Raw genomic sequence first — 121,896 nt, 5'->3', positions numbered from 1 at the left:
ATCTTTTTTTTTTTTTTAAATATATTTTCAAAAATATACAAAAAAAATAGAAAAAAAATAAATGTATTAAAAATATATTCATTTTTATTTTTGTGTGCATTTTTGTATATTTCAAAATATATTTGAAAATAAATACTGAATTTTTAAGTTGGAGTAAGTTTTTTTTTTTAAATTGAATAAAGCTTTTCCTCAAATGTGACGTGAATATATTTTCTTGGATTAAAATATATGGATGGAAAAATATATTTTATTAATGCTTTAAAAATATATTTATATTTTTAAATATATTTTCCAAAATATACAATAAAAGGAAAAAAACACTTATTAACAAACAATTATTACTTTTTTATTTTTGTGTGCTTTTTGTATATTTTAAAATATATTTAAAAACATAACTGAAAATAAATAAATGAGTTTTTAAGTTTAAGTAAGTGGTATAAGCTTTTCTTCAAATGTGATGTGAATATATTTTCTTGGATTAAATTATATGGATGGCAAAATATATTTTAAATGTTTTAAAAATATATTTTTGTATTTTAAACATTTTCAAAAATATACACACACAAAGGGAAAAATTAATTTATTATCAAAAAAAATATGTTTTTTGTTTTTGTGTGCTTTTTTGTAAATTTCAAAATATATCTGAAAAAGTATTTAAAAATAATTTGCTTTGCTACATGGGCTAAATTTATTTTAAAATAAGTTTGAGTTTTTAAGTTGAAGTAAGTGGAATTTTTTTAAAAATTTGATAAAATGTGATGTGAATGTATTATCTTGGATTAAAATATACAGACAGCAAAACATATTTTAAATGCTTTAAAAATATATTTCGATTTTTTTAAACATTTTCAAAAATATACACAAAAAAGGGAAAAAATAAATGTATTAACAAAAAATATTAACTTTTATTTTTGTGTGCTTTTTTGTATATTTTTTAAAATATATTTAAAAATAATTTGCTTTGCTATATGGGCCAAAGAACCTTTCAGTGATCAGTTCTTAAAAGAATCACTTTCACTTAGTGTAAAGAACATTTTTCCACTATACAGAACGTTTATTCCTTTTAAGGATGTTAAAGGTTCTTCATGGAATCATCAGTGCTAATGAAGAAACTTTATTTGTAAAGATTTTTAAATGTTCTTTAACAAAAATGGTTGTTTTAATAGTGAACACTTAAAGGTTCTTTGAGGAACTAAAAATGGTCGTTCTATGGCAAAAACACCCTATTGGAACGTAAATAAAAACAAATGCAAAGCTCAAATCAAGCAGGTTTAGTTTTGAGTTTCTCTCATAATAAGTGATAAATAATTAAACACCTAAAAGCAGCGTGTTGTATCTTACAATAGAAAACAGACTAATGTACAACTAATAAATATACACGATAAAATGCTGTTTTAGATTCTGGATGTTCAGCACGTGTGCAACGACTTCATTTTCCTCTTATTTAGTTTGACGAGCTGCAAGATGATTCACGTGGTTTCAGTCTTTTCTTCTGCTGTTTTGGACTATCTGCATCCGCATTCCTTGACCACCATGCCCTCGTATTTATTATTCAAAACCACGACGCCGTTCTCGTTCTCGTACAGGAGGGAAATGGGCTTGAGCTCGGTGGGAACGCAGCAGGCCTGCGCGGCTTTTTGCGGACTCTTCAGATTGAGCAGCGTCTGGACGATGGCGTGTTTGGTGGGCGTCACTTCCCGAGCCAGCGGATAATTGCAGGCGCCGCGGCAGGTGAACGCCTGATAACCGGCCGGAGCCAGGATGAACGAGTCCCAGCCGATATCCTTAAAATCCACGTACATCTCGGCTTTCCTGCAGTCCTCTGTTTTAGCGCTGCGCCGGACTCTCGGCCCGTCGTCGTAGATGAGATTGGAGCGCGTTTGGGTTGACAGCGCCTCGTCTTGATTCTTATCCGTCCAGCGTTGGTTCAACCACTGGAGTTCGTTCCGTCCGCCCCGATGGTTTTCACTCGTGTCGTCTGAGAAGACGATCAGCGCAGGTTCGAGCTTTCCATCCGGATCTCTGTCAACATCCAGGTCTACGACGGGCCGCTCGTCCGTGTTCTTAAACGCGTGCAGGTTTTCGATACGAACCTCCAGTCTGGGCGTCACATTATTGACCTTCTTCCAATGCTGGACGGCGTTCGTCATATCGAACACCTCCCAGCCGCTGTTTTTGCGACGCACGTGCTTTGACGCCAGCGGATCTCTCTCGCCCTCGGCGTTCCTGCAGCGTCCGTCATGTTGTGCGCCGAATACGCTCACTTTCCAGCCCGCTCCGATACGCTGACGTGAGTCTGTCTTGAGAAGCATGTGGAGACGCAGCTCGGCGCTGACGACACGCTCCTGCTGCGGGACAGAGATGTTGAACAGGAGACGGTGCGTTCGAAGGCTTTTGATCGTCACGCCGTGTGAGGCGTGGTCTGCAAAGATAGAAGAAAATTGTGAATTTTAATAAAGCTGTTCCTGTGATGTGCATAAGGAAAATAACAGAAGAAAAACAATAAATATTTGAATTTTTATTTTAAACATTTGATAAATAATATCATATTTGTTAAAATATGAATGATTTTAAATAACTGTTATTAACAAATGGTTAAAATAATTATCACTTAAAATGTTTAATTTAAAGAATGGATAAATAAGCTATTTAAAGCATGGTTATGCATAATAATACTACTAATTATAATGATTTAAAATAACATTTAAGTTTTTAAAATGTTTATATATATTATATTTATTTATATACAATAAATTGTGAAAAAAACACATATATAATTATAATTATAATTAATAATTACAATAATATACAATAATAATTTAAAATAATTATCATTTATTTTTTTTATAATTATTATTATTATTATTACTAAAATGTCAATAATGACTTAATAATTGTGACTTAAAACATTTAAAGAATGGCTAAATAATTGTAATAATAAATATATTAAAAATTATAATATATACATAATTATTTATAATTTCTAAATAATTATTTAAACATCTTAATTTAAAGAACGGTTACATAATTGTAATTATTATTATTTTAAAAAATTAAGAAATTGTTCAAATAATGATTTAAAATTTTTAAATGAAAGGATGATTGAATGATTTAAAATAATGGTTGAATGATTTAAAATAATAACATTTAATATATGTATATATATATATATATATATAATTTATAAATAATTATTTAAACATTTTAATTTACAGATTGGTTAAACAATTGTAATAATTATTATTTAAAACAATTAAGAAATTGTTAAAATAATGAAGTATAATAATACTACTAATTATTATGATTTAAAAAAAATATTATTTAAGTTTTTAAAATAATACTTAAATAACTCTAATAATAAATTAGAATAATAACATCATATTTATTAAAATACTAATTTAAAATAATTATCATTTAATTTTTTTAAAAGACTGATTGAAAAAAATCTAATAATATTCATTATTATTATTAATAATAATAATAAAAACGTTTAAAGAGTGGTTAAATAATTTTAATAATAATAAATATGATATATATTAAAAATGAGAATATAAACACATTTATTTAAAATTCAAAAATAATTATTTAAGCATTTTAATTTAAAGAATGGTTAAATACTTTTAATAATAATTATTATTTTAAAGAATTAAAGAATATTTTAAAATTAAAGAAACTGTTAAAATAATTATGATTCTAAATTAATTTATTTAAAGGATGGTTAAATAATAATAATAATAATAATAATAATAATAACATATTTATTTAAGTATAATACTACTAATTATAATGATTTAAAATAATAATTATTATTTAACCTTTTAAAGTAATAAATAGTTTAAATAAATCTAATATTAATAAATATTAACAATAAGATCATATTTGCTAAGATAATAGTTAAAAATAATGATAATTTATTTTTTATTTAAAGAATGGTTAAAAACTCCAATTCTTATAATAATAATAATGATTATTGTTATTAAAATGACAATGACAAATATGACAAAATGTTTAAAGAATGGTTAAATAACTGTAATAATCAATTAACAAAAAATCATAATATACATAATTGTTTGAAACATATGTTAACAATTTAATTTAAAGAAAGGTTAAATAATTCTAATAATTAATTTTATAAAAAAAAATTAAAGAATGTTACATTTCATATTTATTAAAGTAACAATTGTAACCATTTTATTTAATTTATGTAAAATCATTACATAATATCCCATTTATTAAAATAATAATAATTCAAATTATCATTAATAATTATCATTTAAAATAATTATTTGTCATAGTAAATTCATAAGTTAATCTAATAATTATGAAACACTTTAAAGTACAAAACCATGAAAAAAGGACAGAACTCTGATCTCTAATGGTCAAATTCAAGACACAATGAAAACGCAACAATAGTCAACAATAAATGATAAAGAATAATTTAAAAAAAGAAAAATTCAAAGAACAAATAAGTCACAATTGAACTTTGCAACACTGAAACTGAATTAAATTAAACTGAACTGAACTGAATAATGACACTTGTCCTTCTGTAGAGCTGCTTTACAGCTGGATTTAAATGTTACATAACTGATTACTTTAAATACACAAAAAGCTGTTTTCCCGTTTATTAATGCTTTGAGATCATCTGTGTTGAATAAAGACTGACACAAATTCTGATACAAATGCTTTTTGTTATTGATGTTCACCAAAAACAAAGACTGAAGCCGCTCACCTTCATTCCTGAAGCTCCTGATGATGTTGGGCGACGGCGCGGCGCTGCGGTCGTTGGCGAATCGGTTGTACAGTTCCAGCATGTACTCGGGCGCTTCGGTGCGTCCGGAGCGGGGCCTCGGTCGGGGCCCCTGATCCGTCCAGTTCAACACCTCCAGAAACTGACCCAGAACCTCCTGCACGGCCACGTCATCCTCAACACCTGGAGCGGAGCGGCGCTCCTCGGGCGGAGGAACCGGACCGCAGTGACCCGGAGACGGCAGCAGGATGCAGAGGCTCAGGACGCAAACGCAGCCGACCGGAGAAAGCCCAGAAAGAGGCATGACTGCGCTCGGAGACGTGATGATATGAAATATAGGGATGATGTGAGGGTTCGGGACACCTGCGCAGGTCCGCGGCGTTCGCTCGTCTCTCTCCGGCCTGACAGGTCGATGTGGTGCGAGAGGAAAAACAGCCTCGTCCTTGTAAATCTTGTGATCGAGGGTGGAGGGCAGGACTACGGTGTCGACCCGCTTGTGCTGACAAGTTTGGAGATGTTGCCACTTGGTCTGTGGGCCTTTCATAGTGTGTCCGGGTTCCTCACACTTCCTGTATCTTCTTTCCATGCATGCCTTTCTCAGACGTCCAGCTCGAACGTATGTGCTCTGAACGCGCGCTACATTCACATTTACATCGAGCAGACGCTCCACAACCACCTACAGAAAGCACCTTAGCTTCACACAGGACAGCGTTACGATGGAGGACGGAAAACACCTCGTTACCAGCAAGAAAAAGTGATTCCTATAGAAAATACTAATAGAAGAAATATTTATAAATGTAGGCCCGAAGCATTATTATTTAACTGATCCGTTAACTAAAACTAAAACATAAACAAGCATTTTTGTTGTTTGAAATAAATTAAACTTTAAAGTAACAAACACAAAACCTTACATTTATTTTAATTCAGCTAATTTCCCAAGTAACATTTATCATTTTTATTTAGTTTAAGTTGATCTTGACTAAATAAATTAACTAAATAACTAAAACTGAGATAGAAATGGCAAAATAACAAAAATGACAAAAACACAGCAAAATTACTATAATGTTGACTTAAATTAAAATGAAAACAGAAAATATATATATTTTTTAAATCAAAATAATAACCAAACTATGACAGTATCTCAATGATACTAAAATAATACTGGAATAATCTGAAATAAAATATTTAAATAATCAGCCAGTTCTTTTTCATGAATAAGTGAAAAATTCAAAGAATTGTTAAATACTGTAATATTTGTTAAAATATGAATGATTTTAAATAATAATAATTATTAAAAATTCTAAAAATAAATAATAATAAATAAATAATAAAATATAATAATAATAATAATAATAATAATAATATCACATTTATTTAAGTATAATGATATTACTAATTATAATGATTTAAAATAATTATTAATTGGGGTTTTTAAAATAATGGTTAAATAAATCTAAAAATAATAATATATAGTAATTATAACATCATATTTATTAAAGTAATAATTTAAAACAATTATCTTTTTTTTTTTAATATACTGGAAAATAATATTGAAATAATCTGAAATAAAATATTTAAATAATCAGCCAGTTCTTTTTCATGAATAAGTGAAAAATTCAAAGAATTGTTAAATAATGTAATATTTGTTAAAATATGAATGATTTTAAATAATAATAATTATTAAAAATTCTAAAAAAAAATAATAATAATAAATAAATAATAAAATATAATAATAATAATAATAATAATAATAATAATAATAATAATAATAATAATAATAATATCACATTTATTTAAGTATAATGATATTACTAATTATAATGATTTAAAATAATTATTAATTGGGGTTTTTAAAATAATGGTTAAATAAATCTAAAAATAATAATATATAGTAATTATAACATCATATTTATTAAAGTAATAATTTAAAACAATTATCTTTTTTTTTTAATATACTGGAAAATAATATTGAAATAATCTGAAATAAAATATTAAAATAATCAGCCAATTCTTTTTGAATAAGTGAAAATTCAAAAAACATTGACAAACATTTGTATTTGAGGCTTGTGAAAAACAAGATTTATTAGAATTTTTATTTTAAAGAATTGTTAAATAATATAGTATTTGTTCAAATATGAATATGAATAAATTATTTTTTTTTAAATAGAATGGTTAAATAAATCAATAATAATGTCATTTTTAAGTTTAATAATACTACTAATACTACTAATATACTATGATTTAAAAAAACAATTTAGATTTTTAAAATAATGGTTAAATAAATCTAATAATAATAATACTAAATAGTAATTATAACATCATATTTATTAAAATAATAATTATCATTTATATATAGTTTTATTACACTGGAAAATAATACTGAAATAAAATATTTTAAAAATCTGCCAGTTCTTTTTATTGAATAAGTGAAAATTTAGAAAACATTTGTAAACGTATGTATTTGAGGTTTGAGAAAAACAAGAAATATTAGATATTGTTAAATAACATAATAGTTGTTAAAATGTTTATTATTTTTTTTTAAAATTGCAATTTAAAAATTCAAAAAAAAAAGTTAAATTATCATTTAAATTTAAATTTTATTTACTTGCATTTTTTATTTTAAAAAATGGATAAATTACTATAATTTTTTTTTTTTTATAATACTGGAAAATAATACTGGAATAGTCTGAAATAAAATATTAAAATAATCAGCCAGTTCTTTTTAATGAATACGTGAAAATGAGACATGACTTAGTATAATTATTAAATATTCTGTAGCTTTTTGTTTTGTTTTGTTTTGTTTTTTTGGCACATTTGGATTGGTTTTAACATAAAATAATATAATGTAATAACTTAATATAATGCATTTGTCACTTGTACATAAACAAGGTTATGTAAGTTCTGTAACTAGACCATTTGCATTTAGGCCTGGACATTATTTAGAGCAGGACTTTTTTAGCTGTATTCCTAAACATCCACTAGGTGTCAGTGTGAAGTCATGCAGCTGAAATGTAACACAATGCAGGTCGACTGTAAGATTCTTCTGGTAATAACATTATCAGTTTGATGAGATGATGTGTATTCAAGCATCACTCTGAAAGAGAGTCTGAAAGGGCTAATTAAGGGCTGGATTGCTGTGATTGGGAAATCATAACCAGCTCGCACATTAGTACAGTTTTCCTGATGCTTGATTTGAATGTGTGATTAAGCTTCCCTGCAGGTGGCTGATGGCAGCATTTATTGTGTTTCTTTTGCTTCTTTCTGTAGGTACAGCAGCAGTGACACACATGCTCAGGCTCATTCATCCACAACATGAAGTTATAATAGAATAATAAAGTGGGTTTGAAATAAGTTGCAAGATTTAAGCCACAATGGAAGACAGTGATGGGGGGTGAAGTTGATTTTGAACCGCAGGATTGACAGCGATTCACGGCTGACATTAGAGACGCCTTTATTCAGACTCCAGCTGTGCTGTTCATGAGAGATTCACCAACATCAGGCTATACATAGACAGCACTGCTGGAGAGAGCGGAGCAGGGGAAAACATACCGTTATATAGGAATATTTTACCAAAAAAAAAATCAAGATTTTTTAATATACTTGCGCTCCAAACATTTTTTGCTGTTATTTTTCTAATTTAATTTAATTTAATTTTTTAATTTTATTTATTTATTTATTTATTTATTTATTATATATTTTTTGGAACACGAAAGACATTATGAAACTTTTCAATGCAACAATAAGGCACTACATTTCATTTTATTTCCACTAAAAAATATGTAGGTCTAAATTTTTATTCATTTTAAATTAATTTATAATTTAGATATTTCCATGTATTTGGATTTCACAGCTTTAACAAACAAATAAAAATGCAATTTATATTTTGTGAAATCAGTTAGAAAAAATCATTATATATATATATATATATATATATATATATATATATATATATATATATATATATTTTTTTTTTTTTTTTTTTTTTTTTTTTTATAAAAATCTAACTATTAAATCAAACTATAATAGTATCTTAATGACACTAAAATAATACCGGAATAGTCTGAAATAAAATATTAAAATAATCAGCCAGTTCTTTTAAATGAATAAGTGAAAATTCAGAAAACATTTGCAAATGTTTGTATTTGAGGTTTGAGAAATTGAGATGAATTTTTATTTTAAAGAATTGTAAATGTATATATAAAATGTTCATAAATAATATAAACATTTTTTAAAATAATTATAATTGAATTTTTTAAATTTAAAGAATGGTTAAATAATGCTATTAATAATAATAATAATAATAATAATAATAATAATATAATAATAATAATATAAGTACTATAAGTACAAGTATAATCCATATAAGTATAATAATCCTACTTATAATGATTTAAAAAATTTTTACGGTTGTAAAATAATGGTTAAATAAATCTAATAATAATACACAGTAATAACATATTTATTAAAATAATCATTTAAAATGATCATTATTTTTATACTGGAAAATATAGAAAATAATACTGAAATAGTCTGAAATAAAATATTGCGATAATGAACCTTTTTTCTGCTATTACTAGTTTGTTAAAACTGCACTCTAATTACTTTAACTCAAGTTGACTAAGTTTAAGTCGAGGAATTTCAGCTTCTTTTTACAAGTTATATAAGATTCAACTCTATTTTTTAATTCAGTTTCACAGAACTCAAATTGAACTTGACTTGTACAACCAAGTTGATTATACTTAAAAATTGAAGGTAGCAACAGAATTTAAGTTAAGTTGAAATATGTGGATTTTTTCTTTTACTGTGTAATTGAAAGGAATTTTTATATGCAGTTCAAATACCTGAATCATTTTATAAAATTTCAAAATTTTAAAATTTATTTAAAATAAAAAAACTAACACTATTTTTGTATTAATTATCCCATTACTGTGCAAGGAGGCAATTAAGAGGGAATAATATATTTCTGTACACATCATATGATTTCAGAAGACTTAAAGCATGTCTAGTGTATAATTGCATAAACTATTTTTACATGCAGACAGGTTTGACAAACACAAGCGTGAGTAAATGTCAAATTGGTTGGAGAATTCCTTAAAGGAACACTCCACTTTATTTTGAAAATAGGCTCATTGTCCATTGTCCATTATACATCTTTATGTATAATAAAATGAAACATGACAAGCACAACTCTGCTTTTTTTTGTTAAATGTACAATATAAGCCATTATAAAAGTATAAAACGTAAGAGACATAATTGGAAATAAAGACAAAAGCAAACAATTCAGTCAAATGCATGCTACAAAGTCAGCACTGAATTACGGTTGATAAATAAATAATTTATGAAGCATAACTTTGTCCTCAGTAAACACGATATGACTTGGAATAAATAATAGATTCACGAGACCAAAAATTAGCTGTTAGATTTACCCAAAACGAATTATACCTCTTGTTTAACCACTACAGAGACAACAGGACCACGGCAAATGTCAGAAGGACTAGCCGTGGTGAGGCTCTCTATGCGGGACGCATGAGCACTGAACACCCGGTGTTTGTCTGGAGCTCACATCTCCGAAATCGGTGAAACTAATTTTCAAATAGGCGCTGTCTTTATAAACAAACCGCAGATTTGAGTTTTAAACAACCACATTCTCACCTGAAATACACTTCAAACTACATTAAAAATACTAAAAGTGCTACTGCCAGACCCGGAGATCGGCTGAATGGATTAGAAAACGGTAAAACTCAACTGTATAACTCTAGGGGAGTTGGAAAATGAGCCTATTTTCAAAAAAAGTGGAGTGTTCCTTTAAGTACACTTCCTGATGATTGTGTGTTACGTACTTTTTCACTCTTGACCACTTCGGTGACCTCTCTGATTGTGTCAAAAATAAAAGCCATAAACCACGGGACACGTCAATTGCGACCAGAGTCAAACTGACTGTCCTTCAGCGGCTGTAAGGTGTAATCATTAGACTTTGATTTGGGCAATCATATGATTACAGCTGCATGAGTCCATCAGACTGCAGCGGTGACCGTCTGCTGACCGCTGACATTCTGTCCTGCACAAGCCTTCAGCAGTGACTTACGAAATAACCGTCAGAAAACTCTAGAATAGTTTACTGAACCTTTAGAAAAAGTAGAGTACCATATTTGATGCATCAGACTTTTATGGCTCATATGGTCTGATACAGTGAGAATATAAAGGAAAAAACCTGTATATATATTTTTGCAATTTGATGTAAATACTTCACATTTGCACTTCAAGTGTGCGTGCGGTTCAAACTCATATTTGTCATGGAAATAATCGCCACCGTTGCAGTGAAATAAAAGAAAGGAACACAGAACTCATAATTACACCAATCAGCGTTTTAAATCTTAAAGTCTCGGCTGTTTTGCGTGGTTTTGAGCCCCGGGGTTTATTCTAATACTCCACATGTCGTGGGCCGCAGAGACACAGAGCGAAAAGGTTGGAAGTAAACGGTGGCAAGTATTATTCACCTCACCTACAGGGAAATGAGTCACTCATGTGAGGGACTATAAGCCCTATATATAATTGTGTGCTGATGGCAGAAGATGTTTATCCTGTGACTCTATGTGACATTGACTCATACACACGTCGAATGAACGCGACATAAACGTTGACAACACTCACAGACCGTTACGATACAAAATCATACACAAACTATACTATCTCAAAGCTAATTTAGTTTACATTTTACAACAGATTAAATCTTTAATAACCAAACATACATAATTTCAATCATTTATTTAATCTTACAATGCATCACACAATTTTACACTTCAATATACAGCTTGCAATTTAGAAATGTACATGGAAATCACAACAAATCACACTGAAAGTGAAGAATCTACCTCTTTCTCTACTATCATGAATTAATTCAGTGTTCAAGAGTGCGTCTATAAACACAAAGTACGTTTATACATTTGCAACATATTTACAGTCTAATTCTTGTGCTTTAAATGAACATCTACGAGCCCACCAGTTGAAAAAAGATCTATTTAGAGACACAGCACTACAGATACTGACATGTTGCTTAAAGACAGTAGAGAAAACAATAAGACGACACACCAAAATATCAACAATGATTCAAATTCAAGGAACAGTCACTCAAAAATAAAAAAAAATGGGCTGAAAATGTCCTCACCATCAGGCCATCCAAGATTAGGATGAGTTTGTTTGTTCATCAGATTTGGAGAAATGTGTCATTCCATCACTTGCTTATCAATGGACGTGAATGGGTGCCGTCGGAATGTCCAAACAGCTGATAAAACATCACAATTAGGGACGTTAATTTTGGTTAATTTTGGTTTCCTTCTAAGCGACACTCATTAACCAACAGGATTATTTTAAATTAGAATTGAATTAAATTCGAAAGTATGAATGTGTGTGACCCGTTAAAAATACCAACATTAGTTTTCCAGGGATTAATTTTACAGCAGCAAACAACTGAACATGAGGATTGAAGCGGAGAAAAACATTATAAAGTTAGGCTAAATATAACAAATAAATAGGCATATATGAGAAATATATTTTACTTATTTTATTTATATTTTAATTAAAGATCATGTGCCTTAAAGATATTTTGTAAATTTCCTACCATAAATATATCAAAACTTAATTTTTGATTAGTAATATGCATTGCTAAGAACTTCATTTGGACAACTTTAAAGGCGATTTCCTCAATATTTATTTATTTTATTTTTTATTTTTTTTGCACCCTCAGATTCCAGAATTTCAAATAGTTTTATTTCGGCCAAATATTGTCATAGCATAACAAACCATCCATCAATGGAAGGCTTTTTTATTCAGCTTTCAGATTATGTTTAAATCTCAAAAAACGGATGACTTATGACTGATTTTGTGGTCCAAGGTCACATTAATATTGTATGAATCCTATTTTTCATTATTTTACAAAAGCACAGAGATATGTTTTTTTATTGTTAATATACACAAATACATGCAAACCTTTTACAGTTTCAATAATCTGAATAGGAGGAGTAGGCTAGCTGTTTCCACTGCTAGAAGGAAGAAATTCAAGTGATTGCGCTGGCGCAATGAGAGACCCAACGGTGGTTTCAGTTTCGTTTTAGCCTAAATTAATTTGTTTTGGCTTGTTCACCAGTATGAAGCTTCTTATGTTTTTTGTGAGGGGAACTAAAATAGCCTACACTCTTAAAAATAAAGGTGCTTCACAATGCCATAGAAGAACCTTTTTTTGTCTAAATGGTTCCATTCAGAACCCTTAACACCTGAAGAACCTTTCTGTTTCACAAAAGGTTCTTTGTGGCAAAAGAAGGTTCCTCAGATTATAAAAAGATAAGAAAGAGATGTTCTTTGAAGAACCTTTCACTAAATGGTGCTTTTTGGAACCAAAAACGGTTCTTCTATGCCATCGCTGTGAAGAACCTTTTAAAGCACCATTATTTTTAAGAATGTAGCCTATTAGGGATCAGTGTTGGGCAGTAACGTATTACTTTGTAACGCGTTACTGTAATTTGATTATTTTTTTAGTAACGGAGTAATTCAACACGTTATAAATTTCATATTAGTAATTAGAGTATAGTTACAAGCATGCGTTATCGCTGCGTTACATCATTGCTGACAGAATGTGATTTATCATGTAGATTATAAAAAAGGGTGTTGGCTAGCACACGCGACGTCCTTTACCTAAGAACTACTTTGACTGGTAAGCGCCTGTAAGGCGGATACTAACAATGAAAACATAGTCAGCATGGAGAGAGGAAAGCACGCGTTCTGTAGCTGGAAATAGAATCATTATTTTTAGTTTATTTCTATCAAAGGCAAGAACATTATTGTGCCTTGTCAATTAGAGTGGGAGACATCCTTTTTTACCATGAAAAACTTCATATCCAATTTAAAACCTCTGAAAGGGCAGCATGGCACATTAAAACTTGATGAGAACGTACCGGGTGTCATGAATCTGGTCGATGACCTGCGGTCCGCTCACCACCAGATGTCACTCTGGTCCTGTTATTATACACTGACTGTTGCTTTACATCCCGGACTACATATCCCACTATCCACCACGCTGATTGCGCCATACACCTGTGGCCAATCAGCGGCCCTATTTAAGCCCCGGACTTTCACTCGGTAGGCACCGAGTATTGTGGAGTGTATATGTGGAGAACTGTGTCAGTTGCGTTTAGCGCTCTCCTAGTGCTAGCACTGTTTCCTAGTGTCCGAAGTTTCCTAGTTCCCGTGTTCCTGAATTCCCTTAGTTTAGTATTCTCGCCTGGCCATCTCGTTTCGTCTGTCTAGCCGCCTGCCTTTCTGGACTCTCGCTCGTTGTAAGGATTACTCTTCTGTCTCTCGTCATGGATTATGTTCGCCACTGATCGACCCACGCCTGCCTCACGGACTCCTCTTGAGCCTCACCCCAACATACCTGTTTGTTGCTGTTATTCTGACCCTGCCTGTCTGACCATGCCTTTGTCTCGTCCTATTAATAAAAGCTCGCATATGGATCCCCTCACCTCTCGTCTCCCGCACACCATTACACCGGATACGGAGAGCAACGCATCAGAGTACAAGACTTGCGCGGTACAAGACTTGATGGGCGAGTGTGGGTGTGGGTGCGGGCGTGGGCGGGCGTGGGCGGGCAGAGACTCATGTGTGCGGGATGCGATAGAATAAAATGATTTGCAAAATAGAACTGTCTAAACATAAAATATCTAAAACAAATTAACTGCTATTCATGTATTGCACAAATGCAACAAGAACAACTATATAAAACAAAAAACGATTAACAGGCGTAAGCACAGGCAGAGTTTCTATTTATAACATGTGTTTGCAGCGTTGAACAATGTTGATTTCTGAAATGCAATGGACAATCAGAGAATCCACTCACCGCTTGAAATGCCGTGCATTTTGCAACCACGCACGCAGCAGCCTATTACTTTTAGTTAAAATAACAGCGGTTTGTGAATGTTGATGCTTTAATAACAGATATTTTATTGGAGCGTTTATGCTGGGATGTTAGGCAACACACAAGTTCACTATTTCACATAAATCGGATGTACAGAAAAAACGTAACGAGTAATGTAACTAATTACTTTTGAAATAAAGTAATCAGAACAGTAATTTGATTACTTTTAAAAGGAGTAATCAGTAATCAGTAATTTAATTACATTTTCAGAGTAACTTGCCCAACACTGTTAGGGATGCAACAATACAGTTAGTCCAAGGTTCAATACGTACCTCGGTTTTTAAAGGTTTCCGGTTTGGTTCTGATATCTTGCCACTTCAGTGTGGGTTTTTTTTTGCAACAAATTAACAAAATACTCCCGTAAACCTCTATACACTGGAAAAAGCGTGGTTTAGTATATGTCTGCTTAATTTTTCTTTTGGGAGAGGTATTATTTTTTCGATTTATAGAATAGAAACAGAACGGGTTTCATTCTATGAATGGGCGCCCTCGTGCAGAAAAACCACATATGCGTCAAAGAAGTATCACTGATGACATTCCAGCTTCTCTAACATGGATAAAGGCATCGCTATTGCTGTAACTGAATAAAAACGTTTTGAATGATAAAACGTAAGGACAATAAACACTCGTCTGCAATAATATATGGTTTATCTGTGTTCTTCAAGCCATCTCGTGTATTTTCATAAGCCATTGCTAATCGTGTGTCGAGAAGAATGTGAGTATAGAATTTATTGTCTGCCTCATTCTGATAAGAATCCACATTAGACCACACAAGGAAGTTATTACAAACAGTCGACTGATGTTGTGAATTAAAAACAAGTTATAATGGTTTTTAGAACTTTTGTTTTTACAACTCTTTTGTTGGACAACAGGTTTAGAAAGGCTTATCATTGCATGTCATTAGAAGGGAAGATGCTCTCCGTGTGTTGCTTTTTCAGATATAAGCGGGGAAGCGTTTCCTCATTTCAGCACGTGAAATCGCGGTCACACATACAGCAAATTCAGAGAGAAATAAAACAAGACAGTTATTTAAATGCAAAACCGAAAACCAGACAATTCACAAGCACGTACTAAACCGTGGATGTTGTACCGAACGGTTCGATATTACATTGAGAATTGTCACACCACTCCAGTCCATCAGTTAACATCTTGAGAAGACAAAAGCTGAAACAAATCCATCATTAAGACATTTTTAACTCAAATATGAGTCAATAATTAATAATAACACTTCCTTCAGTGAAAAAGTGGTCTGGTCTGAATCAGGAGAGAAATCTGCACAGATCAAGCACCGTTTACAAGTCAAAACAGCTGTGGAAGAGTTATTATGAATTATGGACTTATAGTATTTTAGTTGAAAACATCTTAATGATGGATTTGTTTCAGCTTTTGTCTCTTCTCAAGATGTGAACTGATGGACTGGAGTGGTGTGGATTACTTGTGGATTACTGTGATGTTTTTATCAGCTGTTTGGACTCTCATTCTGACGGCACCCATTCACATCCGTTGGTAAGCAAGTGATGGAATGACATTTCTACAAATCTGATGAACAAACAAACTCATCTACATCTTAGATGATCTGAGGGTGAGGAATTTGTCAGCAAATTTTAATTTTTGGGTGACTATTCCTTTAAGATCGAAGTACAACCTTGGATCAGGATTATTCCTCAGTTAAAGGTCTCTCATATAAATTGTCAGTCTAGTAGGCAGCGCAACAGCAAGACAAACAACATCCAAAAATAAAAGCGTGATGTGGTTCACGTCAGCGACCTGCAGAATATTACACCACTGCACACGCTGAAAGACCTGAAGACACACACTATATAAGGAAACGTCAAAACACTCCGATTAATGCCACATTGTGTTCCATGATAAATGACTGACTTCATGTGCCATTTGTCACAGTAATATCAATATTAAAAGACAGGCAAATAATCACTCTCATATTTGAAATTCTGCTGCATATAAATCAGTCTTACTCTGGATTACTTTTTTAGCTCATTCTGCAAAAGAAAATACCAGACAATAGTATGAAAAAGCCCATTTAGATTTATAATGTGACATATTTAGGGTAGATACAAAACAAAAATAAAACAAAAACTAGGGCAGGATTTGATTTTATTATATAAAAAGAAGGAAGTCAATCTTATGAATCTTAAATGATGTCAGTGAAAAGGAAACACTAAGACAAACATTTGTTCTTTAGAACAATGTCACTGATGAATAAAACAAAGAACATGAATTAAGAAAGTAAGCGTTGACTTTAATAACTTGTGGCGTCTGTAAACGTAGAGCAGCATACGGTGTTGTTTCAGCTAAATACTTAAAATACATCTGAGGTTTGAGCGGCTCTGAGGACATTCGATTTTCATCTTCAACACTCCAGGTACGTAAACACAGTAATCCCTCTTTTTCCAGCATATTCTTGCTGGTCAAGAACACAGCCTCATCTCTCATGGGAAATTATGACTTTCTGCCGTGAGAGCGGCTCACAGTGCTGCAATTTGCTGCAGGTGTATGTAGTTTTCCTGTCATTTTCTCGAAAATGCTTTCATTTGTCAATAGCTCTATTGTTTTTCTATAGAGAGAGAGAGCAATTCACTTCGGTCGTTAAATGTCAGCTCACACACATTTCCTCCACTACGCCTAAATGATAAAACGCTTCACTTGCTTCCAGGCAGATGATATTTCGAATCCGATGCAAAGACAATCATTTACAGTTATTAAGGAATGCCATTTTACAGACAACACTAAGAGTTAACTCTTTTCTAATTACCATTCATGATTAGTTCATAAATTGAATTCACTACCTAAATCTAAAAGCTTTATTCCTGATAGTTTTATGTCTACAGTATTGCACCAAAATACTGCTTCTCAAACGACCGCTGAACAATGACATTACTTAATCTAGCAAACACAGAACTGTATAAAACTTTACAAATCAAAATATGCAAGGAACAAGGTTTTGAAAGTCAAATGAAATGCTGCAGAGCAGGCTATGATGAATTTAGCTGAAGATTAGATCAGATATGACATTACAGAGTAATGAAAATGTTTTTTTTAAATAAACGAATACTTTTAAACATCAAGGATGCATTAAATTGATTAAAAGTGACAGCAAGGACATTTATAATGTCACTAAAGATTTCTATTTCAAATAAATACAGTTCTTTTAAACATTCTGTGAATTCTGAAAAATAAACTGTATGACAGTTTCCACAAAAATATTGCACAGCGCAACTGTTTTCAACATTGCTAATAATCATAAATGTTTGTTGAGCAGCAAATCAGCGTATTAGAATGATTTCTGAAGGATCATGTGGCACTGAAGACTGGAGTAATGATGCTGAAAATTCAGCTTTGATCACAGAAATAAATTATATTTTAACACATATTCACATCCAAAGCAGCTATTTTAAATTGTAATAATATTTCACTATTCTACTGTATTTCTGATCAAATAAATGCAGCCTTTGTGAGCAGAAGAGACTTCTTTCAAAAGCATTTTTAAGCATTTTCTACATAAACAAAATTATTCCAAACTTTTTAACACTAAATAATACATAATGTTTTTGATTCAAGATAAATGACTAGGGATGTAACAATATCAAAATCTCACGATACGATAATATTGCGACATAAAGTCCAAGATATGACATTTATTGCAATATTAAAAAAAAAAAAAAAAAAAAAAAGAATACTTGGGAGGAAATGAAAATTTTGTCCAATTTAAAGGTAACTTCTTCTATCTAATGCACTTTGAGAGTTCAAAAATAAGAGCTCCAAGTCAGAAAAAAAGCAAATTGACTTGTACCTGAACTTTAAAGGGGACTCAACCCTCTTTTGTGTAAGTTCTCACTTAGCACAACTTAACATTTCAAGTTGACTAAACTTATTTGAGTTGTCTGAACTTAAAATTTTAAGGCGGCAGGTTAACAAATTATTTTAAGTTGAATCAACAAATTGCGTTTTTTTGTTTTGTTTTGTTTTTTAACAGTACAGCTGTCAGCAATTCATACTGCAGTTTTAAGCTTTTATTCTGGTGGAAACAGCAGTAGTTTTTATTTTAAAGGAAAACTCCAGCTTTTTGTTCATTTGACAGATGCTGTGCCAAAGCATAATGGTGCAATACACAACTTTAATGACCTTTTATGTTAGAATATTTAAAAAAAAATCTTCACTTGATCTACACTGTGGCTCAAAAGTTTGGGATCAGTAAGATTTTTAATGGTTTTTAAAGATGCTCATCAAGGCTGTGTTCATTTGATGAAAAATAGAGAAAAAAATTTAATATTGTGAAATATTATTACGATGTAAAACAATGTTTTTCTATATTAACATACATTAAAATTCAATTTATATCTGTAATTAAAGTTGAATTTTCAGCATCATTACCCCAGTCCTCAGTGTCACATTATCCTTCAAAAAACATTCTAATATGCGGATTTATTATCAGTGCTGGAAACAGTTGTGCTGTTTGATATTTTTTTTGGAACCTGTGATACTTTTTTTTGTTCAGGATTCTTTAAATAAAAGGTAAAATCAATAAAAGGTTAAAAAGAACAGCATTTATTTAAAATAGAAAGGTTTTCTAACAATATACACTACTGTTCAAACGTACGTTTTTATTCTTTCTTTTTTGAAAGAAATTAATACTTTTATTCACCAAGGATGTTACATCAATTAATTAATTAATTAAATAAAAAGTGATAGCATAGATTTACATTGTTAGAAAAAAATAATAACATTAATAAATGCTGTTCTTTTTAACTTGTTATTCATCAAAGAATCCTGAAAAAAAAGAATCATCAACATTGATAATTCTAATAATAAATCAGCATATTAGAATGATTTCTGAAGGATCATGTGACACTTAAGACTGGAGTATCAGCTGATGAAAATTCAGCTTTGCATCACAGGAATAAATTATATTTTAGAGTATATTACAATAAAAAACATTATTTTAGATTGTAATAACATTATGGATTTTTTTCAGTATTTTTGATCAAATAAATGAGGACTTCATTAAAAAACATTACAAGTCTTACAGATCCCAAACTTTTAAGCGGTAGTGTATATTATTGTGCTATCACGATATCACGATAATGAGAATATCACAATCATAAAGACACTATTGTTTTTCAGGCCTGCTTTACAGCAAACTCTGATTTTCTTCCATAATTAATTGCCCTTTTCCTATTTATGACTGTGAAGCTGCTTTGAAACAATCTTTAGTGAATAAAGCACTATAGAAATAAAGTGACTAAGAAATGAAAGCATGTCAGTGCCAATAAATGTCAGCTGATTGAGTCTACTGTGGGTTCAACGCTCCCAGGCATTATATATTTTACCTCCTGCTGAAGACACTTTCTCAATCTCTTCGAAGTGTATTTCCCGTTTAATAGCCATGCTGCTGTTTCCCCCTTCGGCTGATGAGCCCTTGGTGTCCATCGACACCCTCCGGTGCTCCAGCTCCAGACGCACACACCCTGTCAGGTCACTTTCGGTGAAAATCCGGTTCGTTCTCGAGCCCAGGCTGAGCGGGTGGCCGCTAACAGCCGTATTCAACGGGCTTCCGGTTCTGGGCTTTTTGACGCTGAATCGCGTCTTCTTTCGGGCCCAGCAACAAGCCTGATGCTGACACGCGGCCTGGAAGCCTCTCTTGAAGTTCTCGTTGAAGTATCCGTAGATAATGGGATTGACGCTGGAATTGGAAAAAGCCAGCCAGTGAGAGAGAGGGAATACATAGCTGGTCAGGAGCTCCAGATTGTCCTCGTTGGGACGGGCGTAATCGGTCAGCAGCATGAGCGTCCACAGCGGCAGCCAGGACAGCATGAAGAGCAGAGCCACCACAATCAGCATCTTTATGACTCGGATCTTTCTCTGAGACGCGGGACATTTCCCCTGCACGGGAATGTCGGGCTGCTCAGCGCTGGCCAGGAAGGATGTGGCGTACAGCTTTGCGCCGATTCGTCCGTACATGAGTATGATGAGCGCCAGGGGAATCATGTATATGTGTACGAACAGGACGGTCGTGTACACTTTCCTCATCTCAGGGTCGGGCCAGGTCTCGTAGCAGGAGTACAGCGGGTACGTGAGGTTGTCACTGTGAACCATGAAATGCCCTTTTTCTTGCTCGACGGTCAACATTAACACAGAGGGAAACATTATGGTGAGAGCGAGCACCCATATGGTCACTATTGACACCTTTGCGACATAGAGTGTAAGTTTGGGCTTGAATGGGTAAACGATGCAGCGAAACCTGGGTTTACAATGAGGAGAAAACACATACCGGGACGTTAACCCAGATTTACTGCTTTCTACTCCATTTAATATTGCATACACACAATGTTTTTAATATCATGTATATTATATATATACACATGTATATATATATATATATATATATATATATTCATTTTAATTTATTAATATATATTTTTATGATATAAATCTTTAGACATATTTATTTTATATACTTCTTATTATATATTACGCAAATATTTATCATTTATTATAAATTATGTATATATATATATATATATATATATATATATAATAATAATACATATCAAATTATAATTTCAATTATATAATTTGTAAAATTTTTAAATACAATTTATGTATATATAATGTATGTATGTATATATATATATATATGTAATGTATTTATGTATATATAATGTAATATGTATGTATATATATAAATTGTATATATATATATATATATATATAAATTGTATATATATATATATATATATATATATATATATATAAAATTGTCCAAATGCACATAATGTAGGAAATATACAAAATATATATATAGAAAAATATATACCATAAATAATATAAAATATATAGAAAAATATATTAATAAATAAAAGTGATTTTATTTTATATAATTTATAAAATTGTATCATTTCTGCAATATTTTATTATACTGCTATATAATACTACTATATTAATATTTCAAATATATATAATTTATAATAAATGACAAGCTGATGTAAAAGTATAAATATTTAAATATATAAAATATATATATATATATATAAAATTATAACTACTCATAAATATAAAATTACATCTTATTTCTATTATATAATACAATTAAAAAAATTATATATTTAATAAAAAAATATATATATATTAATACATAAAAGTTTTTTAATGTAATATGAAATTTTGTAATTTAAACAATATTTTATTACTATAGAATAGAATAAATAAATATTTTAGATATATATAATTCATAATAAATGACATAAGCTGATGTAAAAGTATAAATATTTAACTAATGTATAATACAAATATATAATATAAATATATATTAAAATGTATACATATAAATTATAACTAAAAATGAATATCAAATTATAATTTCTGTTATATAATTTGAAAAATGTTTTAATATAATTTATGTAATGTTTATATATGTGTGCCAAATACAGTAGTCAACATTTGACGTGGATCAAAAAAGTTCATCAAAGTTGTCCTGAGACAAGAATGGGTATTGTTTTGGTTTTAAGACAACTTTGATAAAATGTTTTGATCCACTTCAGATGTTGACTACTGTATACATACATATAATAGACCTAAAATTATATTTTAATGAATTATTTCAATATATATAAAATTATAACTACTCATAAATATAAAATTACATCTTATTTCTATTATATAATACAATTAAAAAAATTATATATTTAATAAAAAAAAAATATATATATATTAATACATAAAAGTTTTTTAATGTAACATGAAATTTTGTAATTTAAACAATATTTTATTACTATAGAATAGAATAAATAAATATTTTAGATATATAATTCATAATAAATGACATAAGCTGATGTAAAAGTATAAATATTTACCTAATATATAATAAAAATATATAATATAAATATATATTAAAATGTATACATATAAATTATAACTAAAAATGAATATCAAATTATAATTTCTGTTATATAATTTGAAAAATGTTTTAATATAATTTATGTAATGTTTATATATGTGTGCCAAATACAGTAGTCAACATTTGACGTGGATCAAAAAAGTTCATCAAAGTTGTCCTGAGACAAGAATGGGTATTGCTTTGGTTTTAAGACAACTTTGATAAAATGTTTTGATCCACTTCAGATGTTGACTACTGTATACATACATATAATAGACCTAAAATTATATTTTAATGAATTATTTCAATTAAGTAAAACTTAACTGAACTTTAAGCATATACAATTAGGTTTCACTTATATTTCATTCATCTTGAGGAACCTTCGTGATAATTCATCCATGAAAATAGTGCAATAACTTTACATTTATGAATAAAAAAACGATCTTTTTCTGACATAGTTTACTGATGAATGACAGTACTAAACTCCATCACAAAAGTACCAGTTCACTTCCTTCTTTAAATCTGTACATAAAAAGGTTAAAGCTTTGCACAGCATCAAAATACTGAGTTGATGATTCAGTGTCTCTCCAAACACAGATGTGTTATTAACAAAGACCTGCTGATACTGCTGAGCTCACCCTTTACAGTTCTCATTTAGTGTTTCTAGCATGTAACAGAAACAGCATCATGTAAGAGCCGTCATAATGACCAGCAGTTCACCGCTGCGTTTCGCGAGTCTAAACCTCAATCAGCTCTAACAATGTGTAATTAGTGTTTCCAGCGGAGCTGCACACTTCAGATACGAGCAACGCCTGACACGATACCGCAGCTCTATTGTTTCCTTCACAGATGGTTGTTTGTTCAATGCTTATTTTGCTATATTTCATTTTTTTAATTATAAACACTTACCTGTCCACAGCAATGGCGACTAATGTGAAAACGGAGGCGCAGACGGACGTTCCTTGCACCAGACCACTCAGTTTGCATACTGTGTTGCTGAAAGGCCAACCTGACCAAGACAGAAGCAAGAAATTCAGTTTAGTGAACTAGATACAGTTTGATGACAAATGTTGATAATGGCTTGACATTCAAAGGTTTTACTCAGAGAAAGTCATGGCTTTGCTAGTGATTTCCACACCTGTGATGAGGTTGTCCACTAGCGTTGTGGGAATGCAAAAAATCCCAACCAGCAGGTCGCTGACAGCCAGATTCAGAATGAAGATGTTGGTGACGGTTCTCATGTGCCGGTTCCTCAGGACTATCACACAGACCAGACCGTTTCCCATCAGGCACAGCAGGAAGATGAAGAGATACGCCAGCGTGAAGAGCGCGGCCGTCGACAGCGGATGCTGGTAATAAGGAAACAGGACGATGCTGGAGTTGGTGCTGTTGGTCTTGTTGGTGCAGGAGACGGGATCTGAGATGATGTAGACGGAGGTGGAATCCCATAATCCCTCAGAGCCCTCCATGAATGCTAAGCAATGCTGGGAACAAACACACAAACACAAAAAAAAACAAACTAAACCATTTTCTTCGGTATTAGCTCTAATACTTTTGGAAGCCCGTTTCTACCATGGAACAACAGTTTTGTCTCAGACTTATGAGTTTGTGTCTCATAATAAGGGTACAGATATTGTAAAATGAAATTCTTTCTAAGACTTTTCAAGCACTACTTTTTTGATTTTCAAGGTCTTCAATCAGAGATCTCACTTATGTCTTCTATTTCAAATTCTAAAAAAAGAGAAATACATCAATAAAAACACGCTAAAAGAAATTGCAAAAATGAAGCACATGCTGCTAAGTATTACTACTATAGTAAAACCACTGTTAATTTTCTAAAGTATTTGTGTACACTTTCCTTTTTTTCTTTGTTTTGTTTTTATAACTGTACTGCCTTAAAGGTTTGTTTTTTCTAAAAATCAGAAAAAAAGATTTTCCAAACTCCTGATATGAAACAAATGATTCATGAACCCGCACTGAAGTCCTGATCTGAATCAAGAATCACGATCCACGCTATGAAGATCCAATCTAAAGCAAAAGATTCACGAACCCGCTCCGCAGTTCCGATCTAAATCAAACGATTCGCAATCTACGCTCTGAAGTCCCGATCTGAAAAAAGATTTGCGAACCATCATTTCAGATCAGGAATCATTTGACTTAGATTGAAACTTTATGAATCGTGAATCATTTGTTTTAGATTGGGACTTCAAATCGCTTATTGCAAATCATATGATTTAAATCATTAAATTTGTGAAATGATTCATTAACCCGACCTAAATCAAATGATTCATGACATGCAATTTGAAGTCCTGATCTGAAAGAAATGATTCGCAATACGCAATCCGATTGGAGTGCTTTGATAGAGTAAATCATATATGTGACGCAATGGTTTAACTGATTCAGAGTTCCGAAAAGCTCTGTTTCACCCATTACTATGTGCTTTTTAAAATCTTTATTAGTGATGTTGAAATTTGAAAATGAATGGCTCTTTTAATTTGATCTGGTTTTTGCTAGTGCATCACTTGAAATGAATAACTGAAGTCACGAAATTGAATCGAAGCGGTTCCAGCGTAAATGACTCGTAAATGACTGAATTGATTTGGTTCATATGTTCCTCTTTTTGCATTTTCAGACATGTTAATACAACATTGTTAGTACTACTTGCTTAGCACTTGTTTTCTGACATTAACTGAAATAAGTAAAAGAAGTTATGATGCTTTTTGCGTGAATTTTGCGTGAAAAGATGTGTGCTTATTGACCAAATTAAACACTGATTTCATAAATACATTGTTTTTCAATAAACCCTCTTCAGGAATTATTGCAATTTTCAAGGGTTTTCCAGGCCTTAAACTTCAAAAAGTTTTCATTTTTTTATTCCATGGTGGAAACAAGCTTCTATTAATACTAGTGACATTTAGCAACAAAACAAGTTGAAATAAAACATCTAAGACTGAAAAAAATCAGTCAAAAACATTTTAACCCTGTTGACAGAGCAGCTTTTAAAATCCTTCATGTATTGTGAGGTGTGTGAGGTGTAAGTGGTTCGCTGAATTTATTATTTATAGTTAGAAAACCATTACTGAGAGGACACATTTATAAGGGACACAGCCCATATCTCAGAAACTAAGAGGTTTTCAATCAAAAGTCCAATTACACAAATGCTTATTTAAAGCAGTAGTTTGATATGTTGCTTTCAAACATCTAATCTGAAATCAGTGTTCGAACTGTGTCAAAGCTCTTGGGGGGCCCACCCTCAAACAATCACTAAGCAAAGAACACTTAAATATCTAGCCGAGGGGTGTGCGATATTGACAAAAAATGATATCTCAATATTTTCTGAGATTTTATCTATAATGATAATCAGACTGAATTGTGCTGAGTATTGCGCTGCAAGACTAATGTGGACAGCTGACTCCTAAACATTTAACATTTTCTAACAAGTTTAAAGTGAGTTTACCTTTTATGGGCATCATTTACCTTTATAAAGCTTTCTCTATAAACCTTTCTTTCTTCTAAAAGTGTGCATTATCATTTGCATCAAATTCTTATATTTAATCAATAGTCACTTAGAATAATAAGACATTTTAGGCTGTAACTAAACAAATAAAATCATTATCAACAAAATTCATCTTTTCAATGCAGAGGAAACACAGACAGTGCATCTGAAGTGGCATTTAGATGTATTTACGCACTGTTTAACGCAGTACATGAATGCATCTAACCTGCAGTTACAAAGGCATGAATAATGTTTTTATATTTTAATTAGGGAGGTCACAATACTCAATATAATATCAAACTGTTCGGTACGACATCCACGGTTCAATACGCGCTTGTGAACTGCGTTTTTTCGGTTTTGCATTTAAAAAATTAACGCCTCCCCGTTTATATTTGAAAAAGCAACGCACGCAATGATAATAATATGCAATGCAAATGATAATGAAATGCAATGATAAGACTTTCTAAGCCTGTTGTCCAACAAAAGAGAACATTATAACTTATTTTTACTTCACAGCATCAGTCGAGTGTTTGAAATAACTTTCTTTTGTGATCTGATGTGGCTTCTTATTATAGAATGAGGCAGACAATATATTCTATACTGTATGTCGATTATGGCTTACAAAATACAAAAACTTACAAATACCCGAGATGGCTTGAATTCAATGCATGGTTGATTCATTCAGGAACGGAACACTACCATGTTGTTCAGAGATGGAAAGCAGTGCTGTGGCTTTGTTTGGAACCATATTTGTATGGTGTCTAATATGGTGTCTAACGTAAGTCTCTTAATATTAACTTATAGTTTATTGAACTGTTGTGTAAAATCAATGCATTTGTAATTTTTGCGAAAAACTGGCACTCTTCGTGTGATATTGATTAACTATGTGAAATTATACAAATATAAATTTTGTGCCCCCATATCTAGAAATTTGGGAATATTCTAAATGCATTGCATTTTATTACACTGAATCACGCAGTGAAAGAACGCGCTCTAAATGAGCACAATCAGTCTAGCGAATGTTTAAAGTGCTCCTATTATGCCATTTTCAAGGTTGCTAATATTGTTTTATGAGACTCCTAAAACAGGTTTACATGTATGCAAGGTCAAAAAAAACTTTAGTTTTCTCCAAAAATAGATTTCATTTTACCTAATTTCTAAATGATTCGCAAACGACTCGTGCGTAGCAGTTCGAAGAATCAGTCTCACTAAACCCCTCCTTTCCGTGAGCTCTCATGTCAGGAAAATGAAACACCCTTTGCCATAACTGACTGACAGCCCTGGAGACTTGTCAATACATAGAAAAGATGGCATCGACTTTACCTTACCAATTCGAGCCGGAGTCTGATGATGAAACGGCTGAAGTGGCTGATCGACAAGTTAGCACGGACTACCGTGGAAAGTGCTCGCAATTTGCTTATGTAAGCGAACCAGGCACACCTCTATGTTGTAAACTTCAACACTGTATAATGCATTAAGGAGGCTTTCCCCCCCGAACGCGGAAAGCGCGGGTTCAGTGCAGCTCTTCAGAACGCAGCGGCAAAAGTTCAACTCATTTGAACTTTGCGCGCCAGTGGTGTGCTCCGTTGTGTGTGCGCTTTGGTTGACGCAGAAACAAGCCGTCCTCGTGCGGCGCAAGCAATTGAATTGTATGGGTTTCATAGCGCAGCGTTTTCCGCATTCGATGTGAAAGCCGCTTCGTGCGCCATCCTTTATCATTACTCCAACTAATGAGACAGACAGACAAGCTGCATCAATCACAAATTTTTGACTACAGTGGGTCCACAGCTGAACTACAGAACTACAGAAGCGTGATTTAGCCGGTTAGCAAGACATGTGCAGGGTTGTTACACAACATAACATACACAACTACATATTTTGAACGATCGCTAGAAAATACAATCTTTGTAGATTCATCTTTTGAAAGTGAATATAAAACAAATTTACTCTCACAGCGTAGGATACAGCGTCTTCTCAACATGACGTAAACCACATGGAAATTTTACTGTGTTTGTGGGCGGGCAAGTTGTTTGTGATCTAGAATGTGGGCGGACATCATGCAAATGTGTTACTTCATGACGTATCTACAATTTTTCGGGGGGCACTACTGTAAAAAAGAACGTGGGTACAACTTCCGGTGAGGCGGCGGACGTAGTATACCAATGGTATTTTGTGTGCTAATTAGCAAAGAGGCTATGTGTTTTTTGGACCATTGTTTACTTTGTAAAGATGCACACCTTTATGAGAGATGTCATTACGTTCTTAAAGAAAACATATGCTCTGCGAATTTGTGTTCCCACATCATTAGCTAGTTTGTATCGATACATCTTGAAGACTGTCAACTAGTGTAATGACATTTGATCCGAGACATCAAAGCTTGTGTTAAAGGGCATGCTAGATGAAGCCTGATTCGAAGCTTGTTAAGGTAGAAATCACTTTCGTAGAAGCCTCACTTTCTGTCCAGCCATGTGCGCGATTCACTTTGCGTGTCCTAATGTTTGACCCAGATCTTATTTTGCGAGTACATTTTCATTGAGACCTATTTAATAATTACATTTTGAAATACCCAGTCATACAAGTAATATGAAGAATACAAATAAAAATAAAAAATAAATATTTGCCATATGCAATTAATATGTGTACATTATTCTTCTATTACATCATATTGATATTTTCTTTTTTCGACACTCTCGAAGCTTTGAATCTTTTCCCGAAACAGTCAGAGGAAAGTTTTGGTGCTTCACGAGGCTTCATTTGCCGGTCACTCCTGTCAACTATTGAATGAATGAGTGTCACGTCCCGCTTGTTTACTTTGAACCGGAAGACGCTCCCACTTTTGACGCAAGGTCTCATGGGGCGTAGGAAACTTGTGGATAGCCGTAACAGGAAAATATTCAAATTCCTGACGACTTGTTCAGGCGATTGTGAGCCGACTCTTTTTTTTGACAGACAATAACCTTTTTAATCGCGCACTGTCGGCTTTACAATTTTGCAGCTAGTTTATTTTCACATACAGCTATATGACACACTGCATGAAAGGTCATATTTGAAAAGGCATAATAGGAGCACTTTAAGTACTCATAACTCCTCTTATAATCAGTGAAGCTGGCCATACACTGTATGATAAATTAATCTCTTACGTGCATAGTTCGTACATCTGCAATTTGTTGCTTATGATGAGGGAATTCGCGAGTTTTAGTCAAAACTCCAGGTTTCAGTTGACTGTTCTGAAAGTCTCTGATTGGCCACTATATTCTAAACTCAACAGAGTCGTGTGTGATTGGTTATAATGAGCAACGCTGTAAAAACGCGTAGAAATAAACTATGATGTAACGTGAGCAGGTCTAAATTTAATACAGCAATCGAATCGTTTCATTTAAGTTTCATTTTTTTAAGTATTATAGTTTTATTTAAAAACCAAGGGACCCCCCATGCATATTTTTTTGGGTATTATGGGCATGGGCGTAAATCCCGGGGGGGACGGAGGGGACATGTCCCCCCCCATCCGAGGGTTGTCCCCCCCCAAAAAAATTATTAAAAAAAAAAAATCGCACTCTCTATTGTGAAAAATATATGTATGTATACCTAAAATAATTGTGTAAGTAGAAAAAAACGCTGCAAAAAATGCATTTAGAAACAGTTGAATTCCTTGTTTTTATTGTTGTGATTATTTTTTATGATAGTTTTACTTTCTTTATGTAAAGCAATTTGAATTACCATTGTGTATACCATGTATATTGGGGCCCAGTGATACCAGGAACAACATTTGGTACTTTTGTTTAGTGTCCATTCATTAATGTAAGTTTGCTTTAAATTGCAGATTTTTTTTTTTACATAGAGCAGTTACTGTAAATTGATTATTTAATAATTGATTTTGTTACAAAACATTACTTATTTTATATATCTTTTTCACAATAACAGTCATGTTTAAATTTTATTGTATGTTGATGGCTTGACTGTAAACAACATAACAAACAATGCAATAAATAGTTTTGAAGAAAAATCTGCTTTGTCATTGAACCTGAGAAAAACTTTGAAAATAACCATAATGGCGCAGTCTCCATGCTACAATAAAAATGATAGAAGCAAAGTTTTTCACTGTGGGGACATATCTTTATAAGTACAATTTAACTGTATTATTTGAGTCCCCTTCAAAAATTGCTCATGAGAAATTTTATATGTATTGTCCCCCCCTACTGTTAAATGAAATTTACCCCCATGATTATGGGGGGTCCCTTAATGCTTATGGGAGGTCTGGGACCCCCCCAGCCCCCAGCCCCCCGCCCCCCCTCAATTCGAACACTGTCTGAATGGTCTTGTTCTGTCATCCACATTAAAATGACAATATCATGAATTCAGATTTGAACTGACAGGTTTTGTTTTTTTCTCTCTCTCTTAAAATTGCATTATTATTATCATTGGGGCAAGATGTCACACGTTTATGTCATAATCTATCATTGTCCAATTTATTAGCTGCAAGATATGTTGGACAAAACAATGGTTTGGTATGTTTGATATTACTTGTCCACCATTTAGCCATTTCAGAACTGTTTACTGTTAAATTTGCTTAAAAAGCTTGTGACAACTTACCCCATACAGCGTGACAAGATGACACATCATTCACTGTCTGTACAATGAATGTCAATGTGTGTTTTTTTTTATTTCCAGTACAGGAAATGTGTAAATTTAATAGATAACGTTAACAACCAAGACTGAAACGGGAGTACATAATATGTAAATAAACGCACTCTGAGGTACACAAATAAATAAATAAATGTGACAAGTTGCCCCGATCTTACAAATCGCACATCCCTCCTCAATTTTGTTGGTATAGGAATCTTTAAGACATGTTTAATATCAAATCTATATCTATTTCCACATTATCCAGCAGTGATGTCTACAAACAGCGATAAACCTGCGGTGATTCTGACTGACAGAACTTCACCTCAGGTGAAGAAACTGATTAAAGTAGCTTAAATAGTTTATAACATTTGTGTTTTATCGGTTAATGTGTGCCACACAGGTCTTACCTTACTGTCCTTCAGCTCAAAGGATGAAATAAATGCAGCGGTGAAATAAAATAAGAATAAAAGAGCTCGATTATGATCGTGTCCGTCTCTAATCAACTCCGCACTGACTCCCGCGCGCGCGCAGCTGATGATCTCGCAGCTGATGTTCGATTCACGAACCGGTTGATTCATTTGAACCGACTCACAACCCGTATGTAATAACCTGACTATTAGGCTAAATTTGTTTGGGAGAGAAAGAGACATGTTACAGCTGCAAACTGAGTACTATTTCACACAAAATCTTGCTTTCAGTCAAATTCACCAGCCTAATAAAGTTTTAAAATAATTTAAAAATTTAATAAATTTTAAAAAATAATAAATTATTATTAAAAATAATAAATTATCTCATTTCTTATTTCAAACAATGTAAAAGAGGACATTTCTGATTGATGACCTGAACAAATCGAATCGTTTGAAATGAGCCGACTCCCTGACTGAATCGCGTTCACACGTCAGTCACAGCAGTTTGTTCTTTAAGACGCTGCAATTAATGTAACGATTAGACCTGCTGATTAATAATCACTGCCACAGAAATGACTCTCAACAATTACATTAAACAAGGCGTTTATTATAGATGCTAAAACCAATATAATTAGAGCGCGCTTTCAATTTGTCGAGCAATAATTGACTCACACATATTCATAATTAGGTACTGCGGTTACAATTACTGTGTGGGAGACTAATTTTTAAGTGTAATACATTAACTAAACACTTAAATCTAAAAACAGCCTATAATACAGGCTATCACCTGGCTGTATGTGACGTGAAACAGACAATTAGTGATTTTCTCACGGCTTATTGTGTTTATATTAAACTTGGAAATAGCAATTTTAGACTACACAATGCAACAGTTTTATTTTCTGAGAAAATGCATGTCGTGAGGCTATTTCATGCTGCATAATTGTCATTGCACCAGCTGTTTTTCCTTTTCTTAAAGATGATAGCTGTTGTGGAACACCTGTATGTGGGTGATTCTCCATCAACACCTGTGAAAAATCCCACAGCTTTTTCTCACCTGATTCAGAATCAGAGCATATTTAGCCTAGAGTTGATGTCTTATTTTGTGCTTTGCAAATAAAAAATGCCTGCTTTTGGATTGTTTTGAATAAAAACGTATATTAGAGGTCAAATATGAACATCAAAAAGAATTTTGCATAGAAACATGCTGTTTTCTTTCTTCAGTAGAGCTTTCAAGTAAGATTTTCCCATTGTTACAATGTTAATTCTTTTTCTCCTCATGCATCATGCTGTTATGTTTATTCAAATTCAGCAGTATACAATGTTTAACATATTCATAAAGGAAAAAACTACTGCTATTGCTGTGACAACTGCTGTTACACAATATAAACGGTTTGGGTCAGAAGGCATCTGCACGTATGAAATGTTAGTAAACACCTTTCTCCTTCCTACTATTAATCTTCCGGTTTGTTGCTTTTTTCTTCTTATCTCTCTAAAAATGTTCAGCTTTAATTCCCCAGCTGTGCTCTCTGACATTTTGATGCAGGTTCAGCTCGGATCCCAAAAGGGTTTAAAAACAGCAGGAGAGACGTTTGTACACAGAGCTCGATTTTTACAACATTATGTTAATCTCAGCAAGAAAGCAAGTGATATGAGCATTTTAAATCAACATTTAAACTCATATTCCCCACCTCCAAATGTTATTTTTTTAATATCAGCTCTTAATAATGTTATACACACTGCCTTACTCTAGCCAAAACACTGTTAAAATCAAATTACCGTTGTGTATATTGCTTTATTCCCTTTATTATTATTACGTTTCATCTTTGTTTCTTACTTTTAACAGCTGTTTTTATTTGTGCAGTGTCTGGTGGCAATATAATCTAGTGAAAATCATTCACAGCGTGACTGTTTTCTCCAGTCAGCACCGATAAAAAATTGTTCAGAGACAAAGTCGCTCTCAATCCAATTTCAAACACGACTGCTAAAACATTCCAGCGTTATCTAGGACGTCTGTCCGAATGGTGTTGTTTATGTCTACTGTCAATGTTCTCCAACATATAATTGTCAAAACACTGAAATTGTCTGTAGATTAACATTATTGTTCTTGGAACCAAAAGGTCATGATTTAAAGAAGTAATTATTGTTTTCTCTTGAAACGTTCAAGTACATTTAACACTCCTGCAATGACGTTATAAATACAGAAACATTTCATTTCTAATTTAACTGTTTACACCAGATGTGCTTACCATCAGGACATCCAAGATGTGGATTAATTTATTATTCATTAAATTTAAATGTACCATTTCATCACTTGCTCACCAATGGATGTGAATGGGTGCCGTCAGAATGAGAGTCCAAACACCTGATAAAAACATCACAAGTAGTCCACACCACTCCAGTCCATCAGTTAACATCTTGAGAAGAGACAAAAGCTGAAACAAATCCAGCATTAAGACATTTTGAGTCCATAATTCATAACAATGCTTCCTCTGGTGAAAAAGTGGTCTGGTCTGAATCAGGGGAGAAATCTGCACAGATCAACCACTGTTTACAAGCCAAAACAGCTCTAAACAAATATGTGGCTGGATTTTGATGTGAGAGACAACAGGAGATGGACTTTTTCCACTGGAGGAAGCGTTTTTATGAATTATGGACTTGAATTTTTATATAAAAACGTCTTAATGATGGATCTAAATGATGGACTGGAGTGGTGTGGATTACTTGTGGATTACTGTGGTGTTTTTATCAGCTGTTTGGACTCTAACTCTGACGGCACCCATTCACTCAGGACCCTCAGGACATCCAAGATGTGGATGAGTTTTTTCTTCATTAAATTTAAATGCGTCACTCCATCACTTGCTCACCAACTGATGTGAATGGGTGCCATCAGAATGGAGTCCAAAGAGACAAAAGCTAAAACAAATCCATCATTAAGATGTTTATAACGCTTCTTCCAGTGAAAAAGTCCATCTCCTGTTGTCTTTCACATCAAAATCCAGCCATGTATTTGTTTAGAGCTGTTTTGACTTGTAAACGGTGCTTGATCTGTGCAGATTTCTCTTCTGATTCAGACCAAACCACATTTTCACTGCAAGGAAGCGTTATTATGGATTATGGACTCGTTAAAACATCTTAATGATGGATCTAAATGATGGACTGGAGTGGTGTGGATTACCTGTGGATTATTGTGGTGTTTTTATCAGATGTTTGGACTCTCATTCTGATGGCACCCATTCACTCAGGACCCTCAGGACATCCAAGATGTGGATGAGTTTTTTCTTCATTAAATTTAAATGTGTCATTCCAACACTTGCTCACCCATTCACTCAGGACCCTCAGGACATCCAAGATGTGGATGAGTTTTTTCTTCATTAAATTTAAATGTGTCATTCCATCACTTGCTCACCAATGGATCCTCTGCAGTAGGGCTGCACGATTAATCGGACGATATTGTGAGGCGCGCTTAGTCAATGAAGCCGGTACTTTGATGAGTAGTAAAGCTCCATCACGTGCATTCAGCTGAAGCTGCAATAAATACACAGAGCCGTAAATCACTGACAAGCTACGCCAAATCGCGCTTATAATCGAATGCGATTTTGAGCGCAATTTGGCGTAGCTTGTCAGACCTTTTCTCAAGACTGGAGTGGTGTGGATTACTTGTGATGTTTTCATCAGATGTTTGGACTCTCATTCTGACGGCACCCATTCACATCCATTGGTGAGCAAGTGACACATTTCTCCAAATCTGATGAAGACTCATCCTAATCTTGTATGGCCTGAGGATGAGTAAATTTTCAGCACATTTTCATGCCTTTAATAAGCGATTAGGCTCACCCACACAAACTACCCAAACAAAAACCAAACCAATTAGTTTATTGGCGGTCTGTATCCCAGTCCCAGGTGCAAAAGTCTAAAAACGAGATTGTTAGTCCCGCTCACATTGTCTCCTCTTCTTTTCTTTTTTTTTTTCAGAATAACCTGTTGCTTCAAACCCCCTTTATAAATAATGATCAGGTCTAAATGCAGAGCTGAGGACGTGCATCTGCACAAAGAACATGAGAAACCCTTCTGAAGGTGTGGAGTCAAGTAGGTTTGAGAAGAAGCTCGGCACTATAATTGATCGTGAGGCGCTTTACTGAGGTTAAATTGGCAGCTTAATGAAGCTCAGGAAGTCTCACGCAAACGTCAGAAATGCCGCACACATTCCCAGGGGCTTTAACAGAATCCCTCGGAACAAACACAGGCCACTGGGGTTGTTATTTGTGAGCTGAAATAGCCTTTCCTCTTTCTATAAAAAAGATGCACTGGATGCATCATTACAAACGTTGGGTTTCACTGTTTATCCGCTCTGTTTAAAAACTTAATCTTCACGTAACCCTCAATTCTCTGCAAATAAATCAGAAATTGTTTAAAATGGTTCTTGCATCTGTTAAGTCAGTATTCCTTGTTGAGGAAATAATCACCACTTTTTGGCCATTCGAGTTACTTAGCAACCAAAACGGGCGTCCCTTGATAAACAACAAACAAATCAGCATCACAGTGGTTGTCCAAATGTGTTAACATGTATTTACATTTGTAAGCAGATGCAGAAACTCCTGTGTGATGACTAGGCTGGAAAACTAACTTTTGTCTGCACTGCTTCTGAATAATTTATGAAGAAAAAAAAAGTTCAGTGTTCTGAAACCCTGATAAACAACAAAATTAATTATGAATTAATTAATTATAGGTAAGATGCAGATGCATGAAAAACAAAGTAAAATACTGTAAAATATTTCACAATGAATAAAACAACCTTTGTTTTCCTGCAGTGAAGTAGAGAAAATATTATATTTTGATATAACATAATATATTTAGCTTTTTCATACAAATATTTATTTAGATGATTAATATGATATTTAAGTTAAACCCGTGCAACAAATGTGAATGATGCTCATATTTATTGACTGTTGTCAGGTCGCATCAGTGAAAATTTGTGACTGTGTAACACTGCCATCACGTGGTCATTCGTTACAATTACATAAAAATGTTTTAAAAATTCATACTCACAGATGTCAATGCTAAAAAATAATATCAGTTCACAATAGGACTAATATAAAATATCATATAAAGTGTATAAAATTTGGTCCTGATGTCCAGCATTCACTCCTTGTTATGCTTATTGTCTTCACTTTAATACTCTGGATCCACCAGCATCTGACAGCCTGAGGACCATAGGAGGAACAGATTAGAAAGTTACTAACATCTTTATTTTATAAACATAAAGGCAAAACATCTGCAAAAATGGGAATATATTCAAAGAACACATTCTTGGCCAGGCTAAAGCTGACGTACACAATATAGTCACATATTCACACGTCCTTAAAGGAATAGTTCACACAAACATGAAAATGTGCTTACCCCTCAGGTCATCCAAGATTAGGATGAGTTTGTTTCTTCATCAGATTTGGAGAAATGTAACATTCCGTCAATTGCTCACCAATGGAAGTGAATGGGTGCCGTCAGAATGAGAGTCCAAACATCTGATAAAAACATCACCATAATCCAGAGTTCATCAGTTCACATCTTGAGAAGACAAAAGCTGAAACAAATCCATCATGAAGACATTTTAAATTAAAATACGAGTCCATAATCCATAATAACGCTTCCTTCAGTGGAAAAGTCCATCTCCTGTTGTCTCTTGCATGAAAACTCAGCCATGTATTTGTGTACAGCTGTTTTGGCTTGTAAACAGTGGTTGATCTGTGTAGATTTCTCTCCTGATTCAGACCAGACCACTTTTTCACCAGAGGAAGTGTTATTATGCATTAACTTATTATGCATCAACTGATGGACTGGAGTGGTGTGGATTACTTGTGGATTATTGTGATGTTTTTATCAGCTGTTTGGACTCTCATTCTGACGGCACCCATTCACTGCAGAGGATCCACTGGTGACACACTTCTACAAATCTGATGAACAAACTAACTCATCCTAATCTGAGGGTGAAATTTTTATCTTATTTAGTTTTCTTTGCATTTGAGCAGCCACAGAGAGTTTAATCTGTTATATGATGATCTCTTTTGTAATTTTAGATACTGGATTATTATTGTAAAGCACTCTGATCAAATTGTGTAGCTTTTAATGATTCTATATGAATAAATTCATGTTGATGATGTTTTTATCAGCTGTTTGGACTCTCTTTCTGACGGCACCCATTCACTGCAGAGGATCCACTGTCGAGCAGCTGAAGGACTGACATATTTTTGCAAATCTGATGAAGAAAAAAACTAACCTAATCTAGGATGATCTGAAGGTTAGCACATTTGTAGCACATGTTTGGATGAACTATTCCTTTTATAACATAAATATAATCGAAAAGAAAAATCTTGATTTTAGTTATTGAAAGAATCAAAGTTAAACACCTGTGAGAAGTTGGCACCCCATAAAAAGAAATATTCGTTTGTGCTGATTTGTGCTGCAAAAATGAACATTTGTGCTGGTTTGGTGTTTGAGATGTTAAACAATTTTTTTGACCATGTGATGTCACTTTCCACCCCATGTTGCCCAAATCTCTCAAAAAACTGGTGTAGTTCGTATGTGCTCGATTTGTGCCCGTTTGTGCCATTAAAACAAACACTGTACCAATTTTCCTTCCTTAGATAAAACCAAAATATTTTCGGGAGCTGTGATGTCACTCTCCACCCCAGTTCATCTAAATCAGACAATACTGGTGTCATTGGTTTGTGCTCGATTTGTGCCGTTGAAAAGACCAGACCACTTTTTCACCGGAGGAAGTGTTATTATGCATTATGGAGTCAATGTATTTTGGTTAAAAATGTGTTGATGGATTTGTTTTAGCTTTTGTCTTCAAGATGTGAACTGATGGACTGGAATGGTGTGAATTACTTGTGGATTATTGTGATGTTTTTATCAGCTGTTTGGACTCTCATTCTGACGGCACCCATTCACTGCAGAGGATCCATTGGTGGCACACTTCTACAAATCAGATGAACAAACTCATCCTAATCTGAGGGTAAAATTTCAAATCAAATATATACTTTATTTTTTAGGTTAACTTCATATTTCAAGTTGACTATGTTTAAATGTCAAGGCAGCATGAACACTAATGTTCTAAGATTTCTGTCAAATAAGTTCTGTTCTTTTGAACTTTCTATTCATCTGTGAATCCTGAAAAATAAAATGTATCACAGTTTCCACAAAAATATTGTGCATCACAACTCTTTTCAACATTGCTAATAATCAGAATTGTTTATTGAGCAGCAAATCAGCATATTAGAATGATTTCTGAAGGATCGTGACACTCAAGACTGCTGAAAATTCAGCTTTGATCACAGAAATAAATTACACTTTAACAGATATTCACAGACAAAATGTTATTTTAAATTGTAAAAATATTTCACAATTTTTTGGTGAGCAGAAGAGGCTTCTTTCAAAAATGTAAAAACATTGTGCTGCCTTAAATTTTACATTTAGTCATCCCCAAGTTTTCACTAACTTCATATTTCAAGTTGACTAAGTTAAATTTCAAGGTAGAATGAACACTAACTTTAACACTAACTTCTAACAATAAAACTCTCTTGTTATTTCTGAGGACGGAAAATCGATCCGATGTAAACTTGAACGGCACAAACGGGCACAAATTGAGCTAAAAAGTTTTTTTACTTTTTGTAAAAAGTTTTTTTGTTATATTTAAGCAGCGGTCATAGTTACAGGATTTCTTGTGCACGAATCGACCACAAACGAACAGCACCGGTTTGGAGAGATTTGGACGGCATGGAGTGGAAAGTGAAAAAGTCAAAAATATATAGTGTTTAAAGGAGAAGTCCACTTCCAGATTTCCAAAGATTTACAGATAATGTACTCACCGCCTTGTCATCCAAGATGTTCATGTCTTTCTTTCTTCAGTCGTAAAGAAATGATGTGTTTTTTGAGGAAAACATTTCAGCATTTTTCTCCATATAATGGAGATTTTCTCCATATATGGTGCACCGATTTTGAACTTCCAAAAGTCAGTTTAAATGCGGCTTCAAACGATCCCAAATGCAGTTGTAAACGATCCCAGCCGAGGAAGAAGGGTCTTATCTAGCGAAACGATTGGTTATTTCATTAAAAAAATACAATTTAAATACTTTTTAATGTCAAACGCTCGTCTTGTCTTCTCTCCCTGAACTCTGTGTATTCTGACTCAAGACAGTTAGTGTTTGTCGAAAAACTCTGATCGTATTTTCTCCCTCAACTTCAAAAATCATTTCAGAATCATCCTACATCACTGCAGAAGAACAGACACAGTGTTTGCAAAGAAGATCAAACACCCTTAACAAAAAAGGTAAAACAATGATATAGGACGATTTTGAAGCTGAGGGAGAACATGAGCCGTGTTGAGGGTGCTACATTACAAGTAAGTAAGTAAAAAGTAAGTAACGTTATTTACTACGTAAGTACAGTTATTTTTCACCCCATTTATTAATAAAAAGCTCTCCTGTCCCCATGTTGAGAGAAATCGGGAGTAAGATGTTAGTTCTGGACTAAATGTGAACATGCATTAATTCATCTCACTCACAAAAAACAGATTTGGCATTCCTCAAAATGAATAAAAAGTTAAATTCAACTCAGAATATGACGCAAACCTGTAATAATTAAATGTTAAATAACAGAAATATCCTTTATGCATTTAATCCCATTTAATTAACGAATGTCTTTGCTGTCGACCTTCGATAATCCAATTCAACCATACTAATAAGCACAAATTACTCAAGATAATCTAACATTTGTTTTCCTTTTTTTTTATTGCTGAAGTATTGACATTTTTTTTCTTCTGTGGTCTACTGTACAGAAGTGAATTTATTTTTCTCAAAGCCTGAGGCTTTTGGTGTTAAAAGGCTTTTACATTTGCCAAAAATAGAACTTTTTATATTAAAAACAAACAAGCAAGCCCCGTCCAGATTTAAAAAGTAACACAAAAGTAATGTAACACATTACTTTCCATAAAAAGTAACTAAGTAACGTAATTAGTTACTTTTTTAGGGAGTAACTCAATATTGTAATCCATTACTTTTAAAAGTAACTTTCCCCAACACTGAACATGAGATGGGAGTTTTTCGACATACACTAACTGTCATGACCCAGAACAAAAACAGTCCAGGCAGAATAAGACAAGATGAGCGTTTGACATTAAAAAGTTTAATGAAAAAATTAATGAAATAACCAATCGTTATGTTAGATAAGACACTTCTTACTTGGCTGGGATTGTTTACAACCGCATTTGTGATCGTTTGAAGCTGCATTTAAACTACATTTTGGAAGTTCAAACTCGGGGCACCATATCAGTCCATTATATGGAGAAAAATCCTGAAATGTTTTCCTCAAAAAACATAATTTTTTTACAAATGAAGAAAGAAAGACATGAACATCTTGGATGACAAGGGGGTGAGTACATTATCTGTCAATTGTTGTTCTGGAAGTGGACTTCTCCTTTAATATCTCAAACACTAAACCAGCACAAACGTTTGTTTTTGTGGCACAAATCAGCACAAATGAATGAAATAGCTTTGGTGATTATTTCTTTTTATGGGGTGCCAACTTCACAGAATTGTAATACCATACCTCTGCTGTTTCTTTAGTTTGGTATGAAAGCGTCTCCCGCAGCTTCATTCTTGATGTGATCTTCATCTGGTTTCTCAGGACATTCAGGCGTCACGTCAGGTCGGTCTGTGTCGCTTCGGCCTGCAGGCGTCAGACCGTCTTCCAGTGTAAATCTGCACCAGGATTTATGTGTCAGATCCTGATTCTCATATGGAAAGGTGAAAGAACATAATGCTTTCTGCATCAAAACATTCTTCCATTTCACACATGACTTTGGTCTGGGAGTGTCTGGTTTCTGAAGAGCATCTGTATTGGACTGTGTGTTTCTGGAGGAGATGGATGAAGGATTCTTGATCTTAAATGGTTCCTGTGAAACCGTCTGTTGTTTAATGTCAGTGGCGTCTTCACACTGTTTGAGTTCTTCTTTAAAAATCTTCAGCTGTGAAACTAAAGACGCTTCTGAGTTCAGTTCATGCTGATGTTGTTCCATGTTGGTTCCAGTGATCTTCAGGGATTTTTCAGTCGATTTCTCATTGGTTTGATCGTCCGGTTTGAGATCAGATGAATCTTGGTTGTTAATGCTTTTCTGTGCAGGTGCAAAAGCTTTTTTGCTTAAATTAGAGTTATTATCAAGGCAATCAGCCTCAGCCAACTCACTTGAAACATCAGAAAATGAAATCCTTCTGTTTTGACTCTTTTTGTCTGGTTTTCCAGGTTTCTGTCTGTGATATTCAGGTGTGTCCAGTCTTATGTTGTTAACCGGGTTAGTGGTCATCGGGCTGTTGTCTGAACTGCTGCTGTCCAGCTGTCGGCGCCACAAACGGCGACTCGTTTTTCTCGGCGGCGCCCGGATTACTGGAGGACTCTGGGAAGACGGAGAATCTCTCTGATCGTCCTGATTCTCAGACGAGCCTGTGAGATCAAATCACATGTGTGAGAGAGGGGATTCAGTAGTCATCTTTCATCTTTACAGAAGTTTGGGGCCAGATTTTTATTGAAAGAAATTCATACTTTATTCATCAAGGATGCATTAAATGACAAAAGATTTCTATTTCAAATGTTGTTCTTTTGAACTTTCTATTCATCTGTGCATCCTGAAAAATAAAATGTATGACAGTTTCCACAAAAATATTGTGCAGCACAACTGTTTTCAACATTGCTAATAATCATGTGACACTGAAGACTGGAGTAATGATGCTAAAAATTCAGCTGCGCATCACAGAAATAAATTACATTTTAACAGATATTCACACAGAAAATGTTATTTTAAATTATTATAATATTTCACAATTTTTGATGTTTTTCATTGTGCATTCCAATTAATCTCAATCAAAGTTATTTTGATTAAGTTAAAATAACTAACCAAAATACAGCTAACACAATAAATAAACATAACATAACATAACATAACATAACATAATAAAACATGATTTTTAACATTTTAAAAAAAAGTTATCTGTTTTTGCAAATAAACTCTTCATTTGTAATACTGTGCAAGTCTGTACATAAGCCTAAAGTAACGAAGACGCAGAGGTGGAATCCAAAAGCGGATGTTTATTAAAACAACAGCAAACATACACAATGAACCGTAATCCAAGCAGGCAGTGAGTAAAAGCAGGCAGTGGGTCAGATAACGAGAGAAACAGTCCAGTATAACAAACGTAACAATGGGGGTAATCCAGAGAGCGATGGTCAGAGGCAGAAATAGGTCAAACCTTGTAATCAGTCCACACAAGCAAACAATCCAAACAGGGGTGATCCGTAAACTCGAAATCCATAAACAAAGCAAAACAGCAACAGGTAATCCAACAGAGTAAAGTTTACAACGCTCGGTAAGGCAGGTTTAACTGGCAATACTTCGCAACATGCAAGCACATGGTGAGTCCTTATATACTGCCAAACAGGAAGTGACAGTAGAAGCAGCAGAGGGAGCATGCAGGCAGTACTGGGGTGAGGGCTCCCTCTGCTGGCTTGGCGTTACAGAATCCCCCCCCCTAGGAGCGACTCCTGGCGCTCAAACAACAGTCCAGGTGGGTGGGGGAACAGAGGCAAAACAGGGGGTGGGACGGAGGGCCAGGTCCATGTAGAGCAGGTGGGTCTGGATCGTGGAGCAGGGACAGACAGTGAAGCACAGGAGGACCTGGACCATGGAGCAGTGGCAGACAGTGAAGCACTGGAGGACCTGGGCCGTGGGGCTGTGGCAGACAGTAGAACCCTGGAGGTCCTGGGCCGTGGTGCAGTGGCAGACAGTGAAGCACTGGAGGACCTGGGCCGTGGGGCTGTGGCAGACAGTAGAACCCTGGAGGTCCTGGGCCGTGGTGCTGTGGCAGACAGTGGAAACCTGGAGGACCTGGGCCGTGGAGCGACAGCAGACCGTGAAATACTGACGTGCCTGGGCCGCAGAGCAATGACAGACAGTGGAACACTGGAGGTCCTGGGCCGTGAAGCAGTAGCAGACCATGAAGTACTGGAAGGCCAGGGCCGTGGCACAATGGCAGAGTAGGGAACCATGGTGGGGCAGGCAGAGCAGGTAGGGCTGGGAGCCATGGCGACGCAGGCAGAGCAGACAGAACAGGGGGCCATAGCAAGGCAGGCAGAGCAGGCAGAGTAAGGAGCCGTGGCAGGCAGGCAGAGCAGGGCAGGCGAGGCAGGTAGAGCAGGCAGAGCAGGATTTCATGGCGCCAGGCAGAGCAGGCGACATGGCCATTGCAGGGCAGGCAAAGAGGTTCACATGAATGATTTCTTTGGCCTTCTTGATAGCGACATGGCGGGCAGAGAGTTCATGATTTGTGACTGTGACATGGTGGGCAGAGAGTTCATGATAGGACGCCGCTCCCATAGGAGGATCTACAGCTAGCGCTGACACCTCTGGGGGCATGGGCGCAGATGCTTGGGCAGAAGAGGCCTCTGACGTAGACTCGTGGACAGACGAGGCAGTGAGTTCATTAATGGACGCCACCTCCTTAGGAGGTTCTACAGCGCATGCTGACACCTCAGGAGGTATTGGCGCAAACTCTTGGACAAGAGAGGCTTCTGGTATAGACTCGTGGATAGACGAGGCCTTGGGAGCAGACTCGTGGATAGACAAGGCTTCTTGAGCAGACTCGTGGACAGATGAAGCTTCGGGAGTAGACTCGTGGGCAGACGAAGCTTCTGGAGCAGACTCGTGGACAGACGAAGCTTCTGAAGCGGTCTCGTAGACAGACGAAGCTTCTGGAGCGGTTTCGTAGACAGGCGAGGCCTCCGGGGCAGACTCGTGGACCGGTGAGGCCTCGGGAGCAGACTTTTGGACAGAAGAGGCCTCTGGAGCACAGTATGCTGCCCACATACTGAGGATGGCTACCTACAGGCAGCACAGTAGCTAGTGGGGTGTCTGTTGACCTTGTGGGTGCTGATGTTATGGGCTTGTGGCTTGTGAATGTGGGCTCTGCGTGGCTTGGGAGCGTGGGCTCTGCGTGGCTTGGGAGCGTGGGCTCTGCGTGGCTTGGGAGCGTGGGCTCTGCGTGGCTTGGGAGCGTGGGCTCTGCGTGGCTTGGGAGCGTGGGCTCTGCGTGGCTTGGGAGCGTGGGCTCTGCGTGGCTTGGGAGCGTGGGCTCTGCGTGGCTTGGGAGCGTGGGCTCTGCGTGGCTTGGGAGCGTGGGCTCTGCGTGGCTTGGGTCAGAAATGTTATAGGGGACCAGATGAGGATTTGGTAGGATAATAGCTTTTTGCCTTGAGTTAGGGAGGCCTGCCGTGGCCGGACTTGACTCAGGGAGGCCTGCCGTGGCCTCAGGACTTGACTTGACTTGGGAGAACAGCGGTGACTTGACCTGGCTCGTGCAGTCCAGCTGTGACTTGACTTGGCTTGTGAAGGTCAACTGTGACTTGACTTGGCTCAGGGACAATAGCAGCAACTTGACTTGGCTCATGAAGAACAACCGTGGCGTGGCTTAGCTCAGGGAAGACAGCAGCAATTTGACTTGGCTTGTGAAGATCTGCTGTAACCTGGCTTGACTCAGGAACAACATGGCTTGACTCAGGAACAACATGGCTGGCTTGACTCAGGAACAACATGGCTTGACTCAGGAACAACATGGCTTGACTCAGGAACAACATGGCTTGACTCAGGAACAACATGGCTTGACTCAGGAACAACATGGCTTGACTCAGGAACAACATGGCTTGACTCAGGAACAACATGGCTTGACTCAGGAACAACATGGCTTGACTCAGGAACAGCATGTGACTTGGCTTGGCTTGACTCGTGGGGAACAGCTGTGACTTGGCTTGACTTGGCGTGTGGGGAACAGCTGTGACTTGGCTTGACTGTGGGGAACAGCTGTGACTTGGCTGACTCGTGGGGAACAGCTGTGACTTGGCTTGACTCGTGGGGAACAGCTGTGACTTGGCTTGACTCGTGGGGAACAGCTGTGACTTGGCTTGACTCGTGGGGAACAGCTGTGACTTGGCTTGACTCGTGGGGAACAGCTGTGACTTGGCTTGACTCGTGGGAACAGCTGTGGCTTGACTCGTGAGAACTGTGGCTTGACTCGTGAGAACAGCTGTATCTTGGCTTGACTCATGGGGAACAACGGCTGTGACTTGGCTTGATTCATGGGGAACAACTGTGTCTTGACTTGACTCATGGAGAACAACAGCTTTGCTTGACTTGACTCTGTTGCTTGGACTCTGTTGCTTGACTTGACTCTGACTTGCTTGACTTGACTCTGTTGCTTGACTTGACTCTGTTGCTTGACTTGACTCTGTTGCTTGACTTGACTCTGTTGCTTGACTTGACTCTGTTGCTTGACTTGACTCTGTTGCTTGACTTGACTGTTGCTTGACTTGACTCTGTTGCTTGACTCTGTTGCTTGACTCTGTTGGCTTGACTCTGACTTGGCCGGACTCTGTTGCTTGGCCGGACTCTGACTTGGCCGACTCTGACTTGAAGCTTGGCCGGACTCTGAAGCTTGGCCGGACTCTGAAGCTTGGCCGGACTCTGACTTGGCCGGACTCTGTAGCTTGACTCTGACTTGTACTCTGTTGCTTGACTTGACCTTGACCCTGGAACTGGACTTGACTTGGGAGCCTGACTGGACTTGGAAACTTGACTTGACCCTGGAACTCGACTGGACTCGGCTTTTGACCCTTGAGCTTTTGACCCTTGAGCAGCAGCTGTAGCTTGACTTGACCTTGGAGCTTGACTTGACCTTGGAGCTTGACTTGACCTTGGAGCTGCAACTGTAGCTTGATTTGGTTCTGCAGCTTGACTTGGTTCTGCAGGAACAGTAGCTGTCATTTTAGCTGCCCATACAGCCATTAGGGGTGAGTCCAGTACGTGTGCCATCATGAGGCGTGGCTTGGAGACAGTGATTATCTTGTGGAGTGGCTCTGGGATGGCAGCCATCTTGTGAACTGGCTTGGGGAAGGCGGCCATCTTGTGGATTGGCTCTGGGAAGGCGGCCATCTTGTGGACTGGCTCTGGGACGGCGGCCATCTTGTGAACTGGCTTGGAGATAGCAGCCATCTTGTGAGCTGGTTGTAGGAGGGTAGCCATGACAGGTGCAGACTCCGGACGGGCAGGAATGGCGTGAGCAGGCCCTGGCGGCAGGCATGGCGTGAGCAGGCCCTGGAGCGGCAGGCATGGCGTGGAGGCCCTGGAGCGGCAGGCATGGCGTGAGCAGGCCCTGGAGCGGCAGGCATGGCGTGAGCAGGCCCTGGAGCGGCAGGCATGGCGTGAGCAGGCTTTGGCTTTGCAGGCATGACGTGAACAGGCTTTGGCTTGGTGGATGTGGCTTGAACAGGCTGTGGTGTGGTGGTTACTGCGGGATTGCGGGGTCCCTCGTCCGCAATCCCAACAGTGTATGATGATCCGCTTAGGAGTAGGGCATGATCAATATATTTCTCTAGTGACCAATGAATCTTTCCCCCAGGTAGCCATGAACGAATGGGATCGTTTAAACCCACCCGAAAAATGTCCTTCAGTGCCACGTCATTAAAATCAACAAGGTAACACAGTCCACAAAATTCCTCTACATACTCCTCTATAGCCTTGTCCCCTTGACGAAGGCAGAGGAGACGAGATACTGTTGGGTTCATGTTGGCTGAACGTTTCCGCTGGATTCTTGGTAGGCGAAGTATTCTGTAACGAAGACGCAGAGGTGGAATCCAAAAGCGGATGTTTATTAAAACAACAGCAAACATACACAATGAACCGTAATCCAAGCAGGCAGTGAGTAAAAGCAGGCAGTGGGTCAGATAACGAGAGAAACAGTCCAGTATAACAAACGTAACAATGGGGGTAATCCAGAGAGCGATGGTCAGAGGCAGAAATAGGTCAAACCTTGTAATCAGTCCACACAAGCAAACAATCCAAACAGGGGTGATCCGTAAACTCAGAAATCCATAAACAAAGCAAAACAGCAACAGGTAATCCAACAGAGTAAAGTTTACAACGCTCGGTAAGGCAGGTTTAACTGGCAATACTTCGCAACATGCAAGCACATGGTGAGTCCTTATATACTGCCAAACAGGAAGTGACAGTAGAAGCAGCAGAGGGAGCATGCAGGCAGTACTGGGGTGAGGCAGATGAAGAAAGCAACACTGGAAAACACTGATAAAGCAGGACATAATGTAGTGACCACTAAAAATATTTGGACGCTACAATGTCAAAATAAAGCGAAGAGCTTCAGAAAGTTATGGAGGCCCTAAGTCCAAAGTATACAGTCGAATAAGTAGCTCTTCAAAGTATTCTACATTTGATATCGTGCATGAATGCAGGCGCTCTAGGGACCTTCATGTGCTATTTTTCTCCAGAACTTACAAGTAATAAAAAATAAATTTGTACTCTTGTAAAAGAAAGTTGCAGCTCTCTCATAACACGCTCACACGAGCGCTTGTCAATATGGGCGTCTGTTGTTTCAGTCTCTGCTATTTTGTTGCTGTTGTTCCTTCTCTTTAGTTTACTTTTCTGTTGGGAAACAATGGCCCGGGCCAGTGCTGCCACCTTGTGGAACAACTGATTAGTGCAAAACAAACTCGAAGCGCATGTGCGACCATATAGTATGTTGTAAGTGGACCCTTATGGAAGCCCGTTTCTGCCACTGAATAAAAATAAAAAAGGTAGTTTGCGACTTTATCTGACAATTCTGATATTTCTTTCTCTCAGTTGTGAGTTTACATCTTGCACTTCTGCCTTTTTCCTCAGAATTGAATGACACAAACTCATGATTATGAGATATAAACTCACAATTGCAAGTAATATTCTTGTAATAAAGTAATAAAGTCAGAATTGCAAAATAAAAACTGACAATTCTGACTTTTTTCTCAGAATTGCGTGATATAAACTAGCACTTGCATGTTATAAAGTCAGAATTACGAGATATAAACTCGCAATTCTGAAAAATGATGTCAGAATTGCATGATATAAACTTGCAATTGTGAGTTATAGTCAGAAATTCAAGACATAAACTTGCAATTTTGAGAAATAAAGTCTTCTGACTTTTTCTCAGAATTGCGAGTTAACACGCAATTGCAAGTTATTACGTCAGAATTGTGAAATATAAACTTTTATAAAATATAAATATAAACTTTTTTCCCCCTCAAAATTGGACTTTATAACTCACAATTTAGATGAGTTTTTATCTCGCAATTCTGACTTTATTTCTTGTAACTGTGTTTCTCGCAATTCTGACTTCATAACTCACAATTGTGAGTTTATATCTCACTATTCCGAGACAAAAAATCAGAATTCTGAGTTTGTATCATGCAATTCTGAGAAAAAAAGTCAGATATGTGAGATAAAAAGTCGCAATTACCTTTTTTATTTTTTATTCAGTGGCGGAAACGGGCTTCCATAGACCCTGTCATACCTGTAAAAAAATAAAAGTTAAATAAAAAATAAACATTGCTTGCATAATTTTAGTGATGGGAATAATATGAGGTGGTAGAAAAACCTTTATTCCAGTGCTTTTGCAAGAGAGCGCAAAGTTTATTGGGGAAACGTTTGCAAGCGAACGCCACGTTTTTTTGTGGGAACACAAACGTTTTAGGAGTGAACGTGAATGTTTTGCAAGAGAACGCAATGTTTCTCGGGAGAATGCAAATGTATTAAGAGCAGACGCAAATGTTTTGTGAGAGAATGCAACGCAATCATTTTGTAAAAAAACGCAATTGCATTCTAAACTAAAGCAATGTTTTGCAAAGTTTCTGGGTGGTATGCAAGATTTAGGAGTGAAGACAAAAAGATAAATAAAATGTGTTAATGTGTTAACCGTAAGGCAAAAGTTTTATGATAGAACACAAATTGTAAACTAAATCAGAGTTTTCTGGGCCATGCAAAAGAATGCCAAAAATTTTGCAAACAAAATTTCTTGCACATGATTGTAAAGTTTTGAGAGTGAATGCAAAAGCATTCAAATATAATTTTTTCTCCCATCACCATCATGTCTCCTTAAGGGCTCCGTAGATACTAATGAAGGACATTCACTTATTTAGAAGTGAACATCACTTTCCAGCTCATATAATTGAGCCTGTCACTGACCTCCAGCCTGTTTGGTTTCTCATGGCTCTGTCTGCGTCTCTTGTTGTTGGACAGCATCCGGTAGAGCTGTAGCTGTTTCCTGTATCGGCGGCTGCGGTGCACGTGGACCGTCCGTGTGCGGAGGTTGCGGTGGGACTGTAAGGAGGTGCTGGAGGGTGATGGAGAGGAGTCTGTCCCGGAGCTGCACAGCTGCTGGTCTCTGACGGAGCGAGTCATCGGCTTCGGACTATTCGAGTCTTCAGGTCGATTCCGAAGCATTTCCACTCGCTTCAGACGCTCTTGGAAGTTCTTGGGCTTCGGCTTCAAAGATCCCGTGAAGTTCATTATGGGAATCGGCATCTTCCAAATGCGTACGGCTCTCCTGAGCAGTTTGTGAGAGCGGGTGTTTAAGTAGATTGCGGGGTGAGCTGCGCTGATGCTCTTGTTTCGGCGATGAGTTCGTGGAGCAGCAGATTCCTGCTCTGGTTCATCAGCAGCTGATGACTGAACATCAGAGGAGCTCATGGATGTGGATGGACCCTCTGAAGCACCGAACAACATAGCTGGAAATAATTAAAAAAAACACCTTTTAAAATCTAATTCAGTGCTCATAAAAGTTATTAGTGCCGTTACCAGTCTTATTTTACCACTTTCGTTTTGATCAAACAATTAAACATATCTGTAGGCTATGTAACCACTGTTGTTGTAATTTACATGTGTGGAGTAAAAATCAGATACAACAATAGTTTCTAATATATTTATTACAATACACACTGATAAATGTCAGATTGTGTTGAATGGTGTGAGGTGACTGGATGATTTCAACTGATTTCTACTGAACTGTCAGCAACTGAACTGCAGCTCAAACTATTTCAAATAGTTTTTTTTGTCACCAGGGGTTATCTTTGGAATGGAAATATGGATATTTTATTTGCAAAGATCGACCCTTTTTCGCTTATTAAGATGAATGTCTTAAAACTAGCGAGCTAATCCAGTAGTAGTACAGACAGTGTGGTGTAAACATGACTGAACACGCGAAAAGCGGAAGAACAGACAAACCGATTCAACTGAGTGAGTCAATTACGCTGGAACCGCTCCAATTGATTCAAACTCATGACTCCGATCATTCAGTTCAGTTCAATCGTTTGATTCAGATCGATCGGGATTTCGGAGCGCGAATCGCGAATCATTTGATTCAGATCGATCGGGATTTCGGAGCGCGAATCGCGAATCATTTGGATCGATCGGGATTTGGGAGTGCGAATCGCGAATCATTTGATTCAGATCGATCGGGATTTCGGAGCGCGAATCGCGAATCATTCAGATCGATCGGGATATCGGAGTGCGAATCGCGAATCATTTGATTCAGATCGATCGGGATTTCGGAGTGCGAATCGCGAATCATTTGATTCAGATCGATCGGGATTTCGGAGCGCGAATCGCGAATCATTTGATTCAGATCGATCTGAACTTCGGAGCGCTGATCGCGAATCATTTGATTCAGATCGATCGGGATTTCGGAGCGCTGATCGCGAATCATTTGATTCAGATCGATCGGGATTTCGGAGCGCGAATCGCGAATCATTTGGATCGATCGGGATATCGGAGCGCGAATCGCGAATCTTTTGATTCAGATCGATCGGGATTTCGGAGTGCGAATCGCGAATCATTTGATTCAGATCGATCTGAACTTCGGAGCGCTGATCGCGAATCATTTGATTCAGATCGATTGGGATTTCGGAGCGCTGATCGCGAATCTTTTGATTCAGATCGATCGGGATTTCGGAGCGCGAATCGCGAATCATTTGATTCAGATCGATCGGGATTTCGGAGTGCGAATCGCGAATCATTTGATTCAGATCGATCGGGATTTCGGAGCGCGAATCGCGAATCATTTGATTCAGATCGATCGGGATTTCGGAGCGCGAATCGCGAATCATTTGGATCGATCGGGATTTCGGAGCGCGAATCGCGAATCAGAAATGTTTTCTCCCATTATTTTTTTTCATTAAACGGTATAAAACATCAAACCATTGAAGCAGTACAGTTATAAAAAGAAATAAAGAAACTATATGGTTTTATTGTAGTAAGTGTAGTAACCTTTTTTGTATAACCACTACAAATACCATGGTTAAATAAGCTTTGTGTAGCAAAACCATGGTTAATTTGTGGTTACCATGGTTTAACTACAGTAACCAGTTTTTTTTTTACCTTTTAAAGGATAAATATAGAATTACAGTTCTCACTGCTTTAGGATGAACAGAGCTGTGGATAGTTTCCATACTTGTCTAGACCAACTTTGAATTAAAAAAAGGAAGGTTTAGAGTATGTGAAATTTAGCTAGCAGGAAACAAATTAATTTCCATGTTCCTATATTGTCTTTAAAACATCTTTAACACTTTAAAAAGAAAAGTGACTTACAAAAGCAGATGAACTATAGTTTCCAAACGTTAAAAGTGAATGTGAATGAATTATGAGTCTCACACACCTGTTGTGTTTCTCTTCGCGTTGGTTTTGTTGTTCTCCATCTGTGATCGATGATTTTCTCTCATTTCTGCTGATCAGCATCTGAAGCTGCAGTGATTCTGTAACCGATGCGATGCAGTTTCAAAAAACGCTTCTCACTCGGATCGTTTGAATCGACTCTTTTCTTTCGAATCGCTCAAAACATTCGAATGCAAACAGACGAGCGAATCATTTAGCTTGCGACATGAAATTTGCCACGAAGCAAGAACACGTTTTATTTAATTTTATTTATTTTCTGTTAGATGCATGACGAAATAGATTTATTAAGAAGAGATAAAACTCTGATGTTTATTTTTCAAGCCATTAAATCACTGATGTTATGAAACAAATTTAGTATGAATGCATTAAAATCTCTGATATATTCTCTGATATAGGCTATAAGTACAATTTCTGTTTTTCCAGTTCCAATAACCTATGAATATTCTTAATTATTTATTTTATGCATAAAAGTTTAGATATAGAACTGAAATGATCTGTGATTGAAACACTATTATACAATTTAGAGACAAAAAATAAGCAATAGAAACAACACAAGATCATAATATGATGTATAATCAGATGTTAAACAATCAATAAATGACTCGTCACATCATTATGAATCTTGAGTTTAACAGTGAAGATTGCCAAAGCAGCAAAGAGTCAAATTCCACTTTCAGACGGATCGGACACGATTCCTCCAGCTCTCTTTAGCACGGGTCATCGGTGTGGACATGAACAGCTATGATATGTTGGATTTCTCTTGTTTGATTCTGTGGTGAATTGTGCTGAAGGCTGATAATGTCAGTCTAAATGCAGGTCTTGAAAGTGGATCTCCAACCTATGAAAACAAATCAAGGGTTCAAGTCAATATTTCATTACATTTGTATAAGATGACACAAAGACACAAACCAGCAACTGCCGTTTATGGTTTCACTGACAAACGAAAAGAAGCTTAAGTGATGAGTGTGTGATCATGTGGTTTACCGTGAGCCGGATCAGACCCACGAGTCCAGCGGCTGCGGCGTTCGCTCCACTAAACCAACCGCCGGCCTGCTGGTCCTGATGAAATGCCTCTTATCATTCACACCCTGAAACACATTCGACATCATAAAGTCATTAAAAGTTGCTGTAAATGTCCTCATCCTCAGATCATCCAGGATGTATTTGAGTTTGTTTGTTCATCAGATTTGTAGAAATGTGTCATTCCATCACTTGCTCACCAATAAATCCACTGTAGTGAATGGGTGCCGTCAAAGTGAGAGTCCAAACAGCTGATAAAAACATCACAATAATCCACACCGCTCCAGTCCACCAGTTAACATCATAACTAGACAAGTCGCATGTTTCTAAGAAAACAAAAACTTGAAACTGTTGATTCCATAATGCATAACAACACCTTCTACAGTGAAAAAGCATATTTCCTGTTGTTTCTCACATCAAAATCCAGCCACATATTTGTTCAGAGCTGTTTTGGCAGATTTCTCTCCAGATTCAGACCAGACCACTTTTTCACTGGAGGAAGCGTTATTATGGATTATAGACTTGTAGTTTAGTTAAAAATGTCTTAATGATGGATTTGTTTTAGCTTTTGTCTTCTCAAGATGTGAACTGATGGACTGGAGTGGTGTGGATTACTTGTGGATTATTTTATGTTTTTATCAGCTGTTTGGACTCTCATTCTGACGGCACCCATTCGCTGCAGAGGATCAGTTGGTGAGCAAGTGATGGAATGACACATTTCCACAAATCTAATGAAGAAACTCATCTACCAAATTCTAATTTTCATCAAATCCTTATTTCATTTCCTTGGCATTTGAGCAGCCACAGAAAGTGTAATCTTTTATATGATGATTTCTTTTATTTTAGATACTGAATTATTATTGTAAAGCACTTTGATCAAATTGAGTTGTTTTTAATGATTCTGTATGAATACATTTTACATGAATAAATAGTTGAACAGAAATGACTCTAACATGATGATCAATGACCTGAAAAGTTTCTCGTTCAATCATGTGACATGGAGCGTCTGCTGCTCGCTCTGCCTGATCAACGGTGCAGTATCCATCTGCAGCAGAAACAGCAACACACATCACCACATTAGTGCATAAAACACAACATACACACATCACTGCATTAGAGCGTAACACGCACACACACAATTACTGCATTAGTACTTAAAACACACACACACACGACTGCATTAGTGCATAAAACATATGCACGCACACACCGCTGCATTCGTGCTTAAAACACACACACACACACGTCTGGTTTATTATCTTTGTGGGGACTCTCCATAGGCGCAATGGTTTTTATACTGTCCACACTGTATTTTCTATCCCCTTACCCTAACCCTACCCCTAAACCTAACCCTTACAGAAAACTTTCTGCATTTTTACTTTCTCAAAAAATCTCATTCTGTATGATTTATAAGCTTTTGTACCCATGGGGACCTCAAGCCGGTCCCCACAATGTCAAAAATTTCAGGTTTTACTATTCTTGCGGGGACATTTGGTCCCCACAACGTAGCAAAAACAAGTACACACACACATTACTGCATTAGTGCATAAAACACACACAAATACACACACACCACTGCATTAGTGCATTAAACACACAAACAATGCACGCACACACACACACACACACAGCTGCATTAGTGCTTAAAAAACAAATACACATACACACACAATGCATTAGTGCATTAAACACAACATACACACATCACTGCATTAGAGCATAAAACACACACAATTACTGCATTAGTGCTTAAAACACAAACACACATACGCACACACCGTTGCATTAGTGCATTAAACACATGCACATATACACGCACACACAGTGCTGCATTAGTGCATAAAACACACACACAAATACACACACCACTGCATTAGTGCATTAAACATACACACATGCACGCACACACACACAGCTGCATTAGTGCTTAAAAAACAAATACACATACACACACAATGCATTAGTGCATTAAACACACGCACACACACAGTTGCATTAGTGCATAAAACATAACATACACACATCACTGCATTAGAGCGTAACACACACACACACACACGACTGCATTAGTGCATAAAACATATGCATGCACACACACCGCTGCATTAGTGCTTAAAACACACACACACACACACACACACATCATTGCATTACTGTACAAAACACACACACACAACACTGCATTAGTGCATAAAACACACACACACCACAACATTACTGCATTAAACTTAAATACACACATATACACACACGACTGCATTATTGCATTAGTGTATAAAGCACACGCACATCACTGCATCAGTGCATTAAACACACACATACCCACCCCCCACTATATTAGTGCATTAAACATAAATACACACACACACACACACACACACAACTGCATTATTGCACAAAACACACATCATTGCATTAGTGCATAAAACAGACACACACACACATCACTGCATTAGTGCTTAACACACACAAGCACACACACACTTAATTCTAACACAGTAAAGCTTGCATAACGAGGTTGTTGAAGGCACAGCACTTCTGTCATTCTCATTAATGCAGCCGCATTCAAACGGCAGGAATCAGTGACCTTGGTTTTTCTCCATTAAGGGCAGTGTGATGTCATCGTTCCCCTGTTTGGCATTCTTCTGTTTTTTGGGCAGGCCGGAGACGGCTGGCTGAAACGCACGATCGATATTCATCATTAGCACAGCGCTTTCTGAAATTCATTTCATAAGTACGGCTGTGAAACACTCATCGATCCGTCCCTCTTTAACTGCTGTTACCTTGAAGTGCGTTTTGTTCCAGCCGGCCTTACACAGCGTGTTTCGCAGATCCTTATAGGCCCAAACGGTCTGCAAGATGTGTGACGCGGCTTTGGTCTCGCGGACAGATTGGCTGACACATTCACAGATCAACAAAACAGAAAGCATCCTGATCAGACCAATGAACAACTGCAGCTTTACATTTATTCAGGACAAATGAGTGTGTTGTCACTATGGGGTTGCTAATGTGCTCAGAGTGGATTTTACCATGTTGCTGTGGCACTGCTAAGGTTTTCTGAGTGGTCACTATGTGTTTCCAGGTCGTCACCTGGTTCTGTTGATTGAAACGAGCTTCTGGATTCCCTGTCCCTGAATGAGAAATCTGGCATTCTCCAGGTTCTCAGAGACGATCTCTAGAATGGTGTTCAGGACGGCCACCACCGTGTCTCCCTCCAGGTTTTTGGCAGGTCGCTGCTGGCCACAGGGCAGGTTACTGACCAGATCCCTCATGGCGTAACTCCCTGAGCGGGCAGCAGAGAGACCGTCAGCCTCAGCATCACATGGAGAAGGTCAGAGTGAAGCTGCTGCTCTGGATCTTACCAATGAGATCTTTGTTCTTGTGGTCGATGGCGAGGTTTCTGAGCGCGATGGCGATCGCTCGCACCACTTTATCAGCGTCCGAGTGCAGCAGCTCCACCAGAACTGGCAGACCCTTCTCCTTACGCACCGTCGCTCGGATATAATTGGACCACTGAGAAAAACGAAGAAGACGTTTAATTAAGAGGCTTAGATTCATGCTTTACTGATCTGTAATGTAATTTAAAGTTTGTGTTTTGAACAGACAGTTTCACTTGTTAGTCTGAAAAGTAAAACTTGCTCAGTCACACTACAAGTTATCTTAGTTCTGGTTTTAAATGTTGCAGATGGTCAGTTGAAGACTGTCAGTCGCAGACGTTCAGTTGGACACAGTCGTAGATGGGCAGTTGCAGACTGTCAGTTGCAGATGGTCAGTTACAGACAGACACAGATGACCAGTCACAGGTGGTCAGTTGCAGACAGTCATAGACGGTCAGATGCAGATGGCCAGCTACAGTCAGTTGTAGATGGTCAGCCACAGACAGTCAGTTACAGACAGTCACAGACGGTCAGTTACACACAGTCAGTCGCAGATGGTCAGTCGCTACAGACAATTACACACAGTCGCAGACGGTCAGTTACACACGGTCAGTTGGTCAGTTACAGACAGTTGCAGACAGTCAGTCGCAGACAGTCACAGACGGTCAGATACACACAGTCGCAGACAGTCACTACAGACAGTCACACATGGTCAGTTACAGACAGTCACAGACAGTCAGCTGCAGATGGTCAGATGCAGATGGCCAGCTAAAGACAGTTGCAGACTGTCAGCCACAGACAGACAGTCGCAGACAGTCACAGACGGCCAGCTACACACAGTCAGTCGCAGACAGCCAGTTGCTACAGACAGTTACACAGGGTCAGTTACAGACAGTCACAGACAGTCAGTTACACACAGTCGCTACAGACAGTCAGTTACACACGGTCAGTCGCAGACAGTCACAGACGGTCAGTTACACAGTCGCTACAGACAGTCAGTTACACACGGTCAGTTACAGACAGTCACAGACAGTTACACAGTCAGTCGCAGTCAGTCGCCACAGACAATCAGTTACACACGGTCAATCGCAGACAGTCACAGACGGTTAGTTACACACAGTCGCTACAGACAGTCAGTTACACATGGTCAGTTACAGACAGTCTGCAGATGGTCAGATGCAGATGGCCAGCTACAGACAGTTGCATACGGTCAGCCACAGACAGTCAGGCGCAGACAGTCACAGACGGTCAGTTACACACAGTCAGTCGCAGATGGTCAGTCGCTACAGGCAGTTGCAGAAGGTCAGCCACAGACAGTCAGTCGCAGACAGTCACAGAAGGTCAGTTACACACAGTCAGTCACAGATGGTCAGTCGCTACAGACAGTCAGTTACACACGGCCAGTCGCAGACAGTCACAGATGGTCAGTTACATACAGTCAGTCGCTACAGTCAGTCAGCTACACACGGCCAGTCGCAGACAGTCACAGGTGGTCAGCTGCAGATGGTCGGATGCAGATGGCTAGCTACAGACAGTTGCAGACAGTCAGCTGCAGACAGTCACAGATGGTCAGTTACACACAGTCAGTCGCAGATGGTCAGTCACTACAGACAGTCAGTTACAGACAGTCACAGACGGTTAGTTGCAGATGGTCAGTTACAGACAGTTGCAGACAGTCAGTCGCAGACAGTCACAGAAGGTCAGTTACACAGTCAGTTGTAGACAGTCAGTGGCTACAGACAGTCAGTTAAACACGGTTAGACGCAGACAGGCACAGATGGTCAGTTACACACAGTCAGTCACAGACAGTCAGTCGCTACAGACAGTCAGTTACACACGGTCAGTTACAGACAGTTGCAGACAGTCAGCCGGAGACAGTCAGTTGCAGACAGTCACATACAGTCAGTTACACACAGTTAGACACACAGACGGTCAGTTCCTACAGACAGTCAGCCGCAGATGATCAGTTACAGACTGTCAATTGCAGATGGTCAGCCACAGACGTTCAGTTACAGTGTCACAGACAGTCAGTTACAATCAGTCAGTAACAGATGGTCAGTCAGATACACAAAGTCGCAGATGGTCAGTTGCTACAGACAGTTAAAGACTGTTAGTAACAGACACTTAGTCACAGACGTTCAGTTGCAGACAGTCAGTGGTCAGTCGTAGATGATTAGTATAGACGGCCAGTCGCAGATGATCAGTTACAGATGGTCAAATGCAGATGGTCAGTTACAGACAGACAGCCGCAGACGGTCAGTCACAAAGGGTTTATTACAGATGGTCTATCACAGATAATCAGTTACAGCCGGTCAGCTGCAGTCAGTTGCAGACAATCGCAGACAGTCAGTTACAGATGGTAAGTCACAGATGGTCAGTTGCAGACAGTTGCAGACGGTCTGCCGCAGACAGTCAGTGGTCAGTCGTAGATGGTTAGTTACAGACGGTCAGTCTCAGATGATCAGTTACAGATGGTCAAATGCAGATGGTCAGTTACAGATAGACACCCGCAGACAGTCAGTCGCAAATGGTTTGTTACAGGCGCAGATAATCACCGCAGTCGGTGAGTCACAGATGGTCAATCACAGATGAACAGTCCTGGATGGTCAGTCACAAACAGTCAGTTGTGGATGGTCAGTTACAGACGGTCAGCTGCTCAGTGTCTGGTGTGACTTACGGCCCAGTGTCCGGCTGACAGGTTCTGCAGGGCTCCGGCTGCCGCCTCCAGCGTGTTGTGGTTCTGGCTCAGCTTGAGGAGCGACAGGTAGAGTCGAACCACCTCCGGCTGGTACAGAAGCTCCAGGCCTGCAGAAACAGACCCATTAGCATGAATCATGCATGAGACACTTCATGCAATCATCTAAAATACATGTGAAATGGGAAAGTGTGACGTAAAAGACCAAATCCTGTAAGAACTAGAGTTCTGCATTATTTTAAGGACACATGAGCGCTGGTTGACAGGCTTTCACTGTTGTTCTGAGAGGTTTTCTTGAGCGCTGCAGGCCGAGCTACACACTGAAGTTGAATATTTAATGTCAGAGGTTTGTTCAGATCACTCTGAGCACTAGTACTGGTGATGCTGGAGATAGTAAACAACACTGAATAATGAATCTACAGTCACACCTGAACCAAAAGATTCACGATTCTGTAACTGATCCTCTAGAGTCAAACGGGATTCAGAAAATCTGATCCAGACTAAAAAGCAGAGACGATCACGTGAGGCTTTAGGGATTTCATACAACAGAACGTGTCTGTCATACTAACAGCTCCTCTCTCCATTACTGCAGTGATTCCTCATTCACATCAGGGAGTCAAACACACATCTAACGATCCCCCTTCTAGCAGATCATCAGACCATCCTCCTCAAATAAACATGTGCAGCTCATACTGAGAAACATGCTGCATCTTAAACCCATGAAAACTCACATTTCACCCCAAAATCAAGAGGAAAAAAATACTTATGGAATAAAAATTTTTAGGACTATTTTTAGGACTGTTAAAAATTCAGTCATTACTGGACTTTGAACATGGCAGGACCCTTGCTGTCTATGGAGGGTCAGAAAGCTCTCGGATTTCATCAAAAATATCTTAATTTGTGTTCCAAAGATGGACGATGGTCTTACTGGTTTGGAACGACATGAGGGTGAGTAATTAATGACAGAATTGTCATTTTTGGTTGAACTATCCCATTGCACTGCATTATTTTTATAACAATTAATCACACTTTCCTCAAGTTCTTATTACCGTATTCATTATTTTTATTTTTTATTTATTTTTTTTATATCCTCAATGATGATTCTCATTAGACCGTATGATAACCATGAAAATTCAAATTTCACCTTACACCTCATATAAAACAAAATACAAATTATATATTGCAGGAAATTAAAAAATAAAAAATAAAAAAAAACACAAAACATTTTAGGATTATTTGTTTTTGCATTACATTGCATTATTTTTATAACAACTAAACACATTTAGCATTTTAAGTCCTTTTTACTATAATGCACTGCTTTTAATTTGTAATAATTTTTTAAACCCTAAAATCATTAGTATAACCATTATTTGTTTATAAAAATTAAATACATTCACTCCAAGTTATTGTTACTGTATTGCATTAGCTTTAATCTTTTACTTTTTTAAGAAAATTACAATTATCTTCTTATTAGACCTCATGATACCAATGTACATTTTACACCAAAAATGTATAGAAAAAAATTATATAAAACATATTAATCGCGATTAATCGCATAAAAAAAGTTTGAGTTTGCCTAATATAAGTGTGTGTAATTATTTTGTATATGAATGTAAACACATTCCTGTATATATTTAAGAAATATTTACAAGTATATGTATTTATTATAATTTTTATTATATATAAATAAAAATATTTTGTACATACATAACATTTCTCTTAAATATATAAATTAATTTGTGTGTATTTATATATACATAATAATTACACACAGTACACACACATATGTTAGGCAAACTCAAATTTTTATTTTGTATGTTAATAATTGTGATTTATCATTTGACAGCCCTAAAAAAAATATATATATATATATATTATTTATTTATTTATTTATTTTTATTATTATTTTTTTTTGAGAATTAAGCACATTTACCCAAAGTTCTCATTACTGTAATTAATTTATTTTAATTTTGTATATATTTTTTATATAATTATCCTCAATAATGATTCTCAAAAATTACTGTACGACTGTAATTTTTACTGGATTTGTGTAAAAAAAAAAAATCTGATCAAATTATGAGATATATATACAAATACTTACCTGATGTATAAATACATTATAATATGCCACTACTTGCTTTACTATAATGTGGGAAAATGTCATTCTCATTAATTTCTTACATTTTTGAGTATGATTTTGGTGTGAATTGGACTTTTTTATGTAGGAGGGTAAAACCCCAGTAAGCTTTGCTGATATTGTCATTCTCAGACTTGGTGACCCAGTTACATGAATTACAATCGTCTCGTCTTTAAGCACACAGTGATCCGCTCTTTCATGCGGTTCGTTCTCACAGCTCCAGATTCGACGCCACACCGACACATTCATGACGATTATTACTGTAACGCTTCATACGACGCTTCACCAACACCTGACATAAAACACATCGACAGAAATCAAAGCTGTCCACGCGCATAAACATTATTAATATTATCTGCAGCATCACACACACACACACACATTTATTTAGTTCATCTCTCCTCATCTGCTGTTGCTCCACAAGTGAGGATGAGGAAATAACGAGCAAAACTAAGGAAGCGACCGTTCTTATGGTGTTTACAGCCAGTGTTGTTTTAAATAATTCATGCATTTTCATATATTTACTATAAACATGCAGATGAAGACAGCGGCTGTGTGTGAAAACAGAGTCTCGTCTGATCCACAGCTGATTGAAATCAGTGTTAGAGAGATGATGTGTTATGAATACAATGCCTGAACATTTATGAATATATTCACTTCTGTCAAACATAGATGCCAGTTATTATCTTTACAACAATCAGTGAACTGCAGGGCTGTTAAAAGCTGACGTAAATTATAAATATTAGATGATAAAATTTTAACTTAAAAAACATAAAAATTAGCAATGTTATCATGGGAACTAAGTGAAATAAAATAAGATGAAGTGCTAAACTTAATAAATTAAAAATTATTTTCCTTAACTGTTATAAAGCTGACATTAAATATAAATAGTAGATGAAAAGCGTAAACTTAAAAAGCTGAAAATTAGAAATGTTGCTTTGGCAAATAAGTGAAATACATTAAAGCAAAGTACTAAACTTACTAAAACTAAATATTATTTTCCTTAATTTATATAAAGCTGACATAGAATATACATTTTAGATGAAAAACATGAAAAATATAAGTTATCTTTAAAAATCACTAAAATAAAATAAATATTTAAATATTTCAAAAAAAAACTTTAAAAGGTAAAATAGGTAAAATAGACTGAAGTACAAAACTAACTAAAACTAAAAGTATTAAAAATAAAAAAGTAAAATGAAGACAATTTTTTTCAACAAAATATTTATATTTTAAACACTAAAACTGACTAAAACTAATTTACTAAATTTATTATGAAATGACTACACTGAAAATAAATTAAATTAAAATTAAAATCTAATTTTCGTTAACTGTTATAAAGCAGACATTAAATATAAATAGATGAAAAGCGTAAACTTAAAAAGCTAAAACTCAGAAATGTTGCTTTGGCAAACAAGTGAAATACATTAAGGTGAAGTACTAAACTTACTAAAACTAAATATTATTTTCCTTAATTTATATAAAGCTGATATAAAATATAAATTTTAGATGAAAAACTTAAAAATTATAAACGTTATCTTGAAAAATAACTGAAATAAAGAAAATAGTGCTAAAATTACTAAAAGTATTAAAAAATGGATATAACGCTGACATAAAAATAAAAATATATAATTTAAAATAAATAAAATAAATACATTTATTTATAAAAATCAATTTCTAAAATAAATATAATATATAATAAACAATAAAAATAATAAATACCTAAATAAACAATGATATGAATTTAATAGCACCATCAAACGGGTCGGTTTGGTGGAGCTGTGGGATACGGCACCAGACAGAGGCTTGTGTTTGTGTTTTGCCTGCAGTGTTTCTCAGGTTTCAGATGTAGATTTCAAATGAAACGTGGCCGAACACAAACGCACTCGAACCTTTCATGGGCAGACTCCTCTTGGACAGATCCACACCGCCGCTCTTCTTCTCTCCGGCTCCGTGTCGTTTGCCTGAGGAGACACGGCGCACACATCAGCGGCGCGTCGAACAACAAGCGCTGTGTGTGTGAACGAGTACATGAGTGTGGGACGGCGGTGGGCGGTGCGTGGGAAGCTGAATTAAAACACTTACACTGATGGAACCATTCTTCTGCAGAGAAACCAGCGGCGCGGCCATGAAACACAAAACACACACACTCGCATTACAACCTACAGCCGTCACAGTGAGAACTAGGATTGTCTGAGCATGACTGCAGGCTGCGTTTCATTACTGTGATGATTTAATGTGCACTAATAGAAACACAAAACAATGTGGCGTTACCAGGGTTATTATAGTTAACTAAAACCATACAACAATTTTGTTACTTGAAATAAAATACATTAAAAAATACATTTCTTTAATTTTTTTTACAATTTAAAATAGAAATCTTTTGTAACATTATAAATGTCTTTACTGTCACTTTTGATCTATTTAATGCATGCTTGATGAATAAAAGTATTAATTTCTAATTTATAAATTACAATACGATTTTAAGATTTTATTTTATTTCAGCTAGTTGCAAATGCAACATTTCTTATTTTCATTTAGTTTAATTTAAAGTACTAAAATAACAAAATAAATATTATACTAAATGTGACCCTGGACCACAAAACCAGTCATAAGGGTCAATTGTTTTAAAGGGGTCATGGGATGCCCATTTTCCACAAGTTGATATGATTCTTTAGGGTCTTAATGAAAATCTATAATATACTTTGATTAAAAATTCTCAGTGGTTTTGTAAAACAACACCCTTTTTACCTTGACAAAATCAGCTCTGCAAAAATCATCTCATTCTAAGGGGTTGTTCCTTTAAATGCAAATGAGCTCTGCTCGCCCCGCCCCTCTCTTCTCTCTGTGGAATGATGATCTTGTTTACTTTAGCCACGTTTAGCCGCTAAACTTGCTAACTACCACGTTATAAGGAAAGGCGATCGCAAAGATTCATAATAAAAACGCTTATACTCACTTCTGCTGTAAGTGAAGCTGGATCATAATGATTTGTGTGAACATAGACGGATATATGTAGATCGGGAGGTGCATTCCCTTCACAAACAAACGTAATCCACTGCATCTTCAGCGGCTCAGATGTCGGGAGTAAATGACGACCACTATGTTCATTATTACATCCAGCAACACAACACCTCAATCGCTCAATCGGAGATATTCTTGTCTAATTTACATCCCTGCTCCAGCATCGAAACAAGGAAACTTACTGGACTGTGACAGCTGATCTGAGGTAAGACGCTCATGTCAATCAACTATGGTGGGAGTGTCCTCTGTGGGTGTGACGGCACAACGACAGGCATCTGAGAACGGCTCGATTTGAAAAAGGGGATATTATTTTTACAGATTAATTAAAAACCACTGCATGGATTTTTATCATTATAGGGTAGATTTGTACATACACTGACAACACACATTAATGTTCAAACAACATGTAAAAGTGAGCTTAGCATCCGATGACCCCTTTAAAATTGAGATTTATACATCAACTGAAAGCTGAATAAATAAGCTTTCCGAGATACAACTGTTTGAAAATCTGGAATCTGAGGGTGTGAAAAAAATTAAAATATTGAGAAAATCACCTTTAAATTTGTCCAAATGAAGTTCTTAGCAATGCATATCACTAATCAAAAGTTAAGTTTTGATATATTTACAGTAGGAAATTTACAAAATATCTTCATGGAACATGATCTTTAATATCCTAATGATTTTATGCATAAAAGAAAATTGATCATTTTGACCCACAGTGTTTTCTTGGCTATTGCTACAAATAAACCCGTGATACCTAAGACTTTTTGTTTTTGTGCTCCAGGGTCACAAATAATACTACACTAAATAAAAATGATTTAAAAAATGATAAAAAAAAAAAAAAATTATAGACACTTAAAAACAACAAAAACTAATAAAAACAAAATGACTAAAATTTTAACTAAAATTAACATGAAAGCTGAACATTTCAAATAAAAACTAATTCAAAATTTTACTAAAAAAAACATATTGAAATACGATACTAAAACTAGATAAAAAAAGTTTGTCAAGAAAAACTTTAACTTGGCTTGAAAAAGCCGGACCAGAAAGTTTGAAAAAGTTCAAAAAGTTTAAGAAGTTTAAAGAAAAAAAGTTTTAAGTTTGATGGTTTTCAGTCTAAAATAGTTTGAGGTAGTTTTAAAAGGATAAAGTTTGAATGTTTTGAAGGCAGTACAGTCTCTAGTATGATTAGCAAGTTGCTAGCATGTTTCTAGCATGTTTACCACATTGTTGGTATGTTGCTAGCATGTCTCTAGCATGTTTCTACCATGATCTGCAAGTTGCTAGCATGTTTCTAGCATGATTAACAAGTTGTAAGCATGTTGCTAGCATGTTTCTAACAATTAGCAAGTTGCTAACATGTTTCTAGCATGATTAGCAAGTGTTTATCATGTTGCCAGCATGATTATCAAGTTGTTAGAATGTTGCTAGCATGTTTCTACCATTGTTTAAGCTGGATGATGCCTACATGATTGGGTTCAATAAGATGTACTTTTGAAATAAATTAGAAATTAGAAATTACTACATTTATTCAGCAAGGGCACATTAAATGGATCAAAAGTGACAGTAAAGACATTTATAATGTTACAGTAGATTTGTATTTCAAATAAATATGGTTCTTTTGAACTTTCTATTCATCGGTGAATCCTGAAAAATAAAAAATATATGACAGTTTCCACAAAAATATTGTGCAGCACAACTGTTTTCAACATTGATAATAATCAGAAATGTTTGTTGAGCAGCAAATCAAATATTAGAATGATTTGTGAAGGATCATGTGACACTGAAGACTGGAGTAATGATGCTCAAAATTCAGCTTTGATCACAGAAATAAATTATATTTTAACAGATATTCACATAGAAAACAGCTGTTTTACACTGTAATAATATTTCACAATTTTTACTATATTTTTGATTAATTAAATGCAGCTTTGCTGAGTAGAAGAGACCACTAAATGCTAGTGCACTATTTTACTGCTGTATTTGTGAGTGCTGTTATGATAATATTTCAGTGAGTGTCTGACCTTTGGTCGTTCGTCCTCCAAAACAGTCCGGCTCGTCCTTCTTCTTATGGTGTCCCCCTGATTTCACGCTGTGATTGGCTGCTTGGATGTGAAATTTCTCGGCTCCAGGGACCTCCTTGTGCACGTGATACGACAGATTACGCAAGATACAGACGCAGTTCTCCACCGACTGCAAAAACACAAAAGAAACACAGCTGTAAGACTGAAAGAAAGCATTTAAATCCAGAAAATAAATAAATAAATAAATGCACAAATATGATTAAAACACACTGCAAGAGAGACAGAGCATCATAAAGCATCATATAATATAAAAACTACATATATATATATTACTTTTGAAAAAAATACTACTACTACTATTAATTATTATTATTTAGTTTAATTTAAATAAAATAAAATATTTTTAAATAATTTATAATTTTAAATTATTCATAATAATAATAATAATAATCAGGTTTATTTTTAAGTGAAAAATAGTTTTTCCCCATGTTTGTCGGGGTGAAATGTGAGGTGATCAGCTCATGTGCAGGTGTGCCGTGGCCTGGATTTCTATTTAAATTCTTACTTTGTTATTTATGTCCCTCTTGGCGACAGCGGAATAGAGCGCGTGCAGCAGAGCGTCCACCAGCCCGTCACACTCGCGCAGTCTCTGCCGCGCTTCGGCTCCGTCTGAACTCACGTTTCTGCAAACAAACGAGCGCAGAATAATCCTGCCGCAGTCTGACCGATCAGCATCAAAGCCTAACCCTCAGAACGCAGAAGAGATGCATAAACATTTTTAAAAAATGCATATTTGTTAGTAATGGAAAGAAACTTTGCATGTGCTTTAAGACCTTTGAAATACACATCATTTATTTTTTCCAGATTTTTTCCTATTATTTTTTAAGAGATATAAGCATTTAAAATGTGCGGGTCATTTTTGACCCAGGTGTGTATGGAGCTACATTAGTGTCAAAAATACTTTCTGTGAAATGATCTATGTAGTTATATTAGTGTCAAAAAACTTTTGTGTAACATATATTTGGCCTTTTCTCCTATATCCCACACACTTTTGGACTGGATTTTGTTGATGAACATGAATATGTGCGTCTACTGATAAACAAAATGTTATTTTGTTAGAAATAAATACATAGGTATCATAAATTTGGAATGTTTTCAAGCAGTCATTAGTTAAATTACACTCCCTTCATTCCAATAGAGTTAATACTGGTAATTCTTTGATTATATGTTCTTATGAATTTCATACAAAGATATATTCAAATAAAATTTCTCATCAATATTAAAAAAAAAAAAAAAACCTAGACTAAAATTAAATTAAATTTAAATTAACAATAAATACTTAACTGTTATAAAGCTGACATTAAAAATAAATCTTTTTATTTTCCTTAATTTATATAATGCTGACAAAAAAATTTACATTTTAGGTGAAAAACTTAAACCCAAAAACTTAAAAATTATAAAAGTTATCTTGACAAATAACTGAAATAAATATAAAAATATTAAATATTAAAAAAAAACTTAAACTGAAAAGCTTAAGGTACCTTTTACTAAAACTAAAAGTATTAAAAATAATTTTGCTAAAGTAAAATGAAGACATAATTTTTTCTAATATAATATTTATATTTTAAGTACTAAAATTGACTAAAACTAAAAACTAATTTACTGAATTTATTATGAAATTACGATACTTAATTTGAAGCTAAAATGAAATATAAAAATAAATAAAAACAACTAAAGCACATTATAGTTACTAAAACTAAAATTAAAACAAAAAAACTGATAAATATAAAATATATAATAAATAAAATAAATACATTTATTTATAAAAATCTATTTATAAAATAAAAATTATAAAAATTACACTCCATTCATTCCAACAGAGTTAATACTAGTAATATGTTATTTATATGTAATTTATTATGTAATATATTATATGTTCTTATGAATTTCATACAAAGATATATTCGAATAAAATTTCTTGTCAATATTTAAAAAAAAACTACACTACCAGTTAAATGTTTCTGAAGAGTAAGACTTCAAATATTTTTTAAATAAGTCTCTTCTGCTCACAATGCTTGCAGATATTTGATCCAAAATACAGCAAAAGCAGTAAAATTGCTAAATAATTTTACAGTGTAAAACAGCTGTTTTCTATGTGAATATCTGTTAAAATGTAATTTATTTCTGTGACACAGCATTGAATTTTCAGCATCATTACTCCAGTCTTCAGAGTCACATGATCCTTCAGAAATCATTCTAACATGCTGATTTGCTGCTCAACAAACATTATTGATTATTAGCAATGTAATGTTGAAAACAGTTTAGTACATATTTTTTCAGGATTCTTTTATGAACAGCATTTATCTGAAAGAAAAAAACTTCTGTAACATTATACACTATACCACTCAAAAGTCAGTATAATTTATAAAATATATATTATATAAACAAATATTAAATATTAATAAATATTATTAAATATATAATATATATTTTTATTTAATTAAATATAAATATTAAATTAATATTTTTATTTAGCAAGGATCCTCTAAATTGGTGTAATAAAATAAAAGTGATGATAAAGACATTTATAATGTTACAAAAGATTTCTATTTCAGATAAATGCTGTTCTTATGAACTTTCTATTCATCGAGGAAACCTGAAACTAATTCTACGCTGTTTTCAACATAATAATAATAAGATAAATGTTTTTTGAGCAGCAAATCAGAATATGAGACTGATTCTGAAGGATCATGTGACTGGAGTAATGATGCTGAAAATTCAGCTTTGAAATCACAGGAATAAATTACATACAAATATATTCAAATAGAAAACACTTATGTTAAATAATAAAAATAATTCAAAATGTTACTGGTTTTGCTGTATTTATTTGTATATCAAATAAATACAGGCTTGGTGAGCAGAAGAGACGCCTTTAAAATATCTTTCTGTTCAAAAACTTTTGACTGGTAACGTACATATTTTGCAGAATAGTTTTTTTTTGGTGTGGTTCATGTGTATATTGATATTTCAAAGAATTTATTTTTCTTTTAAATTAATAGAAGCAAAAAGAAGTAAATGCACTAATAACCTGGTAACATTCAAAACTTTAAGAATTGTTCACATTGACTCATTAGTAAGACATTGCTGATCAGGTAAAATATGGTTTTAGTTAAAAAATAAAATAAATTATTTTTCTAGTCCAAAAAGATCTGGAATGAGAAAATAGTCACAGATTTTGAAAGCATTATGAGGGTTCATTTGAGCCTGTTTAACAGCTGCAGCGGTTCAAAGAGAAAGCGAACCTCAGGCATCCTGAAGTGTTCTTGAAGACCGTGTTCCACTCCGGGTCTCCGGGTCGGGCCGGGTCGTTCGGGTCTCCTCTCAAACCCGAGTGAGGAATAATGATCTCGTCGGTCAGCGTCTGCAGGCCGTGGTTGATGACGATCATCTTCAGAGGCTCATGGGAGGAGAGATTCCACAGCGTTCCTGAGAAACACATGAGGAAACACCAGGAGAGTCAGTTCAGCTTCACCAGAACAGAGAATGAGTCCATTCCCAGGCCGGTTTGATATTCATGCCTTGTCTATAAAGCACTGAAGAAACTACAACATCCAATTCAATACAATTCAATACAATTCAGTGCTGGAAGAAGAAGAGAAGGATAGAAGTCTCTTCTGCTCACCAAGGCTGCTTTTATTTGATCAAAAATACAGTAAGAAATCTTAAATATTATTAGAATGTAAAACAGCTGTTTTCTATGTGAATATCTGTTAAACTGTAATTTATTTCTGTGATGCGCAGCTGAATTTTCAGCATCATTACTCCAGTCTTCAGTGCCACATGATCCTTCACAAATCATTCTAATACGCTGATTTGCTGCTCAACAAATATTTATGATTATTAGCAATGATGAAAACAGTTGTGCTGCACAATATTTTTGTGGGAACCGTCATACAGTTTATTTTTCAGGATTCACAGATGAATAGAAAGTTCAAAAGAACTGTTTTATTTCAATATCATTGATTTTATTGATATTAATATTATAGACTATTATAGTTTTTAATATTTTAAATCACATTAAACCATTTATTTTAGTTCAAGCTTGTCCTTTTCTTGTGTTTTTGTCATTTTTATTGTTTTTAAATGTCTATATAGTTTTTTAAATTATTTTTTTATTTTAGTTTTAGTTATTGTAGTACATCAACGAAAAAAACTAAAGAAAATGAGAAATGTTGCCTTGTCGAGTAGCTGAAATGAAATAATTTAATGTTTTTACATTTTAATTTATTTCAGTTTATATTTATTTTATTTCATTTCAAGTAACAAAATGTTTTTATGGTTTTAGTTTTAGCTTCACTTTTAGTAAATGATAATAACCCCTGAATCTGAATCAGAATCATTTAATTTCTTATAACTCTGATCCCAAACTTCTAAATCCAACCCAGTGATTAATTCTAAGTTTACAAGAAGTAAAAAAATGCACAAACTTCACACTTATGTAGGGCCCTATGATTTCCGCGATGCGGAAAATGTGGACGAAATCACGGAAACCAGTCTTCTACAGTCAGGAATTTACAGTTTAACATGGAATGTCACGGAATTTGTCAAAGTTTGGATGAATTAATCAAAAGTAGATCATTACACTTAAATAAAATCACGATATGGACTAGTATTTGTAAATATTAAGCTGCAAAATGACTAGTACAACTACTATATCGTTTGGTTTAATGTGAAGACATTGCGGCAGAAATACATTACTATTGTTCAGCAGAATGTACTTAATACGACTACTAAAATTATTAAAACCTTATTTTTAAGGAATAATCATAGATTTCTTTAATGTTTTAATTGTTGTAGTAAATCCCCTTTATTTGCCACAAAATAAAATGTTTAATTTTCATTAGTTAAAAGGTAAATGAAATGAATACTTCATTTTATAACCAGAAAAATGCAAACACACAACACAGAACTTCTGAGAAAAGGAATTTAACAAGGCTATTGTAAGAATAAATGAAACTTGTTTTTTATGTATTCAAATAATTAGAGCTGCTAGAACACACAATTTGATAACAATAAAACATAACATTTCATAGGGCCCTAAACATTTAATTTAACCATTGAAAAGGAGTCCAGAAAAATTAAAACTGAATTTAGAAAAAAAAAATGAAATATGGGGAAAAATTAAACGGACAGGGCCCTATTTATTTAAAACAGAAATCTTTTATAACATTATAAAAGTCTTTACTGTCACTTTTGGTCAGTTTAATGCCTCCTTGATGAACAAACGGTTTCATTTTCATGATTTTTTTATTTAATTATTTATTATTTCATTTAATTTAACCATTGAAAAAGAGACCAGAAAAATTCAAATGGAAGAAAAAAAAAAAAAAAACGGAATTTGGGAAAAAATCAAATGGATAGGGCCCCATTTACTTAAAAGACGAAAACATTTTATAACATTATAAATGTCTTTACAGTCACTTTTGATCAATTTAATGCATCATTGATGAACAAACTGTTTCATTTTCATGATTTGTTTTATTTAATTAGACATGCTTGTTGATTAATAAAATTTAATTTAACCATTGAACAGGAGTCCAGAAAAATTAAAATGGAAGAAAATGAAAGTTAGACAAAAATAAAACGGAATTTGGGAAAAAATAAAATGGATAGGACCCCATTTATTTAAAAGAGGGTAAAATTTTATAAGATTATAAAAGTCTTTACAGTCACTTTTGATCAATTTAATGCATCATTGATGAACACATTGTTTAATTTTCATGATTTTGTATTTAGTTACACATGCTTTTTGAGTAATACAATTTAATTTAAAAAGAAAAAAAAAAGAAATTTAGAAAAAATAAAATAAAACGGAATTTGAGGGAAAGAAAACAGATACGGGCGTATTTATTTAAAACAGAAATGTTTATAACATAATAAAAGTCTTTACTGTCACTTTTGGTCAGTTTAATGCATCCTTGATGAACAAATTGTTTAATTTTCATGATTTTTTATTTAGTTACACATGCTTTTTAATTAATAAAATGTAATTTAATCATTGAAAAGGAGCCCAAAAAACAAACAAACAAAAAAAAAAATTTAGAAAAAAAATAAAACAGAATTTGGGGGGAAAAACGGACAGGGCCCTATTTATTTAAAACAGAAATCTTTTAAAACATTATAAATGTCTTTACAGTCACTTTTGATCAATTTAATGCATCCTTGATGAACAAATTGTTTAATTTTCATGATTTTTTATTTAATTAGACATGCTTTTTGATTAATAACATTTAATTTAACCATTAAAAAAGAGTCCAGAAAAATTTTAATGGAAAAAATGGAATTTAGAAAAAAATAAAATGAAATTTGGGAAAAAAACAAAACAGACAGGGCCCTATTTATTTAGAAGAGGAACATTTTTTATAACATTATAAATGTCTTTACAGTCACTTTTGATCAATTTAATGCACGCTTGATTAACACATTTTTTATTTAATTAGACACGCTTTTTGATTAATACAATTTAATTTAACCATTGAAAAACAGATACGGGCGTATTTATTTAAAACAGAAATGTTTATAACATAATAAAAGTCTTTACTGTCACTTTTGGTCAGTTTAATGCATCCTTGATGAACAAATTGTTTAATTTTCATGATTTTTTATTTAGTTACACATGCTTTTTAATTAATAAAATGTAATTTAATCATTGAAAAGGAGCCCAAAAAACAAACAAACAAAAAAAAAAAATTTAGAAAAAAAATAAAACAGAATTTGGGGGGAAAAACGGACAGGGCCCTATTTATTTAAAACAGAAATCTTTTAAAACATTATAAATGTCTTTACAGTCACTTTTGATCAATTTAATGCACGCTTGATTAACACATTTTTTATTTAATTAGACACGCTTTTTGATTAATACAATTTAATTTAACCATTGAAAAACAGATACGGGCCCTATTTATTTAAAACAGAAATCTTTTATAACATTATATGTGCCTTTACTGTCGCGTTTGATCATTTTAATGCATCCTTGCTGAACAAAAGCATTGATTTGTTTCAACTGGTGACGCGAGAGCACACATGCGGACGAACCTGTGACGAGCTCTCGGACTTCCACGTCGTTGGATCTCCTCAGGAGTCTCAGGAGCGCAGGAATGCCGTCCGAGTTCTTGATGGCCACCTTGTTGAAGTTGTCTCTGCCGAAGGAGATGTTCCTCAGCGCGCCGCAGGCCTTGCGATGAACCTCGGCTTTGGGGTGATCCAGGAGCCCCACCAGGACGGGGATCCCTCGGAGCTGCCGGACGTCCTGCTTGACCTTGTCGTTCTCGTAGCAGAGGTGCTGCAGGTACGCGGCGGCGTTGGACTTGACCGGGTCCATGGGGTGGCTCAGCATGGCGATGACCTCGCGTAAGTTGGGGTCCCGCCAGCGCGGATCCTTGCGGATGGTGTCCAGGCTCACCATGCTGGCGCGTTTCTGCGGGACGAGCGTCTGCATGCGGTACAGGTCCTGGAAGTACGCGTGCGGCAGCGGCCCGAGCCGCTCGTCGGTCGTGAGGTCCAGCGCCGGCCTCATGTGATGCGCGGCGGAGCGCAGGTCCGTGCCGTCCGGCTCCGCTTTGGAAGCGCCGGCGCCGCGGCCGAAACCGTCCCGGTGGAGCGGCAGCGTGTAGCAGTTCTCCGGTAAGTAGGTCCGGGCGGGAAAGGACGAGTGGAAGGGTAATCCGTGCAGGAGCGTGATGGCGTGAGCGTTCAGAGTGCCGTACAGATCCGCGGGAATCTCGTTCGGAGGGACGGAGATCACGCCGGACTCGGGGCGAGGAGGTCGAACCGCGTGAGCGTCGTCCTTCTCGCCGGAGGAATCAGGAGGCGCCGCTTGATCTGGACACTGAGTATCCGAACATGGTGTCTGTAATTCATCCAAACCTTCAGATGAACCCTCCTATACAGGAAAATAAATAATATACACGTGATTTGAGGACGCATTCGTGACAATTCACTGCAAAAAATGATTATTGGTAGTATTTTTGTCTTGTTGTTTTCCTGTGTTGTCATTGTACTGTTGAGACGCTATTACTATTTTTTAATAAATAGCTCTATTTTCTGTTTTCATTATCAATTTTGTAAAGTTTTTATCGTCTATATAGTTTTAATTAATTTTTATTTCAGATTTATTTTAGTGCATCAAGTTAAACTAAATGAAAATGAGAAATGTTAATCTTTATCTTCTTTTCTTAGTATTTATACTGTCATTCAAGCTCTGTAATGTTATTTCAAATAAAAAAATAATCACATACAAAAAATATTTCACTTTATTAGTGTTATTTTAGTATTACTGCACTGCTGTTATTGACTTTTTTGTTAATATTTCGAATTCGATTTTATGTATTTTCTGCTTTTTATGTTCATTTTAAAGTTTTAGATTTTTTTTTAATCAATTTTTGATTAGTTTTTTTTTTTAAATATGTGTATATAGTTTTCATTCATTTTAATTTTAGTTATTTTATAACATTATCTGTAAATGTTTGTTCTGGAAATGAACTTCTACTTTTTTGTCGTATTTTCCTTTATAACTGAGTGTTGTCTTAGTATTGTTGAGATAATATTACACTTTTTTTATTAATAGCTTGAAACTGTTTTTATTTATATTTTCTATATGTTTTTATCATAATTTTTGTAAAAGTTTTATACATCTGTGTTTTTGTCATTTTTATTACCTTTTTGTCTATATACTTTTAATTTTTTTTTAAGATGTTAGTTCACAGTACATTAATTAATGTTAACAAACACAACTTGTGATTTCAATAGCACATTAGTAAATGTTGAAATTACCATTAACTAAAATCAGTGCTGTGCAATGATTAATCACAATTAATTGCTTCCAAAATAAAAGTTTTTGTTTACATGATATATACAGTATATATTTTCACACACATACAGTATATATTTAGAAATTCTTTACAGGTATTTACATGTATATATTTTTATTGATATAATTAATATTAGATATAAATATTTTTAATATATAAACATAACATTTTTCTTAAATGTATCTATGCATGTGTGTGTATTATATATGTATAATAAACACACACAGCACACACACATATATCATGTAAACAAAAACTAATTTAAGGGTGTGATTAATCGCGAGCACTACAATTAATAAAGTTTGTGTTAACTAATGTAGTTAACTAATGTTAACTAATGAACCTTATTGTAAAGTGTTAGCAGTTATTTTAGTCCATGAAGTTAAACTAAATTAAAATTTAGTTTAACTTCTTTTTATTATTTTAGTTACTTTAGTATTTTAGTAGCACTACTATTGTAAATTTTATCTTTATATTATATTATGTACATTTTTAAAATATATTTTCTGCTTTCATGTTAATTTTAAAGTTTTAAAGTTTTGGTTTTGTTTATTTTGTCATTTTTATTCGTTTTTGTTGTTTTTAAATGTTTATAGTTCTCACTGATTTTAATCGTAATTTACTTTTAGTTATTTTATTTTATTTCAGTTAAAGTTAATTTTATTTCAAGTAACAAAAATGTTTTTGTTTTAATTAAATATAATAAATATTAAATGTAATAATGTTACAAATATCAAAAGAGTTTCCTAAAAAAAATCTAAAGTAATAAATAAAATAAAATCATAATTATAAATAAGAGTTTATGCTTAAAACAGGACCAAATATTTGCCAATGGATTCAGAAAAATAATCTTGCTTTCCCTTTAAATTAAGTTTGTTTTTCTCACTGCACTGACAGATGTTTTTCTTTTCTTTTTTTTAATCATAAACTCACTGAATATTGTCTGAAAACAAGTCTGAATATTTCATTAATAGTCATTTTACTTCTGAAAATGATCTTGATGGAAGAATGCTGTAAGAGAATGCTGCTTTACAGTAGAAAATCATGTGTTGCTGTTTTGATCAGCGATGTGTGACTCTGTAAACGCCACGAATGACAAGCGGTTTCCAAACGAAACATACAGAGGCGTCTCAAAGGGCCAGATTAATAATAACACACCGATCTGAATACATTCACAGCGTGAATAAAGATGATATTTTCTCACCTGAGAATGTGGACTCTATAAAACGATGATTTAATTTGTGTCCTACTGAGCTGGATAAATGACTGCGGGGCAGTTTTGATGAAATGGACTGAATTAAATTTAACCCTTCACCATCAGACGATTCTTTCTCTTTAATACTGCCTTTCCCAAAGCAAAAATGCTAAATATTTTACACGCAACTATATAGAGGATTTAATATTCACCTTCAGGATGTTGAGCACGACCTGTTCATTGGAGCTGCTGGAGCTGAGCGGATTCGATTCGCTGTCAGGACTGGATGATTTTTCTGTCCCGATACCCGAACTCTCAGTCTGCAAAACATGGAGAAACAGCTCAGCGTGAGCTCGTTAACATCACACACACACACACACGACGCCTCATTAGCCTGCAGTTTAAGGGCTGTAAACAATATCTACTTTTTATCAGGAGAAAATAAAACAGCCAAAACGAGTCATTAGTCATGAATTATTAATGATTCGTTTATAAAAAGAACCTGTTAAAATAATTATTTTTACGGCTTTTAAATTCCAGCCAAACTATGAATATTTAAATCCTTTTAAATCCTTTTTTATGAATATTTTGCATCGCCTAATGATACTCAGCTATTAACGCTTGTTTAATATAAGCAGAGAGATGCCAACTGAGAAAACATGATTCTCTCCTCAGTATTTTTGTCTTGTTTTCCACTACAAATATCTAATAAATTAACCATTTATTTAAGAAACAAAATGACTTTAATAACTCTCATTTTCTGAAAAAAAGTATCAGGATTAACTGAGTTTATGTTTAAAACAAGAACAAATATCTGTCAGTGGGGCCAGAAAAATAATCACTTTCCCTTTTATTGTTTATTTTGTTTATTTTATTGTTTTTTTTGTTTTGTTTTGTTTTATTTTATATATTTTTTAATTTTATATTTTATTTAATATATTTTTTGTTTTATTTTTTATTTTATTTATTTCAATTCTATTTATTTTGGTGAGGCATAAACTCTTTTCCTGTATGTATGGAGTCCCACTGTTGTCAAATTATCTGTGAAGTTATATTAGTGTCAAATGAAAATTAATACGTATATCTATTGACAAATCACTGCAGCATTAAAACTGATTACTTATGTTGTTTTATTAGAAATAAATATGAGGGTTTAATGAATTCAAACAAATTCAAAGAAACTGAACTAAATTCCACTGATTCCAATGGGTTAATACTGGTAATTCTCTGATTATATGTTCTTATAAATTTCATACCATGACATATTCAAATCAAATTTCTCATCAATGTTGACAAAAATATATATATATTTTGCATCATAGTTTTTTTGGTGTGGGTCATATATATTTAGATGAATGTCAAAGAATTTCTACATTTTTTAATGCAGTAAAAACATGATAACATTTAAAACATTGGCATTTTTCACATTTACATTCATTAACAACAAGCTGCTGATCAGATACAACATGGTTTGTATTATTAAACTGTGAATGTTATCTAAAATAAAATGTTTTAAAAAATTCTTCAGGTACAAACACACAGAATGAGAAAATTATATATAGATTTTCAAATATGAGGGTTAAGAACGCTTAGATATTTGTAACGGGAAAAAAGATGAAAAGAGGAAGAAAATCATTTGAGGTAATAGTTGGCATCTGTCTGCGTATATTAAATAAGCTTTTCCTTAATAACAGAGTATTAGGCAATGCAAGAAATGAACAAATGAAGGATTTACAAGGATTTAAATATTCATAGTTTGCCTTCAATCTGAGAACAATAAATCATTATTTTAACAGGTTAAACAAATCTTTATAAATCGTGATCAGAAATCATTTTTTGCAGCGTTCCTACATGTGTTTCCGTGTGACTTGAGCTCCCGGGGTTGGAGGTGACGGTGGAGGCGTCTGAAGACGGGGTTTCTGCCGTCTCCTCCGTCTGCTCTTTGGTGTCTGGAGCCGAAGTTTCGGCCGGCGGTTCCTCTGGATCCGGCTTCTTTGGACCAAAGAAAAGAACACGAGCGTCAACACGAGATCCGAATTACGCAGATCATGTTTTAACAAGCACATCTTCACTGATTCACCAGCGTTTCTCAAACCGTCAAACCTGATGAACGTCTTCAGATAAAAGAGCATTATGAGATCAGTCAAAGCCCTTTGGTGTGAAACACCTCCGGGTGATTTCACTAAATATTCTGGACTCAGCGACGGAGCTGCGCTCGCAAACACGCTTAAGAAAAGCAAGCAGAACTTCCTCCAGAGCGGCGGTGAATTATACATGAGCGCAGCTTCATAAACACAACACACACTTCAAGAGACGACTCACACACTTCAGGAAAAACATCTGCAGCGTATCTGCTGACACCAGCGAGAAATAACTCTGTGTGGATCAGACGTGACCACACTGACATCGACAACACTGGATCTACTCATTTATCATTTACAAACTTGTTTTAAAAGCCAAGAAAGAGTTTAATGCATCCTTTCTTACAATAAAAGGCCATTTTGTTTATTTGACATCTAATGCAATGACATTCACACATCAATGAACTGAACTGAGCTGAATTCACTTCATCATTGATTAATTGTGCAACATTAACACTGTTATTAAACTGGATTGAATCATTATTTACCAGGACTGATCTGAATCATGACACTATTGTCTTCCGTAGAGCTGCTTCTAGATGAAAACTGAATTTGTTTTATAACTGATGAACTTCACACAGTTATTGAACTGATCTGAATCAACTCTGACTTGATTCAATTGAATCAACTGACTCATCTTGTTGTTTGCATCTTGTTCTGTTATTTTCCTGTTTATTGCTTTGAAATGATCTGTATTACATACAGTGCTGTTAAAAATAAAAAGGATTGCATTGCATAATGCTAAATTCTTTTAGCATTCAGTTACAGTTTTTGAAATGAACTGAATCAACACTGAACTGAATTGATCTGAATAACAACACGATTGTCTTCTGTAGAGCTGCTTCTAGATAAAAACTATTTCAGTTAATAGTTTGATAACTGATGAACTTTGCAGTTATTGAACTGAATCAACACTGACTTGATTCGATTGAATCAACTGACTCATCTTGTTGTTTGCATCTTGTTCTGTTATTTTCCTGTTTATTGCTTTGAAATGATCTGTATTACATACAGTGCTGTTAAAATAAAAATAAAAAGGATTGCATTGCATAATGCTAAATTCTTTTAGCATTCAATTACAGTTTTTGAAATGAACTGAATCAACACTGAACTGAATTAATCTGAATAACAACACTATTGTCTTCTGTAGAGCTGCTTCTAGATAAAAATTTAGTTTCATAATATAGATGGACTTTACAGTTGTTGAACTGAACTGAATCAACACGGACTTGATTCGATTGAATCAACTGACTTGTTTGTAAATTGATTCTGTTATTTTCCTGCATATTGTTGTGAACTGCTTTGAAATTATCCGTATTACATATAGTGCTGCTATAAAAAAAGTTCTAAGATTGCATTGCATAATGCTAAATTCTTCTCTGAAAATCCAGGAAAGTGATTCACTTTACAGTTATTGAAATGAACTGAATCAACACTGAACTGAATTGATCTGAATAACAACACGATTGTCTTCTGTAGAGCTGCTTCTAGATAAAAACTATTTCAGTTAATAGTTTGATAACTGATGAACTTTGCAGTTATTGAACTGAATCAACACTGACTTGATTCGATTGAATCAACTGACTTGTTTGCTTCATTGATTCTGTTATTTTCCTGTTTATTGTTTTGAAATGATCTGTATTACATATAGTGCTGTTAAAATAGAAAAGGTCCAGGATTGCATTGCATAATGCTAAATTCTTCTTTGAAAATCCAGGAAAGTGAGTCACCTTACAGTTATTGAAATGAACTTAATTAACGCTGAACTGAATTGATCTCAATAACAGCTGCTTTTAGATAAAAAAAAAAAAAAAAATAGTTTCATGAAATAGTTTTCAAATAGTTTCATAATTAATTAACAGCTATTGAACTGAACTGAATCAACACTGACTTGATTCGATTGAATCAACTGACTTGTTTGCAAACTGATTCTGTTATTTTCTTGTTTATTTCTGTGAACTGCTTTGAAATAATCTGTATTACATATAGTGCTGTTAAAATAAAAATAAAAATAAAAAGATTCAGGATTGCATTGTATAATGCTAAATTCCTTTTTGAAAAAGCCAGGAAAATGATTCACTTTACAGTTATTGGACTGAACGGAATCAAAACTGATTTGATTCGAATGAATCAACTGACTTGTTTGCATCATTGATTCTATTATGTTCCTGTTTATTTTTGTGAACTGCTTTGAAATTATGTGTATGTGAAATGAACTGATCTGAATACCAACACTATTGTCTTCTGTAGAGCTTCATAGCTTTAATTTAGTTTCATAAAATAGTTTAACTTTACAGTTATTAAACTGAAATGAATCAACACGGACTTGATTCGATTGAATCAACTGACTTGTTTGCTTCATTGCTTCTGTTATTTTCCTGTTTATTGCTTTGAAATTTTGAAGTGCTGTTGAACTGAACTGAATCAACACTGAACTAAATTGATCTGAATAACAACACCACTGTCTGAGCTGACACTGAGCTTCTTCTAGATAAAAATGTAAATAGTTTCATGAAATAGTTTTCAAATAGTTTCATAAGTGATGAACTTTACAGTTAATGAACTGAACTGAATCAACTGACTTGTTTGCAAACTGATTCTGTTATTTTCTTTTTTATTTTTGTGAACTGCTTTGAAATAATATGTATTACATATAGGATTATATTCAGGATTGCATTGCATAATGCTAAATTCTTCCTTGAAAAGCCATGGAAAGTGATTCAGCACTGAACTGAATTGATCTGAATAACAACACTATTGTCTTTTTAATATTGTTTTACAGCAATATCTGAATTTGTCTTGAATTTATCTCATATTAGCTGAAGTTTGCAATCAATTTCAGCTGTAAGCAGCTCTACAGAACACAATGGAGTCATTATTCAAGTCAATTCAGTTCCAATAGATGACAGAGCATTTGTTGTAAAGATGATGCACAAACACACTTATGGCTTTTACGAAGACATCTGAATCAAAACTGACTTGATTCAGTTGAATCAACTAATTTGATTCTGTTATTTATTAATGTGGACCTGCTTTGAAACAACCTGATTTAAAAAAGCGCTGTGTAAAATAAACGTGACTTCAGATGCATTTATTTTGGAGTCCTGCAACAGGTTTCATTCAATCTAAAAAGATTCAGTATTTCAATGCATAATGATCATTTCTTCTTCGAAAAAGCCAGGAAAGTGTGTTTGTGCATCCCTCCCTATAATAAATCACATTTAAACACGCAATAAAAACATGCAGATATTTTGAGTCACAGCAACATAAGTTTCATTCAATCTGAAACGCATCTGCGCCGCATGGTGATCGCTCCTTCTGTGAAGTCAAAAGTGACTGAGTCATTTCATGCATGTAGAGTTCAGCATTATTCCCAGTGTTTCCATCGCTCACAATAATCACTGGATCTCCATCATAAAGCAATCTCTTTAAACGCCAGCGCATGATGAAACGCTTCAGGAGAGAAAGAGAGAGAGAGACGTCAGGATGGATGGGCTGTTGATGTAGTCGTACGGTGACGCCATGGAAACGAGCATCAGTCTCAAACACTGTTTTGATTCTGCCTGGATCGCTCTGGGCTTTGTGTTTATTAACTAACATCTACAAGCACTCTTAACTAGTCTTCCTTTCCTGTAGAGAATATGAGTGCTATTTGTTGATAGTGTTGCTATGCAGTTGTTAAGGTGTTGATACGCAGGTGGTTACTATGTGCAACAGTAACAGTGATGCTTCACTTAACTGAGATTAATGCATCATATATAAGCTTTCCATTGATGTATGGTTTGTTTGGATAGGACAATATTTGGTCGAGATACAACTATTTGAAAATCTGGAACCTGAGGGTGCAAAAAAATCAAAATATTGAGAAAATCACCTTTGAAGTTGTCCAAATGAAGCTCTTAGCAATGAAAATACTAATCAGAAATTAAGTTTTGATATATTCACGGTTGGAAACTTACAAAGTATCTTCATGGAACATGATCTTCACTTAATATCCTAATGATTTTTGTCATAAAAGAAAATTTGATAATTTTGATCCATGCAGTGTATTGTTGGCTATTGCTGCAAATATACCTGTGATACTTAAGACTTCTTTTGTGCTCCAGGGTCACAAATGAGACTAAAAAATGTGGAAAATGGATTTTGACTCTGTATAAAAATACTTGGACTCAAACAGCAGTAACCACAAATTTACCACTATCTGCATCATGGAATTTGAGAATAATAATAATCAATCTGCCAAAATAACACATGCATGCTACAATTTCACTTATGCAACACCATGGTTATTTCTCACAAGGGAGAAATGTGCAAAAAAATACATAAGTACTTTAAATGAGAACGAAACAGATGCGAATATGATTAAAAACACTATAAATGATTATAAAATCATTTGTGACCCTGGAGCACAAAACTAGTCATAAGTAGAAATAGCCAAAAATACATTGTTTGGGTCAAAATTATCTACTTTTATGGCAAAAATCATTAGTATATTAAGTAAAGATAATGTTCCATGAAGATATTTAATAAATTTCCTACTGCAAATATACACTGCCGTCGAAAAGTTTGGAAACGGCCTAGAAAGTTGGGTTTTGGACAATATTGGCATGAATCCTTTTTAATTTGTGATAATTTTGCACTGATGAGGGACAACACAAACTACCAAAATATATTTTATTACATAAAGAGTTTATACATAGAAAAACGTAAATTTTCGATTCATCAAAATATCCAGCATTAGCAGCTATTACAGCTCTGCATAATCTGGGCCTAAATTCATTGTATTCTAAACTTAATTGGCAATCAATTGTTGAAGCTATTAAGGTGTGCCGACCCAAAAACCTGGGCCAAGTTTAAACCAGTAATCAGGCATCACAGCTGGCAAAGGGGCATGTCTGTCTTTGACATGTATATATTGCCATTATGATGTCATCAAAATGAAAATTATTATTGCTGCTCTTCAATGATAATGTCAAGGTACTTTAATGTATTTGCACCAAAAAATATGCTGATATCGTCCAAAACCACACTTTGCCAGGGGTGTTTCCAAACTTTTGGAGTGCAGTGTATTAAAATTTTTGATTAGTAATATGCATTGTTAAGAACTTCATTTGGACAACTTTAAAGGCGATTTTTTCAATATTTAGATTTATTTTTGCACCCTCAGATTCCAGATTTTCAAATAGTTGTATCTCAGCCAGATATTGTCCAAATATTGTCAATGGAAAGCTTATTTATTCAGCTTTCAGATGATGGCAAAACTCAATTTTACAAAAAAACTGACCCTTATGACTGGTTTTATGATCCAGGGTACCAAATAAGCTTTCTATTTTTAGGACAGAACAATCTTTGGCCGAGATACAATTTTTTGAAAATGAGAAATCTGCGGGTGTAAAAAAAAATTTGAAATATTGAGAAAATCACCTTTAAAGTTGTCCAAATGAAGTTTTTAGCAATACATATTACTATTCAGAAATTAACTTCTGATATATTTATGGTAGGAAATTTACAAAATATCTTCATGGAACATGATCTTTATTTAATATCCTAATGATTTTTGGCATAAAAGTAAAATTATCATTTTGATCCATACAATGTGTTGTTGGCTATTGCTACAAATATACCTGTGATACTTATGACTGGTTTTGTGCTCCAGTGTCACAAATAATTTATAATCATTTATAGTGTTTTTAATCATATTCACATCTGTTTCATTCTCATTCAAAGTACTTAATTGAAGATATTTTGTAAATTTCCTACTGTAAATATTTGAAAACCTAATTTTTGATTAGTAATGTGCATTGCTAAGAACTTAATTTGGACAACTTTAAAGGCGATTTTCTCAATATTTAGATTTTTTTGCCCCCCTCAGATTCCAGATTTTCAAATAGTTATATCTCAGCCAAATACTGTCCAACTATTGTCAGTGGAAAGCTTATTTAATCAGCTGTCAGATGATGATAAAACTCAATTTTACAAAAAACTGACCCTTATGACTGGTTTTGTGGTCCAGGGTCACAAGTAAGCTTTCCATTTTTTTAGGATAGGACAATCTTTGGCCGAGATACAACTAGTTCAATATCTGTAGTCTGAGGGTGCAAAAAAACTGAAATACTGAGAAAATCACCTTTAAAGTTGTCCAAATGAAGTTTTTAACAGTCAAAAACAAAAAATAGGTTTGGATATATTTACCCTAGAAAATTTACAAAATATCTTCATGGAACATGATGTTTACATAAGATCCTAATGATTTTTGGCATAAAATAAAAAATTATCATTTTGACCCATACAATGCATTTTTAGCTACTGCCAGTGAAAAATAGAGAAAAATTGATTTTGACTCCTTATGAAATACAGTAACCGGAGTTCGACCACAGTATTTGCAGTCAAACAGCAGTAACCACATATTTACCACTATCTGCATCATGGAATTTGAGAATAATAATAACCAATCTGCCAAAATAACACATGCATGCTACAGTTTCACTTATGCAACACCATATTTCTCACAAGGGAGAAAAAAAAATACATGATTAAGTACCTATCACGCGAATATGATTAAAAGCACTACAAATGATTATAAAATCATTAGATGAAAAATATGCATTTAAGAGAAGTCGTCTCAGAGGTGGAGCAGGTGATGAAAGACTATGAAGAAGAACACTTATGTCTTAATGAATGAGCCGCAAGAAGAGCATGAATTAATAAAGCAAACAAATCATGTTTTTCAGTGGCGAATTCCCACCTCAGCAAACAGCAGACGCTTTACGCGGTTTGTAACCCGTCTTACCCACTACGTCATGTGAAGTGGCCCATCCATCCATCATGCATCATCCATCTCATGCACATCACCAGGCTCAGTGGCAGTGACTCGCTCAAGGGCAGCGGATCCGCTGTCACAAGCCCAAGTAGGACACGCGAATCACGGAGCGCCGAGCAACTTCAGCTCTGCATATGCCGCCTGCAGTGGCCGGAGCGCGAGCGCAGCTGCGTGTTTTGGTATGCCGGAGGAGTTGCGCCGCATTCAGCGAGTTTAAACCTCACAGTCAGACGCGCAACAACACGGAGCCGCTGCGGTATGAGCGCTGGCGCACGCTTGCGGCATCAACCCTGTGTATTTGCATGCAAATCCGCCACATGCGTAAACACACGCACACATCCGCAGCGCCGGTGCACGGAAAGATCCAGAGCAGGCGAGGCGAGGCGATGCCCACCCAGCCCTGGCACCCACTGCTACTGCTGCAGACGCGCAAGCATCATCGCGCTGCGGGAAAAGCGACGCAGACACTCACCTCGTTCACCTCCGCAGGCATGCTGGCGACGCAAAGCGGTGTGCGCGGATTCTCCGGGTAAATACAGCAGCTGTCTGTCTGCGGCTCACACATGAGCAGCCATCCTTCCTCTCGCCTCACGCGTCCACATGCACTCGATCATGCTCTCACATGCACACACACACATGCACACGCGCGCACACACCCCCAGCCTCGCACACGCACACTCGCGCGCGCGCAGCACAACGCAGTGGAGGAGCTGCTGAATCAACAGCACGATTCACGCACACTCCTCACCGCCCAGCGAGGAGGAGAGCCACATCCAGTTAGTGTTTGTCATTCATTAAATGAGATCATTAGCGCTCATTAAACCGCATCAGAGAGATGAGAGCGAACGAGACCAGGAGCTGCGAATGCGACTGATGCAGCGCGCGCGCGCACACACACACACGCACGCACGCACTCAGACACTAAAACAGAACATTAAAGTTTCTGGACTGTTCAAAGCCAATGAATAGTTAATGAGAGGATTGCAGTTATTTCTCTCCAGTTCATCTGCTGCTAAACAACTCACTGTGTATTACAGCAGCGCATTTGCTCCACTAAACACATGTTTGTCATGGTAATAAAGCGCTGCAGTGATGACGTATGACTGAAGTTCACATCATCCTGATTCCCTCTGCAAAAACACAAAAGATATTTCCACTGGATTTTGGATTATTGCAGACAATCAACTCTGTGACCAGCAAAAGTTTAGGATTCTTACACATTTGTGACCCTGGAGCACAAAACCAGTCTTAAGTAGCACGGGTATATTTGTAGCAATAGCCAACAATACATACAGTAGTATGGGTCAAAAAAAAAAAAAGAAATTAGGCTAAAAATAATTAGGATCATGTTGCATGAAGATATTTTGTACATTTCCTACCATAAATATATCAAAACGTAAAGGAGAAATGCACTTCTAGAACAAAAATTGACAGATAATGTACTCACCCCCTTTGTCATCCAAGATGTTCATGTCTTTCTGTCTTCAGCCGTAAATAAATTGTGTTTTTTGAGGAAAACATTTCAGGATTTTTCTCCATATAATGCACTGATATGGTGCCCTGATTTTGAACTTCCAAAATGCAGCTTAAATGCAGCTTCAGACGATCACAAATGTGGTTGTAAACAATCCCAGCTGAGGAAGAAGGGTCTTATCTAGCCATTATTTTCATTAAAATAATACACTTTATATACTTTTTAATGTCAAACGCTCGTCTTGTCTTTCTCTCCCTGAACTCTGTGTATTCTGAGTCAAGACAGTTCGGGTTTGTTGAAAAACTCCAATCGTATTTTCTCCCTAAACTTCAAAAATCATTTCAAAATCATCCTACATCGCTGCAGAAGAACAGACACAGTGTTTGCAAAGTGAACATGCAAAGAAGATCAAACACCCTTAACAAAAAAGGTAAAACAGTGATGTAGGACGATTTTGAAGTTGAGGGAGAACATGAGATGGGAGTTTTTCGACATGAACCAGAACAAAAACAGTCCAGACAGAGTAAGACAAGACGAGCGTTTGACATTAAAAAGTATTTATTTTTATTAAAATAACCAATCATTTCTCTAGATAAGACCCTTCTTCCTCGGCTGGGATCCGTTAGAGCCTTTGAAGCCACATTTAAACTACATTTTGGAAGTTCAAAATCAGGGCACCATATCAGTCCATTATATGGAGAAAAATCCAGAAATGTTTTCCTCAAAACACATAATTTCTTTACAACTGAAGAAAGAAAGACATGAACATCTTCGAAGGACAAATTCCAGAACAAAAATTGACATATAATGTACTCAGTATGTCAATTTTGGTTCTGGAAGTGGACTTCTCCTTTAAGTAATGATCATGTTCCATTAAGATATTTTGTAAATTTATTACCGTAAATATACCAAAACTTAATTTTTGATTAGTAATACGCATTGCTAAGAAGAACTTCAACTTTAAAGGCGTAGCACTGAAACTCTATTGTAATTGTTAGAATGGTCACGGATCAGCAATTTCCACGTAAAACTGATTGTGAAGACCAAACTGTAAGTCGTAGAGACTTGAAACTTGGAGGGATGGTAGTAACTCACACCGCCTACAACGTCACCAAGGCTTGCCCCAATCGGCCTCATGGGGGGCGCTACAGCGATCGATCGATCGAATGTACGAAATCACTCATAACTCCTAAATGTCAGTCACAGGCTCAAGTGTTTTATGTCGTTGGAATCCTTGGCTCACACCGGACAAAACGCACACGTCGGATTTGATCGTGAGTCTGATGAAATTTCGGGTATTTAGCATTTTTAAAAAAAAAAAAAAACTACTTTTGCAAACTAGTCCTAGGTTTTCCCCCCAGTTGGAACCAAACCAGCGCAGAAAGATTCTCTGGAGAGTGAATATCAATAATTATAAAAAAAAGTTTCAAATCACCATCACAAAGTGACGCCAAAATGCTCAAAGGGGGCAGGACCACTTTTAGTAAAATGCCAATAACTTCTGAGTGGAATGAGATATCTTCACCAAATTCAGAAAACTTATGTAAGAGCCCAATCTGAGGTCACAAGGGGAAAAAAAGAATCACAGGGCTTGGCCACTTGGTGGCGCTGTAAGAAAAACATAAATATTGCTATAACTGTGCAACTATTTGTTCTATCAACATGAAAATCAGTGTGTACACTTTGGACATTTGCGTAACTCAAAAAATATGGCCACCATTGGCCGAAAGAAATAACGGAGGTTGATTGGAACGAAACTCAGTGGGCCTGTTCGACTCACAGCCCAAAAGGTCTGAGAGAAATCTGGTGGCGATATCACATTTGTAAACAAGGTTGAAAACAAATGTACATTGTGCAGCTTTTCACACAAATGCACAATATTTGTACCTCATTCCAACAACTTTGCATCTAGAACCACTGTTGTCAATCAAATTATTTGTTAAATGATTGAGAAGATGTGAAAAACCTTCTGCAAGCTAGTCCTTTTGCTCAATCTGGAAAAAAAAAACACTGCAGTGCAATTCTCTGGACTCTCTAAGCCAATAATTATCTAAAAAAATGTTGGAACTTTTGGAAAGCTACAACAGGGTTGTTTAGATAAGGGGCCTGTCCAAAGTTACCAAAAACCTATAAAGCCTAAAGAAAAACTCAAAATTTCACGAAACCTGCTGAGCACATGGGACAGGTGATTCTAAACAAGCATGCAAAGTTTTAAGGGGATCATTAAAAAACATCATGTTTCTATGGTAAATTAACTGGATTTGCCACAAATGCTTTTTTAATCATTGATTTAGGTGGGTACAGTCTTGCTAAATAATATGTAATGTCCTTTTCCTTATATGTTTAAATGTCTTAAGTGCTTTAACTCCAGTAATCGCTATATATATATATATATTTTTTTTTTTTTTTTTTTTTTTGCACCCATTTTCAAACAGTTGTATCTCAACCATGATGTATAAATCTCAATTTTTAAAAAATGGACCCTTATGACTGGTTTTGTTGTCCAGGGTCACAACTTATGGATTCTGAAGCCTAAATACAATCAGCATAAGTTAAAAAAAAAAAAAAAAAAAAAAAAAAAAAGCTAAACGTGGACTAAAAACAAACTACACCACAGTCACATGACTTCAGTGTCACCAAAATTGTTTCAACAACTTTTTCAACCTTATTTCAGGAATTTAATTTAAAAAAAAAAAAAAAAAACTTTTACAAACCCTTGACTGCAGGATGATGGAACCGGAAATTTTGGCCTCAAAAACCTCAAAAACGTGTGAGCGCATCAACTCACCTGCACAAATGGAGACAAAAGACATCAGCATCTCAGTAGATTCCTCTGTGTGTCTTCTGACCTCCATTCTCATAAAACAAGCTGCGACACATAAACGAGCACATTTAATCATGCAAACTAATCAGAGAAGACTATGACATGCATTTTCATCTTTATGTCACTCAGTATAATTAAACAAAGCAGAATCTGTTCAAACACCCACATGTGAGATCTGTCCATAAACACCTGTTCAACATCATGTGAAGCTCCTGATGAAGTAAACAACACACACAAACACAGATTCCATTAGTCCCACAGTCTGAACCCACACAAATACTTCAATACGCTTGTTTCTGAAACATATTCACTGACGCCCTTTAACAGCATTTACATAATCACACAGTAACTCATTCAGACCGTACAGATACAGTATATGCTGCGTCTGTGGCTTAAAGGAATAGTACACTCAGATGTGAAAATGTACTGAAAATGTGCCATCAACATTAGGATGAGTTTGATTCCTCTGCAGTGAATGGGTGCCGTCAGAATGAGAGTCCAAACAGCTGATACAAATATCAAGTTCTATTCTCTCACACATCAAAATCCAGCCACATATTTGTTTAGAGCTGTTGTGGCTTGTAAACGGTGCTTGATCTGTGCAGATTTCTCACCTGATTCAGACCAGAACACTTTTTCACTGGAGGAAGCATTATTTTGGATTATAGACTTTTGGATTATAGACTATTTTAGTTTAAAACGTGTTAATGATGGATTTGTTTAAGCTTTTGTCTTCTCAAGATGTTAACTGATGGACTGGATTATTGTAATGTTTGTATCAGACTCTCATTCTGACGGCACCCATTCACTACAGAGGATCCACTGGTGAGCAAGTGATGGAATGACACATTTCTCCAAATCTGATGAAGAAACAAACTCATCTACATCTGCGATGGCACATTTGCTGAACTATTCCTTTAAACACTCTGCTTTGAAAACACTGAAGATAAAATGGTTTGTGAACGTTGTTTCGTCATTCAGAATCTGACGCTCTGTTTTCATCTGGAGGTGAGACTGGCGTCGGTTTGGATCAGCTGAAGGTTGGATCTGTCACACACCTGTAGCGAACGCAAACACTCCCTCCAGCTACGCCGCGATGGGAAAGAGCCCAGAGCAGTTTTATGATGAATAATAAATAGGGAACAACTCTTTCTGAATTGTGATTAATAATGAATGTAAGACAACTTCCCCCGGAGAGCAGCTATCCGGCCGGATGATTTATTCGGCTCTTTCAGCCGCCACCACAGGAGGCATTTCATCATGCGAGACCGAGAGTGTTGAAATCCAGCCCAACGTCACTGCGTTTCACCCGTAAAATCAGGCAGACGGCAGCGAGCCTCGCGCAGCCCGTACACCATCTTCATTAGAGAGAATGAGAATCCATTAATGGAGATAAAACATCCAGAGAAAGTCATGTGAATTAATGAAGCGCTGCATAATTTCATCTGAGAAATACACACTAAAACATGTCATTACGACAGGAGGAGAATGTAAAATGCTACAGCCAAGACTTGATTAACTGTACGTTACCTTACTAAAAATATACTTACAAAAGACAATACATTTTTACTATAAAACATAAAAAAGCTTTACAATATGAATGACCTCATCAGTGAATATTTACAACATTCAACATTTAATTGTTTACATTTTATTTACAAAGACAACACTTTGAATTTTACTGCATTGTTAAAATAAAATAAAAAATGGGTGTTAAATACTTATTGATGAAGCTTTATATTAATTTAAATGTTTGTAAGAATTTATGTAAAAAGTAGGGCTTACGTTTAGGTTGAAAATGATATTTCCAGACGTCTCTGCATGAAAAATCACATGGACTTACATTCAATTTTTTGTAATTGTTTATATTTATTAAGAAAGCACTTTAAATTTTACTGCTATCTATTGAAAAAATAAAAATAAGTATGAATTATTAGTCATTTGTTTAACACAAAAATGCATGTACCGTTATATTAAATGTTTGTCAAATTATTAATCTATTAAATCTATTAATAAATAGAAATGCTAAAAAAAGGTCAATTAAGAATGTAAAATCAGTCAATTGATTAAAAAAAATTGTATTTAATTAATTAATCTAATTAAGTAATCTATTTAATCACATATTAAAAGCACATCAAAGACATTTTTGTGTTACATGAGAAAAGCACAAAATAGATGTTTCAAAAAGTAAGCTTTAAAAATACAATTTTCTTTTTTTTTTTTTTTGGTGAACTACCCCTTTAATTGGTTTATTATTATCATAGGTTTTTGATTTTTTTTTATAGTTTTTTTTATTAATATGTAAATATGAAATAAATGATACTTAAAATTAAATTAACAAGTCACTGAGTCATTCATTCAATTTGTTCAAAAAGCTGATTCATTCAGGAATCATGAATCAGGAAAATGATCTGTGATACATGCTCCGAAGGCCTGATCTGAATCAAAAGATTCACAAACCCACTATGAAGCCCCGATCTGAATCAAATGATTCACGATGCGTGCTCCTAAGTCCCTATCTGAATAATGATTTGTGAACCAGCTCTGAAGACCCAATCTGAATTAAATGATTTGCGATCCCACTTCAATCCCACTCAATCTGAATCAATTCGCAATTACGCTCCAAAGTTTCGATCTAAATCAAATGATTCAACATCTAAGCTCCGAATCCCAACCTGAATAAAGATTCGCAAACCCGCTCCGAAGTTCCGATCTGACTCAAATGATTCGCAAACTCATTCTGCAGTCCTGATTTAAATCAAGTGATTCACGATCCAATTGGAGCGATTCAAAAGAGTGAATCATTTTGCGATGCGATGGAGATTCGGAGTTTCGAAAAGCTATAGTTTTCACCCATCTCTATTTGATTTTTAAAATCTCTTTTGAAATGATTTTTGTTAGTAAATCATTTGAACTGAATGATCGGAGTCACGAGTTTGAATCAGTTGGAGCGGTTCTAGCGTAAATGACTCACTCAATTGAATCAGTTTGTCTTTTCCACCGCTTTGCACATCTTCAGTCATGTTTACACGACACTCTCAGTAGTACTACAGGCTTAGCTCTCTAGGTTTATGGAATTAACTAAAATAAGCGGAAAAATCACAATGTTTAAAAGCAAATATCCATGTACATGCATAAATCTACGAACATGGTGAGGTGACCGGTTAACTAGTAAAACCTTCAAATATGACGAGCTGCAGCTCAAAATACATGTTAGAAACATTAATGTGCATTATGATTAGTGATGGGAAGTTCGGATCATTTTACCGACTCGGACCTTTGAGTCTGGTTCAGCAAAATTAACGAATCTTTTTTCCGAGTCATTTTGTTCATTTCATTCATTTTAGCAAAATATAACTAAAATGTTTCATGTTACTTCCCTAACACATCTACTGGTTACACAAACGTTGATCACACTACAAACAAGACAAAACTGTAATGCTATAAGAAACAGAAAGGATTCATTCATTGTTTAACTGGGTCTTTAGTCTATGATTAGTTCACCTCACCTCTTATCTGACAAGTTTCCGGGTTTGAGTTGTTCGTTCATCACGTGACGCCCCATAAGATGAACGAACCACTCGAAACCCGAAGACTCGAAACAGGTGAACTAATTCCAGTACAGAACCTAATAGGATGTTGCGCATGCGACTGAACGAATCACATTAAAGATCTGTTCAAAATGAAAGAATCATTCAAGAACACACATCCCAGAGCCTGTGCTACACGAGATTTTGTGCTTTAAAAGTATAAAAATTTTTATTTTTCGAAAACAATGAGCGATCGTTTCGCTAGATAAGACCCTTCTTCCTCGGCTGGGATCATTTAGAGCTTTTTGAAGCTGCATTTAAACTACATTTTGGAAGTTCAAAATCGGGGGCACAATTGAAGTCCATTAAATGGAAAAAAATGCTGAAATGTTTTCCTCAAAAACCATAATTTCTTTATGACTGAAGACAGAAAGACATGAACATCTTGGATGACAAGGGGGTGAATAAATTATTTGTCAATTATTGTTCTGGAAGTGGACTTCTCCTTTAAATCGTGATTCGCAATCCGATTGGAGCGATTCGAAAGAGTGAATCATTGCGATATTAGCTTTTCTGTTTCGAAAAGCTAATTTTCACCCATCTCTATTTGATTTTTAAAATCATTACAAGCGAAGCTGAAATTCGAAGATGAACACCTCTTTTGAAAAGATTTTTCTTAGTAAATCATTTGAACTGAATGATCGGAGTCACGAGTTTGAATCAATTGGAGCGGTTCTAGCATAAATGACTCACTCAGTTGAATCAGTTTTTTCCCGTTCCACCACTTTTTACATCTTCAGTCATGTTTACATGACACTGTCAGTACTACTACTGGCTAATTAACTAAAATAAGCGGAAAAAGCACGATGTTTACAAGCAAATATCCATGTATTTCCATTCAAAAGATAACATCCAGCACCAGTCTACGAACTTGGTGAGGTGACCGGTTTACTGCTAACTAGTGAACAGTGTTGAGGAGTAACTTGTTACATGTAACGGAATTACGTAATTTAATTACACAATAAATGTAATTGTAATTAGTTACAGTTACTTAGAAAAAATGTGTAATTAAATTACAGTTACTTTTGAAAAATGTTAATGATTACAAAGGGGGTTACATTTTTTTTTTTTTTGCACACACACACACACACACACATTCTTGCATTTGTGGTTTACGGGGACTCTCCATAGGCGTAATGGTTTTTATACTGTACAAACCCTATTTTCTATCGCCCTACACCTAAACTTAGCCCTCACAGGAGACTAAGCAAACTTTTTGAATTTCATAAAACACTGTTTAGTATGTTTTTTAAACCTTTTGTTTTACTGGGACACAGGAAGTGTCCTCATAAACCATGTTTACGTTCTAGTACCCATGTCATTATACACATTTGTGTCCTCATAAACCACAAATGCCAGAACACACACACACACATTTAACAGACTTCTTTCATAAGTTGCATTGACTGCTCTAAAATGAGACACCAATGTTTCAGGAGTTTAGGACACAGAATAGGACACGTGCTTATTCAATAACTGTTTTATTTCCTATTTGGGTTTATGCATAAACTGTACTTTTTTTTAGATGCCAGTGTTTCCTGTCATAACTATACAAACATTCGATTTCAAAACCAGTATCATAGCTATTAAACTATTTCTTGTTATGATTTCAAAACTGTATTTAACCTCAGAATGATCTCAAAGTAAATAAGAGGTGTTAAGTCTGAATTTGTGTGGCTGTGCTTTAAATTAAATTATTACACGGCTCTGTGGAATGCTTGATTCCGATTGGTCAGTCATGACATTCCATTATTCCCCGATAACAACTGGTAAAAGCTAATAACGCAGACTCATCCGGGCAACTTAAGTCGGCACTATACGCTTGATAGTTTTTCCTGGTGGAAGCTTTGCATTTGCTTAGCTAATAAAGTATTAAAACTCAATTTAATATTATGAGTACAAGTTCTTAATTCTGTCATCCTGGTATCGTGGACTCGCTCTATTGTTTCATACAAATGCAGCTGCTGCCATTTTGTTTTGTACACTGTAATAGATTATAAGATAACTAACAAACTAGTACTGTAAGTACTAGTACTTAATTATTTATATGGTGAAATGTTGTGTAATAAAAGTGGTATGACTGCATCCCTTAAATGTCTGTGTGGTTTGAACTTGCCACTTGCTAGCAACTCAGATCAGTGTTTTGTGTCTAATTATTTAGTTTTGTGGCAAGCAGCTGTGTAATAATTGGGATAATGTACATCCAGCCAGTTGTTATCGCAAAATATAATTTTCGCAATAAATTATCCATTATAATAATTTTAATTTTAAGTGATAAAGGATTTCGAAAGTCTGACAGTAATCAGTGTCGGGTGCTACTGTAAGGTTCACTCTGCCTGGTTTAAATGTTTTAAAACAATTGACAGTTGAAAATATTAGAAATTTAGAAAAGTAATCAAAAAGTAATGTTACATTACTTTAATAAAGTAATTGAAAAGTTACACTACTTATTACATTTTACATCTGTAACCTACTACATTTCCAAAGTAACCTTCCCAACACTGCTATTGAAACACTCCAATATGACGAGCTGCAGCTCAAAATACATGTTAGAGACATGACGGATCTGCGCAGCGCCACTTAAAGTTAAAAGAAACCTTATTCTGTGCAACACAAAGTCTCAGTCATTCTCATTCATTGTGTGCAGTGGATGCTCGTGAGCGCGCAGGCCGGTTCCTGACGCAGATTCACCGCAGCCCCGCCAACGACATCCCGGTTCTCCTCGTTATCAGTCCACCTCGGGCGAACCGGCACATCAAACACCTCTCCATAAAAACCTTTCAAAGTCATATAGCGGAGTTGGCGGGAGCGCGCACAGCACTGTTAATATTTGATCAAAGCCGGTAAGTGATTCCATCACGCGCCATCACTGGCTTTAATCAGAAAGGTCTGAATGTGAGCACAGAAACTCAAACAAACAAGATTTACTGCATGATTTATTCATTTTGGCACATCAGTATTAAAGACCGTCTGATGATGTGCTTTTGCATCGTTTTTACACTTCAAACTGATTTGTTTAAGATTCAGAGACACATGTACACATATATTGTTTATACATGAACTTTCCAGTTCATGAACAGCATGTAATTTGTCTCGATGAACACCAGAGGGAACTTCTGCTTCCGTAATATTCCTGATAATATCCCTTGAGCTCACTAATGAAATTAAGGAAGGAAATCTATTTTTTAGTGTGGGATTGTGACCTTTACGTAAACAATCTGACCTACAACAGCCGGTTTCCTCTGATTGAAGCATTTGAGTCTTAGATCTAAAATTAAGAAGAAAATAAAGTTCACTGAGAGCAGAAAACAAAACCATCAAGTCAACAATCACATTTTATTAGCCAAGAATTAAATTATAAAACACAATAATGATACAGAAAAAAAGAAGTAACAAAACAAATATATTTGACATGAAATAATACAATACAACACATAACTGTTTTAATTAAAGCACAGAATGATGTTTTTCCTGTCTTTTAGTGTAGTAAAATAATTTCTTGCTTATAGATTTGCTTCTTTATTAATGCTATGCCACTTTGGCTACTGTCTTGGCAAAATCTATTCTTGAGTTATTAAAATTTATTATTAAAAGAGTTTTAAATCCCATTTTTCTGGCTCGTAGATATAATATCTGACTGCAATATATTCCTGTAAATACATTTTAAAAAAAATATGGGATACAGTTATTTTAGTATCACAGATATGTTTTTTTTTTGTAATTAAATTTTATTTTTATATTTTATATATTTTATATTTTGCATTTTTGTTGTTTTTAAGTGTCTGTCATTTTTATTAATTTGAATTATTAAATGAAAAAGAGAAATTATGCCTTAAAAATAGCTGAAATAAGTAATTATTTTTTTATTTTATTTTATTTAAAGTAACAATTTTTGTTGTTGTTGTTGGTTTTAGTTCACTGTAAGAATCCTGATGGGATATCGGCACCTCTACAGAGTTTCCAACACGTTTTAACCAAGAAATCTGTAGACCAATTGAAATTTTCCTGACCGGATCATCACTGTTAAAGCGATAGCTGACCCCAAAATCAAAACTGTCATCATTTATTCTCCCTCAGGTTGTTGGGTTTCTTTCTTCTGTTGAACACGAAAGATATTTTGAAGAATGTTCATAACCAAACAGTTGCTGGTAGCCATTCACTTCCGTAACATTTTTTCCCTACTATGGAAGTCAATGGGGACTGTTTGGTTATCTTTTATTTTTAGGTGAACTATCCCTTTAAATTTCCCTATAATTTCCAGGTTTTCTCGTCAGGACTCATAGTTCTGGTTCGGGTCTTTCTCCTCCTCTGATGTAAGCCAGTGCTTTCTGCGGCCCGTAGGAGGAGGTGGGAGGAGCAGCGGGGAATGTGGATGGAGGGAGCTGCGACTGTCGATCCAGAGACTGATAGATAGAGGGCGATAGAGAGCGGTTAAAGTGCAGCGGCGAGCTGGCGGTCCGAGGCGCGCGGGTGAGCGACGAAGACGAGGAGGAAGACAGATGCGAGCGACTCCCGTAGCCGTACGCCGCGCTGCTCAGGAGGAACTCCCGCGAGCCGTACGCCGGAGGAGTCGGGCCGCGAGACGCCGGTCCGCGGAAGTCCAGCGGCAGGCTGCGTCTGCTGGGAGTGTCGTAGATGCCGGCGTGCGGCCCGAGAGACGCCTGCGCAGGTTTGTCCCTGTCGTCGGGCTCACGGCGCTCCTGGATGGAGCTCATGAGCGGTTTTGGGAGGCTGTCGTAGCGGACGGGCGACGGCTCGCGACTGATGTGCATGAACACCGGGCTGCAGTTGCGCACCGGAAGCCGTTGCATGTCAACGGAGCCGCGGGACAGAGACGGATCCATGGGTAAAAACGGCGCCTGGACGCCGATGGGACGCAGCAGGCTGTCGTAGGACAGGCTCCCCGTTCGGCCGCTGAGGACGTTTTGGGACGCGTGTGGGATTTCGGCGCGCTGGGATCCGCGGCGGCTGGAGTGTTTGAGACTGAGCGAGCGTGAGTTCAGAGTCAGGGTGTTTATGTGATTCTCAGACTGGAGCAGACTGGGTTCAGACGCGTGTTCCTGAGGAACCAGCGGAGAAATCCTCGACCCCATCTACATCGACAGACAAAGTCTCAAATCAAGTCTCAATCTCAATTTATTTATAGAGCACAGTTAAAAACAACTACAGCTGACCAATGTGCTGTACACCGTTCTAAAAGACAGACCAAGCAAACAACAGACAACAAAAAACATTCTATGTTGAATAAATATGTTTTTAACTTTGATTTAAAAATATGTATTGTCGGTGCTGTTCTAATATGGATCGGTAACGTGCTCCAAAGTTTAGGTGCGGCTTTAGCAAAAGCTCGATCACCCCTAGATTTTAATTTTGACTTTTAATAGGGAATTACAGTCGTGAAGTCTAGAAGAAATAAAAGCATGAACTGCAGTTTCAAAGTGCTTAAAAGAAAGAAAGGTCTTCACTTTAGTCAATGCTCTTAATTGGTAAAATCAATTTTAAGTGCACTATCAAGTAAGACGCCCAGTTTTTTTTTTTTACACATGAAGATGATAGAATTGAAGATGATAAAACACTAGAATTTACATGAGGAATGAGCCAAACACAATGATTTCTGTTTTACTGTCATTAAGATTTAAGAAATTCAAAGACATCCAGGCTTTGACATCAGAAAGACAGGCACAGAGGGATTCTACACCACTTTTGTGCTTCAAGGGCAAATAAAGTTGAGCATCGTCTGCATAGCAGTGATAATACAGGCCATGCTTTTTAAAAACAGAGGCTAAAGGAAGCATCTACAGTTTCCAAGTCACTATAACACTTTTCACAATCATTTCAAAGCAGCTTTACAGAAAGTCATTCTGTTGTGTCTGTAATGCCTTAGTGCTTTAGCGCTGGCAGCTGAGAGATTTAGATATCAGTCAGTTTCATTGTATTAAGAGATTTAAATGTTAGTTGTTTTGTTTATTTTAATCATTTAAACATTGGTTGGTTTTGTTCTATTATGGAAATTAAATGTTTAAACGTCGGTTTTGTTTTGTGATCAAATGTAAATGTTGGCCAGTTTCATTATTTTTTACAAAATATACATGTTGGTCGGTTTCGTTATATTATGAAATTTGTGTCAGTGTCAATGTCAGTAGTTTTCGACCCATCCTGAAATTTAAATGTTGGTCGGTTTGGTCTGTTTTGTTTATTTTAACCATTTAAACATTGGTTGGTTTTGTTCTATTATGGGAATTAAATGTTGGTTGGTTTCATTCTGTTCCGAAATTCAAACGTCTGTAGTTTTCGGCCCATCCTGAAATTTAAATGTTGGTCGGTTTTGTTTGGTCAATTTCATTCTTTTTTACAAAATATACATGTTGGTCCTTGGTTGTTCTTAGGCATGGGATGATAACCGGTTTCAAGGTTTACCGCGGTTTGAAAAAGTCACGGTTTCAAAACCGCAAACAAAAAAAGTTATACCGTTCCTACGATATGTGCATTTTTGTGTCGTCAAAGTGAAAGCGCAGGACTCCCTACTAGGTTGTGTGTGCGTACCTGCAGCGAAAACAATGCAGCCCGTCCTCCACCGGTTAGTGCTGGCAGGCGCGTGTATGTGAATGTGCACGATGGCCGAAAGAGGTGTACCCCCACAACTTTTCCCCCCGTCAAAAAAGACCAAGTCAGCGGTGTGGGAATTTTTTGGGTACCGCAAAAATTCTGACGGCCACGGCTTGGAAGAGGAAGGTCAACCGACATGCAAATCATGTTTAAAAAGAGTCGCTGTTAAAGGAGGCAATACATCAAATTAGGGATGCTCATATTAACCGGTTAACCGTTAACCGACGGAAAGAATTTTGACCGATTAATACAATCAGTTAAACGGTTTAAAAGGTCTTTTTTTCCCTAGTAATTGATCAGAATACTTTGAAACGTTTGCTGGATGATTAAAATAAAATACACTTGCATTTTTGAGAGAGAGAAAAAAAAGATAGATCGTCTAGGCCTATAAGTCGCATTTTATTATTACATTCTGAAGCTGACGCGAAATGTTTACAAACACTATAAACATAGGCTAGGCTATTTTAGTTTCCCCTCACTCTATAAAGTTAAATTCTTCAATTTAACAATATTCAGGAAAAAACAAGGATGTAAAATATAAGAAGCTAGGCTATATAAACGACAAGCCAAAATAAATTCATTAAGGCTAAAGTGAAACTGAAACTAATGTCGGGTCTCTCATTCGACACAAATCCAAATGTTTACGTATTTGAGATGTATTTGAATGCCAAAATATTATTTATTACATAAACCTGGTTTTGTACTTCACTTGCATTCCAGTATCCACATAAAACAAATGGTTTGGGATGATATTACTTCAGTGTGTCGATAACGATTAAACAGTGTGATTTTTTTTCCATATGTTTGTCTGACTGTATTTTATTATGATAATGGAAAGACTTTTTCCTTCTAACAGTGGAAACGAATCCTTCTAGTCATACAGATAATCGAAACTGTAAACGGTTTGCGTTTGTTTGTGTACATTCACAATAAAAACAAATCTTTGTGCTTTTGCAAAATAAAGAAAAAATAGGATGACGCTTTTTAGCCGTCTTCCTTTCGCGCAGCGCAAAAATGAACCAAAAACTCCGCATACTATAGCTACTTGTTGCACAGTTTTTTCTTTCGTTTTGTTTAGTAAAAATATTTATTGTATAGGCCTATTCATTCATTATATATATAATGAATGAATAGGCCAACATTTTAATTTCTTAATGGGCCGAGAACTACCAACGTTTCAGTTTTGTAATAGAATGAAACCAACCTACATTTAAATGTCGTAATAGAATGGAACCGACCGATGTTTAAATTTCATTATGAGCCAACGTTTTCATCCTATTAAGACATTTAACCGTTGGTTGGTTTTGTTCTATTCCAAAATTTTATTTAAATGTTGGTCACGTTCATTATATTATGAAATTTAAATGTTAGTAGTTTCATTCTATTATGAGAATTAAACTTTGGTCAGTTTCGTTCTATTACGACATTTAAACATCAATAGTTTTCATCCCATTAAGACATTAAACGTTGGTTGGTTTTGTTCTATTCCAAAATTTAAATGTCGGTTGGGTTCGTTATAGTATGAAATTTAAACGTCGGTAGTTTTCGGCTCATAATGAAATTTAAACATCAGTCGGTTCCATTCTATTACGATATTTAAATGTAGGTTGGTTTCATTCTATTACAAAATTGAAACGTTGGTAGTTCTCGGCCCATTAAGAAATTAAAATGTTGGTTGGTTTCATTCTATTATTCTATTATGAGGTTTTAATGTTAGTCAGTTTCGTTCTATTATGAGATTTAAACATCAGCAGTTTTCATCCCATTAAGACACTTAAACATTGGTTGGTTTTGTTCCATTATGGCAGTTAAAGATTGGTCGATTTCATTCTATTATGAAATTTAAACGTCTGTAGTTTTTGACCCATCCTGAAATTTAAACGTTGGTCAGTTTTGTTGTGTTGTAAAATTTAAATATTGGTAGTTTTCATCCCATTAAGACATTTAAGCGTTGGTTGGTTTTGTTCCATTCCAGAATTTTATTTAAATGTTGGTTGGGTTCGTTATATTATGAAATTTAAATGTCAGTAGTTTCATTCTATTATGAGATTTAAACTTTTATTACGACATTTAAACATCAGTAGTTTTCATCCCATTAAGACATTAAACGTTGGTCGGTTTTGTTTTATTACAAAATTTAAGTGTTGATTAGTTTCATTCTTTTTTTACGAAATTTACATGTTGGTCGGTTTCGTTCTATTACAACATTTAAATGTAGGCTGGTTTTGTTCTATTAAAAGATTTAATCGTTGGTCGTTTTCGGCCCATTAAGAAATCTGAGCATTGGTCAGTTTTGTTCTGTTATGAAATTTAAATGTCAGTAGTTTTCGGCCCATCCTGAAATTCAAATATTGGTCGGTTTTGTTTTGTTACAAAATTTAAACGTTGGTCGGTTTCATTCTTTTTTTTACGAAATGTAAATATTAGTCAGTTTCATTCTATTACGACATATAAAAATAGGTCAGTTTTGTTCTGTTAAGAGATTTTAAGTGTCGGTCGGTTTCATTCTATTATGAAATTTAATCGTCTGTAGTTTTCATCCCATTAAGACACTTAAACATTGGTTGGTTTTGTTCTATTATGAGAATTAAACTTTTGGTTGGAAGTTTCTTTTTTATGAGATTTACCCGTTAGTCGGTTTTGTTTTATTACGACATTTAAATGTAGGTAGGTTTTGCACTATTACGAGATTTAAACGTTGGTCATTTTGTTCTATTATGAAATTTAAACACTGGTAGTTTTCAGCCGATTAAGAAAGTTAAACATTGCTTATTTTGGTTCTATTGAGAGATATAGACATTGGTCGGTTTTATTCTATTACGAAATTTAAACGTTGGTCGGTTTCGTTGTATTTGAAAATTTAAACAGTCGGATTCGTCCTGTAACGAAAACATCTGTAGTTTTCGCCACATCATTAAGACATTTAAATGTTTATAGGTTTTGTTCCAATAAACAGAGATTTAGGCTTCAGTCCGATTCGTTCCATTACGACATTTAAATGTTGGTTGGTTTCGTTCTGTTATGAGATTTGAATGTCATCAGTTTCATTAAATTAAGAGATTTAAATGTTGGTCGGTTTTGTTATATTTAAAAGTCAGAGTTTAATCATTTCCAAAAGTAATTAGCAAGCTCTGTGTAGTTTAAACAAGCAGCTGGTGGAAACACAACACATCATGCTTTATTCCCCCAGTGAACAGCCTGAGGAGACGCTGGCAAGAAAAGAAAAACTCTATTTGGGTGCAAACAGGAAAATAAAATCCCTTGGTGAACTCAGACTACAGCGGGACAGCCAGCTCTCCTCAGGCTACACAATTTCAACAACGTCAGCCTTGTCAAAGGTTTTGGAGTGTAAATCAGTCTCCTCACCTGATCTCTGGGAACTTGGTAGAGCACTTTGTTTGGCGACTCTGAAGTCTGAAGTGGATTCATATTGTGTCCTGAAGGCATTAGAGCTCTGGACTGGAGCAAACTCTCTGTTAGAAAACACAATGAGACCACATCAACACATTTAGTGCTTCACGCGTCCAGAAACATGATTGTGCCACACGTCCACCCACCTTCCAGCGCTGCCAAATGGTTTTTGAGCAGGACTGGATCTGGTTTAGGGGGCAGCGGAGGTGGACTGGTCCGACGTTTGCTGTCTGGAGAATCTAGTTCCTCTAGAGACTGAAACAAACAACACATCAAAATGACACAAAATATTACACAGACATAATTACACTCTCACTGTGATTCAGCACGAATGATGGGGAAGCTGCTTTGAAATGGTACAAACCATTAGTTATTAAACTAAAACATAAAACATTTTTGTTACTTGAAATAAAATAAACGTTAACTGAAATTGTGTCAAATATATCTTATTTCAGCTAGTGCCAACATGTCTCATTTTCATTTAGTTTAAGCTTGACGTGCTAAAAAACTAAAACTGAAATAAAAATGAATAAAACCCAGACAGATTTAAAAACAACAAAAACTGAAAAAAAAGGCACACAACAAAAATACTAAAACTTTTAATAAAATTAACATGAAAGCAGAACATATTAAAATAAAATGTAATTAACAACAATTAGCAAAAATATTAACATCAATTTATTAATTATTTATTAATTATTATTATATATTTTTTTATTATTTATTTATTTATTTATATATTACTATTTAATTTTTTCCTCTTTTTTTTATTATACAATTATCAAAAAGCAAAAAAAAAAAAAAAGAAGGCCTCTAACACTAGCTTGCTTTTTCTTCTATTCTATCTGTTTTCTTTTTATTTATTATATAATTAAAAAACCTTGCTACGTGTATTGTCATAGCACTTGCATGTTATTGCTCTTTTGTTGATTTTGATTGCTTCCATTGTCCTCTTTTGTAAGTCGCTTTGGATAAAAGTGTCTGCTAAGTGTCTAAATGTAATGTATAATAAAAAAAAAAATTATATTAATTATAACATTTTAAGCAAAATACTAAATATAACACTGATCAAGTAATGTATAAAAAACATTTTATTTCAGTGAGTTGTCAAGACAACATTTCGTTTTCATTTCGTTTAACTTGATGTACTAAATAAAACAAAAAAATCATGAAAACAATATAGATTTATATTTAAAAACTCACCAATAAAAATGACAAAAAACACAATAAAATGACTAAAACTTTAACTGAAATTAAAATGAAAACAGAAATGATAATAACAAAAAATAATGCAATATATATATATATATATAAAAAACTATATCTCACTTATCCTATATACTAAAATACCTCTGGTACAAACTGCTTGTGATTTAAATGTAGTCAAGCAATGCTTTTGAAAATGTAGTCTGATATATTTCTAAGTAATAAAAGCAGAAGTTATTTAAGCTGTTGAAATCTCTTTAAATCTATAACATTTGGTGATAAATATATATATAGTATATACATGTCACCAAAACTTGATGCATAGTCAAAAACTCATTTCAATTTTATTTTTATTTGGTAATTTGCTATGAAAAAAAATGGACTCCAAATGTCCAAATGACTCGATTCCCTAAAATGAATCAGACTAAAACTGTAGGCAAAAAGTAAAACCCAAATAAAAATAAATTAAACAAATAATAACATAAAAAATGTAAATGACAAAATACAAAATTAGATTTTTTTTACTGAAAATAAAACAAAGTGTTCAATAATAAATAAATATTTTTAAAAAAATAACAAAAAAGACAAAAGCACATAAAATTACAACAAATATAATTAAAACTGAAATAAAAATAAATTAAACTTAATAATATATAAAACTAATACTAAAATTGACAAAAGCACATATCTACATTACTAATAATTAAACTAAAATTGAAAACAAAAACTAAAACTGAAATAAAAATAAATTAAAATACTAACATAAAAAATTTAAATGACAAAACGCATAAAATTACAAAAAAAAAAAAAAAAAAAATACTGAAAATAAAATACAGTGTTCAATAACAAATAAACAATAAAAATATAATAATCTCCCCCCAAAAAAATTAAAAACTAAAAGCTAAAAAAAAATTAAAAACTAAATTCAATATGTTACTATAAACTGTAAATAATACTAAAATAACAAAATTTTATTTGCTATTAAAAAAAAATGGACTCATTTTGTGAATCATTTTGAATTGTCCAAATGACTCGATTCCCTAAAATGAATCAGACTAAAACTGTAGGCAAAAAGTAAAACCCAAATAAAAATAAATTAAACAAATAATAACATTAAAAAAAAAAATTAAATGACAAAACACATAAAATTACAAAAAAAAAAAACTGAAAAAAAACTGAAAATAAAATAAAGTGTTCAATAATAAATAAACAATAAAAATATAATCATTTCCAACAAAATTATAAAAAAAATCGAACTCAATATGTTACTATTTTGTTAAAATGTTAAAATTTCATTTGCTATTAAAAAAAAAAGGGACTCAGTGAATCATTTTGAATTGTCCAAATGACCTGATTCCCTAAAATGAATAATTTGCTTTAGAAAGAAACCATAAAAGTTTAAAAGTGTTTACTGTTAAGTGGATTAAGACACACATATATTAACATTCATGGGTGTTGGAACCATCGAATGTGGGTGGGACAGGACCCACCAACTTTTGAAGACCAACGATATCGGACCCACCCACTTTTACCGTCTCTAATTCGGCAAATATGTCTGCGCACTTTTTAGAGCGCCATCAGTTTAATTCATTCAACAAAACTAATGTGTTCATAGATGAAGCTCTATCCTCACACATATAAACAGGAAGCGTCAGGGGTGGAGGAGCGGACGGAGCGGGCGCGGGCGCATCAGGCGCAATCATTAAATGTATTTCAAAGAAAGCGGGCGCCAGGGTCCTGACCGCACAGCTGTCTTTGCTGGGTGTGTTTAGGGGATATTTGCATTTATTCCCGTGCGATTTGGTTAATGTTAGCTACTGGTGGGCTCAAGATTTTGGGTAATACAGGATACTACTGTATGATGCGCATCAGAGGGGATAATTAGAAGTTGGTATACGCAAAGCCAACTGATAAAGAAGTGGGTATATCCTGCACTGCACCACTGCATGTTAATTGTGTTTTCACTAGTTATTCGCGCCTCCTGCACTCCCGAAACACAGTAAACACAGCGTCTGAACACACCTGCTGCTCAGATACACCTAACCCTACCCGATACTTTATTCAAACTTTTCGTTTATTTCCTTCACTTTCATTTTTATTGAAAACAAATGCTTTTCTGGTGTAAAATGAGATTTTTTGGGGGGGGAGGATCCACCCACATTTATTTTGCTTCCGACGCCCATGTTAACATTTATATGGTGAAAGCACTCTAAAAATAATCTTCAGGCTTCAGTGTCTTAGTAAATTGACAGTGTCTTCATCCATGAATCTGAGTGGGTGTGTTTATAAAGCACAGCTGAAGTTAATGCTGCTGAACGCAGGTCAGGTTTGACGTTTGACCTCATTCATTTATTCATTGCACCACAAATGAAGTATTTATGGAGACGAGTACCTTGACCGGGAGTGTTTGACTCGGGACGCTGTCGGTGCTCTTCACAGGGCTCAGTTTGTGGGATTCTGGGTGATGGAAAGGAGGCTGAATGTGAAGCGGCAATCTGTCACTGAGTTTCTCAGTGTATCTGATCAAAATCAACAAAATCAATGTTAAAAATTAATATTCATCGTGCATGCTGTTAATTTATGAGCAAGAACTAGTTTTGTCATCCTTGATGCTTGATTCACAAGAAAATGCATGAAAAATATGATCAAAATCAAATGCACAAATCTACAAAATGCATAAATGATGAGACCTTTTGGGTATTTTGTGTCATATTTAACGTTGAGAGTTTTTGCAACTTTGAGGTATTGTTGCATGGAGCAAAATTATGAATTGTATATATAAATATATATAAAATAAAACAGCTATGCAAAAATTGGATGTAAAAAACATACTTTAAATTGCTAAAAATTAACATTAAATCTTCATTTACTTGCCCTGCATGCAGTTATTTTATTGGTAACGACATGCAAAACAACTTATTTTGGCATGAAAATGCATGAATAACATGATAAAACACATTTTTTAATACTTGAAATAAAATAAACGTTAATTGAAATTGTCAAATATATTTTATTTCAGCTAGTGACAACATGTCTCATTTTCATTTAGTTCCAGCTTGATGTGCTAAAAAAACTAAAACTAAAAAATTAATAAAATCTAGACATATTTAAAAACAACAAAACTGAAAAAAATGACAAAAGCACACAACAAAAATACTAAAACTTTTTAATAATTTTAATAAAATGAACATGAAAGCAGAACATATTAAATAAAATGTAATTAACAACAATTAACAAAAATATTAACAATATAATTATTTTATTAATTATTCATTCATTCATTCATTTATATATTATTATCTTATTTTATTTGTTCCTCTTTATTTATTATACAATTATCAAAAAGCAAAAAAAGAAGGCCTCTAACACTAGCTTGCTTTTTCTTTTTATATTCTATCTGTTTTCTTTTTATTTATTATATAATTTAAAAAAAAACTTTTCCCACTTTCCCAATGTACCTGACCAAAATCAACAAAAATCAACGTTGAAAATTAACATTCATCCTGCATGCTGTTCATTTATAAGCAAGAACTAGTTTTGTCATCCTTGATGCTTGATTCACAAGAAAATGCATGAAAAATATGATCAAAATCAAATGCACAAATCTCCAAAATGCATAAATGATGAGACCTTTTGGGTATTTTGTGTCATATTTAATGCTTGAGAGTTTTTACAACTTTGAGGTATTGTTGCATGGAGCAAAATTATGAATTGTATATATAAATATATATAAAATAAAACAGCTATGCAAAAATTGTATGTAAAAAACTTACTTTAAATTGTTAAAAAATTAACATTAAATCTTCATTTACTTGCCCTGCATGCTGTTATTTTATTGGTAATGACATGCAAAACAATGCATGAATAACATGATCAAATGTGCACCTTTGGATAAAAGCATCTTCCAAACACATGCATTTCTTCTCAAATTCTTTTATTTAATTTTTTTGAATTTTAATCTCATGTGATGAGTTATTGTTGCATGCAATTGTAAAATTTCTCTTTTTGTGTTCATCAGAAATATCAGAAACTGCATACGGTTTTGAAACAACATGCAATTTTGATTTTGATGTAAATGATTGTTTTACCTCGGCGTGATGGGACTGAAGAGCACAAACTGCACGTTCTGACAGCAGCCGCGTGTGAACGGATTCACTCCTCCCTGAAACTTCCCCGTCACCTGCGATGCAGTTTAATGAGGATAAATGCAGCTTTCAGCAGAATCTGATGCATGTCAAACACGATCCTACCTGTTCGTTTGTGGTGCGTCCTCTCGCCACCAGCACCAGGTGAAAACAGGACAGACCCAAGACGGGAATGAAGAACAGAGCCGAAACGCTCATGACCGCCAGCCTGAACACACACACCGTCAAGGTACTCGTCACTGCTTCAGATGTTCAGATGGTTTGTGGTGTGTGAGTTTAATGTTCAGAGCAGGGCTATTATTATTAAATCTGAATTATTAAAACCACTTCTATTTACTAAAACTAAAACTGAAACTAAGTAAATAAATAATATATTTAAAATTAACAAAAAACACAAAAGCACATAAAATTGCAAAAAATGTTAAGTAAAGCTGAAGTAAAAATAAATTAAACTTAAATAATAATATATAAAACTAATACTAAAAATGACTGATAAATTTAAAACTAAATTACTAATAATTATACTAAAATTGAAAACAAAAACTGAAACTGAAATAAAAACAAATGAAACAAATAATAACAAATAAATTAAATGACAAAATAAAAATTACAAAAAAAATTACTGAAAATAAAATAAAGTGTTAAATAATAAATAAAAATATATTCATTAAAAAATAACAAAAAAAAAAATTAACTAAAACTGAAATAAACAAATTAAACTTAATAATATATAAAAATAATACTAAAAATGACTAAAGCACGTAACTAAATTACTAATACTTAAACTAAAACTGAAAACAAATATTAAAACTGAAAAAAGTAAATTAAACAAATAGCAAAGAAATTTAAATGACAAAACACAAAATTAAAAGAAATGACTGAAAATAAAATAAAGTGTTCAATAATAAATAAATAATATATTTTTATTTAAATACTAAATTGTTTAAATACTATATTTAAAAAAAATAACAAAAAAGACAAAAACACATGAAATTACAAAAAATACACAGAACTGAAATAAAAATAATAAATTAAACTTAAACTAAAAATGACAAAAGCGCATATGTAAATTACTAATAATTATTTGAATTGAAAACAAAAACTGAAATAAAAATAAATTAAACAAATAATAACATAAAAAATGTAAATAACACACAAAATTACAAAATAAATTACTGAAAATAAAATGAAGTGTTCAATAAAAAATAAACTATAAAAATAAAATAATTTCCCAAAAAATTATAAAAAATAAAATCTAATTCAATATGTTACTATAAACTGTAAATAATACTAAAATAACACTGAGTCACTTTCTGAAGAGTGAAACTTTGTGATGCTTCCAGAACATTGATGTGTTTTGTTTGCGCAACCGGACTAGTGTCAACTTCTGACTGACCAATCACGCGAGTCTGGGGCGGGACTATCTGTCTGACTGACCAGTGACAGTGTTTTTGTGATCATTTTCATGGAGCTGAAGGATACGTGACCGCGGCGTGCAGTTCCCACAGGTTCTCCAGATGATCGAGGACGTACAGGAGACTGCCGGAAAACACGCCCACCATGTGAAGACTCAGAGTCAGGAGGAAGAGGAAGAAGAAGCGATAGTTGCGTCTCCCGATGCAGTTGTTCACCCAGGGACAGTGATGGTCAAAATCCTAAAGAGATCACATTTATTAGTGCTGTCAATCGATTAAAATGACACATTTTTCTGTAATTAATGATGAATAATTGCACATCAGTATTGCCATAATTTTACATTACATCTCCAAATTTACTTCCACTTTAAAAGCAGCGCTGTCTCTTTAAAACCTGATGCACACCCACATTTCCTCCAATTCTTTATGCTCATTTAATGACAAAAGCACATAACTAAATTACTAATAATTAAACTAAAACTGAAAACAAATATTAAAACTGAAAAAAGTAAATTAAACAAATAATAACATAAAAATGTAAATGACAAAACAAAATTATAAACAAATTGATTGAAAATAAAATAAAGTGTTCAATAAAAAGAAATAATATATTTATATATATTTTAATATATATAAATTAAACTAAAACTGGCAAAAAATAAATTAATTAAACTTAAATAATAACATAAAAATAATACTAAAAATGACAAAAGCACATAACTAAATTACTAATAATTAAACTAAAATTGAAAACAAAAAGTAAAACTCAAATAAAAATAAATAAAACAAATAATAAAAAATGTTAATGACAAAACACAAAATTACAAATAAATTTACTGAAAATAAAGAGTTCAATAATAAATGAATAATATTTTTTTAAAATAGCAAAAAAGACAAAAGCACATAAAATTACAAAAAATTTAACTAAAACTTAAAAATAAATTAAACTTAAATAATAACAAAAATAATACTAAAAATGACAAAAGCACATAACTACTTAATTACTACTTAATTACTTAACAATTAAACTAAAACTGAAAACAAATATTAAAACTGAAAAAGTAAATTAAACAAATAATAACATTAAAAAAATGTAAATGACAAAACAAAATTACAAAAAACAAATTTACTGAAAATAAAGTGTTCAATAATAAATAAATAAAATATAAAAAAAAAAAAAAACTTTTGAACTTTTTAACTCATTTGAGACTGTTTATGAGTTCACTCCCCAAAAACAGCCATTTAGACTGAATTAACTTCTCTTTTGCATCTTATTGTGCTTGATAGCGTGTTTAGTCTGCTGTAATGCTGCCCAAAGGATGCCAGGAAAAAAAGCTCTGATCTTATTTTTCTTCATTAGTCAGCAGCGTATGTGTTTGCGTTTGTCTCACCTCCACGCAGTGATCACACACGCTGCAGTGCGAGCAGCGCGGCGGACGGTAGAAGTGACAGGAAGCGCACCACTTCATGCGCACCTGCACGCCGCGCACCTCCACGTTCTTGTAGAGCGGCGCACGGAAGTCCTCGTCCTTGTCCTCGTCCTCATTCGCTGCGGAAAAAACAGAGAGTATAAGAGCTGCAGTGGTGCACGCTTAAAACAAATGCATCATTATGGAAGCTTGTGTCCACCACAGAAAAAAAAATTTTAAAAAGTGTGATTGCAACAAGAGAAAATCAGAATTGCAAGATATAAACTCCCAATTGTGAGATATAAACTTGTAATTCTGAAAAATTAAATTGTAAGAACTGTGAAATATAAACTCCCAATTGTGAGAAAATCTTGCATTTACCTTATTTTTCCCTAACTTGCAACTGCAAGATATAAACTTGCAAATGTGAGGAAAAAGTCAGAATTGTGAGATAGCTAGCAACATGTTAAAATGCTAAAAAAAAAAATACTAGCAACAAGCTCATTCATGCTAGCCATGTGCTAAAGATGCTGGAAACATGTGAAGACAACATGTGAAGTCATGCTATCAACATGCTTAAACATGCTATCAGCATTTTAAATCATGCTAACATGTTAAAGGGGTCATCAGATGCCCATTTTCCACAAGTTGATATAATTCTTTAAGGTCTTAATGGAAAGTCTATAACATGCTTTGGTTAAACTTTCTCAATTGTAGTGTAAAAAAACACCCTTTTTTACCTTGTCAAAATCAGCTCTGTTCACAGCAACCCATTCTGTTGCATGTTCCTTTAAATGCTAATGAGCTCTGCTAGCCCCACCCCTCTCTACTGTGGGGTGACAAGCCATTCTCATGAGACTGTTTACTTTAGCTGCATTAACCCGCATTTAGCCGTGAAACTTGCTAACTAGCACATTATTACACTGACCAAAATTATAAATGCAACACTTTTGTTTTTGCCCCCATTTTTCATGAGCTGAACTCAAAGATCTAAGACTTTTTCTATGTACACAAAAGGCCTATTTCTCTCAAATATTGTTCACAAATCTGTCTAAATCTGTGTTAGTGAGCACTTCTCCTTTGCCGAGATAATCCATCCACCTCACAGGTGTGGCATATCAAGATGCTGATTAGACAGCATGATTATTGCACAGGTGTGCACAATGAAAGGCCACTCTAAAATGTGCAGTTTTATCACACAGCACAATGCCACAGATGTCGCAAGTTTTGAGGGAGTGTGCAATTGGCTTGCTGACTGCAGGAATGTCCACCAGAGCTGTTGCCCGTGAATTGAATGTTCATTTCTCTACCCTAAGCCGTCTCCAAAGGCGTTTCAGAGAATTCGGCAGTACATCCAACCACCTCACGACCGCAGACCACGTGTACACCAGCCCAGGACCTCCACATCCAGCATCTTCACCTCCCAGATCGTCTGAGACCAGCCACCCGGACAGCTGCTGCATCAATCGATTTGCATAACCAAAGAATTTCTGCACAAACTGTCAGAAACCGTCTCAGGGAAGCAGTTCGTCGTCGTAACCGACTCGAGTGGGCAAATGCTCACATTCGATGGCGTCTGGCACTTCGGAGAGGTGTTCTCTTCATGGCTGAATCCCAGTTTTCACTGTACAGAGCAGATGGCAGACAGCGTGTATGGCGTCGTGTGGGTGAGCGGTTTGCTGATGTTAACGTTGTGGATCGAGTGGCCCATGGTGGCGGTGGGGTTATGGTATGGGCAGGCGTATGTTATGGACAACGAACACAGGTGCATTTTATTGATGGCATTTTGAATGCACAGAGATACCGTGACGAGATCCTGAGGTCCATTGTTGTACCATTCATCCACGACCATCACCTCATGTTGCAGCGTGATAATGCACGGCCCCATGTTGCAAGGATCTGTACACAATTCCTGGAAGCTGAAAACATCCTAGTTCTGCACGGCCAGCATACTCACCGGACATGTCACCCACTGAGCATGTTTGGGATGCTCTGGGTCGGAGTATACGACAGCGTGTTCCAGTTCCTGCCAATATCCAGCAACTTCGCACAGCCATTGAAGAGGAGTGGACCAACATTCCACAGGCCACAATCAACAACCTGATCAACTCTATGAGGAGGAGTAGTGTTGCTGCATGAGGCAAATGGTGGTCACAGCAGATACTGACTGGTTTTCGGACCCCCCCAATACAGTAAAACTGCACATTTTAGAGTGGCCTTTTATTGTGTCCAGCCTAAGACACACCTGTGCAATAATCATGCTGTCTAATCAGCATCTTGATATGCCACACCTGTGAGGTGGATGGATTATCTCGGCAAAGGAGAAGTGCTCACTAACAGATTTAGACAGATTTGTGAACAATATTTGAGAGAAATAGGCCTTTTGTGTACATAGAAAAAGTCTTAGGTCTTTGAGTTCAGCTCATGAAAAATGGGGGGAAAAACAAAAGTGTTGCGTTTATAATTTTGGTCAGTGTAGGAAAGGTCATTTGCAAAGATTCATAAGAAAACCCTTATACCCATCACTTCTGCTGTAAGTGAAGCTGAATCATGAATGATTCACATGAACATAGACGCATTTATGTAGATCAGGAGGACGCATGCAAAGGACACATTCCCTTCACAAATAAACCTAATCCTCTGGGTCTTCAACAGCTCAGATGCCGGGAGTAAATGACGACTGCTATTTTTATTGTTATATCCAACAAGAGAACACCTCAACTGCTATGGAGACATTCTTGTCTACTCTTGCACTGGTGTGGAAAAAATGGTGGACAGTTCACAGCTCACTCAGGGCGGGTCTAAGGTAAGACCGTGTCAATCAACTGTCGTGGGCGTGGCCTCTGTCTGTGTGACACCACAACGACAGGCATCTGAGAACGGCTCGATTTGAAAAAGGGGATATTATTTTTACAGATTAATTAAAAACCACTGCATGGATTTTTATCATTATAGGGTAGATTTGTACATACACTGACAACACACATTAATGTTCAAACAACATGAAAAAGTGAACTTAGCATCTGATGACCCCTTTAAATCATGCTTGCAACATGTTAAAACATGTTAAAATGTGCTAGCAATGTGCTAAATCATGCTAATAATCCTAAAAACATGCTAAAAGATGCTAACAACATGCTAATCGTTTTAAAACAAGCTAGCAACTTGATAGTGTTGAGGAAAGTTACTTTTAAAAGTAATGCATTACAATATTGCATTACTTCCTAAAAAAGCAGCTAATTACGTTAGTTACTTTTTATAAAAAGTAATGCGTTACATTACTTTTGCGTTACTTTTTAAATCTGGGCAGGGCTTTTTGTTTTTATTATAAAAAGTTATATTTTTGGCAAATGTAATAATTCTTAAACACCAAAAGCCTCAGGCTGAAGGAAAAGTAAATTCACGTCTGTAAAACAGAACACAAAACACAGAAAAGAAAAAAGTTCAACATTCTTCAGCAATAAAAAAAGAACAAATGTTAGTTTATCTTGAGTAATTTGAGTATTAGTATGGTTGAATTTGACCATCAAAGGTCGGCAGCAAAGACACTGGTTAATAAAATGTGGTTAAATACATAAAAGATATTTGTATTTGTATAAAAAACATGCACAAACAAAACCAAATTAAACCCTGCAACTCATGACGATACAGTGATGTCCTAAGACACGAATCGATCGGTTTGTGCGAGAAACTGAACGGTATTTATATCATTTTTTACCTCTGATTCACCGCTACTTCCTACTGTCCTGAGCGCAGGCACAGCATCTGGCGCGTGACATGTGTGCACACTCTGGCGTAGTGTACGCAAACGCCGGAAACGATCTGCGCTTATACGTCACTCATTGTTTACACTTTGCACAGAGATCGTTTCCGGCGTTTGCGTTTACTACATCAGAGCGCGTACACGTCACATGCCTGATGTAGTAAGACAGTAGGACATAGCTGTAAAAATGATATAAATACTGTTCAGTTTCTTGCACAAACCGATCGTTTCGTGTCTTAGGACGTCAGTGTATCGTCACGAGTCGCAGGGTTTAATTTGGTTTTGTTTGTGCATGTTTTTTATACTCTCAAAGATTTGGTAGCCATTGAATGCCATTATATGACTGACAGACTGCAACGGTTTGAGTTAAAAATCTTCGTTTGTGTTCTACTAAAGAAACAAAGTCACCTACATCTTGGATGTCCTGGAGGTAAGCAGATAAACATCAAATTTTCATTTTTGGGTGAACTATCCCTTAAACATATTTAATTATTGCAGGGTTGCATCACATTCTGAGATGCATTTCACAGTTTCTATTCTATTCTAGGAATACTGAATCAGTTTTTTTTTTTGTCAGTGAGATGAATTAATGCATGTTCACATTTATTCTAGAACTAAAGTACTCCCAATTTTTCTCAACATGGGGACAGGAAAGCTTTCAAGCAATAAATGGGGAAAAAAGTGACTGGCGTTACTTATTTGAAAAAGTAACTTTCTTGTAAATGAAAAAGTAGTGCGTTACTTTACTAATTACTTGAAAAAAGTAATCTAATTACATAACTCACGTTACTTGTAATGCATTACCCCCAACACTGGCGTTAACAATGTACTAAAACATGCTAGAAACATGTTAAATCATTCTAAAATATTCTAGAAACGTGATAATTCATGCTAGCAACATGTTAAAATTACCTTACTTTTTCATTCCATGTCAAAAAAAAATAAATAAATCTGAAAAAAATAAAATAAAAGTATCCGAATATGATCTTACGGCTGTGACGTGACAGGTGTTGAGTGTTGTGGTGTGTGTCAGAGTTAATGTGTGACTGCAGACTAGTTTCAGACTGAGCCGCGATCGTGTGCTTGACTCCACTGACCCCTCGGGAACACGCCGGCATCCATGAACATCGCCATGATGAAGTTGGCCATAACGAAGAGGAAGACGATCCCGACGCATGGCGGAAGAGCAGGAGACACGTTTACCATGAGCCACGGACACCTGAAACGATCACAGATACACAAACAGCTCTTATAGTGTAATTGTACAAACGTCCACCTTCAGCTGGTGCTTCGCGTGTCTTTTTGCTGTCAAATCTTGATCAAGTAAACGTTACAATAACTGTACAATAATATTTCCAGATGAACACTTACTGGACTGAAGCAGCTTGGCTTTGATTCTCCATGAATCATTTTTAGTCTCAAATCTGATCATCTCCAACTTCATTGGATTGCATTACATTATATGTTTGGATCCTTTCAATCTCTTCTTGCTAAGACATGTAATTGGAGACTGACCAATGATATTTACATCATTTTATGTAGAATCTGCTCTACTGTTATAAAGATCTCATTGATTTACATCACAAGCAGCAGAATTTCATCACATAAATATCAGCACGTACACCATATTTTTGCTCAGTTTGAGTCTCTGAATAAAACTGAGCTTTACATCCTCACTATATGAGCCATTAAAGCCTAACGCATCAAATATGACCCTTAACATGTTGACCAATCACATGAAATAATGTTGGTTTCATATCAATGCACCAGTAACCAATTCAGATCATCTTCATGGCTCTATCTTTTAGATCAAATGTAGTCCAGGATGAATAATTCACGAGCAAAACTTTCAGTTGAGTCGAATCAAACGTCTTTTGCCTTTCTGAAGCTTCATCTCTAACATCTGAGAGGCTCGTCGGCCCCTGAGGACCATCGAGTCAAAAAATGAAAGTGTGGACGAGTCAAAAGAAAGGAAAGCGAAGCGGGGATGATTACATTCGGAGCTTGAGATTAAATGCAGAGGTAATCACAGCCGCTGGGATGCAGATTAAACTCAGGTTTTCATTGAATGAATTTGTGAGATCAAACTGAAGACAGGAAACTGCAGCGTGATAGCTATCGGTTGGTGAGGGTGTGGATTTGTTTCTGAATTCTGCAGTTTTCTGATATATTTCTGTATGTGTGTCAGCAGGGGTAACGGGGGGAAGGAGGGTCTGAACGTCACTAATCCCAGATTACAGGATCACAGCCCCGTCTGCCCGACGCTCACTGCACAAAACTGCTGGATCCATATGAACAAATGCGTCTGCACACAATACCAAACAACACAACCATACAACATCCAGACCAGCACATCTGCTCAATATCAGAGCTAGAACCAGCAAATCTGTCAAGAACACATCCCACTCATATTTCACTCCAAAAATGGAGAAGTAAAAAATAAGATATTCATTCTGAAGTGTAAAATGTGCAGTTTTAGGCCCGTTATGATTTAGTTTTAATTATTATTTGCATGACATTTAAGCACACTTGTATGAAAGCTTGATTCTGCTATGGAATAAAACGTAAAAAAGGTCATTGCATATTTTTATCTCACAATTCCAAGCTTTTTCATTTTAACAATTGCATGTTTGACACAATTTTGACCTTTTCCCCCTATGAATTCCACAGTTTATATCTTATAATAATTACTTTGTTCTCAGAATTGATATAAACTTACAATTAAGAGGGGAAAAGTCAAAACTGTGAAATAAAGAGTCAAAATTACTTTCTCTTTTTTTTCTGTGGTCTAAACCAATTTGTCCCCTCACAATAGTAAGTTTACATCTTACAATTATTTTTAACTTTTTTTTCTTACAATATGACTGTTTTTGTCTGAATATGGGGATTACATTTAGAAGTGAAAAAAAAAAATCAAAATTATGACACATGAATTGTGAGAAAAGTCTCAGAATTGTGAAATGAAATTGCCTTTTATCTTTTTAATGTTTTATTCCATATGGCAGAAATAAGTTTCCATAAATTTGGACCTTAATTTCTCATTACTGCAATGAAAATATTAAATTTGCAACAAAAATATAGAATTTTAAATATTTATACCTCTCGATAATATTTGTTGTGATGACTTTTAAATGTTACAATTAGTTTAAACTTTTTATCTTACAATATGACATTTTTGTTGTCTGAATTCTGAGTTTACATCTCACAATTCTGTTTTTTTTTTTTTTTTATTTGAATCGAAATTATGACACAAAAACTCAAAATTGAGATTTACACATCACCCAAAACCTAAATAAATAAGCTTTCCATTGTTGTATTGTTTGTTAGGATTGGACAAAATACAACTATTTGAAAATCTGGAAGTGCAAAAAAAAAATCTAAATATTGAGAATCACCTTCCAAATGAAGTTTTTAGCAATGCATGTTACTAATCAAAAATTAAGTTTTGACATATTTATGGTAGGAAATGTGCAAAATATCTTCATGGAACATGATCTTTACTTAATATCCTAATGATTTTTGGCATAAAAGAAGAATCTATAATTTTGACCCAAACAATGTATTGTTGGCTATTGCTACAAATATACCCGTGATACTTCAGGCTGTTTTTGTGCTCCAGGGTCACAAATATGTTGTGGCAAACCAAATAAAATGCAAAAACTGTATAACTTCTGAAAAACGTTTTTGTTTTATCTTCCCAGAAAAGTAATCATTTTGATAATAAATAAACAGAAAACTGTTATTTAGCAAAAAATGACAAAATGTCTTTTTTTTCAATTGAGAAATAAACGCCCAAAGTCACATATATGTAACATTACAGATCTTTCACACGGAGGGGTTGGATTTGAAAAACAACTGCAGAAACATGTTATAAGTGTTTTATTTGCTCCATAATTTTCCTATAAGGAGAAATTGGTCCTTATGGGTTAATTATTTTTGAAAAAAATAATTATTTAAAATGTAACATTAAAAATAGATTCTCATTACCAGTGTTGGGGAAAGTTGCTTTTTTAAGTAATGCATTACAATAAAAAGTAACTAATTACATTACATAGTTACTTTATATGGAAAGTAATGCGTTACGTTACTTTTGAATTACGTTTGCGTTACTTTTTAAATCTGACCAGGGCTTGCTTGTTTTGTTTTAATATAAATAGTTTAAAATATTTTTAGCAAATGTAAATGAATAAGCCTCACGCTGAAGGAAAAATAAATTCATGTCTGTACAGTAAAACACAGGAGAAGAAGGTTCAAAACTCTTCAGTAGTAAAAAAAAACAATAAAGCACAAATGTTAGCTTATTTAAAGTCAATTTTGCTTATTAATATGGTTTAACTGGATCATCAAAGGTCAGTAGCACAGACATTGGTTAATAAAATGGCATTAAATACATAAAGGAAATCTGTGTTATTTAAAGCAGAAGTTCACTTCCAGAACAACAATTCACAAATAATGTACTCACCCCCTTGTCATCCAAGATGTTCATGTCTTTCTGTCTTCAGTGGTAAAGAAATTATGGTTTTGAGGAAAACATTTCAGGATTTTTCTCCATATAATGGACTTCAATTGTGCCCCCGATCTTGAACTTCCAAAATGTAGTTTAAATGCAGCTTCAAAGGCTCTAAATGATCCCAGCTGAGGAAGAAGGGTCTTATCTAGCGAAACGATCACTCATTTTTTTTGAAAAATAAACATTTTATACTTTTTAAGCACAAAAGCTTGTGTAGCACAGGCTCTGGGATGTGTGTTCACAACGCTACATACTATTAATTCACGTCGAAAGGTCACGTGGAACTACAGACCCAGTGTTTACAAAGCGAACGCGCAAAGACTAAGAAAGTGTAAGTAAGTCAAACGCTGTTTACAAACAAAAAGGTACAACGTGTCGGACGATTCTGAAGTTGTAGGAGAAAATAAGATGGAGTTTTTCCGCCATTCTCTACCTTTTTGAGCCGGAGTACACAGACGATGAACTTAGACGTGACTCGTAGTAGTGATTGGAAGTTCGGGTCATTTTACCGACTCAGACCATTGAGTCTCGTTCAGCAAAATGAACGAATCTTTTTGAGTAATTTCATTCATTTTAGCAAACTATAATTAAAATGTTAGGTGTTACTTCGCTAACACATCTACTGCTTACACAAACGCTGATCACACTACAAACAAGACAAAACTATAATGCTATAAGACACAGAAAGGATTAATTCATTGTTGATCTGGGTCTTTAGTCTATGATTAGTTCACCTCACCTCTTATCTGACAAGTTTTTGGGTTTGAATCATTCGTTCATTATGTGATTCCCCATAAGATGAACGAACCACTCGAAACCCGAAGACTGGAAACAGGTGAACTAATTCCAGTACAGAACCTAATAGGATGTTGCGCATGCACAACTGAACGAATCACTCCCTGAGACGACTCGTTCTTCCCGAGTCACATTAAAGATTTGTTTAAAATGAACAAATCGTTCAAGAACGACCCACCACTAATTCGTAGCATCGTGGACGCGCATCCCAGAGCCTGTGCTACACCAGCTTTTGTGCTTAAAAAGTATACAAATTTTTATTTTTCGAAAACAATGACTGATCGTTTCTCTAGATAAGACTCTTCTTCCTCGGCTGGGATCGTTTAGAGCCTTTGAAGCTGCATTTAAACTACATTTCCAAATTTCTCTCAACATGGGGACAGGAGACTTGTCAGTCAATAAATGGGTAAGTAAAAAGTAATGCGCTACTTTACTAGTTACTTGAAAAAAAGTAATCTGATTACGTAACTTGCGTTACTTGTAATGCGTTACCCCCAACTCAAAAGTAAAACTTTTGGACACACTGGAGAAAAAGGGGAAATAATCATATAAAGTCACAGTAACGTGATAAATCTCTCAAAATCGGCTTCATTTTATTTGTGCAAAATATAATGTTTTTTAATGAAATATATAACACAGCTCAGGGAAAGTGAGTTAATCTGGATGTAGGTCATGAACAATGATTTGTGTGAAGGACAAAGGCTTTTCTCTTTAAGATGCAGATTCTCATCAGCGGATTACGGCCGATGTCTCGCTGACTTCTGACCATCTGCACACACCGATGACAAACACACAATCATATTCAGTCCAACCGCAGCCAATACACACCAGCATACGGCTGATATTACCAGCGTTATAACGAATGGGTTACTAATACACACATCACGTGTTAATCATGTTACCTGATTCATTCCAGTGCAAGAACAACATTTATCATAACACTGGAAACAATCAGATTGATCAGTGCAGTTCTTGCATTAGATAATCGAGCAATGTCTCATAAACATAAGATAACCGATGTTTATAATAACGCATAGACACTTTTATCCATCAGACGCTTATTACAGGCACAAACAAACTGGAGGTGCAGTGCATTCTGGGAGTTAAACTGTATGTGTAGGTTAGTTAACTGCAGTGAATGACACACAGAACAGATGCGGCGGCACACTCTCATTAGTCCAGTTACTAAAGACCAGTCTATCTCTAGATCACAGTAATAAATCACGCTTTACACGCCACACACTGCATGCTGGGAAATCTGCATGCATTCCTACAGATCGCGCTGGAGCATTTAGAGCATAAATGCGGAATCAAATATGATCAAGAGCATTGAATGTATGAAGACATTTAAGTCATTAAAATCAGTCATAAAAACCGTGATCATGTGACCGCATGAAAACATTATATTTAAGCTTCTTCTTTGTTTAGATTACAGCTCTGATCATCAGGTGCATCGTGGGACACATTTAAACACGTGACGAGATTCTCCTTCACTATTCACTACAACTTAGACATTCAGATGCAGTTTTAGAATGAAATTTATATGAAGGCAGATTAATATTTGGAACACAAAACCAATTCTAAGTATTTAAGCAGAAGTGTTACATTTCAGCTTTGAAATGTTTCTTCAAAGTTGAATAAATAGGCCGTCCATTGATGTATGGTTTGTTATGATAGGACAATATTTGGCTGAGATACAACTATATGAAAATCTGGAATCTCAG

At 35.1% G+C, this 121,896-nt stretch overlaps 6 protein-coding genes across 7 annotated transcripts in view; all 6 read right to left on the bottom strand.

Moving 5' to 3' along the window:
- Positions 1–372: 372 nt before the first annotated feature.
- Positions 373–14,399, bottom strand: LOC127171778 (bone morphogenetic protein 10). The gene is made up of 3 exons (XM_051120648.1): positions 14,289–14,399; positions 4,730–5,423; positions 373–2,422 (listed from the first exon to the last, which is right to left on the bottom strand). Exons 1-3 carry the CDS (start codon positions 14,397–14,399, stop codon positions 1,506–1,508), a joined length of 1,722 nt encoding a protein of 573 aa, XP_050976605.1. The 3' UTR covers positions 373–1,505.
- Positions 14,400–19,841: 5,442 nt separating this feature from the next.
- On the bottom strand, positions 19,842–31,223 carry npffr1l3 (neuropeptide FF receptor 1 like 3). Its single transcript, XM_051121502.1, has 4 exons — positions 31,135–31,223; positions 23,747–24,092; positions 23,518–23,617; positions 19,842–20,973 (listed from the first exon to the last, which is right to left on the bottom strand). The coding sequence occupies exons 2-4, from the start codon at positions 24,075–24,077 to the stop codon at positions 20,034–20,036; spliced, it is 1,371 nt and encodes a 456-aa protein (XP_050977459.1). The 5' UTR covers positions 24,078–24,092; positions 31,135–31,223; the 3' UTR covers positions 19,842–20,033.
- A 4,893-nt stretch (positions 31,224–36,116) lies between these two features.
- Positions 36,117–43,227, bottom strand: LOC127171777 (uncharacterized). The gene is made up of 3 exons (XM_051120647.1): positions 43,101–43,227; positions 40,738–41,628; positions 36,117–36,335 (listed from the first exon to the last, which is right to left on the bottom strand). Exons 1-2 carry the CDS (start codon positions 43,225–43,227, stop codon positions 40,751–40,753), a joined length of 1,005 nt encoding a protein of 334 aa, XP_050976604.1. The 3' UTR covers positions 36,117–36,335; positions 40,738–40,750.
- An 847-nt stretch (positions 43,228–44,074) lies between these two features.
- Positions 44,075–44,908, bottom strand: LOC127172326 (coiled-coil domain-containing protein 8-like). 2 transcript variants are annotated; one of them, XM_051121585.1, is made up of 3 exons: positions 44,768–44,908; positions 44,551–44,700; positions 44,075–44,483 (listed from the first exon to the last, which is right to left on the bottom strand). In XM_051121585.1, exons 2-3 carry the CDS (start codon positions 44,622–44,624, stop codon positions 44,114–44,116), a joined length of 444 nt encoding a protein of 147 aa, XP_050977542.1. In that variant the 5' UTR covers positions 44,625–44,700; positions 44,768–44,908; the 3' UTR covers positions 44,075–44,113. The 2 variants fall into 2 exon arrangements, with proteins under 2 accessions (XP_050977542.1, XP_050977543.1); XM_051121586.1 differs by lacking the exon at positions 44,768–44,908 and having other exon boundaries at positions 44,551–44,724.
- A 7,108-nt stretch (positions 44,909–52,016) lies between these two features.
- Positions 52,017–85,887, bottom strand: arvcfa (ARVCF delta catenin family member a). The gene is made up of 17 exons (XM_051120392.1): positions 85,497–85,887; positions 77,915–78,055; positions 76,276–76,383; positions 73,094–73,940; positions 69,301–69,484; positions 66,564–66,681; positions 65,999–66,167; positions 63,036–63,053; positions 62,843–62,914; positions 58,796–58,923; positions 56,104–56,254; positions 55,832–56,024; positions 55,525–55,636; positions 55,329–55,416; positions 53,710–53,786; positions 52,706–52,809; positions 52,017–52,559 (listed from the first exon to the last, which is right to left on the bottom strand). Exons 1-16 carry the CDS (start codon positions 85,587–85,589, stop codon positions 52,717–52,719), a joined length of 2,592 nt encoding a protein of 863 aa, XP_050976349.1. The 5' UTR covers positions 85,590–85,887; the 3' UTR covers positions 52,017–52,559; positions 52,706–52,716.
- Positions 85,888–96,360: 10,473 nt separating this feature from the next.
- The window catches only part of zdhhc8a (zinc finger DHHC-type palmitoyltransferase 8a), a 29,095-nt gene continuing 3,559 nt past the window's right edge, over positions 96,361–121,896 (bottom strand). Inside the window, exons 2-10 of the mRNA XM_051120396.1 lie at positions 115,965–116,086; positions 111,087–111,244; positions 109,763–109,935; positions 108,386–108,488; positions 108,224–108,315; positions 106,528–106,654; positions 103,076–103,184; positions 102,885–102,991; positions 96,361–98,005 (exon numbers count right to left, since the gene is read on the bottom strand). Coding sequence (XP_050976353.1) covers positions 97,190–98,005; positions 102,885–102,991; positions 103,076–103,184; positions 106,528–106,654; positions 108,224–108,315; positions 108,386–108,488; positions 109,763–109,935; positions 111,087–111,244; positions 115,965–116,086 — 1,807 coding nt within the window. The 3' untranslated portion in view covers positions 96,361–97,189. The remainder of the gene's footprint in view (positions 98,006–102,884; positions 102,992–103,075; positions 103,185–106,527; positions 106,655–108,223; positions 108,316–108,385; positions 108,489–109,762; positions 109,936–111,086; positions 111,245–115,964; positions 116,087–121,896) is intronic.

This window comes from Labeo rohita, chromosome 10 (genome assembly GCF_022985175.1).
Source record: "Labeo rohita strain BAU-BD-2019 chromosome 10, IGBB_LRoh.1.0, whole genome shotgun sequence".
NCBI classification, from domain to species: domain Eukaryota; kingdom Metazoa; phylum Chordata; class Actinopteri; order Cypriniformes; family Cyprinidae; genus Labeo; species Labeo rohita.
The sequence above is the reverse complement of the archived record's forward strand: the minus strand, read 5'-3'. Positions and strand labels throughout refer to the sequence as shown.

Coding starts and splice junctions, on each gene's coding strand:
- LOC127171778 (XM_051120648.1), bottom strand. CDS start 14,399: ATGAGTCTCTGCCCGCCCACGCCCGCCCACGCCCGCACCCACACCCAC. Junction 5,424..14,288: donor TGCGTTGCTCTCCGTATCCG/GTGTAATGGTGT, acceptor TGCTTTCTGTAG/GTGGTTGTGGAGCGTCTGCT. Junction 2,423..4,729: donor CAGGAGCTTCAGGAATGAAG/GTGAGCGGCTTC, acceptor CTATCTTTGCAG/ACCACGCCTCACACGGCGTG.
- npffr1l3 (XM_051121502.1), bottom strand. CDS start 24,077: ATGGAGGGCTCTGAGGGATTATGGGATTCCACCTCCGTCTACATCATC. Junction 23,618..23,746: donor AGTGGACAACCTCATCACAG/GTGTGGAAATCA, acceptor TGTCTTGGTCAG/GTTGGCCTTTCAGCAACACA. Junction 20,974..23,517: donor GTCGCCATTGCTGTGGACAG/GTAAGTGTTTAT, acceptor TTGTAAACCCAG/GTTTCGCTGCATCGTTTACC.
- LOC127171777 (XM_051120647.1), bottom strand. CDS start 43,227: ATGGTTCCCTACTCTGCCATTGTGCCACGGCCCTGGCCTTCCAGTACT. Junction 41,629..43,100: donor TCTGCGGCCCAGGCACGTCA/GTATTTCACGGT, acceptor TTGATCTCACAG/GCTCGTCTGAGAATCAGGAC.
- LOC127172326 (XM_051121585.1), bottom strand. CDS start 44,624: ATGAGCCAAGTCAAGTTGCTGCTATTGTCCCTGAGCCAAGTCAAGTCA. Junction 44,484..44,550: donor ACCTTCACAAGCCAAGTCAA/GTCACAGCTGGA, acceptor TCAAGTCCTGAG/GCCACGGCAGGCCTCCCTGA.
- arvcfa (XM_051120392.1), bottom strand. CDS start 85,589: ATGTGTGAGCCGCAGACAGACAGCTGCTGTATTTACCCGGAGAATCCG. Junction 76,384..77,914: donor CAAGTCACACGGAAACACAT/GTAGGAACGCTG, acceptor CATGTTTTGCAG/ACTGAGAGTTCGGGTATCGG. Junction 73,941..76,275: donor TCGTGCTCAACATCCTGAAG/GTGAATATTAAA, acceptor TTTCCTGTATAG/GAGGGTTCATCTGAAGGTTT.